The sequence below is a fragment of the Athene noctua genome, chromosome 3 (assembly GCF_965140245.1).
Source record: "Athene noctua chromosome 3, bAthNoc1.hap1.1, whole genome shotgun sequence".
Taxonomy (NCBI): domain Eukaryota; kingdom Metazoa; phylum Chordata; class Aves; order Strigiformes; family Strigidae; genus Athene; species Athene noctua.
The window spans coordinates 10,231,305-10,344,907 of record NC_134039.1 but is presented as its reverse complement, the minus strand read 5'-3'; the positions used below and the strand labels follow the sequence as shown (position 1 = coordinate 10,344,907).

The window sequence follows — 113,603 nt, the reverse complement described above, 5'->3', positions numbered from 1 at the left end:
CTCCTGGTTTTATAGCTATATGTGATTTATTAAGAAACTTGCCTTCAGTTATATGGAAGGACATAACAGTTCAGCTATTTTGTATTAATTTTACAATGTACTTGGCTATTTTATCATAAAAATGTTACTGCTGTGTGTGCAATGTGATTTTATATGCAATATGTATCATTCCTACAGCAGATGCTTTTAAAGCCTCCTTTTTCACTTAGAAAAAATTCAGAAATTAAATCCGCAATTATTTTTTTATTAAAAGAAACCTTGAAGTCGATGGTGCAAGGATTAGGAGCAGGCACAACTGAGTGCAATTCAGGTGAGAAAGTAAGTCTTATAACTAAAGAAAAGCAATGCAAGGTGGGAGGAAATTTAAGATGGAAAGTCTCAGTTTGGGGAGTTTCCTTGTGATATACTGAGAATTAAATTAGAGGAAAGTGTTTGAGAACACGGTGAGGCGAGTAATCTTTCTTTGCTTATTGTAGTGTGTTTAAGGTTACCTGGCAAATCTTTGCCAGGGCTACTGGAAACTGATTAAAAACTATAAATGCCTCACACTTAATGAGTATTTCCATGCTGGGAAATGCAGCAAGAGGGGAGTACATAGGCTCCATCCCTGTTCCAAAGCAAGGAGTTACACGCTTCGTTTGCTGCGTCTGGATTTCAGTCTTATTTTTCATGAGTGTAAAGGTGTCAGGTGGAAAGCATTCAGGTGAACACTTCTGAAATAACTAACTAGTTTCAGGTTTAAGTCATTTTGTACTTGGTTTTGAATGGCAGAGGCTCCATTAAAACCCTTAGTAATGGTGTGTCCTTCATACCTTAAACCAGGATAAGGCTGCAGTCAGCCTTTTCCTCACGGGTGCTGTCATAGTCATTTGATGGGTGTTACTGTTAACTCCTCCTTTTTATCTCAAATGCAAACTGAGCTTGTGAGGTATGAAGAGATTTCCAGCTGGAGACAGATGTTAGCTGTCTAGCTAACAGTCCCTCTAGCAGGACTTTTCAGTAGATGTATTCAACCAGGTGTGCTCTTGCTTTTGAGTGAAATAGCATGCTCACATTTTTCCTTTGATCAAATAAAAAGCCTCGGGATAATTAGCTGAAGGGATGATGGTGATAGCTAATGGATTCCTTCTGCATCAGAGATCTTGCTGATGTGATCTGGATATACGTTATGATAAACATGAACTGAATACAGCCACATCCTGCCCTGCCACATGCTTCCCCCTCTTCTCAGAGGCTGTCAGACAGCAGAGAAGCATCATAAACCTGGGCATCCTACTCCCCTGTCACTCACAGTGGTTCATTTCTATCGAGTGACCATCAGTCTGTCATACAGAGCAAACATAGCTCCTTGTATTTCTTGGCCTGAACTCGAAAATTTTATATGAAAACAACTAAATTTGTTGTGGGTTGTTGACTAAGGATTCCAGGCCGTATCTACCATTTCACAAGAAGAATTAAAGTGGTGTCAATGCTATAAGAAAACTGGCTCTCACACAGACCCTCTCCTAACTCCATGAGCAAGCTGGGTCAGTTACCAACTTCCTACAGCTGCACGTGACACTGAAGCCTCCTAATCCTGATCCTGAGGGCTCCTATTGGAAAAATGGACTCCAGATAACCAAGGAGCTTTCAGAGGCTGCCTGCGAACAGGAGGTGTCTGCACTCAGAGCATAGAGGATGCATGGATCTTACCCAATACACAGACCTGTAAGCCATACCCTCCTAAAAGCAGGAGAAATGGAAAAAATATTCTCCTCTTATGTGTGGCAGGAGATTTCTATATAGGTATCAACAGGACTACAAGACTTAGTCCTTCTATAGCAGGAGACTTGACCATGAACACGTGAGGGATACACACACCCACGACATGGTCGAGGTGGCAGAGTATCTGCAGGGATGCTGTGGCTCTGAAACAAATCAGATAACTAAAAATGAGCCTATGTTTAACATCTCAGTTCCAGAAAATGCCAGAAAACCTTGCAATGTTGTTAGAGTTGACTGAGAATCAACAGTCAGAAAGGTGAACAGTCATTAGTTTTGTCTCATGAATACATGCTGTGAAAGGCTTCCTGTGGTAATAGGACATTTCTCTGCTTATTGTAATGAGTGCTAAAATTGTTCAGGTTTATTTCTCTTGGTGCCAGTCTGAAAAATATACATATTCCAGAGGTATGTATGCATTAATCAGTGCTTTAAGTGCAGCTTCTCTATCTATTAAACATTTATGTAATGCAATAATCTCAACTCAGAAGGACTTTAAAATATTTACAGGTCTTAATAAATGTTTAAAATGCAATTTTTGTAGCAAACAGCAGAACTGGACTTCCTTTGAACCGTTGGACATTTCTGCATGTTCCTGGGTCTCTAGTAAGACATGAAAATATGGAGAACATGGATTGCAGATGTATCTGCAAGTTCCCATCCCATATGAAGTCAACAAGGTGAAGAACGTAAGCAGATGGTTGCAACGCCTTGCATGGGGCAAAGCAAAGGCCCACGGAGCAAAGCAGGGTAGCTCACCTTTGGATGGATTAGAAGAACTCTTGCTTGGACAGTTTTTCTGACCTAGCTTTCAGCAAAGCCTTACTATGTACCACCAACATGGTGGGTGTCTTGGTGACGGCTCTTCCAGCTACAGAGCTGTCTGAGGTAAACCCCGCAGAGCCAGTCCTGCATATTCAGCACAGTGCCAATCCTATATACTGTTTAATGCCAAGACTATATAGTCAGGCTTTGCTCAAAGCAAGGGATTTAGTTCTCTCTAAGGGGGGGACATAGTCATAGCTCATGTCAGTCTCATGCACAGACCACATAACTAGACATGGTATCTAACAGAGCCGGGTTTCATGCTCTTTGGCATGGTAACCTTGCAGTGCTTTTAAAAAGTCTTTAAAGAAATGAATCAGCTTTCTAATGTGGGAATAGAGCAAAGGCCAGCTGGAAATGAAACCTAGGAATGAGCGGGTCTTTTTGTATCTGAATTTGCAGCATTTTAGGATCTTTCATTTTGCACAAATGACATGCAGGTTTTGCAAGGATTTTTTTCAAAGGCTTTAATGTCTTCTGTTACAGTGGGGGACCACAGTTTCCATACATAGGTGATAGACTTACACTACAGTAGCACTTAGTGGTCTTAATGAATTGGCTCTAAAGAAACAGCAATGGCAATCTCAAAGCATTAAGATGAAAAGAATAAAACAGGAGTGACCAGTCAATCTTCATGTATTAGATAAACACAGAGCTCACTTTCATCTCTGAATCATCTACACTTTTGTCCACAAATTCAGATGATTGTGGTACCTGAGCTGATCTCAGTTACTTAATGTGGTCAAGCTTAACGAGCTAACTTCTACTCTGGAAATGCTCCAAACTCCATAGATACTCTTCTATTTTAAGTGAAAGCTACCATCCATCTCCCTAGAACTAGACTTAATCAGACATGTCTAAATTTTCCTATGTAAAAATTGATTCCTTCTTCAAAACAGTTGTGATGAAGCATGTCCTAATGTTACTCCAGAATCTTGGATACTATAAGAGAATAAAATAATCGGCTGTGTCTGCACAGGAAAAAATACCTGCTTAAAAAACAAACAGGAAGAAAAGGGCTTTAGATGATCTAAAGCTAATCATAGTATGAGGATTCATAGGAAAGTAGTGGATGATTGCTTCCCAAGTATAAAACAAATATTATTGCTCATAATTTTTGGAAATCCATTTAGAATGTCTAATGTATTAAAATGTTGTTTTACTGTAGATATGAAATTGCAACAACTTCATTAATCAAAACCAGGACACGACAGAAAAAAGTAGTAAACACACAAAATCCTTTTTAGATCCTGTTTATAGTAAAACTTAGAATGGAAATCTGAGAACTTAGATATTAAAGCTCAAGGAACTATTCAGCAGTCGATTGTTCCCAAAGATGTCTACCATATAATTCATTCAGGACCCTATTTCACTTGCAAAAACAGATTTTAAATTATTCAAGGAAAGCACTTCTCTGACCTCTCAAGACTTTTAGGAACTCTCGAAGAGGAAACAATCTCCCAAAAGAGCAACTTGAAGAATGCTAAGTAAAGCAAGAAGCAAATTTCAAGAATAGTTTGAACTGAGAAATAAAAGCATAAATAGAGCATGTGATAAACTATCCTGCATATTAAATAACAACTGGCAGGACTTGAAATCAAATTAAATTTTTAGCTGCAGAGAAAGAAAAGCCCATCCAGCCCTGCCAATGGTGAATGACTAAGGGGTACACTGCTGCTCTTGGGTACCCACCCAGAATATGGCAATCTTGTATATTTACTAAACATGTTGATTCTTAGCTTTAGTCATTAATTATTCATGTTTTGTTAATACTAGATTCCCTAGAGTACCCATGCACAGCATGCATGATGATCATATTTTCATTGGATTTAACAGAATGCCTTTCCTTATAACAAAATAAGGCTTTAATGACAAAACACACCTCTTTACTAGTTCTTCCTCCCCACTTTATATACAGACAGCTGATTTTTTAAACTTTGAGTACGTATGGGAAAATGATAATCCAGAAGATAACTGAACAACAAACTGACCTGATTAGGAATGGATTAGAGAACACAATTGAACCAATGTATTTTATCACCGAAAACTTAGGCAAAAATAAAAGAAAAATCCTTCTATGAGACTTCACATTGCTTCCAGTATCTTTGGTACTGTTTTCGAACATCGTTTTACTCTTTTTAAAGCAGGTTATAATTCAATTACCATATTCTATTGCCATTTTCTGCCCCTCTAAAGAGACTACCTCCTTTGCAATAGCAATTTTATCATTATAATAATAATAAGGAATTTCAAATGCTTCATTTCACAGAGTGCTTATACTACTGTTTCCCAATGTGTGTTCTGGGTTATTCTTGGACTTAAGAGAGCTTTTCATGATGCTCAGAATTGAAGTGAAATAGCAAATCCATTAAAAAGATGATAGGTCTTATTTTGAGTCCTGATTCTGCAAACTATTCTGCATTTATAAAGCCTTAATCCTCATGCTGTTTTAATCTTTGTATGAGAAAAGTCTAATTTAGTTGGTAAATTGTAAAAAGAAGTGAAATTAATTTGCTGCTTGCCAGTTTCTCATCAGCATTCTAAAAGTCCCAGTGAAATTAATATATTAAACATGGAAGTGGAAGAGGATATTGCAAATTTAAACATCGCAGATTAAGGCAAGATGCACAGTGATGCTATAAAACCCCAAATAATGATCTAAATATGTTAAAAGAAGAATCCTACCCTATATCAAACAGCATAATAAAGCTGTGGAACTATCTTGGCTATATAATCACTCTAAAAATAAGCCAGAATCATTCAGTATCTCACTAGAATGCAAAGATCACTTCAGAGCATTACACAGAAAAAGAAAATAAAACACCTGTGGTATGAAACGCTTCTGACTCCAAATTTTAAAGTTGCATTTAGTTGTAGCTTAATAAATTATATTGTTCACTTTCATGCATGCTCACCGAACAGTTGAGATGGTGACAAAATCCTTCAGAATGGCAAATGATACACATTTCAAATAATCTGCCCCTACTTCTATTTACTCTAGAGATATTTCCGAAGTAGAGAAAAAAAAGAGTAGACAGTAAGAATGACCAAACCAGAACACTCCAACAGTTACTCAGGCTACAGATGGTAACTCATACAGGCAAAGAACTTCTGCCTGCTCTAGCTCATCGGCAGATTGAAAATGGTACAAGCAGTTGCAGGAGGAGCTTTAAAATGACCTGCAGCTTAAATGAGGTGAACGAGCCGATGTGAGCAAGAGTCAGATAAACAAAAATGCTACATGCCAACCCAAAAGCAAATAGATGTGAATCAACCATAGCCCTAATCAGGCTAGAAATTGGAAGGGTCGAAATAATCTTCTAGCAGGTGGAGTGGAGGGAAACACTTAATGAATTTTTATATGAAGAGTGGTCATTTTATCCGCAAGATTATAAAATCTGGCTGCTTTGATAACAAGAGACAGAATAACATCTCAGGATGTCCCTTTCAATTGTATGCTTTGAACAGTACATAAAAGGACACAATTTGTCTCTAATAGAATATTTGGTAACATTTCTCACCCACACATACAGTGAAGTAATTGACTATTACTGGAATGTGTTTAAAAAAATCAAGTCAGTGGAATACTGTGGCGAGGTTGACTTGATTAGATTTAAAATTGGTGTAGGGAGTACAGCTTTGAGTGGATGATGGCTTTCTCTGGTATCCAAGTACTCTTTCATGTCTTCTCCCATATTATCCTCATGGCTGGAATAATATTCTCCCTGAAACTTGGTGGTAAGAGGTTTTTACCTTTGTAACACCAGGTAGCAGAGTTAGCAAACCCTTTTAAAAAATATTTTTTTTAAACGCCCCTTCCACATAGGAATCAAATCCCTTTCCACATCAGATTATTTATTCCTTGCTCTTCCAGATGTCAAGGTTTTCTCTGCTTTATCAATGTCATACTTCTTTCCCCACTCAAACTCCTCTTTAACCATATCTTACTAAAAGCATTCTTTTTCTCACTTCCACCATTCCCCAAAGTATCTTTTTTTTCCACTTCTTCCCCAACTCCTTTCAACACCAGTTATATTTTTCTTCCCTTCCTGAAAAACAATTTTGGCTGTGCCTTTTTATTCTTTTCTCCAAATAACTTCCTTCTGTTTGCTCCTGCCTCTCATAATGAATGCTGTGTGAAAGTTTGCACCTTTTTCTTTCCCACGATATGGATTTTGCTCTCTCAACCATGCAATGAACTTTCCCCCTCTTGAAGTACCAAATTTTCCCATTACACTTCTCCATCACTTCTTGTCTCCATGCCCAGATTATTCCCGTCTGTCAACATGTTTATCTTTTTCAAATTTCACTGAATTTGTCCCATTTAACATTTCTTCCCCAATTCCACAACCTAAACACTTACCCATTTGTCAGCAGACTGTACCAACAGTTGTTGCTTATTTACTGGGAAAATATTTAATACACTAAAGATATTGTCAGGACTAAATATTACAACACTCTCACACATCTGATAAGCACAGATTACAAGTATCTGAAGAAATTTTAATTTTTAAGAATTCTGCAATTCATCTAAAAAAGACCTTAAACTCCAGTAACTCTAATGAGTGCTTGAAATGGCACTTAATTGATTCAGATGGAAGTTCTATCAGAATAAAAAACAATTGACATCTACATCTGTACCAAATATAAACCATTATTGAAAAAAAGAATTAAAAAATGAGTTACATCTAGTCCATTTTAAACAATTTAATTTGAGTATTTCCCACAATGCTACATACAAGAAACTATTTTAAATAACATTAATACAAACTAAGAAAAGTAAGAGAACCTGAAGTGAGAAAGATTTCATCTTTCTCTCACATAATAAGACATAATACATATGATTCATTCAAACAACTATATTATCATAACTGTAAAAAAAAAAGCTTAAACAAAAGTGTTTAAATGAGGGAGCTAAAAGTCAGGCATCTAAATCCATGTGTAGGCACTGAATAGCTGGTTTAATTTTCAGAATTGAAAATGCTTTTAACTTCCACAGAGTTTAAGGTGACTGACACCTATAAGACCTATTAAGTCCCATTAACACTTATCCACATAATTTAATTCATCTGAGTAGGTCCATCAAATTAAAATGGAGGATTTATATGCATAAATCACATGACTAATGTTTACAGCATTACAACATATGTTGATATACAGATTTAGTTGTCTAATTTAACTTTCAAAATTTAAAACTTTCAATCACAACATTTAAAATATGAGTTGTTATTTAGTTATGCATTTGGGATGTATGCTATAATCTTTAAAAACATATGCTGTGAGGAACTCCCACCAGATTTTAAAACAGAGCAATTAGTACATTTTTCCAAAGTGGCAACTAGAGTCCTCATGATCAATGTATTATTCAAAATATTGAGGTATACAAGTAAGAAAAGTCATTCAGAAGCAGTCATTTTCCTTATTGACCAAATTACTTCCATCGTAGAAATGGATGACATAGAAAGCTCTGGAATTTTATCAGCTTATGTAACTTCCTAAGTGCCTAAAAAAGAAACATAATTTTTTGTACCCCAGGTTTTCATCAGGGATTAGTATTTACATTGGAATCAACACCTCTAAATACTTCATTAAAATCAGGATACTGGCCATCACAACACCATTCATATCAGTTAGTTAAACATCTTCTCAGTTGCAAAATGAAAATACACTTTCCAGCACAAGGAGTTTTAATCATTCATCCATTACTATTGATCAGGTCCATCTCATATTATTTCACTGTACTATGCCCTTGTTCTAATAAATCACAACCGCAAAATAATTAGGTTACTCTTTTTAGCACAAAGTGCTTTTCAGGTGTCTAATTTTATAAAAGCTGATGGTCATATTAGTATACATAAAATAAAGTGACAGAATGTTTAGACAATCGGGGTTCAAATCACCCTAACAGTTATTATTGATACCAAGTCTGCAATGGTCAGAGAGCTACAGCACTGAAATTTCAAGAAAAGAACATATCATCAACTAATCAGGTAAAGTCTATGAAACTGTATTCATCTGAGGTCTACTAACCACTTCTGTGGTAAAATGAATATATATACCCACTTTGAAGACAAGGCAAGCCACTGATTGGGTCTTATCCTCTTCTTCATCACCAGTGAATGAGCAATTGGATTGTTCTGGTTTGCGATACAGGTAAGGAATTGTTCTTTTAAAAGATCAGATCTTTTAAAAATTTAAAACTTGATAGCGGATTGATCTGCCCTTCATTGATGTTTTCAACTAGCAGCAATCCACATTGGTTTCAGAGTAAAGGTCTCCACTATCCTCCTAGTTCCACCCTATTTTTTAGAAACCAAACCAAACTAAAATCTTTAAGGCTGTTTTATATCTGTGTCAACTTGATTTACTTATACCAAGTGGAACAATCACTTTGAGGACCTTCAAGTGGAATGATTGGTCTTGTCAATATTCCAGAAAAAGTCATTGCATCCATTGCAATAATTAGTCTCCAACATCGCCATCTCTGTCACCTATGAGCCACAGAAAATGAAAACCTATAGCTAATAAGGCAGTTCCAAGCAGATCTCCCAGTGCAGTAAGATATGGGATAGAAAAACTGTCAGGATCTTTTCCTTTTTTCCAGAAGTGGTGCACCATCCAGTCAGCGATCCATAACAGAGTAAACACCTACAAAACATCAAACAAACTAAATCTGTATTATTATCACTTAAGTTATATTGAAAGAAAGTCAACAGCCAACATTATTGTCTCCTTAGTACTTAGCACGACTGTATACAACTGCTTTTGAAAAATATTTTCCAAAAATAGTTTTTTAAAACACTCCCCACAGCCAGAAACAGGGACACTAAGCCAACTTCTCTCAGTCAATCACATGCACAGATTGAAAGAACATATTGAATCACTGATAGCATTCTTCACTCAGTCTATGCTTGAGGACTTCTGAAAAGGGAAGAAAATGCAAAAATTTCAACAAAACATGTGACTGTACTTCTCACACAAGACATCATTCTGTACAGAGAGAGCTAAGTGGGGCTTTGAGATCATTCAGAACCAGCTGATGTTGTCTTAGATGAAAACAGTCAACACAGGCATAACTCCTGTTTCCACAGATCTAGAACTGAGCTGAAATCAGATGTGATATAAAGAATACCGGGTCAGATTAAGAACAGTTTAATCTAGGCTGTATGAACCGCAGAAAATGGCCTAGAAGCTACTTTTATGCATGAAATACCAGCTTCAGACCTTCTGTAATAAGGCACACCTGCAATATATATTACGAAATTGTCACTTCAGGCTGAATTTGTGCCAAAGTAATAGATTTCATTTCCAACTGTGAATATCTGAACATTCGAGAAGTTTGATCTTAATACCAAAGGTATGCCTCATCATTAATCCAGTTTTAGAAAAGAATTCTTTTAAAGTTGCACAGCTGTATGATAAGAGATTATGGTTCAGTGGAATCATGTGGTGTGGCATGGCACGAGAAAGGACCACTAACTGAGCTTCCATTTTTTCTTGTCTCTTCTAAGGAGCTGCTTAAAATGAAATAAACCCTTTATTTTATGCATTTTTAGTTAATCAGATCTTCAGGAAGGGTAAACTTAAGACAGTTACTACCATAATTTATTTTTTTAAAGTCTATGTACATTTATAAGAATATGCAGTATCAAAAGTAGTAAAAGGTAGAAAATTCATATTTTATTTAGTAATTACCGGTATCAAAAGCATCTTTATAAATGTATGAACTCATTTACTGCAATACTGATAGGATGGTTGCAAGACACTTCTCTACAATACAAAACACAGTAAAATGAATGTCGTCTTAAAAATTGAGTAAGTGTTGAAAAAGTTTCTCAACTAAACTTTGCTTTGCAAAAGTGTAAGTTAAAATACAATCCTGAATTTCTAATTGAAAAAAGGGGAGAAGTATTTGCTTAATGAAAAATGCATGGCTTATTTATATAAACGTATCTTCTGAAAAGGGAACTCTGTAGTCTAAGCTAATTATGCAAGTCCTAGGTGTGCTGACTGGAATCCAAACAAATATATTTAAAACAGATGTTTTCTTTGGAAGACTATCAGATTCTTTGAGTCAGCTCCTTCTAACAGAGACAAAAAGAGGCCTGTTTGTAAGAGATAGTGTACATTAACGTCTCCTACAGGATGTACACAGAAGACTCTGCAGTGTACCACATCAACAACAGGTATGCATGTTCTATTAGAATATGAAGGCATTTGTTCCAAGAATAATTTATAATGCATTTATATGACACGCCAATTAGACATAGTATACACTGTTCAGTTTAAAAGACAGTATGCACTTTTGGCATTTAAAAATCATGACATGAAAACCTTTATTTTTTCTGTATATTTTCCACCCTAAAATAACTTAGACTATTGTGAAAAAGGGGTAGTTTGGAAATTTTGTGAGCCTTCTCAACTTACAGGTACCTAACACATAATATAAATTATAACAAATCTGGCTTCTCTAAGCAATAGGAAAAAAGTTATAGCATATTATATTAACCGAGGCTTATGAAAGAATACAAAATTTAACAACTTTGTTGGTGATGTGGACAGTGGGATCGAGTGCACCCTCAGCAAATTTGCCAACAACACCAAGCTGTGTGATGTGGTCGACACACTGGAGGGAGGGGATGTGCCATCCAGAGGGACCTGGACAGGCTGGAGAGGTGGGACGTGCAAACCTGATGAAGTTCAACAAGGCCAAGTGCAAGGTCCTGCATGTGGGTCTGGGCAATCCCAAGCACAGATGCGGGCTGGGTGGTGAGTGGATTGAGAGCAGCCCTGCGGAGAGAGATTTGGGGGTGTTGGCTGATAAGAAGCTTGACTTGACCCAGCAATGTGCATCTGCAGCCCAGAAATCCAACTGTATCCTGGCTGCATCAAGAGCAGCGTGGCCAGCAAGTTGAGGGAGGTGATTCTCCCCCTCTGCTCCACTCTCATGAGACTCCACCTGCAGTGCTGTGTCCAGCTCTGGGGCCCCCAACATAAGAAGGACATGGACATGCTTGAGTGGGTCCAGAAGATGATCATGAAGATGATCAGGGGCTGGAGCACCCCCCCTGTGAGGACAGGCTGAGAGAGTTGGGGTTGTTTCAGCCTGGAGAAGAGAAGGCTCTGGGGAGACCTTATAGCGGCCTTCCAGTACTTAAAGGGGCTGCAGGAAAGATGGGGAAGGACTCTTTATCAGGGGGTGTAGGGATAGGACGAGCGATAAGGATTTTCAACTGAAAGAGAGTAGATTTAGATTAGATATGAGAAAGAAATTCTTCACAATGAGGGTAGTGAGACACTGGCCCAGGTTGCCCAGAGCAGCTGTGGCTGCCCCCTCCCTGGCAGTGTTCAAGGCCAGGTTGGATGGAGCTCTGGGCAACCTGGGCTAGTGGAAGGTGTCCCTGCCCATGGCAGGAGGGTTGGGACTAGATGATCTTTAAGGTCCCTTCCAACACGAACCATTTAATGATTCTATGATTCTAGGATATGATGGAAGTTGGGACTTACTGTTTGCGGATTGAGACTGAAGTTCACCAGCCTGTATCATCATGCATTTGCATGGCTATAAACTCATTAACATTTAAGAATTATACAGATTAATCTTTGGAAATGGCTACATATTTGGCCACAGTAGTTGGTGTTGCAAGATCAATGGGATTTAAATCTTTAATGAGATTTTACTTCTTATTGATGTTAAAAGGAAGCGATCAAAGTCATCCATCAACTGTTATTATTGAAAAAAAATTGCAAAAGCCCTACTATAAGTTTGCTGATTGTTGAAATGAAGACAGTCCTTGAATCTAAAGTGATAAAAGTCACTCACAGAGATCTGTCAGAGGTAAAAAGAAGAGAAAAATCATACAATTGACATTACAAGGCTTGTTACTTTAAGTGGCACAACACTTCATGTTTTCTGGAATTTATCAGTGACCTATACTTATTTCAGCAAAATCACACAGATGGCACAGCAGTACAAATACTGTGTAGTTCTACTTTGCACTCACGCTATGAAGAAGAAAGACTTCATACTTCAAATTGAAAACCAGCTGGTTTTGAAGGAAAAAATAAAGGGATCAACATTACAGAAAAACCTAATAAGATAGTACAAAAATTATCTGTTTAGCATGAAATGCTGTAGAAAAGTGATAAGAAAAGCTTTTAAATATATGCAGAACTGTTCAAGACATGAGCTAGTATTTTTAAATTATTTAATATACAGAGGAAGAGAGCAATTAAGTAGGGTTTTTTTGCAAAAATAGATGAGTAGTAGTAGAATTATGAAACAGAGCCCTAGGAGTTCTTCCAGACTGAAGAATTAAACAACCCTGAGGTTTAAGAAAGGTAAAAAATAACTACATGTCTGTATATGTAAAAAGATCTAAGAAAAGGGAAACACTCTATTGTCACTGATCAAGAAAAAAAAGCCCAGAGCAAGGATTGGAAAAATACAGGCAACATACCAGATCTTTTGGTATTTTAAAAGGAATATCAGGCTATGTTATTATTCTTCTTGAAAAAATGACAGTCAAAATTGAGGAAAATGAAACTAAAGACATTATCAGTTTTAGACTAAACTGATGCAATAATAAATATGTAATAAGTATCCCAATAATGACTGATATTTTCTATTTATAAATGGGTATTTGTAAAAAGACTTATCAGTCACACTGTCAAAAAAGATCCTCAGAAGATAGAAGCAGCAGCATACGGCTATAAAAATGAGAGGGAGGGAGAGAGGGAGTAAGAGAGGGAAAGAGCAAGAGTGAAGTCTTTACAAACCCTAATGATGAAGAATCTGAAAACAAGGAGTATAAGTGCACATACCATTTTGTACAACAAAGGACAGAAATAAGAGTAATTCTCAACACTGAACTTTCTGATTCAAATTATGAATATCAGACTGAAACTGAAATTGAATATGAATACTTAAATAAGAGTGAGCCTCACTATTTAAAGATCAAATCTTATACACTACAAAGCAGGTTTTTTCCTTTGTTATCGGGTACAAGATTTACTTTAATTCTTTGCAGGTCTTTAGATACAAATAACACGGTTAGCTAAAGAAAAGTTATTTTTGGTCTTTGCATGTAGTAAGGACCCCTAAAAGCTATCTACATTTTTTCATGTAATTAATTCCTCATGATTTCTGAAATTGGAAAAGAATGAAATTCTATTATTTAAAATAAAAACCACCCTCCAAACATTCTTGATACTGTCTAAGTTTCCTATAGCCTAATTGATATATTGCAGGATGCTGTAATACTTTTTTTGTTTCTTTCATCGGGGATGACCATAATTCATCAATGAATGCATATCGAATCCACAGTGATAAAAAGTGTGACATTCAAATGCATAATATTTGTAAAGCAGATTTGAATCTTTCACGTTTAGATTAGTTTGTATGTTAGTTGCTGTGATTAGTGAATTCCAACACCAAACAGGAAAGAGAAAGCTTAGGTTATATATTTGCATATGCTTTTTCACACAGGCATTATCAAAATTCAGCTGTAACTTTAGTATGTAGAACCAAGAGCTTTTAGCTGTTTATTTAGCATGCTTTTGGACAGGATCCTGCACGTTGCTAGTACTGCTGATCCACCTTAAATTGTTTCCATGTGAAGGTGCATTACAAAATAGTAGTTTAATTCTGTTACTTTAGACAGGAAACACAGGTGCAAATAAACCGTGGTAACCTCTTCTGAAACGTATTTTAATTCTCCTTTACTCTCAAGCTTATACTGACTGTAAATTCGCCTATAAAGTAACTGTGACAAGATGTAGTAATTACTGCATAAGAAGGAAATTGAAAGGTGTCTGGTGGTTGTTTTTTTTGACTGGAAACCCCCAATTAAGGATCTCTAAAGACCACTGTGCCCTGACTCTCACATCATTCTCACCAGATTTATAGTTTAGGGTCTTCTAGTGGTTTTGACCTTTCATTAAGTTATATTGAGTTATTTTTAAATTATATATCACATTTCTCAAATTTTAAATGGCTTTTGACATCTTCATGTGAAAGTAAGTAGTAACTGTAAAGTGTTTATAATAGATCTTCATTGAACTTGCTTAATTTCCATTGTCTACAGCCAAAATTCTGGAGTCAGTGAACTCTCAGATTAGGGTCTACATGTATTTTTTCAAAAGAAATTTTTCTTCACTGTCTTCTCAGGTAGCATACCTGGGGTCTATCATGTCCAGGGGAAACAAGTCACTATTTCTTCCAAAAATACAGAGATTTCCTCCAATGTCTGGCTGCAAAGAAAACACTTAACAGCAAGTTCGTTCTTGCGGTTGCTGTTTGTGTTGTAGCTAAGTGGTATTAGCTACACTAAGGTATTCAAGTGCCAAGATAGCATTTACGCAAGACTAAACCTAATCTAAGTAAAAGAGAGGGTATCATTTTATCTGAAAGTGTTTCTAAATCAATTTGATTATATTGATGTAATTTTGTGGGAAGGAACTTCTTTTCTTCCACGGTTTGAATCCAAATTCCTCAGACTGTCTTCTTGATTTCCTTGTAGCTTTGCCAGACACACTGGTGTCACCAAGTCAGTGCTAACTGCAGGCTGTTTGTCAGCTGTCTGAATAAGGAGTGCAACCCAGACCACTAAGTGCTCAGGTACACTCACTGGCTGGAGCACAACTCAGTGTGTCACGTCACATACATAAGCACTTTGAGTTCAGCTTTCTAGAGGCAAAAATCATATATCCCTGTTAATGACGTGGTAGGAACCAGGCTTCTACCACAGACAGCAACATGCCTAGAAGTGAAAGAGTGGATGATACCCACATTCAGATCCCAACAAATCTGACAAGCGTGCTTCTCATGCTGCAATGAGAAAGAAGTGTCCAGGTTTGGACCTAACTTTCTGTATTTCCTTGAACTGTGTAGTCTATTTAGCAGTTATATGCTCTATATTTTAGAAGTAACCTTTCCTATTAGAAAAAGCAGTATTTAAAATGCACCAATATTTTCTCTGTAAACACAACCCTCCTTATGTACAGTATATCCCATGAGTTATTTTTCCACATTGAGGAGGCTCATACCATCATTCGAATCCTCACACTAGTGAGAAATCCAAGACATTTTTGATGTGAGCAGGAAGTCATTGTAAGCACTGGTGAATTCTTGGTTTTCTATTGCCCCAAACAGCCCTGAAGCACTGCAAAATGTACTACACAGCAGTAGACATCTGACTTTCATTGGATAAGGAGGACTGTGTTTTGGAATTATTTATTTGCTTGGTAATAGCTCTGGGAATCTCCTATTGTTTGGTTATCCCCCGAGTCTTTAATTTAACTGTGTGTTCAGATTTGGTTAGGAGGTGTGAAAATTCCTTAGAGGCGTTTTACTGGCTCAGTGCGAACATGCAGAACAGAGGCCACCTTCAGAGCCACGTGCCCAGACTGATGCTTTGGCAATTCCAGTGCTGCTCTCTGAGGATGAAACTTTGCTCAACGCGTAGCCTCATACAGATAAAAAATAACTGTGCCTTTGTGAGGTATAAGAGGAGGGCTGGTTTTCAATTAATATACTCTATCTTGGTCAAACATCAGATTGTAACTGCATGCAGCATACCGGTATGTGCTTGTGTGTGACTTGTTTTCATAAAATTTTCATGATAAGAGCATTCGTCTTAAATAGAGGCCACTCACCAAATCCAAGACATATCTGAAATCAATATGCTGGTTTTCATTAGTGCACACTGGCTTGCCCAGATACTGTATGCTGTATGTAAAGTACCCCACATATTTACAGAGTATACCTTCCTCATAATATTTTTTTTTTGTTTTCCTCTGTTGCTGCCATTCATAAACACAGAACAGGCTCCTCACTACAGAGCCAATTCAGACCTTTTGAACTCAAGCCTAGAAGTTCTAGTTGAATGCAGATTAATACAAATATTGTGCACTTTTCCCTACCTTTATGAAGACATAATTGTGAAATCCTAGTCCCACTGAAGTTATACGGAGTATAGCCTTGGATTTCAATAGAACCAATTTATAAATGTAATTGATGAACATTTTGAGAATATGTATTTAATCAGAGAACAGAAACAATTATTAAAGTTAGGAGAATTAACATAACAGTTTCTGGGGTTTCTTACATCTAGAAACCGAGAACTGTTTTGTTCACAGAGGATCAGAGAGAATGCAGATCACAACACTGTCTACTCATTAAATTTAAGATATTTTAAACCATATGATTTTTAGAAAGAACTACAAATTCTGAAAAATCAGACTTTGTTTTATTACACAGCATATTTTTGGTCAATAATAACTAAATCATACTACTGCTAATGTACATCATGTCATCTTAATTACTTATTTCCCATAAATATTTCAATTAAATGACATGCTGGGGAGAGAATATCTAAGAACTGGTAGGGAGAAGAAAAGAAAGAAGCTGGTAGACACGGATGGTGGAAAAAAAAAAATCAAACAATGGAAGAACTGGATGAAAATGAATTTAACAATCTGATTGGAACTTCCGTAATACTGTATAGAGCTTTCAATGCAAATTTTATCACCTGGAGAAGAATATTGAAGTTTCTGTGCAATCTGCAAAATTGTTGTTAAAATTCCAAACAGAATTCATACATGTTACAAATTTACTGTAGAGATAATGTGGAATAGCATAAACTGACAGAGGAAGAGAAAAATATTAAAGTCATAATTGAAGTTTTTGTATTAACATTTTCTTGATTTTTTTCAGCTTACCATAACATTCCAGTTCTACTTTTGTCATTTCCCTAACCCCTTCCTCTCCATTTTAAACAAACACAGAGCTGGATAATCAGAGATAATAGACAGATCTTGAAGTTAATTGACAATCTATTTCAGTCCACTGTAAAATATGCCATTAAATAATTTAACATCTTACAATAGTCACTTGAATTTTAAAGATAGAAATTTCACTTTGTTGCTGCTGTTGTTTTTTAATTTAGCATTAATTTTTTAACTCAGTGGAAAAAATGTAAATAGGTGATATACTTCCACAACCATTATTCAGCTACCCTTTCTGCCCCCCAGTTCCATATAAGTAAGGAATTGGAAAGGGCAAAGCGGTGACATCTAACCTCCTCAAATATAGGACTAACCATAATTAACTCTTACCTTTGGTAATCACTATGTTTCATTAAATTATCATTTACCCACCCAAAAAGAAAAGATATAGCCTGCAAGCAGGCTTGCAATTTTTGACATCCGTTTTCATGCACCTTCCATGCAAAGTGAAAATAAATGCAAAGTCCAATATTCTACCAAAAAAGGCCCGGAATGCAGATCCCTCACTGCTCAAAAGACTGTCAATGGATTTATTGTGTGGATAATTGAAATGACAGTAATTAGCAGGTTTTTCAGTTTTACAGCAGAACTGGAAAAGCTCTCATTGGGAGGACAAAAATATGACAAAATTCTGGAAAAATGGTATCAGTATATGTTGGCTTATGCTGAAAGAAATGGCAGCTTGAAAACTGTTCTTTACTATATCCAGGTGCATAGATGATGTCACTGAAAAAAAGGAAGAGGAGTGAGTACAAATATTTCAGTGTTTTCCTTGAGAAAGGAGAAATCTAAAAGCACACAACTGCAGTAAGGAAGTGCTTCAAGCCAGCAGGTAAATAAAATATGTTCAAGATTTAAGGGTTAAAGCAAGAATCACCTCTCTGAAAATTTTAAATCTTCTCTAATTAGAAGTATGTAAAAATACAATAATCACTACTAGAAAAATACACCAATAATTAAAATAGGGAAAAGAATCTACTAAGGATTTTCAGAAGGTGTTAAAAACCATGGGGTTCCAAATCTGTCAAGACCCATGAGAAGTTACAGTGTGCAATACCGTTACTCAGTTTCAAAGTAAAACGTATCAAGCTGCCTGTTATGGCTAAAGGAAGAAGATAAAGAAGAAAAAATAATCTGTAAAAGGGAGTGGGGAAAAAAGATTAAAAAATGCTGTGTCTGCTTTATAGGTGAAAAATCAAGAAAAAACAGGCGTGGACTTATGGATTGCAACGGAGATGCATGACTGCAAAACTAATCAGGCCTTGTATTTATAAAAAACAACTTTACCACTTCACACACATATATGTGCTAATGCTGAGTCTCAATTACTGTGTGATCTGAACGTCCTGCCCTAATGCCTTAACTTGGTTTTCAGCTAAACTGCATTTCTCACGTTACCCTATACTTTGTTGCTGAAGAAAAGGTTTGTATCCTAAACATATTACAGTTGCAGTTCCATGAGCAATGTATGGATTTCCTATGGATTTATGAATTCAGGTTGAGTCCCATGTGCGATCACTGAAGTCTAATAATGGCTGAAATCACACTGCGGTCTTACCTTCAGCAGAGGCATAAACATGGACCCTTTCCCCAACCTGTTCTTGTGAAGCTTATAGGAACTTAGTATCACTGAAAGAGCTGAGACTTAGAAAAACTTGACTGAAATGGGCCAAAGGATTCAAACATTATTAGCAAGGACAGTCAGACAGACTGAACAAAGTGAAGGAACAGCATCTTTTCCTCAAGAAAACACATTCTAAAGAAAGTGATAAGGCTGGAAACTAGGAATATTATGTAAGAGGAAAATGAGGAGTAATTTATAACTTTTAGTATGACATTCTCACTTGCAAAGGTTGGAACATTACCAGTTATATTCTACCAAAAAAGTACAGAATTCTCATATGAAATTAAAATAGTAACAGCTTTCAAACCCTATCTTTATTGAAATTAATGTGATAAACACAGAAAGACAATCCAGAACATTAAAAATCATTATTTTTATTAAGGATTGACTGATAATGTTGTTTGTATTTTAAAAATGAATTGGTCACATTTTTAGAAGCAGTATGTATATTTAACTTATGGATATTTCAGCTGTATTTTTATTGTGTGACATGACATCAATTTTTGGTTTTAAAGTTCAATGAAACATTAAAGTTAATTCAGACAGGTTTTAGTTAAAAATTGGCTGTGGATTTAATAAAAAAAATTCATTTTCTATTACTGATTTCTCTAAGGGGAATTATTTCACCTTAAGACACTGATGTTTCAAAAGGCATCTTTCAAGAACTGCCCTTGCTGGGTGTAAACAGGCCACTAGGTAAGGCCAGCCAAAACAATGTAACAATGTTTGACAATTAATGCAATTACAATTTCTTGTACAGTGATCGATTTCAGACTAATTTCAAGTTTAATAAATATTAAGAACGCACCAAACAAGCCATAACATTCTCATCTACTGCATATTTGACTATGTTAACTAAAGCAGTAATGTGAACCACTTTAGGAAATTTGAGTTTTCCTTGATGTATTCTTTATTTATAAATGCCACTTTCCCCTCTCTCCATCTCCCTCTAGTTGATGAAAATGCAAGGGGTGTTTAGATGTAATTTTTTCAAGAAACACGTGGAAGAGAAGGTGCAAAATGCATGAGATTGGGAAATAATGCAGTCAACTGTCTTCTGAAAAGCACTCACAATACAGATACACCTGTGTAAGCTGTATACATGTGGAGATAATTAGTTACTCTAAAACTGTGCCCCAAACCTATAATAACACATAACTTCTTGTACTATCAGATAAAACCTGATTTTCTTTAAGAACTTGATCTTATACAAGCATTTTCAAGTCGTACTTGTTCTTACCTGTAGTAGAGCTGCAAACAAATATACTGCTATAAAGATGGGAGTTAAGGAAGTGTGGCCACTCTTCATTAAGTGGATAGTGTACAAGAAAATCAAGTGTCCGGGAATCACCAAAAGAAGCAGAACTTGGGCTGATTTGTTATTTACTCCTACAATGACAAAAATCCAAAATTCAGTTAAGCTCTTCAATTACTATACTACATTTTTATTAATTTTAATATAAAAAGCAGTTTTGGAATTACACAGCATTGACTGTTGTGGAACAGCAGGCATTATTTTCTGCTAAAAGACTTCTTGAGGATTTTCACAGGTGGGGGAAAAAGGCCCCTCTAGCGTGTGCCAGAAAAGTTAAGTAGGGCCCTTCCAGAAGAGGATGAAAACCGTCTAATTTCATTCTGTACTCATGTAATACCATCTGCTTTTTTGGAGCTGCAGTGATCTCCTAAAGCCTTCCTAGGAAAGAGGATGTTTTGGACACCATATTCAAGACATCCTTAAAAATAGTTTAGATTTCTAAAAAGTAATCCCACATTTACCATTTTCTCATCTGTTCCAATTAATTTCATAAACATGAAAGCATAATACATGCTATTCACTCATCACCTTTCACCACAGTTACTACATTATTAGGAATGGGAGCAATACAAGGGAGGAATAAGCTGTGAAGCAAGAATCTAGAAAGAAAATGGCAAATAGGAAATGGAAAGTAAGGACTTGGCTTAGTAATAATATTAGGTATAAAGTTTGGTCCTAACAGCAAATTAGTTTGAACTTCTGGAGTTAAATGACAAAGGTTAGCAGCAGGTAAACACATGACAGACAGTTTGGAACCCTGAGTGGGTATCACAGCATCGTGCCTCATCAATTCCTGTCTTCAACCCTTGCCAAGGTTACACCTTTCTCTGTGCTCCTCTCCAAGCATCACCTCCTGCAGGGAGTGCCTTGTGATTCTCATGGGCAAAGGAAACCACCAAGCCTCTGCTGCCTTTGAGCTGCATACAACAAGTTCAGTTTGTTGCCATTTCTCATTGGTGCTACAGTCTGGCATACAGGGGGAAAGCGAGGAGACATGAGACAGTAGTTTTAACAATTAACTGAGTGATACGTACCTGTACCATAATAGGTTCTGCATGGATAATAGCAACCCTTGGCTTCTTCTGGCAGCTCTCCAGGAGTGCTATGTAAATGGAGGTAGGTAGAAATTCTGCTAGCTTGAATAGCTACTAGATTACCACCAATACCTGAAATACAAAAGGGAACAAGTGGTAAATTTTCAACTATTTTTTTCTTCTAGTAGGCAATATTTTTGCAAATTTAACAACTTCCTTTATTTTACCAGTACGCATATACAAAAGTCAAAAAGAGAAACAAACTTAAAATGTATATTAGTTATAGACAGGCTAACACCAGCCATTAAAATAAGTCAAAAACTTGGGTTACAATTTGGTGTATCACTGGATATTTGGAATGTATTTGGAATACATGGAGATCAGTTTTAATTCATGATGAGTGAAAAAGATTCCTCCAGAAGGTTAAATGTGATACTTTCTCATAGGTGAAGGTCCCTTTTATTGCTCCCCCTTTCTTTAGAAATCCCTCTTGGAACAACAGAAGTACTACACAGCTGTGTCACTGCTGGATTACCTTCCTAGGTCAGTAGTGCTGGCAAGTATAAATAACACAAAGCAGACGCACTCACTACCACAGGCATAAGTGCAGATTTCACACACAGAATCATAGCACTGGAAAAGACCTCAAGAGCTAATCTATCCATTCTCCTTTGCCGCAGAGTAGGATTAATCTTCTGCCATTCATAATTCAGGCTGAAAGAACAAGACAAGTGTCTGAATAAATGGTTTTTATAAGAATGGTAGTGATGGAAATTCTACTTTCTCTGTGCCAACTGTTGATATACTTCCCATTAGAAAAAAGATCTCTTTGAAACAATATCTATGAAACAAACCACTCTAAGATGCGAAGTGTTACAAGGCCACTGTCTACATTCTTTGAAAAGTTGTGGAGACCAGGGGACATCCCTGACGACTGGAAGAGGGTAAATGTCACACCCATTCTTCAGCAAAGCATTTGGCAGTTTCCCACAGCTTCCTCCCAGACAAACTGGCAAATTACAGACTGAATGGGTAGTCTGCAAGATGGGCAGGAAATTGGCTAGCATGTTGCACTCAGAGGGTGGTGATCAATGGCTTTTAGAGGAGGCTGATAGCCTGTCACAAGTAGGGTCTCCAGGGATTGATACTGGGCCCCACACTGTTCAACATCTTCATAAATGTCGATGGTGGATTGAAAGCACCCTCACCAAGTTTGCTGATGACACTAAACTGAGTAGTGAGATGGACACGTCAGAAGGGAGAGCCATCTTACAGACAGACCTGGACAGGCTGGAAGAGTATGAAGTTTAACAAAGACAAGTGCAAAGTCCTGCACCTGGGACAACATAACCAAAGAGCCCAGTACAGGCTCGGATCTGTGTGGCAGGGGAGCACCTTGCTAAAAGGGACCTGGGGATCCTGGTGGATGAGTTGAACGTGAATTAGCAGTGCACCACTTCAGCAATGAAGGCAAATCAGGGGCATTACTAGCAGACATAGAGATGTAATCATCCCACTCAGAAATTGTCAGGCTGCATCGGGAGTACAGTGTCCAGTTCTGGTCCCCACAATACAAAAAAGATGTGGACAGAGTGGAGAAGGTCAAAAGGAGGCCCACGAAGATGATCAAAGGGCTGGAGAATCTGCTCTATAAGGAAAGACTGAATGAGTTAGGTCTTTTCTCCCTGGAGAAGAGAAGGCTCAGGCGAGACCTCATTACAGTTTTCTAGTACTTAACGGGTGGCCACAAAGAGGACGATGGCTCTCTTTTCACAAGGAGCCACATGGAGACAACAAGGGACAATGGGTACAAGTTGCACCGGAAAAGCTTTTATCTCAATATAAGAAAGAAATTGCAGCGAGAACAATCATTCACTGGAACAACCACCTTAGGGACATGGTGGAATCTCCTTCACTGGAGGTTTTCAAGATGTGACTGGACAGGGTGATAGACAATTTCATCTAGGCTCCTTTTCTCACAAAAGGTTGGACCAGATGATCTTCTGAGGCTCCTTCCAACCTGGGCTGTTGTATGTTCTATGAATTTTTACTTAAATGAATAGAAAACTAAATGAACTTATTATATCTACATTACAGAATGCAGTGGCACTAGCATAAATTTCTTCCATGATTATACTCTAGAGTTGTCTACTTGCATATCAAGCACATGCTCCCCACCCACCTCCCCCAGATGCTTTACATGGCAATTGGTTGCTCTGAGAAGATATGATTAGGCAGAAGTAATGCAGAACTTGTCCCCACTTCAGAAGGAGAAAGCCCTTGTTTATTGCTGTTGAACCGATTTGTTTACCTGATGCTTAGGGCTTTGTTTAGTTGCAGAACAAATATCTGTGGTGCCCAGAAGACACTATTTGCCATATCCTTTTGGTGACTATGGAGTGGTTAGGACAAAGATCTAACACTGAGAACTCAAAGATTTCCAGCCTCACCACTGCTTAAAGACAGCTAATGGCTGAACCTAACAAGGAAGTAGGACTCGTAAGCAAAAAGCTTCAAATACAAATCAGGAAATGAGGTATTATAAAAAAATCATGGAGTCGGCAGAAAAGACTGTTAACAAAACTTACCTGCATCTTCCCAGTCAGGAGATACAGGGATAAAATATGAACTACCAAAAGACTGAGTCAGTGTTTGCAAAGAAAATTAAAATAACTGCAGCTTTTTTCTGATGAACTATAGAAGGAGATGTAAAATAAGGGATTTATCTAAACTACAAACAGATTTAAACAGATTAAAACCAATCTAAGTAGGGTCCAAAGTCTGTCCTTTGATTGAGAACAATAAGTTTGAGGCTTCTGACTAATGAGAATAAGGTATAGAAAGGGAGGCAGAAATAAAATTAAGGAACAATGCACTACATTTGGATGGGGATCAGATAATTTCTGTGACTGATTTACAAAAAAGCTGTTATGTAAAACTGCTTCTTAATAGAGCTACAAAGCTGGGTATGGTGCCATATGACTAGAAAATATGAAACAGTTTCTGCTTAAAAAAGAGGGGATAAAAGTAATCTGGGTAATTACAAGCAGGCTAACAACTGCAATAACTGACAGATTCAAAACAATATTAAAAGAAAAAAATCTGTAAACACTTCTCTCACTATCCATATATCTTATAGCACGATGAGAAGAAATAAAAGATCAAAGTAAATAGGGATGTTTTTCAAGGTATGTTTTGAGGTTTGTAGCAAACGACATTGGCATAAATCCCCTAGATTTCAAGTATTTCCTAGGATGTATGCAATTTCCTCTTGTGACTGATAATTATCTACTTCAACAAACTCAGACAATCAGAAATATGATAGATGGTCTGGACCTCTTTCCCTAATTAATAACAAGGGAAACGGAATGAGAGAAAAGAATTAAGGAAAATGGAAATTTGCCCGTTTGAAATGTTGATTAAAATAACTGCGTGGACAACAGAGACATGGACAAGTCTACGAAAGAAGGTTTAAGATTGGTTTGTCAATGCTTTGATGGATAGCTATTAATCAAAACTCTTCTTACTTTTATAACCATTGTTTAGAGAAAGTATGCCCCAAGCCCTATTGTACATGTAGATAACAAGAAAAATTACTGAAATGTATTAAAAGTGATTCTAAAACGAACTGGCCAGCCATTGTACACAGGTTAAAGGAGGTAATATCTGCTCGGCAAAGGAAGCTGACATGCTAGCCAAAACAGCCAGTGTGGAGTATGATTTCAAGAAGTGTAACATTCTCTTTTTTATTTTAATTACAGCTAAGTTTAAAATATACAATCTATTTTAGCTAACTGGAAATGCAATATTCATATGTTAAGCAAAATTATTTTCAATTTAATTTGGTCTGAGTCTCAGCATTCTAATATCAGTGGTATATTTTTAACTCATAGAAGACAGGCAGGTGTACTGAAGTGCAAAAAGCTTCTAAAACCCGTATATCCTGCTCAGTCTCAACCAGTTGACAATGTATGGTGATGGACAGCAGCAGTCACACTGTCTTTTAGTTCTGTCCATTCATCTACCAATTCTTCCTTCTAATTATTTTTGAACCTTTGGGCCAATTTCAACCACATCTGACACAAGGATAGACATACTAACTACCTCCAAGTATGGTTAAACAAGCTAACAAAAAGGAAACAGTGGCTAGGTAAATAAAGAGCACGCCAGCTGGCCAGTCAGGACTTAGCTTGGAGCTAGGCATGATGCCTCTTGCTCAGCCAGTAGTTCAGCGACCCAGAAGAGGAATGATGATGTTGTAGAAAGCAGAGGGAGAATGGAGAGAATGATGTGAGCAGTGGGTATTACAGGGACATGAGGCCACAGGGAACACTGGGGGTTGAAAGGGCTATCCGCTGCTTGAAAAACTCAGGATACAAATCAGCATGAATCAGGTTTCATTATTCAGCTGGTCATAGAATGACTTGTACAAAGCTGTGCTTACATTGAATGAATCACTTCTGTATGTACAGAGATACTCGAGTTTGCTTTGTAACAGCAGTTACTGTGCCTATGAAGTTATCTTGGCAGTATCTGATTAATCAGATCCCTGCAACAAGCAGAAAACAGATAAAACTGCACAGGCTGACAAGATGTCAATACACAAAATTGATAGCTTCTCAGCATCTTCTGAATGCATAAAATGGTCACGGGCTCAGTAGCTGCTCACATGAAAAACTCTACAGACACATATGAGTGCTGTTTCCAGGAACAGTTAAATCAGAAATTTTTTTCCTGGAAAACAGTATTGCAGTCATCATAGCAAATACTTTATAATACAGACTAACTTTGTTAGCTTCTTTTCATTCTCATCAGAATACCACCACAGAGGAAAATAATTTCTTTCAAAAGTAAAGTCCTGCAACTGTTACAGCATTCCTCTCAGAACAGCAGATGTGTTTACTGCAATACAAGAGTGCTACTTTGCCAATAAGCAGAAGACATTGTCTGCTGAAGTGTGAAGGATGTCATGCTGACTTACGATGTTAAAAGAAAACTGGAAACCTCATCATTTTATTGAGTCAGTTAAGGGCTAAGAAAGAATACTTCTGACAATTGTTATCACAGTTCACTTTTGCCTAACAAGGAGAGCAAACCATACTCAAAGTAGAGCCAAAACCGTATCATGTATTTGCGAACAGGCCTATGAGAGTGATTCTATTAATAGAACTATGCTATTCTGAAAACCACATTAAAAGTACTTTACATCAATGCAGCTTAAAGAATATGTCAAAGCAAATCTGTGTCTCATAACCCTTGCCACAGGTGAAAAACACAGAAGTTAAGGGAAGCTGGATGGATGGACATGGACTAATCTGAGACCATCCAACGTGCTGGGTAACACAATGGTCTTCTTTTCCTCAGATCTGTTTTGATAAACAGGGTAACATTTTCCAGGGAAAACGGGGATGATTGGCTGATAAACCAGAGGGTTGTACTGTCACTCAGAGGGAGTTGAACAGGCTGGAGAATTGGGTTGAGAGGAATCTCATGAAGTTCAACAAGAGGAAACACAAAAGTCCTGCATCTGGGTAGGAATAACCCCATGCACCAGTACAGGCTGGGAGTCAGCCATCTGGAAAGCAGCTCTGCAGAGGACCCAGGGTTCCTGGAGGACAAGAAGTTGACCATAACCCTGCAAACCACCTCATGGCAAAGAATGCCAACAGCATCCTGGGCTACATTAGGAAAAGCGTCACCAGCAGGCCAAGAGGGGTGATGCTTCCTCTGTACTCTGCACTGGTGAGGCCACATCTGGAGTATCATGTCCATTTCTGAGCTCCCCAGAATAATAAATGGACTTACTGGAGCGAGTCCAACACAGGGACGCAGGGAACGTAGCATTTTTGATATGAGAAGAGACCAAGTGCTGTGACTGTTAAGCCTGGAGAAGAGAAGGCTCAGGGAGATCTTATCAACAACATAAATACCTGAGGGGAGGGATGAAGACAAGGGAGCCAGGCTCTTCTCAGCAGTACCCAGTGACAGGACAAGAGACAATGAGAAAAAATTGAAACACAAGATATTCCATCTGAATACAAAAAATCCCACTTTTTTTACAGTGAAGGTGGTCAAACACCGGAACAGGTTGCCCAGAGAGACTGTGGAGTCTCCATCTGTGGAGATACTCAAAACCCCACTGGACACACTACTGGACAACCTGTTCTGGTGGAGCCTGCTCTAGCAGGGGATTGGACTAGATCTCAAAAGATCTCTTCCAACCTAAATGATTCTGTGATTTTATAAAAAATAAAGCCAATTCTTCCTCCCAATTCTATTTCAGCTATGTTTCAAATGAGCAGAGCAAGCACTACTTACTGCTTTTGAAGAACAGATGTATCCACCTAACCTTAGAAAAGGACTCTAAATTCTTAATGTTGAGCAGACAGGGTACTTGTCTTCCTGTGATTATCCAAGGTAACTCATGGTCTTTCAGACACTGTTGGAAGACCCTTGTTCAGGGTTTTAGTTTATTTGCAAAAGGCCAGACACCCGGAATCAAGGTGTTTCAAAGCCAAAGTTCACATTAGATGCAGCCTCTAAACTACCCATAAATGTTCCGTCGGTAAAATTGGTATAAATTATGATGCAGTCAAATAATATGGCTACTATTCTTCCTCTCAGACCTCTAATTCAATGTCAAAAACTATTGCCTAACTAAACATCACTTTGATAATTTGCTTTATCCTTAGCATATAACAAATACCTCTTAGTCTTATTTAATATGCACTATACAAAGCTCAGACTGAATAGAGACTTACTAGTTTCCTTTCTGCTTTTCAGTGGTGCTTGCTGCTATAAATCTGAGTACTTTACAAACATTAACGCCTTTTTTTAAAACATACCTGTGAAGTGATATTTTTGTACTCTCTGCAAAGAGCATTTTTCAGTTTTGAATATCCAATGTAAAGTATTTAAGTATTTTTTTTTTACCAAATGTTTTAGTATTTAAAGCAGGCTTCTCAATTATTTCATTTGTATCAATAAATGTTTAGTATTTCTGTGGGTCAGATGCAGAATCTCTAAACAAGGAATACAGAAAAAGAGAATTAAGCTATTACTAATTAATAAAAAAAATCTGGTTTAAGGTACTTGTTTAACACCAGGGGAGAACTGTATAATAGATGGGAGCACTTTTCTAAAGCAGTATTCAACTACCTTATTTATAGTCCCTTCCTCTCCTGTAGGTCCCCATCTCATTCTTCCTTTTTTCTTTTTCTTAAATATATATATATATATATATATAAAAATATATATAAAGAAAGGTTCCTGCAGAAAACGCCTCCTATGAAAGCACCGAGACCACAAGATAAAGCCCACATACGCAGCTTTAATGACCAGTGCCGTAACTGTTCACAAGACTATAAAGAACAGTGGCATGACAAGGTGCACAAATAATTGTGTAGGAATGGCAAACCATATGTGTATCAGTTCATTGAGGTTAGAGATTTTTAGTAATCCAGTTCCATGGGGAGAGATTAACCAGTGACAGAATACCATATTGTTCCCAAGCATCTACACTATAGCTTGTGCAATGGGACAAAAATCAATTAATAACCACATAAGGAAAGAATTAGGCCAACACAATTCCCAAACTGATTTTCCCTGTAAATCTATCAAGAGAAGGCAGGCAAGAACATTTTCACTTTTGTGCACTCCTGAGTACAAAATAGTTCAAAATAGTCAGTTGAGCCAATTAGCCTTTCTGGAGTTCAACAGCAACTTGATCTTTGATATAATTTGTATTACAAAAATGAAATGAAAAAAAAGGAAAATAATCTCAGTTACAATAGTGACCAAAATCTCCAAATTTCTCAATAATCGGATTATCTTACAGAAAATTCAAGATCAATTTTTGCCCTGACCTCTCTATCACTAACTTTAAAAAAAATCATGTTTTATGCAAGTGAAGTACTTGGAATAGAAGCCTACCTTAACTAGGTATTTTTGTATGTTGTTTTTTTATCCATATTTTTTCTATCTTCCTCTGTACTTTGTCGCATTTCTTTTAATACTTAAAAATGTTTGGGTTGACATAGTTGGAAATCATTAGCTTTTCCTTTAGGGATGGTTTCTAAGAGATGTCTTTGAGACAACATTATAGATGCAAACTATTAAATTTTAGAATGGAGTAGTTTACGTATCATCTGGTTTATAAATAATTTCTTATGCCTAATTAAAAATTGTTCCATGATTGTCAAAAAATGAAAATATCCTGGCTATAATTTTGACATGAAAACTAATAATTACAGGAATCTTTTAAACAATTTACAAGTAAGACGTAAAAGAAAGAACACGCATCTCTAACAGCATAGAATATGCAGATTTACATGTACAGGCTAGCAACTAAGAAGTAGTAAAACTATCACTCAATAATGCATCAGAATTAAATGCCCAGAACTGAAACCCTCTGCCTTTTTCATGTGGAAATAAAGACTGAATTATAAAGTTCTCATACAGTACAGATACCCTCTGAGACTATCACATTCATTCTAATTCAGTATGTAGAAAAATTAATTTGCTACCCAGTCAGATTGCTCTACTACCACACAGGTACACTAATGCTTTCCCTTGTTATTTACAGAAGCACATTTCAGATGCTCAGGTATCTGAGACAATGGTTATCTTCTAATGAAAGCACTTCTCTGTTGTGTTAAAGCTGAGAGTACAACTACGCTATAAGATATTGAAATAAAGTTATTAAAAAATGCATTTTCTTTTTTGAGGAGGAATGGTTTCTGGATATTTTCTTTCCGTGTTCTCCAAAGCACACAATTTACAGTGAAAGCTCTCTGAAAAACCTTAAAGTTTGTCATTCACTTTTTCCTACTAATGGATAAAAAAAAAGGTATGGTTTGGGGAATATACTAAGTAAGCTTAACTTTCATCTCCCAGACAACTTACATTCAGTAAGTTTTGTATTATATTTTCTCAAAGGGGTTTCTCATATTCCTTGATCTAAATTTATTCCCTCCTGATATCAAATAACCTTACAATATGTACAGCCAAAGAGTAGGAAATACTACAACAGCTTTATGTTACCCTTAAAGAGTATTGCTTCAAACCCATCTGCAAAGGCAAGTTTTTCTACATAAAGCCTGCAAAGCATTTCTTATTTTCAGGTGTTTGCAGAATTAATTTGCAGAACCTCCATTATACAAGACGCCTAAAAATGGGGTAAAGTCTACCAACATGTTGGTAGTATTATACAGTAACTTCTGAAATGCAAATACTTAGAAGATATCTCACAATGGTTTTTCTAAGCATCTAATGAAAATGGAGGGAAAAGTGGCTGTATCTGGTAACTGCACCTTAGTTCATTTCTGTTGCATAATCAGAAGCATATAGTTGCTAAAGGCATTATCTGTTGTCTGCACAAAAGGAACTCTGTTACTTGCAAATCTTGCAAATCACAATTCCTGAGCCAAATTCAACACACCGTGATGCTGTAAGAGGATTTTCAAGTTTTGACCATCTCATCCATTAGAAAACATAAAGATCAGCTTGAGTATCTAGGCTGAAGCACAGCCACGCTTGGGCTTAGTTATTTTATTCAGAACTTCAGTACATCAAATGCAGACATCTAAATCTCAAGTAGTCTGTAAGTACCACAATGGTTGAAACCACAAAATGATTTATTTTTAAAACGCAGAGTTACAGTTTAACCCAACCAATCATAGAATTAAAAATAATTATTCATCTCCAGAAATGTGTTTAACGGGAAAAATGAAGAAGTGGTTGTGAAATACTTCTGGCCACCAGCAGTAAAGCTGACTACAAATGCCTGGCTGCTTAAGAACTATTTTAATATTCTTGGCAAATATTTGCAGTTCTTGTTAATAGGAGTAGGAACCTTTGAGGTTGCTCAAATTCCAGACCAATATTTCTTAAACCAAAAGATTTATAGCTCTACATGGTAACATATGTGATGAAAATAACTTGTCTCACATCTAAGAATATGCAAACCATCTAGACAGGACCAGGTTGAAAGCTACTTAATGGAGCACACAGGAAGCCTAACACCTGGCAACTCTGCAGTGCATACTGTTCAGGATTTTGAGATATGGTGACTGGCACTGAAAAAAAGTGACAGCTTGAAATCCTGGACAAATTTACAATGTCCTCAAATTTTGGCTGGACATAATCCCAATAGGTTACAATATTTCTTTCAGGTTTCCCTGGTTTCTTTCAGGTGTTCTGTGTCATAGGAGCAATAAACATTAAGGTAAGAGAAAGGAAAAGGCATCTGAAAAGCATTCTGAGAGGAAAACCCTCAGCTCCTTTCACTGCTTAGGCTTACAATGAGAATTCCTAGGCCAGGAAAGCACTGGTAGAGAAAGTTTTCTGCAATAGCAATATTTAAAAAGCCATCTGTTAAGTGGTCTAGCACAGCTTTTATGTCAGTAAATGAGTGTCAACAGATGTGCTTTTTAACTGAGAGATTTCCTAAACCCCAGTTTACTATGCTATACCGACCAGCAATATGAAAAGGTGCCAGCAGAATTATGAAACCCAGGAGAGGCTAATCTAACAGCAACCAAAAAAAAAATCACCTACCTACAATTTCCTTTTCCAGGAGGTGTAGCATAAAACAGGCCCACTCTGCATTCTCTACACAGAACATATTTTCTCTATACTTTCCAGTAGAAATGCCTCTATCCTTAGAATTCTGAGGGTTGAGGGGGTTAGCGTGCACACACAACCCCCCACACCCCCCCCACTTACGCATTACTCCCCTCTACTCTTGTGGATGAGGGAAAACCAGAAACCCTTAGTGTTTCTCTGTTGCCCAGTGGCACTGCAAAAACATTATTGCTATTGGTAGTAACAGCCCATGGGCCTTAGGCTAACTTTACCATACATTACTGTTGCAAGACTCTAGTCTCAGCCTATAAGGCTTGTGAGTTTAGTATGAGCTGTTTCTTCTTACAATGTAGAGTTTAAGTTTGAGATAATAGCAAAGATCCTGAAAGTACAGACACAGGACTATAAACAACTCGCCAATGGTCCGTTACTAGTCACTGAAGAAGTTTAAACTTTGAGAGCTGGGAGGACTGCTTTATGCATAACCAGAAAAGGAGCTAAGCATGAAAAGTCCAGATGAACAACAGGCTAAGGCACCTGCTATGGCTTGGAAAACAACATTCTCGGGCATTGCATAGTCATCCAGGGTGTAGATGACAAGGACTAAGAACAGTCTAGAAATACAAAACTTCTTACGAAAAAACAACATTTTGAATGTAGGTGGTAAAATCATCACAGGAATCATCACCACAAGACCACTGTGGGACTGCTGCAGCTACAAGCATGCATCTTGCTGTCCTTGCCTTCTTGAAGGCCTCTTTCCCTCTCTGTTTCAATAGACCCAGCTTTCCCTCTCTTCCACCTGCCTAATCCTTCGAGGATCTTTTGGCCTGTCAGCTAATCATCCAGGGCTGTGTATAGCTTTTATAGCTTTTGGCTAGTTCTTTTTCTCTAAAGATAGTTCAAAAGAACATATGCACATTGCCTTAATTCTTCTGATAAACTTATGAAAGAAAATAAGAAGCAAAGTGGTACATTTACCCTTTTCTCTAGAGGCATGTTTATAGTAAGCTGTCATTCTTAGCAATTAAAATTATTTACTTAAATCCAATTGTTAGCTAAAAATGTTAAAAAGGTAAAGTGTAAACATGCAAGCAATCTAGGATTCGGAGACATTTTTTTTGTGAAATAAATTGACCTTGAATAGGATGCATAATTCCACTTATAAGAGCAGTCCATAACTGCTACAGGGTAAAAGACCATCATTGTTTCAACATCTGGTAGGAGCATGAGGCCTTGAGAAAGGCATATATCCATGTGACCTGTATCCATTGTAGGTAGCAAGTCTAGAATTAGTGAGTCTATAGAGAAAATCCAGAAGTACTCTGGTACTGTGCTGGAGCAGAAATAGAAGTCTGCGGGGAAACCATAAGAAACAGTCACCAGAAAGTTGTTGGCTTTTGTAATCAAGGGATGACATTTAGAAAAGCAGGAACACTGGCAAGAGTACTGGTTTGGGTACACCTGCCTAAAAAGAAAAAACAGTCCTCTTAGGAAGCAAATCCAGGGGGATAGCAAAAAGGACTATTATAAGAAAAGCTACAGATGTAAAGCAGAAAAAAGTTAAAGATCAACTTGTCTGCCCTGTTCTTTACGTATCTGGAAAACAAAAAGGTAACACACAAAATGTAGTCAACGTACTTGCATTTTCGAAGTGATATAAAGGCAAGGCACAGGCAAGGAAGCATAAACGGCTGAAGTGTAAAAATTAATTTACAGTTAGCAAGGAACACAAGTAGCAACACGGAAATACTTCATATTAAAAGTAAGAAGAAAGAAAATATAGGACCTTAATGGGAAAGAAGAAAAAACTCTAGAGCATATTGAAACACTCAGTCCCTTTTGTCTACTGCTTTCATAAAAATGGTGACATCTGATCACAAACTGATATGAATTAAGGCCTGAGGCTAAGTTAAATTTAGTGCATCCTTAGAGAGTTAGATGAACAATGCACAAATTATCAGTCATCATTTTTGCAAACTGATTATCTTGGAGGTTAGAGAATACCAGAGGGCTGAAATGGAGAAAATGAAAATATATCTTTTAAAAGGGCCAAAAAGGATGATCCAGGAAATCTGTATGTCAGTGAAATTTATATTCCTACATAAATATGAGAACAAATTATTAAAAAGACAATTTATAAGCATCTAGAAGATATGAAAGCTGTAAAACAAGAGCTAACATGAATTTGCCAATAATGTGCTTCTGTCAAAACAATACAATTTCTTCCTTTAACTGAACAGCTTGCCTAATGGTCACAACAATAGAAATATTAACTCTCCACTTCAGTAAAGCTTATCAAAATGTTTTTGTGCTATCCCCACTGGAAATTTAATTATATCAGGGCAACGTTGTTCAAAACTAAACTCAGTGTCCATTTAAACATTTTATTATCAAGGTGGAAAACAAGCGATCACAATTCATTTAACCGATAGCTTAGAAAACAAAATGGAATATACCCATATGGAATTTGAAAATGCCAAGTTACAAAAGCCATTTGTAAGACAAAAATTAGAAGTCAGAATCATCTTGGTAACTGGAGAAATGGTTTAAAAATCAACAAATACACAGAAGTGCAAAATAATGTAAGAAATGAAATGGAGAAACACAAAAGGGGAAAAGAAGAGCTAGGCAGCAATACAGTGGGAACAGATGTGGTGACTATAATTATTGCAAACTAAATATATATCAACCCTGTGATACTGTAGGAAAAAAAAAGCATTTTCAAATTGCATCAGTCTAATAAGATATTAACTGTTCTTATAAAATTTGCCTTGTTGTTATTGTTAAAAGATAGAACACTTAAATTAAGGACCAAATTTTCACAAATACATTCTTACACAACTGGAAAGTGCATATCAAGCATGGGGAACAACAAACATTTTTCTTGAGAAATCTATTTACTTGCCTGTAGCATCCCTGTTAGCTCTAATACCTATGTACGTTACATATAAACAGTAAATCACTGTTGTGAAAATTTGTCCTTGGATGGTCATAAGAAAATCCTTTGAAATAAAATTTTCTCTACATTTTCCTCAGCCATAACCATTTCAGTATAACATTCAATAATTTAATATTTGAATATACTACTTCAATATTTACAGTTTAAGTTTCTTAATGCCTAATTTAGGTTCCTGCTTCTCACATTCTCTATCATGTTTTAATGGTTGTAGCAAGCAAGATCATGAACACTCCTTAGGTGTTCAACTAAATAAGTGTTGACATCAAAATCAAAACTCGAAATTAATATACCAGATACTAACTGACATAAGAGAAATGTACTGTAATAGACTTTTCTCAAGCCAAGATATATCGATTGATATATAGTAGCACATAATCCTGTTAGAGTCTTACCATTAATTACTGGGGTATAAACAACAATTCCAACTAAGTTAGGATCAGATACAGTTGTGTCCAGAATAAGGCCACCAATACTGAAAAACAAAGTACAAATATTTAGAATAAGGCAAGCAGGTTTAGCAATCTGGTTTAGACATCTTCAAGCCACAAGTTTCTTATCAGCTCATCCTTCTCCCTGACTCATTACCTTAAGGGTTCTCAGCTACAGACTAACATCGCTATAGTTATTTATATATTAAAATAGGCTTCTTGGATAACAAAGACCATAGAATTTCTGCCAATCACTCCACTTTTAAGATTCATAACTTTCACTGGATTAAATAATCTCTTTGATCAGTGCATAATCTTAATTGGAAACTGCAAGAGATGAATAGCTCACCACTTCCTTTATTTGGCAGGGCACACTTCTGCTCAGTCATCGCCACAGGCTACTGCTGGCTCCCCCACTTTTTCCCACCTGTGACTTAACTTTGTAACTTCCTCATTTGGGAATATTAAAGTTTATTCACACTCTACATTCTAGAAGCTCCTTAAATGTTTCTTTTAAGTACAATCAGGTGTTAGAGAGATATACAGAGACACACTATGTCTGTCAAGATGAAGCAAGATAAATAGACTTACCTGCTTATAACCATGGCAGTTATAACAGGCTCCCATCCTGAATGGAGAACAGTTCTGGTAGCTGGGTGTTTGGCAGCTATGACAATCCCCATCGGAGTCAGAGCCAAAAAAAAGGCACCAACCAAAGGAGATACATAGTAATATGTCTCTAAAATAATAGTAAAAAAAAAAAAAACCAAACACAACAAAAAACACAACCTGTTTTACTTTCAAGACTTTCCTATAGGTTTTTCCTTATTTAGAACTCTAAAATATAATCTACATCATGCAATTGAGGAATTTTAATAGTCTTTCTCACTACTATACCTAAAGTCTCAACTACAGCACTAAACAATATGGTTAACATCTGCCATCCGCGATCACCGTCTCCCATCTTTTCAAAGACAGAACTATCTGTACAAAGAAGGAATTTTGAAGAGGATTTTTGTATGATGCTTTATGATGAAATAAGGATGCTGAATATTTATGATGAATAAGGATGTGGAATATAAAACGTTATTTTGCAAAATATCTCCAAAAACCAGAAACTTAATGTATTGAAAATGCATTTTGTCTATACACAAATTCATAGCATATGTACAGCCCCTTCTTTCCAAAGCACAGATAATATGGTAATCTTCCCAGAAACAGCATATCTAAAATGATGCAAACACAATGTGTAATACTGCAGCATTTATATCAGTAGTTGTTTTATAACCAGTCTGAGTCTGAAAATTCACAGCCACAATTCTGCTGCTTGCACCTATCCATCAGAATTGCATTAGATTTCATAGGAACACAACTGCAAACACCCACGAGCACCATCATAAAGCTGAGCTTGTAAGGCAAACAGCTGCCTGCACAGAAAGAATACTTTTTTTTTTTGATTACTTGGTTTTATAATCCCATCCACACAGAAGCTATTACAGTGATCCAATACTTCCTAATTCAACAGTGAAGTAAATGATGGAAAATGTATTTTAATAGTAAATATATGTATATAAGCTATGCAAACATTCCGCTTTTACATATATTTAGTTCTATGAGAAATGTGGTTATGTATTTAATGTTAAATACAGTTTGTCTAAAGTTTCAGAATTTGGACAAGCCTTAATACAACATGTATTTTAAATTAACAAGTTGAAGTAGTTAGTGTAGAACACAAACACTTTACGAAAGAAGAATTTATTTAGTATATAAAAACGTATTCTCATCCACATATTATGGCTTATTACAAAGGCTGTAAATTCAGGCAATTACTACTTGGATGTTATCTTGGTGGAGCTAAAATTACACCTGGAAGAACTGCTGTAGAGTTTTTAGAAGTCACTATCCTTCTGCATTGACCAGTAACAACCTCTGCAGCAGAGCCAGCAGAAAAGATAGTAAGGTACATTTCACTGGATAAGCTAAAAGTAGAAAGCTGTTAGAATGAGAAAGAAAAAAAGCCCAAAAGAGAAGTAATTTTTTCCCTTTCCTTATCTAACTACAGTGTATTATCTCTTTCTTCCTTTGTGGTGCCTTTTTTTTTTTCCTTCTTTCTCCTCTTTCTGTGAGCTAAGAGGTAAGCCTAATGTAAAGAGTTCTTACTCAAAACAGTACACAGAGTACAAGATATCTTTATTTGATGATTATAGTTTTGTATTATCAAACAATAAAAAAGACAAAAATGTATGGATATAAAGTTTTTGAACTATTTCCTGCCCAGGTGAATACATCCTTCCCTCCACTTACAATGAAGAAAAAAAATCCCTGTGTGCACTAAAATTCATCACATGGAAAGTCAGCATTCATTCTATGTCTATTTGTTAAAAATTCTGAAAAAATTCTCTCCATTCCCCCTCTTTCTTTTCCTCCCCTCCACCCTCCCCCCAAGATATAAATCATAGTGTATCCCTGCTAAATTTTTCTCCATCTGTTCCTTTCATGTGGAACCAAGGTGAAGCATTAGCATGTACCAGGTACCCAGTAACTGATTTAAAGGTCAGAATGAAAGAATAGCTCTAATGTAGTATATTTAGTAAAACAAAAAAGTGCACAAAATAAGTTCCAAGCCTGTGCCACATTTTTGGACAGGCTGCTGATTTTATTAAAAGGTAAAATCTGCTGGTCAGCAAAGATCCTCTGTTGCAGACAAACACCGAACTGCAAAATACAGATGCAATGGTAAGCATTACCCTAATTAATCACTAATTTTTGAAATTCTTTCACTTGTACATCAACAATTAGCCCACTGTACAAGAAAGGAAATTAAAGTTCAAAAAAATATGACTTTTACAATAATTTATTTTTTAATCCCACTAACAGTGAAATAACTCATTAGAATGTGTTCATGAAAAAAGGGAGAGTAGTTGACTATCTGCATCAGTCTCTAAGCTTGGAGAGCTAGTCCAAGGATTACAAAGAACATTAATAAGGAAAGTATATCATATCATTCTTTTCTTCTGGGGAAAAAAAAAAAAGGTTCATAAAACTGAAATCAGTTCAGTAAATGAACAATGAATACTAACAAAGAATTATTTAATAGGTAACTTCTAAATAAATAACTGTATAAAATATAAAATATACATACACATGTCATCCTGCCACAGAAATGTTTTGTAAGAAGTTTTTTAAAAAAAGAAAAAAGAAAATATGAGAAGACAGTCTCACTAGTGTATAATGATTCATGAATTATAACCAAAAGAAATACAATTTATATCTGCAGTGCAACAGGACCATTTCAGAAGTCAGCAAGAAGCCAGAAGCAAGGGCAGCTTTACAAATCTTAGAAAACATGACTAACCCATGGCTGATTATCAAACCTTTCATGAGTTGAATTCAGCATATTTTAAGTTAGTTAACAGCAGCAAGAGGAAAAAAGGAAATACGCATCCATAAAATGACACAAGCTGTCATTTTTACAGTAAACACAGCAAAAGTTAGATGAACTTCCAAGAGGCTGAATATGTGTTTTATAGCAATAAAACCAGAACGCATAGTAATCATGACAATGACATGAAACAAAATACAACCAGTGGGTCGTTTTTTGCTTGGTTGGCTTTTTTGTCTGTTTTATTGTGGGTTTTTTTTACACATTAAGGTAGGACTTTCAACACTACTCAGCAATGGCTTAGCTTTGTTCCTCTTAGCCAACAGCAAGTGAGAGGAATTAATTTTTTTTTTTTGGCCTTATTGTTCAACATTTTAGTAATTATACATGTCTTAATTTCACCATGGAGAAAAGTACAGAGAAAACTTACAATACAGGTTTTATACCTGAGCCTTTTAGACTTTTTAGTCCTTTTTATGGGGTTGGACATAAAATGGATTAGAAAATCTACCCCATTGTTGCAATACTGTCAAAAGTTTCTTCTTGAAAAGAAAGCAAGTCAGGAGTGGTTCTCAGGAGTGGGGGATCTCCAAGGACAGGACACAGTCAGAGCTTAGATCCTTTTTAAAAAAAACCTTCTGCTAAGACAATATACTAGCACCTTACTGAGATTCTCTATTCTGAAGTGCTAGAGGGAATGATAAATAAACAAATAAATAGGCCAACAACCATCCCCATGCTGCTAAACAAAGAGAAAATCAGGTATATATATTAATCTGTTTACAAGTTTTAGACCAGACAACAGAAATTCACCCTGCCCAGGTTTTTTAAGGCAAAGATGATGCAAAAATTCAGCACGGCAGTTGCTTCCTACCAGAACTTCAAAATTCTACTGTCTATCAAGTTGAGTTTAAAACAGAAATATACAAGCAATTAATAGTTTAGAATCCTATTACAGAATCTGTCACAAGTGAGCAATGGTAGACTCCAGTTACCTACATGACCAGCAAAACTACTCAGCTACAGCCTAACTCTTGGGAATGGAGTGCAGGACCTTTTATTTTTTATCTATGAGAGACTCTACTTGTAGAACACCTTACTATAAGAATCTAAAAAGATGTCAACTTTGAGATGCATCTTTTAAGGAAGCATGGGCCGTCTTCGTATTTAATTCACAGAGGAAGAAAATGTATTCTGTAATATCTGGAGAATGGGAAGAGGGAATAAATGACTCCTCTTTTAGGGCTGACTTCAAGCCATTTTTGAGATTTATAGCATGTAGCTTTATATGGCAAAAGGAACCTCGCTCAACCTGACTCTGCTATAGAATTTGTACCATGCCACAGTGGAAGATAACTCCTAAAAGCACTCAACCCTTCAATGAACTTCTGACTATGACCCTAAATTAAAAAGGGAAAGAGGTTAAAGGAAAGACACAAGGTTCTCAACCGAGTCCTTACTGATCTTCATTTACTTTAAGCCCTCATCCCTTTAGTAAACAGTGATATAAATTAGTCTTCTGGTTTAGAGAACTCATATGCTTAACGGTTTACTCCTTGTACAAGGTATCTACTGTGACATACAGTTCAGTGCAGTGCCACTGAAAACAATGCAACCTGTAGTAGGAATTAGAGATAAATTGGAAAACTACTACTTCAAAGTACCTGGTAAGAACCTTAAAATAGTAATGTGAATCACACAATTTGTCTTCTTAACCCGGATCCAACACGCACAAGAGTTAAACATGTATATATAAGCTATGTTCTGTGAGAAAAAAAAGGAAAGCTTTAAACAAAATCTTCATATCATTACTGACAAATGACAAGCAACACGGACCTCTGCATTTAATATACTGGATCTTCCTATTCCAGAGCATTCCCCTTGTTCTGGTCCAGGAACCGGAGCTAAGTCCCAGCGACGGTCCCGGGGAGCCCTCTAGTGCTCTCCCCAGCTATCTACCAACGATTCACAGAAAGCTCTTTTCAGGGAGTTGTTACGACAGAACTGTTAATCTTTTACTATTTAAATCCCCATGTTTGATAGTTTTGCCATAATTTTTAAAGCACTCAGACGAACTTTTAAGAAATTCTACATATGATGGTGGCCAAACAAGATGTTTGATTTGGCCCTAGCCTAGGTTAGAATGCTACAGTCCTTTCCCCTGCCTTTCCTAGGTATGTCATGAAGTATCCTCTCAAACCAAAAGCTGAGCACAGGTGTTACAGCTCCATCACAGGAAAGCAGAAAGCTTGTACATAAATAATTTCCTCCCTCCAGTCTTGTTATCTGAAAACAACTATTACCCTGCAGAAAGGAGCCAGAAACTTAGACTTTGTTTCAGTACATTTGAGTAGTTAAGCTAATAAAACATAGGGGAAAATAGTTAATTCAGAATACAGTTCAGAAGTGAATCCCACCTGCTTCATTACTAGCCCATAAACTGTGGGTTTCTTTATAACATTCCCACTGAGCTTGTTTCTCAAGCATTGAGAAAGCAGGGAAACAACAGAAGGAACATAAGAACATCTGTGCTGGGTGAGGCCAAAAGTCTCACCTAGTCCAGTATCCTGTGCCTGACTAAGGTCAACAGTTCAGTCTTGCGCAAAGAGGAGAAGAAAATGACAAGTTGACAGTGATGCTTCTTTCAGTGTGCTCTGCCAACCTCTGCAGCTGTTTGCCTCAGGGATTTCATCACCCAAGTTTCTGTCCGCCTCTCTCTGTTCAGTACTCCTCAATGGCTTCTTCTCTGATTAATTTATCCAAATAGTTTTCTAAAAGCATCATGGCAGTAAGTTCCATATTACAATCATGTACTGTGTCAAAAGTTGCTTTAACTTTTTTTTAACCTGCCGTCTAATCATTTTCTGAATGCCTTTTACCTGCCATTCACACTTTATACACACTCTCTCCTGAGCTGAAGCTACTCCATACTTTTATTCCTTGTTACTATTTCATAGTTCAAACACATGCATCTTGGAAACCACACATTTCCAAGGGCTTTGTGGTATGTTCTTATTTTAGAAAGACTCTCTGTTTCCTAAGAGAAAGAAATACAAAGACACTGAAAAAAATATAAAGAGCAGAAGCAGCCGTTTTAGCAATAACTAGATAATTACATATATCACCAAAAGAGAAGTATTTCCAGAAGACCATATAGAAAGAAAATTGGGAGTAACTCTTGGAAGCATATTTGAGTGCACTAATCCTTCCCCTTACATCTGCAGATCGTGTGGGATCTGCTTTTCAACTGCAGTGGCTGACTAAAATGTGAATGGCCATGACAGCTGTAGAAGTAGCAAAGGATCAGTTCAAACTGGCTCCACTTATTTTTTATTCCTCTGAAATATATTAGGCCATCTGTAACTAAACATGTAAATTTCTGGAAATATGTGAAAGGAAGAAAGAAGTCCAAGTTTATTTCCCCATCTTGTTTCTAGGGTTGAGTGTTTTTTGTTTGTGGTTTTTTTTAAGATTAAAAAAGAAAAAAAAGCATGTTTTAGGAGAAACTGAAATATCAGTAGTAATTAGTTACTCCTTTAAAAAAAAGAAACATATCTGTAATGTAGATAAAGCATAGGAAGTAATACTATGTATAGTCAAAAAATAATATATGTTGTTTATTTACAAATGACAAATACAACTACTGTTAAAATACCAGCATATGTAACTAAGTTTTGCCTGTGGCCACAATTGAAAAAAAAAAAAAAATGGAAAAGGAAGTTGTTTAAAAACAGTAAAACTCAGTATTAATGATGTTCTGTCTGACTCATATGGGTTCAACTTTGGCAATTATATAGAGAACATTACAATGCAAATAAATAAGAAATTAATATTTGTAAAGATTTAGGAAACAAATGAAAAAATCAATGGCATATTCATTACAATGTAGTTTACAAAGCAAAATTTAAAAAAAAAAACAAAATGAAGTTCGACCTATAGAGCATAAGTTTCTAAGAAACTTCATTTGAAATACTTATCACTTAATATTTAAAGCCTGAAGTCTAGGTTTAATTATTTTAAATCAGACACAGTCCTAACTAGAATAAATTTTAATCATAACTGTAGTCCCGAATCTAATCTGTGTTAACCTAAATCTGCCAACTTCTTCCAGCTCCACAGCTACCCAGATAGGTAGTATATGCCAGTAGTCCTAGCTAACTCCTTTCCATCTAGCTGGTGTATCAGCTTCTCTGGCACATCATTGACAAGCATAAACCGTGACTGTGAAGTGAATTCCAATCAAGCATATCAATTGTTGGAACATGAAACCTATTTTAAGCAGAATAATCCAATGTTCCAGTCTAGTAAGATTCTTGGGCATAGCAATAAATCAAGATAACCAGTCTCCAATGAGCTAAATTCTAATTATTATCCCAGCCCTAGCATTAGCTAGACACTAAATTTCGTGAGAATAGTGGCTTCCTCTCTGTTTTTCTCATCAGGAGAAAAAAAAAGAAGAGGTTCAAAAAAATCTTTACCAATTTTCTTTTCACTATAAGTCTATAAACGTCCTTAAAAGAAGTATTTAAATTAAGTAGTTGAGAAATGAGTTAGAATATAAAATATTTAAATATAGTTATGAAATATATAATACCTTTTAACAAAAATATAGAAAAAAATTACTGTACTGCACCCTTATATATTTAAGCTGACATCACATCAAGACTTTCTAAATATGAAAAATCCAATACTGAAAATATAAAATCATCAGTTGAAAACTAAGAAACAAAATGGCAAGTCACACCAAGGTAGTTTGAGTCTGAGGTACCTTTTCTGACTGATGTTGTAATACTTACAGAGAACAGCTCAAATTTTTACATAGAAAGTCTTGAACAATGAGCACTGATGTAAAGAATATATGTGGTGTTGTCTTTTATATATTGTCTTTTAGAACACAATATACTTCAAGCAGTTTCTATGGAAGGAGTTGGCTGCAGCAATAATTTAATTTTAAATACTATTTTGAACATTCTTCTCCTGTGAGAAAATGTTTTTGCACTTTTTGTTTCTTCATGGGAGAGATGAAGAAGCAGTAAGAAAAAGACTGATTTTTGAGTTCCTCATTCTCATTTGTTAAGCTCACATTTCCTTTGTGAAAATCAAGCATTTCATTACATCAGCTATTATATAAGCATGCTTCTAATAATAATAACTGCTGGCATATTCATTTTTAGCATATATTGTGATGATGAACCTTCTTTAATGGTCTGCTCCTTTAAGAGTAGGATTTAGACAGTACAGGTCCTAGAAATCATAAAAACAGTTTCAAAGAGACTATAGAAACATGAAAATAACTAACAGAAGAGAAAAATTGCAGACTGAAAAAAAAAAAAAAAAAGTCATTCATAAGGAAACTAGTTTGTAACTGTTAATGTGTAATTCACCTGTTCATAGCTATTAGTGGGAAAGTAAGTAAATAGTAAAAAAACTATCATCAAGAAGCCAGGGAGAATTCATGCATGAAGTAGGACTAGATCATTGCCCTCTGTAGTCGGCAGTCAAGGAAGGCCTCTCCTTTGCTGTTTAGCTATTCAGAGTGGCTATACATTTTTTCATCTTTCATGGCGGAACTGCTGTTCCAAAGAAAGCTACAGCTAAATTAGCAGATTTATGTTTGAAATATAGTCCCCAAATTTATAAGACAAAACAAAACAAGAGAGCGGGGCCATTATTTGGAGAAGCTGGAAGTGGTTACTTCTTTTACTGAAAAGCAGAAGGAAATGCTGGTAAAAATCAAGCACAGACAGAGGGAACAGGAGGGAGACAAAGTGTCACACTGTGAGGGAAACAAGAGATAAGAAATTGCTGAGGAAACTGGTATTGGAAGCTGAAGTAGTGGAGATGAGGAAACAAGAGGGTATTGCAATGGGAGCTGGAAAGCACTTGGAAGGAATCAGAAGGAAACTCACAATAGTCTTTGCATAACTCATTTTAAAGTCATAGCAATCACAAAGCACAAATCTAAAACTGGGCTTCACTTCTTCGAATACATACTTGTTGTCAGTTTGCTATTGTTACTCAAATTACTTAAATTATTTTTATTTTGATTTCTGAGCATAGCTGCAGCTCAAGATATACTAAAACCACACCCTAACAAAAAAAAAAATAAAAATTCTCAGAGCAGAACTCTCCCAGCAGCTTATCAAGACAGCCAGTTCAAGTCCTTCCCCTCAGTGCAAGGGGAGAACAATTCAAAGGGGCTCTGGGAAGCAAATATTTGATTTAGGGGCGGGCATTCAAGAGAACTTGGATGAAGACGGCTTCGCTCTCTTCCAAGAAAGCAGAGTAAATTCACCAACTAGTTTCTAGTTCACATGTAGACTGACTGTGATAGTGTGAGAGTCTTTCAGATATCAGTAGACTGTGCCAAGATTGTGATTAGTAACTTCTATCATCTTAAAAAGAGGAAAAAAAGAAAAATAAAGATCACGGCATAATGTTGCAACCCAAGCTTTATCATTCAACAGTATAAATGTTGACAAAAAGTCAGTCAAACTAAAAGGTTTTCTGAACCTCTCCCTCCCTGCCTTCTCCATGCCTTCCTAACCCAGAAGAGGTTCCTAGGAGACATGCACACTTAGAAACATACTTACCAAGGCAAGTATAAAGACCCTGACTTATCCATGCTAGTATAGCAAGAGTGATAAGATCTCCAAAACTTGCTGCTATAGGAGTGGCAACATTGTCAGGATTAATACCAGTCTTCTTTGATCCAACAATAACTCCAACCATTATTATTCCTAGGTGCAACAAAGAAGACAGTACAGTAACCATAACTGCTGTTGTAAGTCCACAGAATATTCCAAGATAATGGCCATTTCAAACTTCATAAATAAGAAGTCAGTGCTTTTGTCCCAGAATGATTATTCTTCCCACCTGACTAATGTCTGTATTTTGAAGCTTAGCTATTTTTTAAAATGAGGTTATATATTAAAAAAAATACAGTGAATACACACAAAAAAATCAAGATCCATCTATACAATGATCTATTTTGCTTATGATTAGAATTAGCACTACTGAAATTGTAAATCAGCCATTTCCTGAAGAAAAAAATATGCAGTGGATTAGTTCTACACCTTAGCAACTTTCACTGACTGAAATTTAAATTACACTAGGCGGGAAACAACATAAGATTAAATACTTTGACATCTGATATTGTGCAAGATTTCCAGCCATGAACTTAGTACCAAATGTCAAGAAGAATGTCATAAATTAAAAACATCACAGCATATAAAAATGTTACTTGCTACACAGTTAAAAAAATTTAAATTAGGGATGTTTGGTTTTTTTTTTTTTTCTATAAAAAGCAACACTAATTGTTTAAGAAGCATTTCCCTGCAGAATGCAGGTGGCTACTAAAAATAAGATTCACATTGTTATTAAGAGTCTTCTTGGGCATAACATGAGTGACTTCCCTCTCATCATATAATACATATATGAGCTTCAACTGTGTATGCTATCCTTTATGTTACTTTAAAGGATTTTTGAAATATTGGTATTATAATTTTCATGTGTTTTAGCAATATTATGTATTATAGGCTACATTAGGAGTAAAGCTTTCAGAGAAGCTGCTGAAAGAGTTACACTCCATGAAACTCTCAAAAGAAAGAATCAAAATGATCCTGTAGGAGGACAATATTTCAAAAGCATCCATCTCATGTGTATGAGGATGAAGCTTAGAAAATAGTTTCCTGTGCTGGCCCATCACCAGGTAACAACAGAAGTTTCTCTTCATGTCTAAATTATATGTGAGAAGTGAAAAAAAATGCACTCATGCTCCCGAGTTCTCTCACTGCTCTCAATTCTGCACATGATCAAACTCAATGGCTTTGTAGTCACTAAAAAAGTGTGTGCTTTTAATTTCATGGAAAAGTTTTAACAATTTTGTAATTTTCACATAAGTAAGCATATCAAATTAATAAAAACAAGAAGTTCAACATTTTACTTGACTAACTATTGTTAAGACTACTGACCATGTATTTTCATTAACAATGTGTCACAAGTAGAGGTACTTTTCCCCCCACCTCACGTCCATTAAATACCACCTTTTACGGTTAAATGTTTCCTGACAATTGTGAAGAGAAGATTAAATTCATCATGCCATATGGCTTCAGACAAACATTAGCACTGTTTGTAGAGAGGGACTTGAACTTGGCTCAAACCCTTCACATAACAAGCCAATTTGTTCACGTCAGATACAAAGCAGCGCACAAACTAACATATAAACAGCATGGGCAACAAGGAACTTTGAATTCAGCTGAGCTAATGTCCAGGCTCATTTGAGTTTAATTACAAATAAGTTTTACCTGTTTAGCACTAAGAATATATTTTGTACATTAATGAATGTAGAAAGCAGGGGAAAAAAAGTTCTTCATTGTATTAGGTAAAATCTAAACCCACACTTTTTGGTTTAGATGTGCTCAATAAGTCATACAAATCAAAACCTTTTCAAAGAATATGACAGGAGAGGAATGCAATATACAGGCTTATATGGAAATTGCAAAAGGGTATCCTATCCTCAGCTGTGTTTCAGATGTATTATACCTCACTGCATTTAAACTTTTAAAGAATAGCAACATAATATGCATTCAGCATCCACAGAAAACTAAATAACCATAAAAAGCAACATATATATTCCTTTTACCTTGTAAAAGAGAAGCTATGAAGGCAGTTGCTACGCTGCTAGAACACAGAAGGACTGAATGATCAAAGCGGTATTTGCCCTCTGGAATCCAGCCCAATATAACTGCTGCCACTGCTGCCAGAAAACCAACTACTGTTGCCTGAACCTGGAAAAGAAAAAGAAGGCGAACAATTCTTAAAATAATTGATAGGCTTAAGAGGACTGTAAAATAATTTTCTGTTATTTTTTCTTCCTATCTACATTTATTTGCAAGGTATAAAGAAAGCATGCTCATCCATTTTGTAGAGATAATGATAACCTTGAATGATCAAGAAGAAAAAACTTATGCCAGCAGAAAATGCTTTACCAGCATTTCAGAGACTCAAGAATAACAGAAGTAAAATCAGGGAAAAGAGCTGAGGATTTATCAGAAGCTAAAGAGGCTCCTAAGCCACTTAAATCAGTGAAGTCACGGCATAAACATTTCACCTATTTTTTGAGCATGTTGTATTATAACATATGAGCATGAAATAGTTCTTAATCTTAAGAAATAGTTGCTTTTGAGAACAAGCACTCCTTTCCTCAAATGACCCAGCTATTTAAAATACTGTTTATTATCCAAAAGCTGTATCACATACTTTCTTTAAACATTGAATCCAATGCAAATACAGTACTGAAAACATTTGAGGGTTCAAATTTAAGAGGTCTTGCCAAATCTGAAAGTTTTCTCTAATCATCCTCAGATCCTGTCTCAGAAAAATTAAAAAGGAAATATCCTTGGTATAGTCACAAAGAATATTTTACACCTTCTTCTGATAAATATAAGCTCATGCCGTTTTAGAGAACTACCCTGTTCAAAAAAAAATTGCCATGCAAGCGTTCTGTGTTGGGTACAAGCCAGTGTAATAGAGCTAGTTTCCCATTAACACTGTCCACCTCCACACTTACCAATCTAAGTGATGGACTTTTCCAATAACTTCACTCACCTATAAGAGTTAATCAAATAAATCCACTATACTTACCTGTTTTAAGGCCAAATTGCCAATTATTAGGTTCCATTTCTCAATGGGAGAATCCATTTTACCAATATTTACCTGTCAAAATTATAAAAGCATTTCAGACATTTGGGTTTAAAAATGTATTACTTGAAAATGCACTATCAAGGCAGAAACCCACAAATAATTCAACTCATACAAAAAAGAGACATCGTGAAAGCAAGTTAAAACAAAGCTATACTTTTTCCAACTCAAGCATCACTGATCACTGCTGATTTTAAATGGCACTTAGAGTATCTATCCAAAAGTAGCTAAACTTGATGCAGTTTTACATAGTAACTCATCTAACATTCACTTACTGTGCAAGGTGTACTAGTCACCTTACATTCAGGAACATTCAAGCAGTGATTAGACCAGTGCCTGGAAGGGAAACTTGTCAGCGTTCAGTCATTTTACACTGAGCTTGTTTCTGTGGTTCTTAAATTCTATGAGCCAACAGAAAAGTGTGTGAATACGTGTGCGTGTGGACACACACACTCTCATGCAAGGGTGTTAATTGATTGCAGTGAAACTACCTGCACAGAGAAACTGTAAGTCTTATGGAAGATCAGAAACCACATCTAATACTGCTCAGTATTCTAACTTTTCATTTATACAATACAGCTAGAGATTTACGATGCTGTAAATGATCTAAGTCCAGTCCTAAGACAGTAGCTGGAAAGACAGCAAATAAATTATTCTAAGAAATGAAAAAGTACATACTCTTTTATAATGTATTTCCTAATTTTACTTATTTTTTTTTGAGTTAGATGACAAGATAGGAAGAACAGTACATACCACTGCAGTATAACTGTTTAAAATAAGTTCCTTTTTGAGAAAAATGAACAATTTTTTACTTGTTGAGCATAACTTTTAGTGTTTTTCCCCATAGAATACTAATTTATAAGATAACACTTCTCAAAACACAGAAGGTCTGAATGTATATATTTTTCATCTTTTGATAATGTTTTTCCAGTTGGTTTTACTTCCATTTCTTTTCTATTTTGTGATGGTAGTGATTTGCAAGGAACAAAGTATTAAAAGAAATGTTAACTTGATATCAATCTATGCTATAAATATTTTACAGTGTTCAAAGTACAATCAGACTTCCACAAATACATGCATTAAGTTTAAATATGACAGTAATATTTAAGGAAGAACAGACAAGAATCCCCTTTGCATCCTTCTTAGATATATATGCTAAATGAACGAAATGGCAGGCTATGGAGAGTTTCACTCTTACTCCTTTGAAGAAGTTTTGGAAAAGTATCAAAAAATCTCTGTTAAAACAGTAATCTTGCAAAATGCTTAATCCAGCCTAAAAGTGAGCTGCTGCCAAATGGCATAGTTCTCTCTCTCTCCCTTACTATCAGCTACACATTCACGTTTTCTTTCCTGAACCAGATCTACCAACTCTGTCAGTGAGTTCATGACAACATAAATTTGCTTGCTGGTTTGATGGAAAACACTTTTTTTCAGGGAGAAAAATGGTCATCTTCTACAATATTATCTGATCCACCACAAGCAACCATGTAACCATGCACAAATGCTCTTGGGGTTTGGAACGGAGAAAAAGAGCAGGACCACTCTTTTCAGCTGCAGGTTTCCATAAGGTATGATCAAGTTTTCTGTGAATTACCTAAACAAAAGGTCTGTACAGTCATATTGCTAATGTCTAACCCTGGTAACAGAGTCAAAACAAGAGTCTGCATAAGTTGATAGGGATGACTGGATCAATGGTGTTCTGGTGGTGGTTTTTTGTTTTTTATTTTACTTCCTCTTAAAAACAAAAAAGGAATAGGGAGAATAGGCAACAGTGTGAACCAAGACAATGAGAGTGTCCCAAACTACAGAATATAAATATTGTGCTTGAATGGGCAGTTGACCTAAGTACACCTCAGACAGTTATGCCAGTTAAGCCAGCACAGCAAGTGGGTGGAGGGAGAAGGTCTTACATTAACACTAACACCAAAAAAAGTGTGAGTTATGCCTTGAAGTAGATTAAAAACACAGTCTTGAGACAGATTTAATGAAATGACTGATTCCAAAATGGATGGGAAATTGTGAATGACCAGTAAGAAGCTGCTAAAGTAGAAATTTAGGTAACAAGATGAACGAAGGCGATCAGACAACACTCGAAAAAAGATGTATTATGGATAACAGAAACTTGCTAACAAGACATTATTTTTTGGCTGACTACATAATTAAAATGAAGTAAAGATAATTAGTTTACAGCCCCAAAGGCATAGACATATCTACAAATTCAGATGCAATTATAAGCTGACTGAGCAAGAAGGGTATGAATTAGCTCCAGTGCTGAACTCATGATAGAAATTTCCTCCTCAAAAGGTAAAACTATTCACAGGGGCATAGTCTTGCATCTACTGTAAAGACAGTATGTGGGGGGAGCCAGCTAGTGCAAATTTAGAGAAGGGAAGATTAATCATATAACTGCCTCCAAGTAACCGTTTAGTTATTCTCTGAATTAATATACTCCTGTTTTCACCAAGGACAAGATTGACAAGACCTAAGGTTGGATGGTTAAAGAGAGTAGGGGTCAATGAAATCAACGTGAGGAATGCAAAGGTCATCTTTTATAGAGGTCTGAGAGAACTGGCATGTAAATTGCAGGTCTAGTAGTAAGCTTTTTGATTAAACTCTCCAGAAAGCAGTGATACAATATGACAGCCCAGGCTGCCACCTGTAAGAAGTTATATGTAACATGTAACAGGTTTCCATAGGTTTTTGCTTCTTTTTTGGGGGTGTTTTAACTTACAATTAGAAACATTACAGAGTTCTTGTGTATTTGTTTGACTTTGCAGTAGCACTATGGGGGATGGGGCTGCTATCTACCAGCTTGCAGACCTGTGCACATTGCAACTGATTGTTAAGTGCAAAAAGACACATAAGAAAAAGTTGGAAAGTTCCCTGCAAGACAAAGGCCTCTTTTTTTTTTTTTTTTTTCCTGTTTTTTGACATATAAAACCAAATCTTGTTAGCATTATCTTGATAATGAATTATCTATACTGTTCTTATTTTGTTCTATTAAACCTCCACTGCGTTGTGCACATACACATACACACACACACACACTCTACAACATCTACTGATTAGCTCTTCACCAGCTAGAACAAATTAGAGCCACCAGTGGCAAAAGAGAGAACCTTCACCGAACGATGACAAGCCTCTACCTGCTCCCTGTGAAGGATGTCCAATGAACTTACAGTATGACTAAAGAAGTCCCAGAAAGTATTTCAATCCCCTGTATAACTCAGTCCAAGGTCTGTCATGATTCTTGAAGAAAACAGGTCATACGAGGAAATTAGAGGCATTAGAAAACAAACGAATATCAAAAAAGCCCCCACAAGTCTATTGATGCAAAGCTGGGAAGTAGCTCGGTGCTAGTGGTGCTATGACTGTGACTTTGGGCAATGCCAAAGAAATTGGAACTCCCACACACCACATAGCGCTGTCTGAAGAATGTACACTTCACTGACCTCTTCTTGGGCAGTTAATTAGCCTTCATGGTAGAAGCGTGTGAACATTGCTGGAGAACCTGATTTGGCCAAGACAGACATATGACAGTTTCTGGTACTGGTGTGAAAGAAAGCCTTCATGGCATGGTTGAATAAATACCTCTGAAGGATCAGCTGATTTATGTCTTCATGAGACTTAATGACATCGGTAAGTGGGACTGGTAACACTCCTCAAATGAAGCTCTCTCAGAATGGACTGTTTGAGCTTGGGACTTGATAGGAGCTTGGGCTTCAAACAGTCAAAGTAGCTCTGAAAATTCACATTCAAGACATCTACAGATCGCGTTATCACACATTTAGTGGGATTCTCTTACGAATGCCTTTTTGGACTGAGAGGAAGTGGCTTGAGCCTCATGATGCCAACTTTAGTTTACCACTGAACATGCAGCCAGTGTTGTGGAAACTCCAGTATCCTTTTTCTGTGTGTGAGAGGGGGATCAGTTCCTTGACTTCTGGTAACAGTTATAATAACAGATAATATGAACTAAAGGTCAGGATTTCCAGTGCAGAAAAGGGTCTGCATGACCCTTTTTCCAAATGTCCCCTAAGAGCTATGAGGTTTGCCAATAAGATGACATTACTGAGGATGAGGAAATCAGCCATTGATTAGCCCAGAGAAGTTCTAGAGTTGTGATCTCGCAAAGGTCATAAGCTCAACTGAGACAAAGAATTTAAGATCCCATTAACTGGAGCAGAATTGATGGAGTTGGTTCTGACCAGGTTTTTTTAAGCCTTTAGTAAGGCACTGGTAGATCGTGGACTTGGTGTATTTTTCACTATGCAATACAAGCATTCAGTTCTCAGGCTGTGAACTGTACCAGTCAGGAACAAATGAAGTAACAGGACAACACAAAAAAAAAAGGTAAAAGATAAAAGTATTCATGCCTGGAAGAAAGACAGTAAGGTTTAAACACAAAATAGTGCTAAGAAATAGTAAGAATACTCAGATAAGTAAGGCACTAAAATCAAACAGAAATCAAGACTTGACTAGCTAAGGTTGCCATTGATAAAGATACAACAGAACACATCAATTCTTATGTATGAAGGAATGGATACAAGGCAAAAGTAATCAATTTCTGTAATCGACATGACACAAATAAACCTTCATAGGACTGCTAAGGCTACGTCCATCACGGTGTGCATTTGGGCAACTACTCAATATAATGTGGCAATGAAATTCATTAATGACAGAAAACTGGAAGACCTTGTCAATGCAAAGCATTGTAACAGTGTACAAAACCCGAACAACCTTGAGGATTACAGCAATGAAAACAGATTAAAATACTCAGTAGAAATGCGAGGTCATGTGCTTACGGACTAATAATATTTCTGCCAGAAGATGGGAGTGACAGCTGAAAATAACACAAAAGGAGAAATACTAGGACACAGTCACTGATCACAAAGTGACTGTGGGGTCTAAATCTGACACTGCTGAGAAAATAAGTACATATAAACCTCGAAAGTTTCAAAAGCAATTTTCAAGAGAAATAAGGAAGTGCTATTCTGCCAAGCCATAGTAAGGTCTCATCTGGAGTTACATACACCAAATTTTTCTAGAAAGAAAAAACAAACTTTGACCAAACATTTTCTAGAAAGATTCATTCAAGCAGGAACAGGCAGAGAATGGAGGCCTTGCTGGAGATAGTAAAAATTATCTTACAAAGGAGACACTGCATTAGGCAGTGTCTTACAGAGACACACAGTTTAGGTACCAGAAATAGTTTTGCCATGCTATTAGAACATTCTGTTCATAGTTACTTATGCACACACAAAAAATATATGGTAAAGTAATCTGGCTTGCTCAGGTTAGAAAAATGAAGGGATGGAACATCCCTTGAGATGTAGAAAAGCACTATGACAAACATGTAAGAATGAAGACATAGAAAAAACTTAGTTATGCCATGTTACACTGTTGACACACATGAAAAATAAGCAGACCCCCCCAAAAAAAACACAACAAAAGAGGAGTAAAATTCTTCAGCCAGAAAGCTACAAAAGAGTTTCTTGCAGTTTGATCAACAAAGGTCTGGAATAGCAATGTTATCAATGCTTTATTTTGGTGGTCTTTAGAAAACTGTGTTCAAAACATACACATTTTGTTAGCCTATTCAAACCCTCTCAGGGTCAAAGAGTTCTGTCAACATTACAGAATATACATGTAAATCTCAAAAATCTACTTTATCTGTTCTGAATGATGACTCAGAAGAGAACAAAGAAGTAAAATTTTGATGCGTGGTGATTAGAAGAGGGTTGCTTTTTTAATTTTTCCAATTTAATAGCAGATTCAAAGAGCCCCTCTAACCACCAGATTAAGCCATAAACATAAACCACCGGTGTTCCAAAGATTTGTTTCCCTTTTGAAATACTTACAACACATACTGAAGAGCAAAAAAGAAAGTGACTTACAGCAGTTGATAGTCGGGATGCCAACGTCATTTCTAAATTTCCTTTGAGACCAAGAAGTGCAGGAACCAAGATAAAAACTTCAGTAACATTCTTGAACACATCCCAGTGCTATATAAAGGATACAGTAGGAAACACTCAATTGAAAAATTCTCTTTAAACCATCCACAAATTAATCAAAAAATTCAGTAACTCATAACTTAATCCTCTAAAAAACAGAACAAAAAAATAAATCTTTCTATATCAGACCTCAAAGTCTAAAGTCAGAACTGTTACCTATCTAGATGAAATAGATTTATGACTGCATATTACTTCAAAGATGAGAATACCAGAAGTAAGAGATACAAAACTTGGCCTTAAAACAAACCTAGTGTAAAAAAAAGATGTCATTAATCTGAAGTCTATTTTCATGACTTTAATATAGTACCAGGTACTACGACTGCTTTTGAATTCTGCTCTTAATTTACAATAATATTTTTATCTTTCTCTTCCAGCTGTGTATAAACCTCACATAAAACCAGCAAGGAATTAGTTGCCAATTGAAGAGAGCCTGTAAGTGAAAAAAGCTTATCTTTATTCTATTACTCCTACGTGTTAAACTTCGAAAAGTACACTTTTCCAAAACACAGATTTTAAAAAGCAAACTAACTCTCCTGTAATTTTTTGTGCTCTGATTTCTCAGCCCTGAAATGCGGTGCTACTTTGTATGTCTGTCAATCCATGCATTTAATTTGTAGTCATTTACCAAATTTAACTAAACTAACAGAACTGTAATTAACTATATGTGACGTTACATATGTATGTACTATTGAGAAAGAATAGCCATGAAATGGTTTGTAAAAAACAAGCTTAGAATGATTTGTTGTCTTCAAATTTTCATTTACAAAAAAATGTTCTGTCACATTTCAAAATTCTGGTTTACTGACATCACAGCCTAATTTCTCAGATTAATTTCTCTCCTAACACAGATTAATTTCTTCACCGTCTTTCAGTTTGAATATTGTGGTTATTTAATATTTTAAAATATTTTTTTGTGAATTTACTCATACAGGAAGAGAGAATCTATGAAGTTCGTATTTATAAGAAATTTCTGGTTTTTGAAAAACAAATTAAGTAGGAAATAAACGTAAATACAGCCTTCAAAATGCAAAGAGAAGGCAAGAAAACAAGCTAGTTCAATAAACCTTTCTTAACTGTTATCGTCTCCAAAATTTTTTTCAAATATCACTGCACAAAGAATTATTTCATAGGCAACTGTTACTTTTAGCTCCACTGAAATGTTGCTGACATCCACAACTGTGTTAAACTAGAAAACAGATCTAAAAATGTTTTGTATAAGTAGGGTCTTAGTGATATAACACTCCAAAACAGGTTTTAAAATTTTTATTAAACTTCAATCTTAAAATTGAGAGAAAATCCTATTATCTTAGCCCTGAATAACTATCAATTAAATCTGCTACCACAAAGCAAGATAATATGGTTTCTCTGGAGCTACTACAATTATATTTCAAGGCAGACATGACTTTGCAGCCCTGTTCACACCACTGATGTCTTGAATTCCACATGTTCAGTATACTTAATGTTATATAAAAAGACACTTATGAATGTAATACACATTTTCATATACTGTATGATTTATCATGGACCATGTCTACACAGTATTTCAGAAATTGCATAGACTTAAATCACACAAGGAGATGAGATAATGAAATACATTCTTCTAATCTTTTTAAACTCCTATGCATTGTGGCATCACAGTTAATGACAACTCCCACTTGACTATGTATACATTTACTACTGTCAACAGAATTTTGAACCATGACTATATTTCTATGCTTAGTTAAATCAGAAGGTAACAGTTTTATTCACCAGCTCACTGTGGCTAAGCGACACTTAACCAAGACTTGAATGACTCCAAATTAAATATTGGAACAGTTTAAGATGAGGTTTGAGGAAAAGCAGTTGATAGAAACAGAACCATACACAGACCTAATTACTCAGTATCATAATCATCTACTGTATCACTCATTAGAATTATAAATCTCACAGACTGTTAAATAAAAAAACCTTCCAAAGCAAATACCAACCTGTACAATATCCAAAACCATGCCAGCAGAAACAGTTCCAAATCCTGCTAGCAGAAAAGGTACAAGTATTTGTAATGCCATAATACTACTAGATTCTTTGGGTTGTTTTCTACTTCCTTCCACAATGATATCTTCATTACTGTCACTAGATAGGTTGTCTTCCTGCAACATGGCATCTGTTTCTGAAGTGTCCATTCCATCGCAGTAATTATAACTGGTAAAATCATCATATTTAGGGCTACAGCTAGATGGGCTGTGTCCACTACTACCATGAAAACTTGGTTCTGAGAAGTGATGGTACTCTGTGTGTTGTTCAGACCTAACATTAAAACTGTGTCCTGCTGGTTGTAATCCATCTTGCCAGACACCATTCACTTTTTTGTGTCTTTCATCCTGATTTATTTGGTAAACGACAGGAACCATACTCAAAAGCAGTCTCAAAAATTTATCAGACTGAATTGTATTAAGATTTATGGTCCAGTTTACAAAACCTTCTCTGTCATGAACTTTGCTATTTGTTTTGGAGATGGTAGATCTGCCTTTACAGTTAGTCATAGTGCTACAGAAGTACAGGTTGAAAAGCACTTTGTTCTTCAGATGTCAGTGAATCTTGTAGATCAGTCATTAAGTGCCACACTTGATTTTAAAACAGATAAACCAAAACGATCCTTTTTTGCATGCAAAAATGTTTTTTCATTAATCTCAGATCTTCAACAATTCCATAAGGAAGACTGGATCTGCAAAAAAGTAGAAAGTATATATTCAAGCTTTAAAATATTTTAACTCTACAGAAGACATGAGACACTGCTTTAAATTTTCAGATCACCCTGTATCTTTCCAAAGCAAGTATTTGCAGAAATGTCAATCTCCTCTAACATTTAACTGCCAAAGTTGAAAGAAATTTGAAAATAAAAAGGGAAAGCTGGTGGGTGAGGAAATTTCACGAACTGGTAAACTTTCCAATGAAAGAAAGAGGCAGCAGTGTGGACTGTAAGTGAATTGATGAGGGCCTAGCTTGTGCCTTCTTGAAGCCCAGGCAGATACTGTGTGTAGCCCTAGACTTCCAGTGGCTGTGAAAGCAGTAGGTCCCCAGAGAAAAGTATTTCTGTGAGGTGCAAGGGTATGGACAAATGGAACCCATAGGATGCACTGCGGGGCCACTTTTGTTCCTCCCACCCTATGCTAATGGCAAGGGCCTACAAAAAATAAGGAACACCCCCCAACTTTCAAAAAAATTGATCAGAGGTGGTAAGCCCAAAACAATATTCTAGGTGGCAAAGGCCTTATGTGTTGACAGACCCTGCCCTCCCTACCCATAAGAAGATGACAAACCAATATTGATATGTATAATTGAAAAGCATGCTAATTTAAAATCACAGTAACTGATTTTTCTCTGAAGAAAACATACAAATTATGTTAAATATAAAGAGCTACTCTATACTTAATAAAACCGGACATTTTTTCATAAAATATTACAGTATCAAGGAAAGAAGATAGTAATTAAATTCAGACCAATTATTCTAAAATAGTCTAAGTTACTCTAGTATAAAAATAAACCTACAGTACCGTATTCATAAATATGGCATATTAAAATTTAATTAAAACTAGAAAAAAGGTTATGTTAGGATAATTAAAATAAGGTATTAAAAGCCTTATTTTATTTTTGCATGAGGTGCAAGGTTGCAGATATTTCCTGAAAGACAGGTTATTCTGATGTCTAATAACCCTTAAAATATAATTATTTGATCGATATTTACACTAGATGTGGTCAGCATGTTTTGCTTTCTGCAAATCATGCAAATACAATTTTTTATGTTTAATGTGATTTAATGTGCATTTGTTTCTACTTTTAAAATTTCCATCATAGTAGAAACTTAAAGAATGATATATTGGCAGTCTGAATTTGACGCTTCCTCCATCAGAAGCCACTTTACCTTCCTCTTCTTCAATTTTCATGTTGTGATAATAGTTAAAGTACTTTATTAAAAGAACAGTTTTAATTTGACTTGAAGCTTTGTTGACTTTGGTATTTATTACTAGACTCCATGAATACAAGTAAATGATTGGGATAAACAAAGAAACAAAGTTCAGGCAGACTACACCAGCATGATGTGGGATAACAATTCCACAAGCTCAAGGCACTATATTGGTGCAAACCTGTGAAAACATATTTTTACAGACTGCAAGAAATAAAAATAGTTGAGGGTTGGAGGATTTTACATCTATGTTTCCTAAGAAAATCGGGCTCTTAAGATCGTATCATTTATGTTACCTATACTTCCCTCCATCCATTTTAATGTTTTTAAGTCATCCAATATTTCTGGAGCAATTTCAGATTTGACAGAGATTAGAGATGTCAAAGCTTTTAGTAACTAACAGCCCTGTAAGAGATCCAAATTTGTGCCCTTGCTCTAAGGCATCTTTAAACATTAGCTAGGATAATTCATATGGCCACAGCAAGTCAACTTCAAAAGTCCTGCTGCTCACAGAACTACTTGTTTGGTGAGATGACTCACATGCAACTTGAAAGTTTTTCCCTCTATCCATCGCTTTACCCAAGGGAGCTCTGACCAGGAAATGAATATTTTAAAAATTACAATGGAGTTCATCACTTGATTTAGAAAGAAGTCACGTTTTGCAAGAAAAAAGGAATCTTTTTTCCACAAGACAAACAGAAGAATTTAAGTAACCAAGATTCCAGTAATATCTTGTCCCACTCTGTAGCAGATTGCGCCATGCTGAACCTTTTAGCATAAGTGCATAAAAACTCCTAGGCCTCAGTTCTGGTTTCCACACACTTTAATTAGAAATAACAAAACAACTTTTGCTGCTATCTCGGAGGAGCCCTAACCACACGCCAAAACGGTGCTCTGTTAAGTGCTGCAGAAAGACAAAACGAGAGGAGGCAATTTTGTTTCTTCCTGGCCCAAAGGTGGCTTTACCCATGTAAACAAAAAGAAAAGAAATGGTGCATAAAAAAAAATCAGAAGCAGATGGATCATTAAACTATCAACCTAACTATTATCAACTTATCTGACAACAGCCAAGAGCTTTATAGAAGGATTTAAAGGAATATAAAAGAAGAGAAGTTTATGGAAGTTAAGGAAAATAAAATTTCAAGAAGGGTAGAGCCTAGGGTGCTGAAGGTTGCCAACCGATTTATGGTGATGGGAAGTGGCACACTACTTAGGAAGCTTGCAGAGGAAAAAGCTCTGGATCACTTTAGCCATCTGAGTTTCAGCTGACCACAAGAAATATCTAGACTAGAGAAACTATGACAGAATTCAAGAATGGGATGTAGAATTAAGATGTAAAAGTGTCCATGATGAAAGACATGTACTGAGACCCACAACCACCCCACTGGGCTTTTTTGGAGGTCGTAGTATTTTTTTTGAGGAGAGGGGAGGAGTAACAAATGAAGGATTTTATTTCACTCATGGGGAAATAAATTGAGAAAATTTTCCAATAGCTTTAACAAGGCAGAGTCTAGCTCTCATTGTGGGTTCTCCAATATGTCCTCCAGTCACTTCACCAGAGTGCTAGATCAGTGACTCACTGAAATTACTCACTGGTCTGGAACTCTGGCAAAAAATATTTGGGTTAATTATCCATATCTTTCTAACATATGGATTTTTCTCCTTTTAAGTTTTTATTATCTTCCTCTTTTTTTAAGAAACAAATATTTTGAAAAGATTGTGGTTTCATTTAATATGAGAAAGAGTTAAAAAATAGAAATGGCACTTAAAAGAAAAAAAGAGAGGAACAGAAAAATTATTTGGTCAACTAGCAAGTTACAAAGGGAAGTAGAGGCTGACATGGACAGCTAACAGTTGAAATAGTACAAAGCAGTCTGGACGACAGTCATTTATGTTTTTCCTACCAAAAAGACTTGGAATGACAAAAAGCAAGCTAATGATAAATGCTGAAAAATGAGAATTTAAGAAAGAAAACTGAAAAATATACTATACAGTGAAAAGTAATCACTTCCTCAGAGCATACAAAGAGGAGATAACTATGAAGCCTTCTGAATGTAACTATTCATTTCTAGAAAACCTGTTCCAACAAAGATAATTTTCCAAATGTCAACTGATGCAGTAATTTTATCCTGAGTTACTGGATGCTAATAATGCTGTACTTGTGGGAGGGTTATACCTACAAAATGCAGCAAACCGTCTAAGGAATACTATGATCTCGGGGACAAGAACTTCTTAAGAAGCTTTATTATTGACAAGAACAATGCCAATTTTATTGTGCTGTCTAGAAAAGGTATGACCAGCTAACGAAGCAAGCTCTACTCAAGTAACTCCTATGAAGAAAAGGAGGTAAAAATTTCAAAAATCCCACCCACAGTTTCTGTAGGAAAAGGAGATCAGTGAATCTGGTTTCTTGCCGTATAATCAGGTTACAGAGAAAGGTGAAGTACTGAAAAAAAAAGGAAAAGAGAGGGACAAAGATGCTTTGAGAAGCCAGGAAGCAGCCTCAAATTTATCATACCTGACATGTTATATATGAAATGAAAGGACACCTTGTCTTTGTCCCTACAAGCAGAATAATGAGGTATGCCCAGACTATGAATAAAATAATTTCCATTTCTGTACTGTTTCCTAAGTACGTACTTTTCATAGTTTCTTCTTTCCTTTATACATTTTGTACCACATAACAATTACTGTGTATTATTCAACTCTGTCAGTCCCGCAAACATACACAGACATACAAAAACAGGAAATACAGCCATACCCTGCTGTTTGCTGAGGACGTGTTCCTGAAAAGAGAGACACTTAGCAATCCAACCGATAAAAAAACAATTTTACCCATAAGAATTAATGCAATTGATGCATACAGAAATTTAAAAAATACACACAGAGATGGCATATACAATGCGGAAAATGGACTGGCAGAAGCAGGTGCTGTGGAAAATAGACAGGACCATGAGCTGAAAGAGATGCTGACTTTTGGAAATGGATAGCTGCTTTAGAAAAATCTCAGATACCTCAGCTATGAAACTGAACACCTGATCATTATCACATTTTTCCATCCTTCACCTTTGATTGGCTCCATTGGTCTTGATTCATTGGAGAAAGATGAATTGACAAAGAAAATGAGACTGTTCAGGAAGAAGCAGCAAGAATGCTCTTCATTATTACCCCCCCCAAATTACCAACATTGTTTCACAAACACCCATGATTCAGTTCTGAAAAGCATAGGAAAGGGATGTTGCTTCTATACTTTCCCAGGGTTTAAAGAACTTATAGAACTAGCAGGATTAAGGGACCAGATTCTACAGCTAAATTTGATCATATAGTGATTAGAGTTCTGGTAATTTATTTAAAGCATGAAAACAATTAGTAATTAAATCACCATGCTCTTTTAAGAACCTTCAAAACAAGGGGGAGGATGGTGAATCAAGGAGTATGAAACTTTTGTAGAGTCAACATTATGACAGGCTAAACTAAATATTTATCAAAATGTAGGCCTAGGAAAATTAATTTTCTGCTTTCTTCCAGAATTTGGCTAACAAAACCAAAAGACAACACCTATCTAAATAATACTGAGGGCTCTCACAAGATCCAAAGCTAATCACACCACAGTCAAACCCCATTTTTCCTAAAAGCTGCAAACATTTTTTTTTTACACGTAATCTTTTAAAGCAATAATAATTCTCTACATTGCACTTCTAGGTAGTCCACAATAAAATACAATAGCTTAAACATGCCTGACTGAGAAACACCTCTCAGTACAAGAACAAGACTTGGAAAGGGATTCAGGAAAGTAATATGAAACATTAATGAAATACTGAGCTTTAGTATTTTGCCATAATAAGCAAAGATGAAGCTGGATTCTTTTCTGGCTTCAAAGATGCTTTTTCTGTCTTCAAAGATGAAGCCAGACTCTTTTCAACAAAAGAATGAGAGGTAGTAGGCACAAACTGAAACACAGGAAATTAAGTTAAATGTAAGAAAAAGTTTGGGGGTTTTTTGTTTGTTTGGTTTTTTTTTTTTAACAGGAGGGTGGATGAACACCCATACAAACAGGTTATGGAGACTCCACCCTTGGCAATATTTGAAATCCAACTGGACAAGGCCCTAACAAGCTGCTCTGCTTGACCCTACATTGAGCAGAGGTGGCTGAATAGAAAATTTACTTAGATCCCTTCCGACTTCAGCAATTCTGAGATTCTGTAAAGTTTGAAATGTGAGGTTTTGGAGGCCTTCTTTAAGTTCAGAATAAGATTTACACAGGTGATACAGGGATCTGCATGGCCTCTTCTCCACTGTTGTGTCCTGTACATGTACAAGTTCCCAGCAGTGCCACACTGACATCTTTATCACAGCTGTGGCTAATCATTTACATTGCTGTAGTGGACATATCGGTAGAAAGTGAAAGTTACATCATATCACCTCAGCATTATAGAGAGTAAACAAACAGATTGTATTATCACTAACTATTTTGTAGAATCCGGAACACAAGGTGGTGTGCTGGACTAAGATTATTTATACTAGATATTTAATGTTGAGTGGAAAACATGCTGAAAATTAACAAATGTCGCATGCAAGGCAGATACATGGACATTACGTTACTTAGCATTTCTTAAATATTAGGCAGTAAAGTGGTTAACATGGTGTTTATTGTATGGTTGTAGGTTAACTCAACAGCAAAAGAAGCAAAAGAAAAAATGAGGGGAAAAAAAAGATTAAAGAACCTCTAGATGCTTTCTTGAATATAAGACATTGAAAGAGCTGCCAGCCTCAGGCTCAGTTTTCAGACAAGTTTGAGACTGCTGCATTCCACTTCCTGAAAATGGTGGCTTTTGATTTCGCCCCCAAGGAAGAGAAAAGCAGTTGTGGGGAAAATATTTGGTTTGCCTCTGCATTTTCAAGGCAACTCAAGATACCAAAACAGAGCCAGAAATGAGTTAGCAAGGCTGTGAACTGTGGTCAGGTTGTAAAATCACCCAAAAGGAATACCAACAGGAAAAATACCAGGAAAATCACATCTAGCCCATCAAAAGCAAGTGGGAAAGTTTGAAATATAAGAGGTAATTCAGTCCTCTAGATTAAGTAACCAATAGGTTACCAGGATGAGTCCTCACTGTACTGTTTGGGATCCTGATTACAGGTTTCTACCGTCATCACCAAGGAGGGATGAAATGCTTATTAACTCAAGCACTAGGATACAGACTTCACGTTGTTTTCTGCAGATAATATCCTAAGGTATTTGAAAAGAAGATGATGCACTTATTTTTCCTTCTGAAGTGTCTACCAGTCATACTGTAGTATTTGTGGATCCAGTTTCTCAATCTCTTTAAGGCAGTATATGGAGGGAATGCTGCCAAAACAGGTCTTCCTACCTGCTCTTATCTTTTTACCAGAATTACTGAACTGGTCAGCCAAGGATGTCTACTAAAGCCTGCTAGAACGACCTAGAAAAGATACATGAGAAGACTTTTTTCAGGTGTTTATTTTTTTGTTCCTGACACTAAGACTAAACAATTATTTCATTTTATATGTTCCGTTTACCAGAGCCTGGCTAATGTACTGTGGTCTGTTAATTTAGGATTAAAGGTGAGTGAAAACATACAACTGCATCCTGGACAGCAGAGGGGAGGGGAAAGGATATTATTCACTGAAATTAAAGACACACAACTACAACTTGCACTTAATTAAGAATTAATGACAAAATAGAAAGTAGAGTAACTCACAAAAAGCTCCTATGTTGTGGCAGAAAACTATGGAAAGCGCATTAAGTGTACCATCACATGTTAATTACAAGGCTTGTAAACAAACAACAAAAAAAATCATTGAAGCCTGTCTGTCGTCTGTTCGGGTTCAGGTTCCATGCTTGTCTGGCAACTGCATCTGTGGTGGTAGATTCTGGCATGTTTTTATAGCTGCAAAGGTGGGAACAGAAACGCAAGTGCACCCGGCTGTAGGGTGCCAGGGCAGAAAGGGCCACTGGAAACGCTGGGCAGACCTTGTGCAGGCACAGAGACGCCGAAGCAAAGGCTCGCTGTCCGGACTACTGGAGCAGGGCACAACTACGCGCCCATGCCGAGAGGAGCCGCGGGGGGCTGAGGAGCGCAGGGGGCCGGCGGCCTCACGCCCTTCAGCATCCGCAGGACGCCCCGGCGGCCGCCGAGGAGCGGCGCCTGCCCCGGCGCCGGGGGGCGGCTGCGAGGGCGGGCGGGCGGCGGCCTCGGCGCCCCGAGGACGGGAGGGGGCTGAGCCTTTGCCCCACGCGGGAGAAGCCACGCGTGGGAGGGGGAGGAGGACGGGCGGTCCCGCCGGCCCCGCAGCCCGCGGGCAGCCCCCGGCGCTCGGGGGGGGGCAGGCGCCTTGGTGCCGGGGGGCGCAGGGCGGCGCCGGGCAGCTCCGCCACGCATGAGGAAACTTTCCCGCCCGCCGCCTCCCTCCTCACCCCGGGGCGGCAGGTCGCCGGCCCGACCCGGACCCTCGACCCTCGCTGGCGCCACCCCCCGCCCCGCTCCCGCCGCCCCCTCGGGCCGCGCCTTTCGCTCACCTGGGCCGGGGCGACGCCGGCAGCGGCCCGGGGTCCCGCTCCATCGCTGCGGCGGGGAGGGACCAGCCCGGCGGCGGTGACAGCTCCGAGCTAGGTGAGCGCCGCCGCCACTGAGCAGGCGCGGAAGCGGCGGGAGGGCGGGCGGCCCCCGCGATGATGTGGCCCGTGATGCGCAGCAGCCGCCGCCGGCACCGGCCGCCCTGACCCGGCGGCGGGCGGGGGAGGGGCCGAGCCGTCGCCAACCTTCGCCCCGCGCCGCGGACGGGACGGGACGGGGCGCGGCGCGGCGGGAAGGGCCGGGCCGGGCCCGCGGCCGCTCCCTCACAGCCCGGCCCGCCGCCCGCCGCCTTGCGCCGAGGGGACCCGAGGGCTTCCCCCGCCCGCCCGCCGCGCCCCCTCGGGCAGCCCCGGGCTCGGCGGCGGCCCGGGGCGAAGCTGCGCCCCCGCCTCGCTGCCTCCGCGCGGGCCCGGCGGGCGCTCCGCAGCCGCGGCCAAACAAAAGGCTCCGGGGAGCGGGGTCGCCGCGGGGGCTCTGCCCTGGCCGGCGGTGGCGCTGCGGCTGGCAGCCGCTTTCTTGGCGACGTAGCGCACGAGTGACCGTTTTGTGCTGACTCCAGAATGCCAGCTACTAGGGCAGGTTTGTTCTTTCCTGCCACTGGGCTAAAAATAGCTTCCGCAGGAATCCCATTTTTTAAGTATTTGGGTCAGCTGGAATATTCATGTTCTTGCCCAGCTGGTCTGTGCACCCTGCACGTAACACCCAGTGCTTGCATGTGAGTCTGCCAGTAACTCCCGTGACATCAGCTGCCCGTGTCAGACTAAATTGGAGTCGAGGCCTTGCTGGGCCCTGTTAGTCCTCAAAACTCTTGTTTTGAGCCGCACTTTATATTAATGAGTTAAAATAGTCAAGCTAGCTACATTTGTATAGTTATTGTCGTTACTAGTATTATTCCTGAATGGTTGCTCAACACTTCAAAGAACTGAGGATGCCTGAAGTGGAAAGGGAAAGGGAAGAAAGAGGAAGAAAAGAGAACTGTGATTTAATGACGGTGACAGCAGCCAAGTCTACAGCATCTCCTTTCCTTTCTACAGACAGAACAAAAGACAGCATGGGCAAGTCACCAAGTGTCTGCTGTAAACTAAAGCTAGCTGCTGTGGGTACGTGTGGAAAAGCAGAAACTTAAGCATGGTATTTGCAGGACCGGGGCCAAAACAATCTGCACTACAATAGTGCAATATACAGCATCAGCTTGAACTCTGAGTTGATACTGCATTAAGTGAATGAAGCAGCTCAAACCTCAGACCTATTAATTCAGTGGTGAATGCTGTCTCAAGCCTGAATTTATTTGGAATTTGGGCTACGGATGCTGTTCTTCCCTTCCCTAGTAGCAGCCATATATACATATATGTGCCTCATGTTACACAGTGTAGATACATGGTTGGGCCACCTTGCAGTCAGATAAAGATCACATCTGCCTCTTGCCAACAGGTAAGACTATAAACCTGAGGTTTGGGAATAGCACCTGAGGGTGCTATTTCTGGCTTTTTCTAATTGCTTGTCTGGTGATCTTGGGCAATCATTTTGTCATTCCCTATTACAGGTTTCTTGACAGTATTCTGCCCCTCCCTCCACTGAAATCATGTAACACCCATGGATGAAATATATTGTTTGAGGTTCACGCTCTGTTATTTCGGGCTGTGCACAATTGCAGACTCACTTTTTGTGGCCCAAGGCAAAAAACCCTCAGTCCTTGAGATTTTTCAGTCATCAAAGCTAGCCATAGGATTTTTCTCAGAAATGGAGATTCTGAAGCACAGTTGGGTAAGAAAGGTGCAAACCGGGTAGCAAGTTCAGTGGAATGCTGCTGGTGCTGCAGGTGGCCTGGGAAAGTGGCAGAGCTGGGCTTGAGCTTGGGCCAGCTTGGGCTGGTCCCTCTCAGGAAAACAGCACTGCAGTCCCTTGTTTGAGTCCTCACAGAAAGGTTTGCTTCTTACTCCTTCGTATTTGTTAAGTCTAAGATACTAGGTTATGTTTTTTTGCTTTTTTTCTTGTGTTCTTTGCAATGAGGGCATATAAACTCCACTTACCTGGTTACTACTTTTTCTCATTTTTGGCATGAACTTCCTGTCTCATCTCTTATGAACCATTCAGTTCTCTTTTTTACAGTTTTCACATTGTCTAGATTATAAACGGGGACAGAAACTACAGAAGAAATCTTGAATAGCAGGTTAGCCTGCTATTGGACTTGACGGTTGTATAAGTTTATTTTCCAAAAGAGAATTAAAATTCCCTCAGGGTCTGCAATGTAATTTTAGGTGCATTTGTCAAATTCCGACAGTGAAAATGGGAAAGTTTTCATAGAAGAGCAGCTGCTGGCGGACGCTCAAGGAATGTTACCTGCTTGCAGCTTAGTTCCGTACTCTCATTTCCCCTCCAAGTGATGGGATGGACTTTTAATGCCAAAGTGTTTAATAAAGATTCAAACCCCCTTTTTTTTTTTTTTTTCCTTTGTGACGTGAATTATTTTCCGTTCTAACCGGTTTACACGAGCGCAGCGTTTGTGCCGGTGGCCTGCCGCAAGGAGCCCCGGGGCGGCTCTGCTCCTCCCGCACTCCAGGGGGCGCCGCGGCGGGGTGAGGCCGCCCCAGGAGCCACTCCCGGCTCGGTCGGCGCATGGCGGGGGACGGCGGAGCGGCGGGCCCGGCCGCCTCTCGGGAGCTGCTGGCCGTGGGGCGCCGAGGCGGTGAGCGGCACTTCCGCGGGGGGAGCAGGGCAGGTGGGGGGGCGGCGGCGGGAGCCCCGCGGCCCAGAGGTGCGGCGCCGCTCTCCGAGCTGAGCTGGGCCTCTCGACCGGCCGCCGGGACCGGCGCCGCGGGGCTTAGCCCGTCCTCCTCCCCGTCCCCGTCCGGGAGGTTGAGGTGGGGCGAGCCGGGGAGCGGGGGAATTGGCCTGGCTAGTGCTGAGTCCCCGGCCTCGCCCGCCGGCGGGCTGCCCGAGGGAGGGGGCTCTGCAGCCCACCCGGCTGCCGGTACTCCGCTTGGTACTCATTGCGCCTCACGTGTTCTGAAGAGCTGCCGTTTCCTGGGCAGTGCCAAGTAAGTACAGGAAGGAAAAACCGAAGGCAAACGCTACATTAGTATCGAGAGTTGTAACAACATTCCTGTGAGGATAAAAATATGTTAAAAAGAAATAAAGCTCCTGTTTTAGTTGATGGGCTGGCGGCTGTGTTGGTGGTCATGATAACGCAGTTGTCTAATTAATGAAGTTTCCCTACATCGTCTGGATTTTACGGTGCTACTCTTGAAAGTACTTACGTAGGTTATTAGTAGCACCGGGTGCGGCTTTCATTGAGGGAAGGGATGTAAATCAGTGTAACTAGCACGCGTGAGCTGTTCCCACAGCAAAACATCGCGAGGTTTATTGCAGGAAGTTTCTCTCTGCGTTGATATCTGTCACTGAATAAATCTTTGACAAAAGACTTTAAAAACAGCGGGAGCCTGTAAGAAGCGACCTACTGGGTCAGACCAGTGGTCCGTATAGCCCAGCATTCCTTCTTCCAACAGCTGCCACAGCAGACGATGATCACAGAGAACTTGTCAGTTTAAGCACTGTGTGCTCCACAGTCTTGTAATTGCCCGGTATCTGCGACTGTAGGGGCAGGGATGTTAGGGAGTAAGTGCCGGCTCAGTCCTTTTAGTATCTGATCCTGATTGCTGCCCTGAATTTGTCTAATTCCATGTTGAACCTGCTGATCGACATGTCTGCTTTCACAGCCACTTGTGCTAGCAAGTTTAGACATTCGTTGCCTGCTATGTATAGAAACATGGAGATAATCACCCCAAACAGACATTAAGTAACTATTTTCTAGCAGTGTGGAATTTCTGGAGGCAGAGACAGTTGAATCCTCGTGTTTAGCCTTGTGGAAAGGTGGAAAAGTAGTAGCCAGAAGAGAGCATCACGGTTAAATTTGGCATTTTCGGTTGCAACAGGTAAACATTCAAATACTTGTTTGTTTCCAGGGCTGGAAGAAACTTTGTTGATTAGTTCAAAATGTAACAGCAAGGCGGCCACAACTTTACAGACGGTTAGGATGCCCAGGAGTAATGGTAAGTAGAGCTTTGTTATTGGAACAGTGTCGTGTAGTAGGTAACACCTTTCACATAACTTTTGCTTTCTTTGCATTAGTAAAGGAGGAAACTCTTGTGTTCTGTTTATACTTGTCCTAGGTCCTTCGCTGCAGTTGCACATCCTGCAGGTTAATCATGTGACTGCTGCTTCTGCAGAGCTAAATTACAATAATAAATTAGGCATTACAGCTGTAAGTTTTAGGAACTTGGTTCTCCTTGCAGAAATACCCGTGCTCTCTGCACATAGTGAATTCACCAGGTTGTACCTTTGGTCTTCGTTTAGTCAGATACTTTCAAATTGATGCAAATTATGTAGATTGCTTTCAGAACTTTAATAAACGTGCTGGCAAAATTATTAAGCCAGATCATCTAACCATTCATTCGTAACAAATTAATTTGAATGCATTAAGAAAACTTTTTTTTTCTTTAATTGAGCTATGTTCCTTCTTTCTTAGTCAGATATACATAGATGGCAAACTTTCTCTTCAGCGTAACTCCGTGCATGAGAAGACATAGTGTAAAAATTGTTATTCTTTCAAAGTAGTGTATCTTCAGGAGTTTTTCTTCTCATGAAAACATACCAGAGTTCTTTAGTCTCAGACTGTTCTTTTCCAGTATAGAGTTGTTGCTTTTTTGCTGATCTGGGATTCTTATCTCTTCTCAGAAGTAATTTCTGAATATAAAATATTTGGTGTGTAAAAGCATTTAATTTAAAATGAACTCTTGTCAAATTATTGTGCTTTTATTTTGTGATTGAGCTGAGATTTTAAAAGTAACAGAAAAACCGATTTGTTATGTCGAGTTCTTTCTTGGATAAAAGTCTCTACAAGAATGACAGTGTTTCAAAGGTAGGTTATACCTGTTAGACTTGTGTAAAGCTCACTTGGAATAGTACCTCTTACTTCATGGAGAATGAACACTAGTGACTGGCTCATCTGCATGTGTGGGGCAAAGATTATATGAAGAAACTCTGGAGGCACATGAGGATGTTCCCTTCCTCCATGGAAGGGAAATGGGTGTGATTTTCCTAGTGACACTGATTGTCTTAAAATTGTTGGGAAGTCCTACTGAGCTTAGAGGGATATTTCTGTAGAGGATAAGTGCTTTATACTTCAGCCTAGAGCATCGGTCTCTCTCCCACCATCTTAAATGCAGAGCCCCTTTTGATAATTATGGTGAACTTTCTCTAGTGTAGCATGACACCTGTGGCATCTCTGCTACACCTGGTTTTTCCATCTTCTTTGAGATTTTCAGTCTATAATGGGGAAGAAAGGAGGACAACATGTTTCCATTGAAGATAATACCGTTGTGAAAGTTTCTCAAGATGGCACTCGATGTATATTTAAAACCATGGAATTTACAAGCAAGTTTTGTGTAAAATAATTGCATTTTGTTTTAAGAATCCAAATAGAATTGTTTGAAGTGACTTCTTCTTGCACCACATGCTAATAGATTCAAGATATTTTTGCTGTTTATGTCTTGGGAAATTGAATTCTGTAATAAATCCTCCTACCAGCACACTTAAAATATGGTAGCTGGAAATTACAGTTGAAATGGAATCTGTTTAAATGCTCAGATTTCTGAGGTATAAATGCATAAACTAATGTGCATCTGTTTGTGTATATACATGTGATAATTATTTCTTTTTCAGTTTTGGACCGAGTACAGAGCTTTTTACCACAGATGGCCCATGCAAATGATGAGCTAAGAAGAAAAATGGTAACAGCACCAGCTCATCAGTTTGATATTGAAAATCTCGACAGTACAACAGAAAAAGTTATAGAAATGGTAAATGCTTACTATATTTTTTTTATTTAGTTAAGTAAATTTAGGTGTGATTAAAATAATTCTCTGATCTTAGAATGAGCTAATTTGATAGATAAGGCTGTGTCTTTACCATCTTAGTGATCTACAAACTGAAAACAGAGTTGTAATAAAAATGCTTATTTGGTTATAATTTACGACTTGGTTTTCATACTTGCAGAATTTAATCACTGAGGATGAAGTAGTTTAAGGCCAGAATAAGACATACTTTTGAATCAGCAACTCTGAATCAAAAGTAAGTGACAAATTCTAAATGTCTTGTGGGTAATTTGCTTTAGAAACTGGACAATGTAAGGCATACATTACAATATGCCATATAATAGTAAGGCATAACAGAAAGCTTTACTGTAAGAGTAGTAACTGGCTTTCAGCTGTGTGTGTAGGTATTTTTAGGACTGGCTATAGGTCTGGGGTTTAGAAAAGTTGTTAATGTTGTTGTGATCCTTTATGGCTGCTATTTGTCTATTGATTTACATTCACATCAATGTTTTCTTTCCGTTTTTAACTGAAGTGCTGCAGCCACATGCTTGTGTAAGAAAATTGTAATATGAAGGTAATGTGATATGTGCACATCCCAGACAAGTGCCTTCTGGCCTGCAGACCCACAGATGAAAAGCAGAAATAAGGCAGCCCGGGGTTTGGTGTGAGAGCTCTCAGAACATTTATTGGCCACTGGATGGGTTCAGAGTTCCTGTAGGTTGTATCCAGCCTACACGAGCTAGGTTGTCCAGTGCTGGTATATGCTGAAGAATTCCGAATGACTAGTGAGAAAACGAACTGGATCATTAAAATAGTTTGTTTTAATGTGCTGAAGTGGAGTGAATAATTTGGATGGGATTTTTAAAAGATTTTTCAGGTGACAGTGTCTGACAAGTGTCTTAGCCTGATAATAAACAAGCCAGGAAACCTAGTGATTAATAGCTTAATGCTATTTGCAAATCACTGAAGAAATTAATTTGCATTAAAATTCCTGTATTTTGCTTTACTGCATGCAAAAAGTTTTTGAGGTGAGAATTATCAGTTAAAGACAGATATTTTCATAGAGATAAACCTCAAAAATCATGGCTCTTGCATATGGAAATATACGATCGCTTTTACTTCAAAGAATATCGTGGCAGTTTAAAAACTTGCTATTTTGCAGTAGTTGTAATGCCATGAACACTGCTAGGTTATAAGATGTAAACTTTATCAATAAAGATATACAAATGTGTGTATGTATATGTCATGATCCCTTATACACTAAATGGGTTGGTTTGAATTCTTTACTGAAAATTAGGTTTGAGGCCTTCTGCTTATCAGTTTAAGTATCTTATTTAGACTATCTGAGTTCAGCTATCAACTCATTTCTCTCTTTGATAATGATATAAAAATGGCCTTATATTTGCTGTAGGCAATATAAATTGCAATTTAAATATTTAGGAATTTGTTAATGATATTTGTCATAATCCTAGAATGCAGAAGTCTTTCTAACAGTGGTTTTCTCATGGTAGTAGGCTGTTTCATGTGTTTGCTTTGTTTTACTCAAATTACAGAAATGCTATAGTGATGTATAATGTGTTAACTAAGGACTTTTTTTCCAGAATGTGGCTATAGTTGAACTGAGTGATTCTGATACAGATGAAGAGATACTAACTTCAGAAGATGACTCAGAATCTGAGGATGACCATATAACTGGTGAAGTGACTATAGACAACATTAAATTTCCTAAACAAAAGGGAGAAAAGGGCAAGATAGAAATTTTGGACAGCAAAGTAAATGAGTAAATGCATTTTATTTTACTTAAAAAACCCAAAACATACCTAAAACAAGCCAACAACAAACCCACATTGTGTTTTCTTAATTTGAAGACTGGGCCCTTAAAACTACCTTGTTTCCCAGTGTAGCATCTCTCAGGATCATGTGAAATGCTATAGTTTACATGGTGGAGAATTCAGGATCCACTCATGGCTGAGGCAGGCTAGATTTCTGAAGAATTAAGTACGGTTTTATTCATCAAACAATGTGGAAATAAGCTTTGTAGTAGGTTAGACTAAGAAAGCAGCTAGAATTTGGGGCACTTGGAGTAGTTAAAATTCTTGTTCCGTTGCTTTGTTGAAAACAGATGTTTATAGTGTGCTGGAAAAAGTTTTTGCTTCAAGGGCAGGAAAGAATTAAGTAGGAAAAAAGCTTTGTTTTTTAATATTCCATGTCCTGTGAAGTGTTATGTACAATGTCTTCAATATTAAAGATTATCTCAAAGCACATTAGAGATCCGTCTACATTGCATTTGTGGCAATAACTGTTGACCACTAAAGCAGTGGCCGAGGTCATTTCAAGGTGAGTTAGCGTGGGTAAGGACAGGCATGATTTGAGAGTTCAGCAAAGGATTCCCTCCCTTTATGCCTGCACTGAGCTCATATCTGGAACATGTGTGGCTGTAGTACAGATACCCTCAGTACTTAAATGGTCAAGTCTGCCTCCGTGATGTTACAGTTGCTTTAAAGTGGCACTTCTTATCTCCCACTTTCCCTGCCACGTTTCTGTCCTCCCCATTTAGTTAACAATTGTCACTGCCAAAAGAATAAAAAGGTGGATTTTCAGCTGGCCTGTATTTGCTTGAAACAGTTGTGAAACCAAAACCAGTGAAACTATGTCTCATTCATACTTACCTCAGATAGGTTGAATACAATGATTTGGGCTGTTGTATTTACCTCACAGATTGGTTTGCATTTCAGAAGTATCTGTCATGCTCCTGGATGTTATAATTTGTTTCTTAAAGGAACTTTGTATTTTCTATACCATTAAAGCAAAATTTTCTATATTGTGTTTGCTCAAATACTAAACTTAACATCATGACTTGAAACCTGCGATTATTTACAGAATTTATTTTAAATCCCATACTTAAAGCCATAGTTTTAATACCTGTTTCTGTAATATCAGTAACAAGGATTCTGGTCTTTTTTTTTTTACAATGCTGCTTCTTAAAAATAGAATAGGGGCATGATTTACTGGGATTAACTGATTAAACCACAAAATATTTTAGCAAAGGGGAAGGATAGGAGTCTAAGGAAAGGGACTGCTACTTTTAATGGGATTAACTGATTAAACCACAAAATATTTTAGCAAAGGGGAAGGATAGGAGTCTAAGGAAAGGGACTGCTACTTTTAATGGCAGCTGACAGATCAGATTAAGCTTTGGGTGGAGTGCACTCTCTTAAGAAGAGCAAGCAGTCTTAGTAGGCTTAGTTTCTTAGATAAGGTCTCAATATACGGAAAATTTCCTTCAAACTGAAGAAAGTTTGAAAGCCAACATCTTAGCTCAGTCATTTTACAGGATATTTTCCCATAGACTTTTTAAAAAAGTATGAAATACAAAGTAATAATCATGCTGTATAAAACAGTAATAACAGTCCATGTGCACAGACACAAAAAGTGATTTTAATCCGTTAACATAACCACCTTTCAAACTGCAGGCAGGTCACACATTCCATATCAACAAAAGATAGAAAATATTTTCAGTAACTTTAGCTTGATATGCATAGTTTAACACCAATGTTGAACTCTGTATGTACTATACAAAGATCATAGTAAGTGCACTTTCTTGCGTTGATTTACTTCTTATGGCACAAAGGTTTTCTGTACTGCTGAAGAATCACCAGAGCCGAATGTTTAATTGCTACCGTAAAACTTGAACTCTGGTTTACAGCAGAAATGGCATAATCAGTATATTTTAGTTCAACTTTAAGAGAAGCCTAATGACTAAGGATTTTAAATGATCATGGAAATAGTATGTTCACACAAATAAGACGTAGGCATGTGAGAACTCTTTTCTTCAGTTGTAATTAAAAAAATAAACTATATTCTTGTTTTTGGGGGGGGGATTGTGCTAACAACTGCTGCTGCTGCATAATTTAAATAATTTGGGTTAATTTTCCAAATGCTTTTATCTGTCAGACTAAGATTTGGACCTGATTTATAGAAACTTATCTACGGAATGGGTGGGGATTGTTTTGTGGGGGTTTTTTTTGCATTGCAGACAGCATATCCTGGGTGTGACATGAAGTGCTTCATGGAGTCACTAAGATTCAAACACTGCCAAAAGTTTACTTTCGAAGTGAAGCTGTTACTTTAATATTCCACAGTGATAGCCTTGGTTCTGAGATATTCATGAAGAGCTTCTTCACCTGTACAAGCACAATATTCACCAGTTAGCGTAGCAGCTAAATGAGAGAATGTTGTCAGAGACTGTAACTATTATTAAGAAAAAATTTAAAATGATTTAGCCAATATTTGAGTCCTTAAGGAACAATGGAAACGAATTTACCCTCCCACTGAGCTTTACAGGACAGGTTTGACAAGAGGCCAAACCCAACAGATGTGGAAAGAAAAAGGAACTGGAATTTAACAAACAGCCACCTGGGTGGGACTGAAGCAGCAGCAGCCTCTAGATGGCCAGAAGGGGCTCATAGTTGAATTCATGAACTTTGGTTTGTCTATGTTAAAGTTCCTAGGTAGAGGAGCTGTGTAAAAATTGGTAATCTTTTTTTCCTGATACTGTTACTCATTTTGGTTTCAGGAAGTGGCTGATGCTTGCTAGAGATTCTAAAGGCAAAAATTCTATTTTGTCACTGAAAAGTTTTTTTCTTTCATTTTTCTTTGCCACAAGGCTTGATCTATCCAGGCTTGTAAAGTTTCTTTCACAGAATCACAGAATCATCTAGGTTGGAAAGGACCCTTGAGATCATCTAGTCCAACCGTTCGCCTAGCACAGTTCCCACCTACAGCATATCCTTAAGCTCTAAATCGACCCTACTCTTGAACACCTCCAGGGATGGGGACTCCACCACCTCCCTGGGCAGCCCATTCCAATGCCTAACAACCCATTCTGTTCTTTGACAGACTATACTGCACTTTTAAAACTGGTTTTGAAAAGAAAATATTTTTTTAATACCTGTTTCTCTGTGGCTGTCAGCAAATTTTTATGACGTTTTAAGGCAAAAAAAAGCTTCCCATGCCTTTACAAGTTTACATTCTTTCTGAGGGGAAGGAAAGAAGATTTTGACCGATAGCTTTGCTGCTTGACAGCATTTTGCAGCGTGTATGCAGCTCTGGACAAGCTGTAATTCACTCTGAGAAGAGTTGGCAAGGAATATTCTGCATGCTGTAGCACTGTTTAGTAAATATGCAGGAAGGGGTGAACTGGAGGTATTGAGGCAGTAATATTGTAGGGATGGGAGAGGAACTAGATGGCTGTAATTGGAGGAATGTAGGAGATGCTGTGTGGTGCAGTCCACACGCTGGAAGGAAGGGATGTGCCATCCAGAGGGACCTGGACAGTCTGGAGGGGTGGAACCATGCCAACCTGATGAAGCTCAACAGGGCCAAGTGCAAGGTCCTGCACATGGGTCTGGGCAATCCCAAGCACAGATGCGGGCTGGGTGGTGAGTGGGTTGAGAGCAGCCTTGCGGAGAAGAGCTTGGGAGTATTAGTACATGGAAAACTTAACTATGACCCAGCAATGTGCACTCGCAAACCAGAAAGCCAGCTGTGGCCTGGGCTGCATCAAGAGCAGTGTGACCAGCAGGGCAAGGGAGGGGATTCTTGCTCTCTTGAGACCCCACCTGCAGTGCTGTGTCCAGCTCTGGGGCCCCCAACATCAGAAGGACATGGACCTGCTTGAGTGGGTCCAGAAGGACATGAAGATGATCAGGGGCTGGAGCACCTCCCCTGTGAGGACAGGCTGAGAGAGTTGGGGGTGTTCAGCCTGGAGAAGAGAAGGTTCTGGGGAGACCTTATAGCGGCCTTCCAGTACTTAAAGGGGCTGCAGGAAAGCTGGGGAGGGGCTCTGTCAGGGAGTGTAGGGATAGGATGAGGGGTGATAGTTTTAAGCTGAAAGAGGGTAGATTGAGATTAAATGTAAGGAAGAAATTCTTCCCTGTGAGGGTGGTGAGGCCCTGGCACAGGTTGCCCAGAGCAGCTGTGGCTGCCCCCTCCCTGGAAGGGTTCAAGGTCAGGTTGGACGGGGCTTTGGGCAACCTGGGCTAGTGGGAGGTGTCCCTTCCCATGGCAGGGGGTGGGACTAGATGGTCTCTAAAGTCTCTTCCAGCACAAACCATTCTATGATTCTATGCAGGAAATGCATCCATAGCTCCTGTCTTACTAGACACACTGTACCACAGCTAAGGTTGTTTTTTCATTGATTTGGACTGTCAGGTGAGAAATGAGGGAGGGAGAGAATAACTTACCTAAATCTTTTCCAAAGCCAGACTGCTTAAATCCACCAAATGGTGCTGCCACATCAGTTTTGTTATATGTGTTAATAAAAACTGTTCCAGCTTCTAGCTTTTCACTGATGTAGAGAGCTTTGCTTATGTCTTTTGTGAAAACTCCTGAAGCCAAGCCGTATTCTGTGGTATTTGCCCGTCGCAGCACTCCATCAACATCTCTACGGGGGAAAGAAATTATTCAATTGCAACTAGGTAAAATAAACAAGTGTTAGCAGCCTTCCACCTGCAATGTCATTGAAGCACCTTTTTCCATGCTTTCTTCTCCAGTTAGCTTTTTCACAGATAACTTGTTAAAGACTAATCTATGTGTCAACCTGAAAGATCTATGGAAATTCAAACCCTTGATTCTAACTTGTAAAACTTGTAACCTTACATTTCAGTGGTTAAGGTCTACACCAAAAAATGTGAAAAGTTACAGTACACATACCAACTTTTCAGTTACAGTACAACTTGGGGATTAGAGAAGTACAGAAACACTTGTAAAGCAGAGCCTGGCAGCAGATTATGAATCAGTTTGCTACAAAGTTTTGGCCTGCTTTACAAGTTAGTGAAAATTAAAGGTTGAAATTCAGGCCTCTATCAAGTCACAACTTTTCAGGCCATGTCCAGAGTGCTATTTTCTATTTACATCTTATCTCCATAGAGCTTAAAAAATCCATAAAAATTTAAAACTCAATAAAGTCCCTTATCACCATACATAAAGGTTATCTATGTGGCTGGTTCAAACTGCAGAAAATGAAACCTGGTGGAAATAGTTATATGAAGTTTCTACACAGGGTTTTAATCTTATCTGTGTGTAAAATAATTCTTATGATTTGGAATAAAAGCTATTAAAACTGGCAGTCTACAAAATATACAGAGGCATTTTCATTTGAAACAGTAATGTGCCAGTGTTACACAACGCACAACAACGCTTTGTGGTCTTTTGTGACAAAGAAAAATAAGTGATTCCACTGGAAAAAAATACACATTTTGTAATTTGACCAAGCTGTTGCAATTACCACATCAACTTCAGCAAAAACATTTCACTGAATACTATGTCTTATTTAAGACCTGGCACTTATAGTTGCATTCTATCCTGTCATACACTACTAATACCATTAGTTCTATGTCAACACAAGAGGGGTATTTTCTCAGAATTTAGCTGGAAGAGGATCTAGGGATTCAGACTGGTCTTAAAAGATTTAACAAAATCATACTACGTACTCTTGTCATTTCTACACTTAGACTGAAAATGAGAAAGTTCCTAACAGTAACTGGAAAACATACCCATTTTTAAACTTAGATATCACCATTACAGGACCAAAGGACTCCTCCTGGGCAATATACATATGGTCTTCAACATCTGTGAAAACAGTGGGTTCCATGAAGAAACCTAAACAGAGGACAGAGCATCATTTAAGCATGGTGAAAATGCTTCATGGTTTGTATTGTCCAGGCCCTCTCTTTTCCATACTTTGATACGTTGAGACTTGAAACAGAAAATATCGAGATTGATATGAATGAAGTATGAATGGAGATGCATGTATGTAAGCACCATAGAAACAGTAGAAGAAAGGTTAAAAGAATGGCCTGTGTTGATCAGAGTAACAACATGTGCTGTTCCCTGCCAGACCAGAAGATCTGCGTGCCACAGCCCACGTGACTCCTCAGGGGAAGACCCTGCACTCTGAGAGCAGGAAGGTAAGGTTACAGCATGTTGCAGAGACCACTGTTTTTCTTGTTATCCAACAAGAAGACAGACCGTGGCCATAAAGATCTGTATATTCCAAACAAGGAATCACATGCTATGGGCAGAAACTTTGCCTAGGATTTATGGATGCTGAAGTAAGGAAAATGCTGAGGCGAAGGACCACCTCATGACTGTTCATTTCTGAAGGGTGGAAAGACCTGTCCAAAAGCTAGCTCATTGTTGCCAGTCAAGAACTGTCCTGGTGTTACACACAAGCAATCCTAGACACCTACACCTTAGTGAGTAAGTGTATTCCAGTCTGAGTGGGTAAAATCAACCTCAGAGATTTTACATAAACGCCACCCCCTTCCATAAGGTTTCCCATTTAGTTTTGTTACGCTGATTTTGTATGGTTATGAATCTCCACTTTCATTATATTTAGGGATGTAATCATTATGTTTTGAAACTGATGCAAATGTTTCTTCTTCATTATTGATAAAGAACAGATGTCCATGAGAAAATGTTGCTTTCATGCCTGCCCACTAAACTTAGCATACATATTGTCTATATAGCAAACCAGGCTTTTGACAATAACACCTTATGCAAACTCTGCTAGTAGTTTCCTCAGTTGGCTTTAGTGTTACTGTGATCTAAATAGATATAATTATGGTTCTTGACAGTTCAAGAAGAAAGCCTTAATGCCTCACAAACAACAGAAATAAATGAGCAAAAGATTCCATACAGACTAGATTCTGATTTCGTATGTTATGGTTTAGTTGCACAGCTTCTCTTAACAGGAGACGTGAAAGCCTCAGGTGGTATCTTGGGCTTACCTGGTACTGTTCTCATGATACTGCTACTTCACATAATGCAGCAGAGACAACATTGATGGCTTTTGTTTAAAGTGTAAAAGTTCCAAACACCTCTGAACAGTATTTTACCTGGTCTACATACTTGTCTTCCTCCATACACTAGAGTGGCTCCTTCTTTTACTCCAGTTTCACAATATTGCAGCAACTTTTCCAAATGTGCCTTGTGATTTTGTGGACCGTGATCTGTAGATCTATCAAGTGGGTCACCGATTTTCATCTTTTTTATTTCTTCCACCTATGGGTTACCCAGTTAAAATGAAGTTACATAATGTAGCAAATAGTTGTTAAAGTAACCAGTGATTCAGAATGCTTCATTTTTAGTTAGGCTCTAAGAAAGTGCTGGATTCTTAGAAGATAGGATGCTCCTCCCTTTCTAAAATAAGGCTTTGTCTTATGCTTCATAATGTTTGGTTACTTCTGAAAGTTTTTGATTCTGTTCATGTTTCATTCTGAAAGTTTTTGATTCTGTTCATGTTTCATTCTCTTCTGCTATTAAGACAGGCATGTAAAATGTTAGCTTTTACCAGTGGTAAATGAGTTATGACAGTGATTTCCTATTCTTGATCTAAATAAATGAATTCTCCAGTAGTACAATGTGGTAACTACTGGATTTTAACACGTTTGTGTTATTTTAGCTATGCTTCTAATATGCCATTTTTTAAACTTCACAGCAGCCTTCAATCATATTGACCTATATTCAGTAATTTTTAAAATCTTATTTCCTAATCAAATATGAAATATCACTGAAGGTACAACACCTGTTTCAGTGTCACCTCTGTGTGCATTACTGATGAAAATATCTCCCTTCAGTGCCTTCCTTTTAACCCTATAAGATGTTCCTGGGGAGCAGCATTGCCTATCATTAGCAATAATGAGAAAATAAACAACAGAAAATAAGAAGAAATGCAAATGTCTATAAAACTATTGGATCTTTGTGCCATCACAAAGTATCTGCTTACACTTTAAGCCTTGAATATCTTACCACTTTTCTAACAAATTCATCATGGATGGATTCTTCCACAAAGAGTCTGCCAGCTGCAATGCAGTTTTCTCCTTTGTTGAAATATACTGCTCCCATACCCTGAACAGGAAAAAAGACATTAATATTTATATGCATCCTTTTGTTCAGACTCCCTTTCATTCTGTTCCCTTGGGTTGCATTCTGTGTTTGTGACCCTCAAAGCGTGATGCTTTATGTAAAGGGACATCATCAATGCAACAAGCAGACTAATAACTGGCAAACATATGTCCGTGGAGACAAAGGGGTCAGGATGAACTGATCTTTCCATTTCTGTCAGCGTTCCACAGAAACACCTGCTGCAGCATCACAGAGAAGAGGGCTTGCACCACGGCCAGTGATTATAAAACTCTGCTAATCCACTGAGCGATACTGCTTATGTTGAAAGTTGCATGTAACTGGGTGAAAATTACTTATCACTAATCTGCATTTCAGGAGTGTGGATTCAGACCCCATGCAGTTTGTTCCTTTTTATTTATCAAGAACTAATACCTAGTATTACTCTTCCAGGGGGTGGGGAGGTGGGAGAAGGAAGAGCAGGACAAATACAATTTCTAAAATGTAGTTTTCTGGCAGCTGACAAGGCCTAGGGTCCTGGCGTTAGTAGGTATGACCAGGATCACGTGCTAGTGTTAAGTGTGTGGCAAAAAAAGCATTGTCTGCAATCATTTAAAGCCATCAATGCCAGGTACAGGTCAGGCCAACCTCTGTGTCACCCTCTCACTTCTACAGCTGACAACAGTGGTGGGGTCAAGCAGTGTGCTGACTGCAAAGTTTCAGCTTTTACTATTTTCCACAGATACTTCACTGTGCAGTCACTCAGACTTTTGTCCTGCCAAAAGACACACCAAAAATGGGGAAAGCATGTTATGGTTTCTTCCTAGTAGCAGTACCTGCTTATGCTGTCTTAAGAGAATTCACAGAATTAGTTGGATAAGTACAGTGTGGAAGACCTTTGTTTGCTTCTTAGTGAGCAAACTGCATCTGCTGTCATTTTGATGAATCAGATTACCTGAGCAGGAAATAAGCTCCCTAAATCCACTGAATTTCTCATTTGCACATTTATGAACTTTAAACACATTATGGCTGGTTGGGAAAGTGGATTGTGATGATTGATGGTGAATTAAGAACTATATGGCAACAGGGAACTCAATGTATATTTTAACTCACGTTCGGGCTTCAATTTTTTAAGCACTTTTTTCTGAGTATCAGATTTTAACAGATCAATTTTAATATGTTAACTTGGCTAATGAAAATACTTTCCAGCTATATTTCTTTGTTTTGTTGTATTTTCTAATGTATATTTCTCATAGTACTGATCCCTGCCTTTTTGGTGCAGCATGAACAGTTTAATTGTGCTGGCATAAAGAAACACCCGTTTCATGCAAGGGCTCCCCACTGCAGTTTTTGGCAAGTCAAGAGGAATATTGCAGTACTGTGAGGATGTATCACAAAGGGTTTAAATATATTTTTCTTAGAAGTAATATTACCATTTTTACAGCTCTGTCAAGTTCACAGTCACTGAATATGATCAATGGTGATTTACCACCAAGTTCAAGAGAAACTTTCTTCAGATTAGTGGCTGCACTGTAAAAAAACAGAAATAATCATATAAATCCAACTTTTAAATAGCTTATTTCATTATCTCCTTTGAATTATACCTAGTGAAAACGTATAAACCTCTATTTTCCAATAGTGATTTAGTATAATTCTACATAAATGTGAACAATGATATATAGCTATGCTTTTCTATTACTGCTACATGCACAATATGGCAAATAAGATACTTCAGAACTGGATTAAGCAGTGTTTATTTATGAATCTTTTGCTGAGAGTACCTCTTCATGATCTGTTTGCCAGTTGGTGTTGAACCAGTGAATCCAACTTTGCGAACATCTGGATGTTCAGATAGGTGCTGTCCCACTAAGCCACCTACAAGGATGAGGAAAACAGCTTAAGTGGACAGTACAAAGGCAATTTTTACTACTCCAGCAGCAGCACTGTAACACAGAGAGAACTAATGATATGCCAGTTGAGTACAATATCACATCCCTATTCATATTTACAGCTTTATTCATATGACTATGAAAAATCTCACATTAATTAACTTGGATCACATTAGTGTCTCCAAATTCTCCCATCTGTCTGGACTAGAAACATCCTTCCTAATACTCCAAGCGGAATAATCTAGTTTGTAACAGAGACTACCCCATATAGTTACTGTCATTTTTATTCCTTTAGAGGAAAGAGGAAAATGGTGACACCAGGTAACATGGTGTAGGCCATGACCTACAGTGACCAATACACATCTTACCAGCTTGGTCTAGGCCTCACAGTCACATTTATCACATTCCAAGTGATGATAAGATTAGGAGAAAAAATCAAGTTTTACAGTCAAGTGAAATAGGTTTCTCTGTAATATGTTCTTTTTCAGACTGTTGATGCTATTTGTGTGATCTTGTAAAGGGTGACAGCTCTTACCACTAGCCAGAGCCAGGTGACATACAGATTTTTCCAATTCTGTTCTGGAAACATGTGAAATCGCTTTATGACATAGATGCAACCCTACTACCTATGAAGATACATGCATTTACATAATAGGTCTTTAAAAAGGTAAAATGCAGGTAAAATGCACCAGTTTTAACATAACCTACTCTTCCCAGAAAAATTATAAGTTGAAATTTTACCTGAACCAGGCAGAATATTTATAACGCCCTTAGGAAATCCAGCTTTAGCTGAGAGTTCTGCAAACTTCAAGGAAGTCAGAGGTGTGACCTAGGTAGAAACATTTAGATTAGGTCTCATAGTTAATTAAATATGTGATGATGTCTTTTACATTCAATACATCTTGATTTTGATACAATATTAATCTTCTCACAGTATTGACAAATTAAAAGTGATGGCTTCTTGTGGAAAAGAATTCATTCTTGAAAATTAGAGTAGCATCAGAGCAGAACTGAAGACAATCTGAACCTTCTATCATCATAGCAATTTGTATTATTATACATGCACTTTAAAACATATGACTGGTCTACCTGTGGGTGAAACCAGCTAGATTGCCTGAATTATTTTGCCTGAAGAAATAGTGGAGGATTTAGCCATCTCTACATTCCTTTTTGGTTTTACCTGAGCTGGCTTGAGTACGAGTGTGTTTCCTGCAGCCAAGCATGCTGCACTCTTCCATGCAAGCATCATCAGTGGGTAATTCCAGGGGATAACAATTGCACAGACACTTAAAGTAGGGAAAAACAGGGAAAGATTATTTTTTATCGCAGCTTTTGAATAGCTTTTCTCTATGTGAAGGCTGTCACTGAGAAGAAAATAGTGATACTTACCCTATTGGCTCTTTCTTCGTGAATGTTAGATTATGGTTTGGCCGGGCCTGGTTAATTGGAATTGTAGCACCCTAAAAGACAGAGGAGGAACAAATCTTCATCTAATGTTCTTCATTTTTATTACAAATATATTTGCCATATAAGTATGTTTTGGAAAGCCACAGAGTGGGTTTCAAAACCAGAAGCATTTTTGCATCAGAGAAAGGGGCAAGTATAACTCTACTGTATGATTTGCTACTATGGATACTGTAGTCGAGTCCTGATTTTCAGTTGGATAAAATAAAAGCAGAGATAACAGAAGTATGGAAGAACATAAAGTGAGGGTCTGATGGATGAAAAAAAAAAAAGCTGAGTGATATTCTTGATTGTGGATCTTAAAGATATTTGAGGAAATGCTGTTGAACCGAACCTGTGCCATGTGCTGTGTCATCAAGCAAACTCACCAGCCTTGGTCAGAATGCAACATAGCACATGAGTATCTGTACTTACCCACATCATGACCACAACGACATTCTGCTCCATGAATAATCAAGAGCTGACTAAGCATGCATATACACTATGACACCTCAACTGATTTCTTAGATATTTAGAGTCACATTCCAAATCCATATTCTCCAATTGGAAGCAGACTGTCCTTTTGTATTGCCAGGGAGACACATTGTAGGTAAAAATCTAATTTTGTTTTATTTTTTTGATTCCTTGATTACTTTTGCCCACACAGCTTTTTGGCACTGTCAGAAAAAAAAAAAAAAAAAAAAGAGGTCTGGAGAAGCACTGCCATTGATTATTTCCTTTACGTATTCACTTGCCTGAATTTTGTCACACCATCCAGCGAAGTATCTGAATGTTTGCACAGACATTCCAACGTGAGTCTTCAAAGCTAAAGTGTAGACAGCTCCTGAGTCAATAGACTCTATTGTAGCTAACTCTTCTTGATGTTCTTCCATCAGGTCTGCAAGTCTTTAATAGAAACATTACAAATCCACATCAAATAGAAGTGACATCTAACCACTGACAGCCTAAAATACTTGGTATGGCAAAGAACAGTAATTAAAATCGCATTCCCACTGAATTGGGAGGTGGAGCACTGGAGCCACTGCTCATTAAGATCAGTAAGACCTTGAACAATTGCCTGTTAGTCTGCAAATGTCTTCACACTGATTGTACTAGACACTGGATGAAGACACGAGCAGTGAAAACTTAACTGATTGTTCAGCTATGGTTTTGTAAATAAAAAAATAATTGAAAAATTTGTACTCTTTTTCTGTCATACTACAAGGAGCCACTTATAGAAAATCAGACCAGTAAGTCGAAAGGAAGTACACAATAACATAAGAATTGTAAAGTAATCAAAAGTATCAAGAAGTACTCAGAGTCCTAGCTTAAGATTTTGGAAACCTAGCTTCATAATGCAGTTTTGTATTGTCTGAACTTGGACTAAAATACTTAAGTGTTAGATGCTTCAAAGGCACCCAGATGTCCAAAGACAGAGCTCCTAACCCATAATGCAAATTGAGTTTTATGTGCCTTGCTACATTTGACAATCTGGCCCATGGTGTCCTTGGGCCTCAAGTTCTCCATCTGTTAGATTTATGAAGCAACACAATGAGATGTAAGACTGTGGTAAATACTGCTGAGTTAAGAGTATCTATCAGAGTGTTTCAAAAATGCATCTGCCCAGACACATACCTATATGTGTAGGTAATTTCAGTGGTCCCCTGCTCAGGCAGAAAGGTCTGTTTGCATGAATGAATTTTTACATTCAGGTCTTAGATCTCTCACATGACAGTGAAACAGATGCATCAACATTTTTCTTAAGCTTCTGTCTGTGTTTTGGTACTCAGACTTGTAATCAATGCTCCCATGTGATTTTAAGAGCTTAACCAAGTGCATTTTACATTCTGTAAAGAGTATTCAGAACGGATTGTGGAACCTACTTTTCTACTGTGTAAATTCTCCCCATTTAAAGCATTTGCTTTAGATGTATCTTGGAAACCCAGCTACAGGTCAGGGCACAAGCAGTAGTATGTAAAAGAACAGATGTGGCATGGCAGGGACAAAGGAGAAAGTTCCATTTAATGCATGCCTAATATCTTCTATTAAAGATTCCTAAGACAAAGCAGCAGAGCTAGGGGTTTTAATGGTACAAACCTCCCTACAAACCTTCCCTCTGGTTCAGCACTCAAAAACTCTAGTTTGAACAGGCTAGAGAAAAAGGAGCCTTGTTCGAATTCAGGTGGACTGGAGAGATACTTCATTCATACTGGGAATGCTCTGCAATATGAACAGTCTATCCTAGAGAGCCAGTAGCCTAAGTAGAGAAGAATTTAATCCAGAAATAATCCATGCACTGTAGGGGAGTTACATTTTCCATATGCTTAACATAATTAAGCTTGCAAGTATTTCAAGTGTAAAACACAAAGCAGTAGTTCTAAGACCTTAAAAGTTTATCCTTAGGGCAGAGTTAACTTGAGCTCTCAAGCAGTCTATGTTCCTAACACAAATTAAACCTGTTTGTCCATGCTTTGAATCTGTGCACACTCCTGAAAAATTTGTGATCGATTTTATTTAATTTTAGTATGAGTTTTGACTTGCCCTTTTTCTGTTGTGATGATTACTCAACTTTTTTACACCCTGCAGGCCTTACTTAAAGACCTGATCACATACCTTATGAGACAAGCAGAATTTTCAGCTTTGCTTTCATGCTCTTTTGCTAAGGTGCCTGCCATGTCTTGTAAAATGTGGCTTTTATGAATACTTTTTTATTTCTAATTACATCTACTTGGTCCATGTGGATATGGTAAAAGAGGGGAGGGGAATTTACATCCAAGGCATTCAACAAAGTAAAAATTACAGCTATATTAATGTGATAACAAATGATTTGCTGGATACACTACAGAAGACAGAAAACCATGTTTCCCAGGTGCAGCATTACATTCCCCCATGCTCCTCTTCCTTAACTGTCAGAGTACAGACATGCAATGGATTCCCTAGTCCTTACTGTCTAAGCCCAGTCTTATGAGGACAGAATCGTCTTCTAGTTGCATATGCCAAACCTCTGAATCAGCTAGATCTGAAGTTTCTAAACCCTCACGGAAGTTATGCAGAGAGCAGTGTGCAACAATAAAAGGGCAGTGACCCACCCTTGCACCCAACCAAACTGCCAGACTGTCTTGTCATCCAAATACATCGTTGTGCTACCACCCTGAAGCTGGTCACTGTGTACCTGATCCTTCTTCTGCCATCTATCCTGGTGTCCAGGAATGACCTTCTCGAACAGCACAATACAGGCTTAACATAGCAGCAGTTATGAGCACACTATTGAAGATTTTTTTTTTTTTGAAGGTAAAAAAAACTTCCTTCTCTTCCCTATAGATACATATGCAGTCTCCTAGGAACAACTGACATGGCCAGGACATCCAATAGTAATGTTGATGAGCCTACAGACTACACTATGCAGAAAGCAGGTGTCTGATACACAGGACCTACTCCTTCAAGAGTTCTTTAGTGCATCAATTCTATTCAAGATCCTAACTTCTTTAAAGTCAGCTGCTATGTCAAACACAGTCTAAGCTCTCCACCTACTGAATAAGAACAGAATTTGCCTAGTACATCTCCTTTGTGCTGATGATTTTCCATCATCACATTAGGTAAATGTGGACGTGTGGCAATCAGGAGTAGCAATCTGCTTCTTTACTCATCTCTACTCACTCATTTTTCATGACCTCGAAAAGAAAAAGCAGCAAAAACTCTTAATCTACCTCCACAAAAGAGGGTCTCTTTCTGGGGAAGCTCTGCAGCTTCTAGTCGTCCCAAGTCTGCAAGAGTGTTCTCACTGTGCTTGCTGTAAGGCACCAGAAGCATCACGCTGCATTTTATTAGGTGCCTCCAGTACCGCCCTCACAACACGTAGCTAGCAGCATCATCCTTCCAAGACCACCTCTTGCACTTCAGGGGATCAGAAACCACCACTAAAATACCATTCACTCAGCATAACCTCTGTTTATCTTCTGAAACAGTAACAACACAGCCAAAAAAAGAACCAGGCATTATCTAGAGTTGACACAGTGAAACAAATACAAATAAGAAATACTGAGCTGGAAGAGGCTCAGATAAATGTGGGATTCAGCTGAGGGTGTTTCTACACAGGACAATTCTGCAGCAGACCATATTGCATCTACTATAACGGAGCCAGGTGAGAAGTATGCTGGGATACAATCCTGGAAAACCCAGCATCAGTTACAGTGTATTTCAAAATTAGTGGCAATGTGGCTGTATGTTTACTATATGGAGGGCAGATGCAGGCAGGCTTAGCAAGGTCAAAAGTATCTGCCTACCTAACCTAGGTAGACTCTGCCTGTAAAACTTCGCCTCATTTATACCCTTTACAAGGAAATTTTCAATCCTTGAAACAATAAGCATATAGATTAAATTAAGCCATCAAGTATTTAAAAGACATTTTCCTCAAATTCTTTGTTTCCATTCATAATTTTAAAAAATGGTAACAGAGAGAAAACACAAGATTTTTGTCTGTCACAAGAAAGGTTAGCCAGCTAAGACCCAAAGACGGTACACTGAAGTAAATTAGAGGATGAAAAATGGCTAGTCTGGTTCCTCTAACAGTGGGATTATGAACATTCATTATATTCAGAAAATGTATGCAATAATTCTTCAGAGGAAGATTTAAGAAAACAGAGGTAGAGTTAAGAAAACAAAACAAACACAAGCTGCCTTTCACATACCTGTACATGAGTCGCCCTCTTTCTCTTGCATTCATTCTTCCCCATTCACCATTTTCAAATGCCTCCTTTGCTGCTGCCACTGCCTTGTCAACATCAGCCAGTGAAGCAGAAGATACACTGGCGATTATCTGTCCAAATGTAGCATTCTGTTAGCTCAAACCAAAATGCCAGTATGCACAGTGTTATTCCTTCCTCCTAAACTTCTTGACTGGGTGTAAACAAATACTTAATATCCTCAACCCCAGCAGTTGGCATGGGTGAGTCTTGCTGCAAAATGTTCAGAAACAACTGAGCTGGTAGCATTTGGGGGACACTGCAAGGACTCTGATTCCTAGATCTATCTTCTTCACATCAAGGTGCATTGTCCTACTTGATTTCACTCGCTCTTTCCAGATGTAAAATCAATGCGACATTACAAACGTTGGAAGTCTTTGAATGTGACATTATGATCTAAATACAAACATGTTAAAATGTCTCCTGCATGTTCCATTTCTTAGAAATGGAGCTTCTGTTACCGTAAGGCACCATATACAAGTAGTATTTTATGATGATTGTGTTCTAGAAATACACAAAAAATTGTTATGACTTTTATGCAATTCCATAACGAGTTTCAAGAAAAGTACCAGAGTCTCACTTCTGATAACAGTGAAATTTGTGGTATTGATTTCAGCAGAATTTATTTACTCAAAAATTAATGGCAATTAGATGGACATCAGAATCACTACACTTATTTATAATTCATCGTTATGAGTTGCTCAACCAAGATTCAGTAGTTCAGAACCAAAGGGCAACTGCATATATTTTGCTGTTGAAGGGCCATTTTTCTCACTGGGGGTTTAAAGGGACATTTTAGAGTTACCTGTACTAAGACATCAAATTTGTAAAAAAAAGTAAAGTAAAAACTGATGTTGATGACTGCCACAAAATATATACAATATCCTAAAATAAATACTTCTTTAGCTATTAAACTATAGCAATTCTTGTTTGCAAAGCTAAACAAGAATGAAATCAAGGTAAAGCATATGGCTGGGTATGGAAATTGGTGTACTAGTGGAAGTTGAATTAGGATATTTATACTGTGCAGCTTGACTGAAATGCAAAAACTGTAAAATATACAGACTAATTAAACATAGACAATTAATACAGACAAATTAAAATTTCAAATTATTTCTAGGGGTTGTTTAATGTGTACTGCATGGTTTTGAAATTGGCAATATTCAGTTAGTGGTTTAGATTTTTTAATAGGCAAAGAAATAGAAATAAACTGGTATCGATCACATTTAGAAATTACTCACTGATCCATCCGCTGGATTTATAGTGTCATATGTTTTTCCATCATCAGCGTTTATAAAGTGTCCATTTATGAAACACTGGTATGGCATATTCACAGTCATGTTGTTCACATTTTTTGAAACCTAAGAGCGAAATAAACAAATTAATTTACATTTTAATAACTAAGATTTTAATGTAACTTTTAACAAGCTTTTGACAACCACAGCCAACATCCAGCCAAATTTTACAATGTTTATATGGCTGTTAGAAGTGGACAAAAGAGTAAAATTAAATGGAAATCATATTCTCCCTGAACACCAGTGACCATACTCTGAGATAGTTAAGCAGATTGCTGTATTTTTTATTATTGGATCTCTATGTTAAACCCATACTAAACCCTGGTTAAGGCTGGTCCTAGTGGACTTCAATCAAATGCATAATTCCCAAATTCAGGAAATCCTGACTTGCTTAATGACTTGAAAAACATGCAGTCATTTTTTCACACAAAGTTTTCAAACAGACTCTTAGGAGAGAAATCTAGCACTGTTTGCCTCAGGAAAGCAGAATCTCTAGAACCATTCTGACTGAAGTATACTGGCAGGAGAGTGCAAGAAGGGTAGGAATCCATGAGTGATCGACTTGACCACATTTTCTTGATGTCCTGGTTTATAGTAAAGTGGAAGTGACATTACATATAAACTTCCATTCTAAAAAGCAAATATATAAAAGGTGCAAAAATAAGTCACAAAGAAGAGTTTGTATGACCAAATAGTTGTTTGCTTTTGCTAGTGTACCAAGCAGTCTAATAAGATGCATTGTCTACCCTCCCCCAAAATAATAAGAAAGAATAGCAATAAAGGCAAAATACCAAAATACAAGGTCTTACGTAATCAATGACTAACTCTTCTTCTTTGTCCTCTCCTCTGAATTTTCTGACAGCCATTTGAATAAAGTCTGCAAACTTAGTGGCCATATACACATCTTCATTCTGTAGTTGAAGTCCACTATATTTCTGTTTGATCTCTTCTAGCATTCTAAAGATTTTGAAGTAAGAATAAGTTTAATTACAAATGGAAGAATTATTCAGATAACTGAATCATTAGAAGGTCGAAAGGAGTCAAAACTGGGCACCAGTTTGGATGCATGTGAATATGCATGTGTGTTTTTATGACAACAATGGCACAAAAGTTTTGCATTTTTCTGAAATCTGTTGGTTTAACTGGGAGTGTTATTGAAAAGAAGATGTCAGCTCTGGAATACTTTCAGGTAAACGTTTGGAAATACATGACAAATAGCATATTTTGATTGACAAAACAGTATATGGGACTACTCTAACCAATACATGGAGGATGTTCAGAGCTCTATAGACTGTTAAGTAATAAGGACAATAATCAGTTTGTTGAAAAAAACACCTGAAGTGCTGGTCTTATATTATGGCCCGGGATATCTGAGTTGCAAAAAGAAGGTAACTGAGGTGACCCAACACAGCAAGAACTCAGCACACCTGTAAGCATAAGCACAATTCTTTCTGTGAAAGGCTTCTCCTTCTCTCTGGGAGTTCTTTGCTCAGCTTCCCAGTCAGCCCCTTGGTCTTGAGATACCCGTCACTGCACACAGACAGGTGTGAGCATCACGATGCTTCCCCATGTGGCTGATGTTGCTGAAGTTAAGGGGAATTTTACTTCAATAGAAAGAGCAGGATTACATCAATATCTCCTAATTTTGGGAGCAGAACCACACCACATTTTCAAATATTGGAAAGGGAATATTTAGAGTATTGAAAATTATAAGGTGGTTTTTTTTTAACATTACTTGATCAACCCTGATTTAAAAGCACCATGACGACTTTGTTTCCATTAACTTTGGCTTCAAAATTTTGTTATTTTGAATATTTTTTTACCTGACAACATGCATAGATGATGCTCCAGATTTGAAGAAGTCTGTGGAATCCTCAATTACAGCAACATTGCTCAAAATTCCCTTCCAAATTGCCTAGTAATACATAAAAATAATGGAAGTAGTAATGAATAACCCTCTAATTAAAAGAAGTATTTATCAGACCATATTTTCTATGGTGTCTGTGCCTACAACACGCATTATTTCAAAGGATTCTAGAACAGAAAATTGTTTTAAGAGGGTCTCAAACTGTCTAGAGACATGTTAGCCAACAAATTCTTCAGCATAATTACCTTATCCAAAGCTATTATTTTGTCCACAATAATTTCACCTATTCAGTCAAGAAACCCGAATGGTACAATGCTAATAATTTTCAGGCCCATTTTTTTTAAGAGCTTTATCCTCCAAATAATAACTTTGCATTGCATTATGGAACACATCATCATCAGAGGCAAGGACAGCCTGGAGCTCTTTGTGACTGGATTGATGGCATTTCTGGCATCTGGGCAGAGCTGAGAAGTAATTTAAGCTACATGCATGAGATGGAGGTTTCTGCTAACATGAATAGTGAAATAACTGGTAAAGTAATATTTCAATTATTTATAATTAGGTTTCACAGTTAGCAGGTAGTGTCATGAACTAAAGAGTTTATATTTCTTTTTGCTATTGTCTCAGTCAGTCAGTAGCTCCAGGCGGCTTTTAGGCTGCTGGCAAGAAGGTTCAAGGTAATCTGGAAGCAGCAGTTTAAAATATTAGTGCATCAAGCTGCCTGACCTGTGCCAAAAATTACTGACCCTGTAGCAGAATTAGCAGAAGGAAGACATCTGAGATACACTTGCTCTGGCACAAAACTTTAATGACAAATGTGGCTCTCAGCTAAGCCCCTGACATGCTCTACAGAGGGCTGGATTACATGAGAGGGCAGCAAAGTGCCTCTCTGGCTATGAGAGCTTTCTGCTCCAGCTGCTCCATTGCCTCCCTCTGCCTGCCAGCCCCTTGTGTGTGGTTGTGGCAGAAGAGAGACAGCACACATAGGTACAACGAGAAAACTGCTGCTTTTCTTTTTCAGACTGTTGTTCTAAGACTCCCCAGAGCTTGTCCAACAGAACCACTCTGAGCACATCCTAGTGAGTAACACCAGAGCAAAGAAAGGATTTCGGAACTGTTCAAGTCTGCCAGTGTTGAAAACCTCACTGTTGTGAGGCGACAGTCCACTTGTTTTTTCTCACTCCCACCTTCATTATTCATAGATATTTACCATAACTGACCCTGCAATCACTGTCTTTTCACCACTTCTATCTGGAAGAAAACTTTCTAAAGTGGCGTGTAAGTACTCTAATGAATTCCCACTTACACTTGAATTAATGTCAATAACTAAAGGTTCAACCCCATACCCTCTGAGTACATTTTATCAAAAACCAATTTGCATTTAATTTGCAAATAAAATATATGCCTATAATGAGAAGTACGTAACGCTTTTGTCTGGAGTAATATCCTGCTAAAGCAGTTTACTGAATTACCCTAATATCTTCTGCCATCTTTTTCTCCTCTTCTGTAAGTTCCAGGGCAGTTGTTTCATCAGCAGAGAAGTATTTAGATGCAGGGATCATTTTTCCATCCTCAAATTGCAGATTTCTCACTAGTACCTGAACAATGAGAGGACATGATTTTAAATTATCTGGAAGGTAACATCCTGTTTGGAGAGGTTTTAGGCATTAATATGGTTATTGAAATAGTAAAATAAATGGCTTGCAGGAAAGCTGCTGTGATGCAAGTAATTTAACACAAGCCACTGCTACATATCTTTCAGAGTCTTTCCCAGTTTTAGTACATTTTAATCCATATTAGAAATCAATATGGCTTGAGTGAGAAGCAAAACATGAACATCTTCTCTATAGGACAGTAGAGGACTGATACACTCCAAGCATATTAGCTGTCTGTCATTAGCAGCTAGATTTGTTATAGCCTGGCAATTCCACACTTGCAGTTCTTGCTAAAGTTATTTCATCCATAATCATGTTTGCCGGGGTGAGCACTTACCATCTTCCCATCATTACCAAAAATGACTAGACCATTCTTGGTTACAAGTCCAGGTCTTGAAGCACCTTTTATTGACAGCTCTTGTCCAGCAGGCACTGAAGCATCAAGTAATGATGACCCATAAAAAGTAACCACCTAAAAATAAATGGAATTAAAAGTGCACAGATTCTAAACATGCTCTAAAATTCTTATAATGAAATTATACCATTTTGAAGATTTGATATAATAGAAATAAAATACAAGTACCTACACATAGAAAACATGTTACGGCATTATTTATGTATCTTTACAACCCAGGATATGTAAAACTTTGCAAGCTGCCTAAACCTGCAAAGCTGCTTAGCTGTAACAATGTGCGTGCTGGAACCAGTGCAGAAAGGGAAGCAGCTTTTGTCAGTGCACACCCAAAGTGAGAGACTGGCAGAAGCCTGACTCTGACTGGTGGAGTCCAGCTCTGCTCCCAGAGAGGTAATGCTGAACACTGCCTCTCTCCTGGGCTCTTCTGTTCTTTCTGGGCTCTCAAACCATCAACAGTTCCTGGACATTAGGGCAGAACCAGGCTTTTGGAGCAGCCTACCAACAGATGGCTAATGGTTAAGTAAGAAAATCTGGACATCACAGCCGGTAAAGATAATGTGATTTAAAAAATATTTTACGTAAGTACAATGTGGATCAAATGTATAATACTTTTAATAAAGTAGTTGGTTTTGGATAAAATGAGATAGATTTATTTCTGCAAATGATCTAGGCCCAAATCTCTTTAAAATAAAACTGTCTTTGTTATTTCAGTAGTTCACAGTGTTTCATTTTGCTGTTAATACTGTGATGTTGTCCACTGTACAGCATGGGTTGCATTATACTGTAATGCATGCCCGCTTCCCAAAATGACTGTCACAAGTCTGGTTCTACCTTTCTTTGAATATTGCTTTGTATCATGCCCAATTTTTCTTTTTCAGATATTGCTCTTATCTTTCTTTGAATCAAATGGATGTATCACTAAAAAAAAAAAAAATCTTAACTACTGTGTTCCGTACATTTGTTTAGGTGCCTGTTCCAGATATACACAAAACATACAGTCATCCAGTGAGAGCTATTCCAAAGTAACTCCCATTTGTATTCAGCTGTATGCAGACACCTTTAGTTTTATAATTAAAAAAAGGTAAAAAAGGGGTTATAGAAAAGAAGAATATTCTTCTGACTTTCAGACCATACCTGGCCATCTATTGTTGCCCATGCTCCAGGCACTTTATCATGCCCTCGAATCCAATTGTGCAAAGCTGCTGCAGGTTGGTCCCAGGAGATCTAGGAAATCAAGACATGCCCGTTAATTCTTCTCTGTTTAGGTATAAACCAAGTTAGTAATGTCTTCCTATATAAGAATTTAAAATCCTCCCTCCTTCTCTTTCAACCATTAAGACACAGACAGGGTCGGATCTAACAAAAGGAGATCAGTGATCTCCAGATGGCTAATCATCAAAGACCTATCAAATGGGATGCTCTTAGCACTTCTGTGTTCTGTATGGTCTATATTCTTCATAGATTCTCCTTCTCACGCTAATGTAATGAAAATAGATCTCTTGCTACTAGGTATTCATTCATAAATAATTAATATTATGATTAAGAAATCTAATAAATGTCATATAAATATAAATTAGTGCATGTCTGAGGTATCATTTTCTGATGAAAATTATGTATTTATTGCTTGGATCCTAAGTTCTTTAATAAATCTACAAACTTTTATTAAAATACTTTCTAATAATTTACTAACCCATTATAAATGGTTTCATAAATGGAATCCCTACTCAACTGCAATTCCTGGAAAACTCTGAGGAAAATGGAAATAATGTTTTAAGAATGTTATGTATATTTAATATGTAACACTAGTGAAAATGTATTCCTTTATCTTTGCTGTATGGTGAGTATATGTACAAAATTAAAGAAAGTATCAGAACAGCTATTAAATAACAAAACTTGGGTACCCAGCATACTAGTTAGTTTAAGCACAAAGGATATTTAGAAGCAAGTTATAAACCAATGAGAGTATTTTCACAGCAGAGAGATTAAGCTAGTTCACTACAAGGAAGCTCCTCATATATTACATTAAATGGATGAATAAAAATGTCCTCATGCAAAGCTATTTCTTTCTAAGGTAAATCAGAAATTGAAATATAATAAAAAGTATCATCTACAATATTTCAGGTGGGAAGGACTACATTCACCATGGACAAAAGACTGAAACTGTGGGAATAATTTTTTAACTTTTGCACTGGTCTAGAAAAGGAAAAGAAGGTATTACAGGCAACATTCACTATAATTTTATGGTGACCTTCCCAAACACAAAGAAGATTCAGCTAATGCAGTGTTAATGCTTATAAAAAATAATTCTTATATGGGAGTTTAAATAATTTTTTTTTCTGTTGTTTGTTTACATGACCTTTTTGGGTTTTTTTGTTTTTTTTTTTTATTCCTGGTGCCAACACTTGCTTTTCCTAACATCAAATCTATTTCTGACAGAGAATTTAGTATGGACTGTTGGTAAACAAAGAGCAATCTTCATTCAATGCTGTATTTAAAAAGTATGGTAACATACTAAGAAACTACTGAAGGTGCAGCTGCCATCTAGCTGTGTGTAGATGATCTCAAGTAGGACACCAAGTTTCTAAATATATGTAACTACTGAAAGGGAATAGGAACTTAACCTGGGGCTCCATTACATACATCCTTGGAGTTATCCCAGGAATAAAAGGTGGGAAAATAACTGAGTTAAAAGTCATGTTAACTTTACATCACTACTATTGTAATCTGAGTTAATACCAACTTTTCTAGTGACATACACAAAACAGTGTTATTTAACACTACCTCTGCATTTTCCTTTTTCTGGATCCCTTCATATGTTGCCCCTTCCTTAGGCTGAGGTATACGAGGGGCCTTACCATCAGCAATTAGATGTACAGCTTCCACCTAAGTGAAAAATTAAAGATTTAATGTTAGCTTGGTTTGCCTTTTTTCCTCAGTCACACTTGTGAATGACAGCAAAAGACTTTCTGCCACAAGGGGAACTGGTTTATTCTTAAAACCTAGGATTTAGCAAACTAAATCTAGCAAACTAATGCTGCACTGATTAACATAGATATATGCTTAAACTTCTTTGACAAAAGATATAGCCTCAGAAATTTGATGGGAGTACTTAGTCACCTGACATAAAGCAGCTGCCTAAATTCTGCAGGACCAGAATGTGGCTCTGTATGATTGAATTCAACTTTTTTTTTTTTTTTTTCTGCTAACAGTTATTTCTCTGCATTTAAATGGAGAAAAAAAATTATCTAAAAATCCATGCTATTTTTAATGCATTTTCTTTTCTTTATTTTAAAACAATACAGAAAAGGACAAGCATACAAAGCCAATCCACCAAGGCTCTGAACTTAAACCACCACCACCCCCCTTCTTTTTTCCCCATGTTACCCCTAAATTTCTGTTCTCTCTGAGCCTTTAAAAATTTCACCTTGTAAAAATATACAAGAAATCTGTGGAAAGAGCCACATTCCATAAAAATTCAACTTCTTGTCTTCTGTGGAAACAGGATATGCTCTGCCCACTGCAAGCAACAAATATTCTGAGGCCACCTCCTCAGCTGTCGTGAAGCAGCACAGCTCCACTGAAGTCTAAGGATTTGGCTGAGCACCACAGCCTTTGTCTTTCCAAACACATGCATCTTGTCTATATCTCTTTTACTTTCAAACTCCAGCAGATGCTTTTCTTTTCCTCTTAAAATGTTGATATTTAGTACAGCTAAACATACCATAGCCTTTATTCCTTCTGGGAAGAGAAACCGGTTATACAGATCATCCACAGTATCATTTTGGCCAACATCACATTCTCGCTGCAGAAGGATTGGTCCGGTGTCCAAACCATCATCAGCCCAAAAAATAGTAAATCCTGCTTTCTTATCTCCTTGAATTAAAGTCCTGGACATAAAAAAAGCCTTACAATAAATACAGACAGTATGAAAGTAGTCAGGGATATCAACCCACCTGTTACACACTCATTTACTTCAGGTAGATAGAAAAGAAAATCCTAACCATCTTTAATACTAGTTTCATGGTTCATTTCAAAGTCAGGAACCCACAGTTTCGATACTGTTGATGTATGGTTTCCAAAAAGTGGCATAAGGAATGCTGCAACTGAATCCAAGGTGTCTATCACACAGTTCATTGTGATAATTATTTTAGAAGTACTATTAGTGATAAGACACACAGAGCAAAAGATGTGCAAAAGTTATGAAATAATTTGAAAAAGGGAGCACTAGACAGCAGCTGGTCTTAACAATTCATGGTTGTTTACTGTAATTAGCCAAGCCTCACAACTTGTTTGTAGGTTGGCAAGGGAAGTACAGTTGTTGCACAGCTGAAAACGAGCTAAAATCAGAGTGGAAAATGATAGATATGCAACTGTTTAAGGAAAAGTTTTTATGGTAATTTGTATCCAGCCAGATTCTCAGCTGCTGTGCATGAACATAAAACTGCTTACTAGATGTTGGTTTATATCAGCTCAGGATCTGCCTCTGAATCCGAAGGGAACTTGAGTCACTTAGATTTTTCAGTTCTCCTTGGGAGCTGCATGTGCCTCAGAATGATGGAAAATCAAACAGAAGTGTGTTTAAGCGAGTGGCCAGAAATGGAGAGATACACCTTTCCTGCATGCCTTTAGCCATTTGTCTGCATGCGAACACCAACACAATTTTCAGTAAGACGTATCTCATGTAATCATTCCCTTGACAGTCCATGTTGTAACAGTCATCTGAGATCTGGCTTACACACATGAAAATTCATTATTAATTGTAAGCCCTGAAAACTACATTATTAAAAGGAGTAAAGCACACATTTGTGCAGAACAAGGGACAAACTCCAAAGATAGCTGGGGAAGTTGTCAGGTATAACAAAATTGAAAGCTTACAGTGGTTTGGCTAGCCTCTATCACGACTTTTCACACATTTAAGCAGCATTTCTTCTGTTTTATATTATGTAAAAATTCCAAAAAAGCACCCTGGTGAGAAGTGGATGTCCTCAGTGTGGCACTGGAGGAGAAGAAAATATCATGGGCAAATGTCCCTGATGCTGAATGGGTGACAGGATGATAACTACAGTGTGCTCCCTCCACTGCCCACCAGCTCTCCCCACAGACAGCGCAGCAGCTGGGAGAGGCTGTAAAGGCTGGAGTGAGGAACCCTCAGAGGCCCAGGGCCCTTGTTTGTGCCTGGTGCCCCTTCAGCCATGCCTAATTCCCACAGACTTTCTCGGTCACACTGTGGGGTGAAAGACTCCGATCGGCACCAGGGCTGCAGCCACAGCACATGAAAGAAGTTGTGATGAGAGCAAGGGGTGTGAGGGTGAAAGATGAGAATGTTCAGCCAAGGCCAAATTTTAGCTTAGTTTAAAGGTCTTAGGCCAAGGGCTTTTACCTGAGAAGGGAAAGACCAGATGCTTACAGAAGGAATATGCAAAATAGAGCGAGACTCGGTGATACACCATTAGGATACATTCCTCTTTCTGGAAACCTTCACCTCAGGAACTTCCTGAAAGAGCATTTGTATTTACATCTTCCTGTGGATTAGGTCTTCATGAACTTTTCCTCCATAAAAGCATCCTTCTAGAGCTCTCTAGATGTGCAGTTCAACATTTTAGTAACAGACTGTATGCAGTGAAAGTAACTCCTTTATTTAGCCAAATCCTACAACCCGATCTCTTTGCTGGCTGTGCCCTAACTCTTGAAGAATGAGCAATTGTTCCTTATTTACCTTCCTGTGTCTTTCATGGCTTAATACACTGCTAGCATATTTCCTTCCCAATGACCCCTCCTCCAGTCTGAAGACTACTAGATTTGTCTCCCATCATGTGGAAGCTGTTCTATACCTTTGACTATCTTTCTTAGCCTTTTCTGAAGAATTTCTAGTTCCTTCATGTTCTGAGATGCAGACATTATTTAAGATCCTTCCATGGTCTCTTTTCTGAGTAATAAAATTAACTTAATTTTTGTTATTGCTTACATATAGCCAGGGTTATTTTTCCCCATTATGTGCATTACCTTGTGGTTTTTAACTTCGAATTTGATGTCCCATTCTCTTAATCTCACTTTCACATTATCACATTTACCCATTTGTGTAGAAACTGTAGTCTTTATTACAGATTGAAATCGGAGTGACTGATCTTACATTTCCTGGCTTTTCCTTTCAGTCCTTTTTAAATGGGTATTGCTCTTGCTTTTTCCAGTCTCCCGCACCAGTGCAATCCAAAGGAACAAAAACACTGCAGGCTGTCTTTCCCAAACCTGCAGAACCATTGCTTGAAAGTCCCCTGGTCCTGAGAAGAGATTCTTATTCATTCATCAGTTTATCTAAAATCTCTTCTACTCACAGATCAGCTCAAGAGAATTGTTCTGACTTACTTGACACAAAGGAGGGGTGTATGGCAGTAACATCTTAAGCTCTTCCATCCTGAATACCAATACAGATTTTCTACTATGGTGTTCTCTTTGATAAGCCCCTCTTTTAAATCAAACACCTGTATCACCCCACATACCTCCCACCTTTAATGCATTTGAGAAAACTGTTATTATTCAATTTTATGCCTTTAAAGTCGGTTCTTTATTTCTTTTCTGGACTGCCTTACTCCCATTTTTCACCTGGTTTGCCAAAGTTTATGCTCTTTTTTATTTTACTCACTTGGACACAAATGCCACTTTTTGAAGGATTTCCTTATGTCTCTAATAGCCTCTTTAACTACTCTAAGTACTTCAGCTTACCATTTTTTCCAGTAAGGATTAAAAATAACAAAACAAAACAAAATATACTTTTGCTTTGAATCTATAACACTGTGTCTTTAGATAATCACCATGCTGCTTATAAAATTATTTTAAAATTGTTTCTTCATATTTAGACAATTTCTTATTGAATTTAAACATTGTGATAATAGCATTTCTGTTGTCATAAGAATGCTAGATCTGAGTCTACTGTGGTCATTATTGCAGTGTAGTTCTTTCACAGTAACATTTTGAATCTAGCCTTGTGCATTGCTCAGGAGGACTGCAAGATAAGGTTTTATTCTCATGGAATCTCTTCTCCCTTCTCCCTTTCCTTCTGTGAAATCTTGGGCTCTGCATCAGCCCTCTTGTGATAGTTATCTAGTGTTTGTGGGGAGTGAGCTAAGAGAACAGTGTCCTGCCTATGAAACCTGCAAACTGTTGACTTGCCTATGTACATGAATGTACAGATCACATCGCTGATCATCCCAGAATAACAGCTGCACTTGCACTGGAAATCATAATGAATCTTAGGTATGAAGTGCAATTCATGAACCAAATACTCAGCTGCTTCAGAGAAGTTCCTTCAGAGCAGTTGCAAGTCAACAGAACTGTGCCAGCACTTACATGAGTAATGGATACAGACCAACATCCTAATGTGACGTACACATAGTTTTGATGCACAAAACTCACCAGTTGATTGCAGAAGCTCCTCGGTGGCGTGGTAGGATGGATGGATGATAAATAATTGAGCCATGTTTTGGGCAGTCAATAACATCCATGGGGATGAACTGTGTACAGAATGGAAGGACATTTAGCTCTGCTCCGACCGATTTGTAGGCTGCAACTACTTCCTGGATAGGCTTGCCTTTAGCTCTCCATCTGGGGAACTTAAAAACAGGAGTGCCATCCTTCTCCGCTGCCAGTGCTGAGGGGCAAGAACAGCATTCCTTTTTAATTCACTTTTTGTGTTAAAAATTCAAACTGAAATCAGAGAGATATTGCATGACAAGTCAAGCAGACCATCAAGCATATGATTACAGAGTGGCCTTTGTACTGTTCCATATGCTGTTTAAAAACCTTTGTGCTTGACTATATCTTATTAATTTTGTCTTTGATTCTCATATCTACAGCTCATGTCATTCTCAACTTTAAGTTTACTCTTATGACTTGGCTAATAAGTACCACTAAAAGCAAAAGTGAATGATGAATGCTATTGACTATTTAACACAGACACTTCATTTCTTGTCTGGTCATTACACTTACTGGTTTGGTGTAACAGAACTTAATTTTCCACTTTAGCAATTTGTGTATGAATGTGACTATATACAACTACTCATGTCAGCATCATTTTGCCATGTGGTGCAAATAGTTACAGATGCTAATGACCTTTAGTAACGTCTTCAAAATTCTGTATACTGACGCTTACTGGATGTGTTTTCATTTATCTGTGAGACACACAGCTACACCCAAAATTAGGCTCAAAGGTGAGAAAAAACAACTGCAGAGAGAATTTTTAGGTGTTAAATAAATTCTACTGTGCAACCACATAATAACTCATCACAGAGAGCAGGACAGTACAAACTCCACATCTGTTGAGTTGTATGTGTAATAGGAAGAAACAAGAAAGCAGGGAGAAGTATGGAAAATTCACCTAATTTATTTTATATTTCTAAACACATTTTTATACTTTTCTTTCTCTTTTTCAGTTCTGAAATTGGATCTTTGACCTAAAGCCTCTTTAGGCTATTAACTTAGGTCTTAAGTAAATACTTACTTAACTACCATTTCATGGCAGTTGGTGTGTACTGCAATTGCTTTTAGAAACACAAATTGTAGCTGTCTGAGGATACAGAAACATTAGCAAATTTCACTTTAGACTTCAGCTCTTTGCATTGGAAGTAAAAAGCAACAAATTATCTAGTAATTTATCTTATTTTCATTAGGAGAGCAAGAAACTAATTCCATGGTTTAGTGAAAAATATGATTGAAATCAGTGGAATATTTACTTAGTTACATCTGCTAGTATAATAACTGTACAATCATAATATATATAATGTCACCAAGCATTATGGTATGCTTCCAGAGCTGAATAGTTGAATTGTCTTTTTCCAAACTAATAGTTGCCGCCTCTAATTCTTCCAAAGTGTGATTAAATCTTTTAATGAGGTAAAGTTACAGAATGTAATAAACTTAAGAACTACGTGCTAGTTTGGAAGTGACATAACCCAGGTAAGCAAAATTTGTTTGATTCATCCCTTGTAAGAGTTCTGTAAAAACATGTCAGGCCCTGACAAGAAAAAAAATACTTGAGACATGGAATGTAGTTTTAAGTTCAGATTATCCATTCCATGCTGGCACTTCTATTTGCTAATCATATTAATTTACTATTTTTGTGCCACTGAAAAAAGAAAAAAAAGTTACAATTCCGATGATTCCAAAGTAGCTGCTTTGTCACACTGGATTTTGTTCTATGAGTACAGTTCTGAATACCTGTCAGGCAACAACTCTTTCTTTAGATAGTCTAGAAAATCCTTATGCATTATAGAAATGGGAATAGAAAAAGGGAAAGTAAAGCCTCCTCTAACTTTTTCAGTGGGTTTTCCATAGTCCAGGTGGAAGAGAACTAGGCTCTGCAGGCACACTGCTGCATGCAAGCTTGTCAGAAAGGGCAGAAAGCCAGGGATAAACAGTCTTGGCTCCAAGCCTTGTGTGTCCCAGACAGCACAGTGAAACAGGTGACAGACATTTGTGCTTGAGTACAGGCTCAGCAGCTATTTGCTTTAAGATACAGATCTAGTTTAGGATGATTACTTCTAGGATGTACATTCAAATAAGGTACCCAGATTAATTTCTTTTTCAAATATCTTCATGTATGGCCCTGTATGGTTAGAAACAACTTTTAAATACTAATTGACAAGGTTAAACCGGTTCTGGGACTTGTGTTTGTTAAAACATAGTTCTTGTGCTGAATCCAGTATAATGAAGGCAATATATGCAAGTCATTCCCATATAGGTACTACCTTCTCAAGAAAAGGCAAGATTGTTATGTATGCCTGTAATTTTAACATTTGGATTAAGGTTACACTTACCCAAAGGATCAGCTTGTCCATTCTTGTCAGGCACTGTGAATACTCCCACAACTTTATGTCCCTCTTTTCTCAGCTTGTTATAAACTTCTTGTCCAAAAACACTTTGACCTATAAGGGCTAGCTTTAGCTTATGTTGATAAGCCTGGTAAAAAAAATTAAAACAAACCATGTTCTAGGATGCAAGGAATATACGTTGTTGCTTACATTTCTCTTGCTCTTTCTTGATCATATTCATTTTGATTTAAAATGCAATAGTCTTTCTACCCCAATTAGCTTTGAAGGAATAATAACCAATTTTTTGAGATTAATGACAGGCAATGTACAATTCAGAGAGACCACTCAACATAAAAGTATCATCTGATACTGATGTTTATATGGCTTTACCAGAATCTTCACTAGACAGACCCACTGCTTGTTACAAGAGGCATAACAGGCTCCGTGATCTTATTCATAGTCAAAACTAATATGATAAGAAATGAAAATACATTTTTTGAAACAGGTATATAAACCATTTTTTCTAGGCGTAATTTAGGTGCCTGGAACATGGCCTCTAAATCCCTATAATAAAGATGGGAGCATATTATTTGTGGTTAATATGTATATGCTAAAGAAGACAAGCTTGTATTGTTCCTGCCAAGTTAAAAGTAATGATAACCCATTTCATCCTCCTGCAAGGAAATACTGCTAAATGTGAGGTTCCCTTGCTGGACTTCCACTGCCTTCTGCATTTACATCTCAGTACACTGGACATGAATTTTTAAGCTTCTTAAGACTGAGTAGGTGTGAATAACTGCCCCAACTTTTTATTTTTAGGATAGTTAGAATCACAACACTACTATGATATCAGGGTATCATGTACCGCTACATTATTCAAGTGCTTGCACCCTGAGAAAACTACCAGTTCCTTCAGAGTCTCTTTAGGTTTAGGGGACAGCTGTGCTTCTCTTCCACCTTACCTCCAGTCCCTCACCTTTAACACCTCCTTTATCCCTGAACTGGTGTTCCTGTAGCTGCATGAACTGGATTAGGGTACTGAGGTAGGGAAGCACTGACCTGACAAAATGCAGCTTATTCTTAACTGGATCTACTCACTGATCTAGTTCATCACACTGCCATGAGTCCTAATGCAGGTCCAGCGCCAGAGCAATGAGCGTGCAAGTGCTGGCAGAAGGATGGAACTGTCCCTATAAGCAATGCCTTTGCATTTTTCATCAGCTGCTGGAAACCTCTGAAAAACAAATGGACTAGCAGACCTGGCTATGAAGGAAAGGTCCACACACAGTAGACAGAAAACATACCTTTCTCAAATCTGAATCTGGTAGAAACTATTCCTAGACTCAAAACATAAAAATCTCTCCTCTTAGGAGGCCTGAATGAAAGGTAGAAAACAAACCCGCATACTCCCTGCTTTTATTCTTAACTTCGTCTTTCCCAGCTGGACTTCCATTTTTTATGACTGATCCATTAGATAACATGAGCTCAGAATAATAAAGAGGAATCAAAGCACTGATTTAATATCTTAACCACCGGCATTTGTTCTGTATCTTGACACCTGTATGTTTTTCTCCTCCCTCCTCTTTTCCCTTTCTTACAGTGCTGCGGCATGAAGATATCTTGACTAAGTGGGTTATTGATTGGATGCCAAATGGTCTGGACTGCCCATCAAATCATATGACAAACTTTATGACAAAGAGAAATGTCCTGAAAAACAGGGTACTCAAAACCACAATCCATTTCGTTGCAAATCATTTCACATCTGTAATATTATGGATGTATTTTGCTGTTTTCAAGTTACATTTTAGTTGTGCAGCTGACCTTAGAAAAGGGAGCTATGAATTGGTAGGTTCCATTACAAGAATATTGAAGTGTGCTTTTTATTTTTTTATATAAAACAATAGGCAATAACTATTTGTTCAGAGACAATATTTTCCCTCAAAATGAAACTGCATAATAAAACTGTCCCTGTGTTACAGCATTAGTCAGCACTAGTGCAAAACTGCAGTAGTAACAAGTAGTAAGATGCAAAGATGGACATGACTCAGGCTCCTGCAAAATCAGATTGCTATAGTTGGCTCGTAAAAAATGTCTGTGAGACTGGTGATGATAAGATTACTAACCAATGCTGCACTGCTGGCAGTAATGCCTAAAATATGTTCACTATTTTGTCCTTAATAAAGACAAGACCCTGTTCTGAATTACAATGAGCACAACTTATCCTTGCAGTCCTTATCTAGCAAGGCCCAACGGATGCAGGTAGATCTCATTGCCAATACTTTATGACTGATATCTTTGCTTTTATAGCAGAAATGTTACTGCATTATAAAAAGCAGTCATCAGATTAATCAGATTTTCCTAATTATTTTAACTGTAACAGGCAAATTGGAGAAAGATTAACCTGCTGGATCACTGAACATGTTTGGCACGGTATAAAAGACTCTGATTTCTGTACTGTGCTAATTTACAGTGGTAGCCCAAATAGTACATTGAAGAAACATTAAAGATGGTCCAGATGAGAGTTACTTATTCTACTTCTGTGCTTTTGTTAAGATCTCTCAGCAAGAACACAAGACTGGAAGGGATCTTCTTAGCTAACAAATCTAGTTCTCTGTCATCACAAGCAATCATGTCAAATGATTGCTTTTAGAGATCTACCCGATCTCTTTTTTTTAAAGTACCCACTGCTGTACTCTGTTGGTTTTCTGAAACTTGGCCAATCTTCCTGTAATTTTAAGTCTATATTTATCACCACTTTAAGAGCTACTTTTTCTCCACTTATGCACGAAGTGTTAATAACATATGCATTCTCTACTCCTAAACTTAACTTTCAGTTCATGTTTTCCTGTGAATAAATCTGATTCTCATATTACATGGAACTGCATACCAGTTCCAGTTTCAAATCATGAGTCGCTGTAAATCAGTTTCAATAAAGCTACATGTGCTTAATTTGTGCTAGCTGTGGAACTGAGTCAACAAATGGTGAGAAGCGAACAGAGCACACAGTCCCCAAAAGAACAAAAAAATAAAACTGGCAAAAATGAGAAGACTGCAGTCTGGTCAAGTCACATTTCCTCATTGTAGTGCACAAAAATATTAGCCTGGCAGCAAATCAGCTCTGCTGTCTCACACTTACAGAAAGTTACTCCAATTGGGATTGATTTCAATTGCAAGATGGATCTGGTAACTGTGCTATGACTAGTAATTCTTGAGTTACTTCTCCAGTGAATGGTACATGTGTGTTGCATGATTTCTATTAATATCTGGCTTAGACGTGGCAATTTGTTTGTAGTGCATTAACACATGCACTGCCATCAGTAGAAAGCAGGAACCAAACCCACAAGTCAGCCATGCACCGGATTTCTACTGAGTAAAAAAAAGAAATCCCATATGTGGAGGGGCTTGCATGATCAGATCACAAATTCGGTCCTTTAGTTTTTGTTTTATTTGAAAAATTACAGCTGAGCAACTGCAAGAGATCCTACAACCACCCTGTATCTTCTTTTGGAAATGCCCCTCAAACATCTTTACCTCAGATAAATTAGAGGTGTGAAAATGGGAAATCCTTTTAGAATAATTTAATGTGGACATAACACCCAATTAAAATGGAAAGTTCTGTAAGATTACACAGAAATGAAGAGCAGTTAGGTGTGTTCTTTCTTACAGAAATGGCACATTTTGGCAGCATAACATCACTAGCATTTAAGAAGCTGTAGAAAGGAAGCTCATTAAAGAACAGCAAGACAATCTTGCTGTTGAATAATGTGCTAGATGGACACTGGATCATTATCACTAACATATACAAAGATTTACAAAGAATAAACTTCTTATTGTTTCTGTCAGTGATGTTACGAGGTTATATCAGATTTCCTGTGCGTCTGCCTGGCTGACTATGGACTTATATTAATTAGCAGATGCATGTGAAAGTTAATGGTCATGTAGTATCAGAGTGGGTTTTTTGCTGTACTTTTTTAAGATTTCCCAATTCCTAGTTGTGGCAAACAATGCAGTTCAGGTGGCTTAGATAAATTTGGCCTTTCTTTTATGACTAATCATAGGATAATATCGTCATGACAGTGCTACCAAATGATAAGAATTTAGAAAGCTGGTGCTCAGTGTATTGTAATTCTGTTGTTTTAATTGTCTGAACTTTTAATTCTTCTTTAACTTATTATATATACTTATATAACATACTGGAATTTATCTTACAATGGCTCATTAGAAGATACACAGTATTTTAATGTTTGCTTCCACTCTGGTTCTTTTTTTCCCCCAAACCACCTAACCAAATACAAAACTAATAAATAGGACTAAGCACTGCACAGAGAAGCAGCCTGACAAATGTTGGTAACTATCCTGTCAAGTTCTAGTTCCTAAAAATGGAAGACAAGTCCAAGAACTACATTTTCTTCTCTCAGAAGAGTCTAATGTTACAAAACCTATCCATAGGAGAATATTTATTTCATAGATAAAAATAATTTTCTGTTACTGCCTCTTTTGTGAGTGTGTCTAACATTCAATTGGTTATCATTTTCCTGAAGGCTAACATTTAGTAACCGCTACTCTGGTTATGAAGCTTACTGTCAAAAAGATTACGATATTTTACTTCTTTTGTATAAGAATTTAGCGAAGCTAGTAAATATTTTCTGTTACATCTTTTTAAAAATGAATGTAGAACTACGCCTCCTTTGAGAAGCAGTGCTGCAACTTTATTTCTATCGAGGATCCCCCTACATGTGCTAAATTCCAGTGCCTCCAAATAGAAACCTATCGTAGAGCCTCCTCTGCCATCTACACATCTACAGGCATGCGTTCTCACCAGTCATTCATTCTCATTTTTTGGCACTGCTGATTGCATTTCCAGAAAGCTTGTGTTAAATCTCTTTATTCTAATGCCTTCCATGTAGACACCTTAGGAGGACTGTTGTCCTCATGCTAAACTGAGCATTCAAGCATGAAACAAAGAACAGGCTTTAGGAAAGAAAAAAATCCTCTCCCAGCCTCATTCAGCTTGCCAGACTACACATCTGGACAATATGGACTGGGCAAGGCTTTCAGGGAGCAGTTACTTGCAGGAGTTCCGCAGTCTATATATATTTAACAGGACATAAAAAAATGGCTTGGAGCAAATGTGAAGAGCTGTAAAAAACTTAAACCAGAGGGGTGCAGAGGAATTTAGGCCATCAGTTTTAACCCTGAGCAACCCACCATCCCAGAGCTGGGAACTGGCGATCAGGTCACAAACTAAACAGTCTTCCTAGGGCAATGCGTGGGGCTTCTCTCCGGCACTGGGAACGGGCACGGTACCTCCTAAGTGAGAAGGCAACCTTCAGCTTCTCACAGGACAAATCCAGCGCGAGGGAGGCAGAGAACAGCCACACTCACATTGTTCTCGACCCACGATTACTGGGTATTACCACAGCATCGCTAGTGCCTGTTCCCTGCAGCTTCCAGGCACGTCCCTGCAAGATGCAGCGCCCAGATGATGGCTGCGATCCCGCCCGCAGCCCAGCCGGGAGAGATGCTGCTTCTGCACCCAAGCCAAGCCCTCTCCGGAGCCCGCCTGACCTTCCCGTGCCCCTACGCGCTTTCCTAAAACGCCGGCAGAGACAATACGCATCGCATCCCGAAAACCGCCTCCTCCCGCCACTTTCCCCTCCCTGCTCGGCCCCCGCTCGCCCTCCGACGGGGGCGGCACGCCGAGGAGCAGCCCCCGCCGCTCGCTCCTGGGCGCGGCGCGGCCCCCGCTGCCCGCCCCACGCTACTCACCGCGGCCGTCGTGCTGATCGCCCGCAGCAGCCGGGGGCCTGTCCGCAGCATCTTGCGGAGCGCCGCCGGCTCCCTCGGCCGCCCGGCGAAGACCGAGCGGGCTCCGCGGCCGCGGCGGCCCGCCTCGTCTGATGCAACCCGCGCCGATGCCGCTGGCGCCCCGCCAGCTCATGCATCCGCGGCCGCGGCGGCGCGCCCCCGCCCGGGCCCGCGGGGACCGGCGCGGCGGGCGGAGGGGGGAAGCCCCGCACCTGCCGCTCCCGCTCCCGCCGCCGCCGCCGCAGCCCCCGCCCCCTTGGCGGCCGCCCGGCGCGACCGGCCCCGGCGGCGGGGGAGCGGCGGGGGTGGCAGGGGCCGCGCAGCCCCGGGAGGGGGCGGGCAGCCAGGCAAGCTCCCCCCCGCCGGGCGCAGCCCCGGGAGGCGGGCTGTGCCCTCCCCGCTGCTGCCCGCCGCGCCCGGCACTGGCGGGGACGGGCGTGCGGGGCTCCCGGCCCACGAGGAGGCGAGCCACGGCCACCTGGGCGGCATTTTGCGGGCCAAGGGGCGTGCAGTGGCCCCGCACTCCCCTGCCGCGGGGGCACTGCAGCCCCTGCCCGCTCACAGCCTCGGGGGCGGCGGAGCCGGTGTCTCCAGCTTTGTTCCCTCTGCCGAGGCTGTCGGCGAGGCGTTGGTGTTAATCTGCTGCGACAGTCAAAAGATCGCGGAGATTACCGGCATTCATTTTTAGGTCACTGCACGCCAAAAATGCCGGTAACGAGGTTAAAAAACATTCATGACTTTATGGAAATCTGTATCGCCAGCATCGCCAGGTATTTCTGAAGCAGCTCATCCTACTTAATAATTAAATCTGCGAGCATTTGAGGTCGTCTATTAACATAAACGTTTCAATTTAAATACTTTTATAAAAACACAACAAATCTTGTGAGAGGTGGCAGAGAGGATTTTGAAAATACAAATTCAAAGAGCTAGAAAGAACAGAAGGCAAGTGAAAATGACCCCGAAAAGGGGTAAGAATAACAAACGCAAAAGTAGATAGGGTGGCAGAATACAAGTATCATTGAAAACTGGGTCAGGTTTAAGCCCCAGCAACACTTAATCTTAAAGAACAAGGGTGGGTAAAAGGCTGAAATGCACCCTGCTCCTGTCAAGAAAACAAGGAAGGAAAACCGGAGAAGCTGGTCATTGTATGGCCGAGCTGTGAACCACATCAGAGAGATCAGAAGCAGAACAAACCAAAACTATACCCTGTCCTTTATTCAAGGCTCCTGGCAGTCCCATAAGTGTAGGTGACATCAAGTGGAATCAACAGAATTTATAATAAAAACTTTTTAATTAAAATAAACCACTGGACTTTACTTTTGCAATGAAAATTCAACAAAGAAAACCACTCGTCAGTTCCTATAATCTCCCCTGTATGGGATGAAAAACCTAGGGGAGTGTGCTGGGCTTGTGTGTGTGGAGCGGTCTTTGGTAGCAGGGGAGGGGGCTACAGCAGCAGTGGCCCCTGTGAGAAGCTTCTCAAAAGCTCCCCTGGCTCCAAGTCAGGCCCACCTCTGGCCAAGGCCGAGCCAGTTAGCGATGGTGGCTGCGTCTCTGCAATGACCTATTTCAAAGGGGAACCTAAGATGGAGTGGAGACTTTGAGGATGAGTTATAAGGACACCTCTGCGAACACCGAGGTCAGTGGAAGGAAGGGGGAGGAAGGGGGGGAGGTGTGACGGAGCAGAGAGCCCCCCTGTATCCCATGGTGAGAGAGCCGGGCTGCCCCCCTGCCGCCCATGGGGTCACCGGAGGAGCAGAGGTTTGCCTGTGGCCTGTGGAGGACCTCCAGGACTCCGTGGAAAGCAGGAGCCCCCGCTGTTGTAGTTCGGTGCTGGGAGGACTCGCAGCACGTGGAGGTGACTTACACCAGAGCATCTCCGGAAGAATGCATCCCGTGGGGAGGACTCACGCAGAGAAAGTTTGTGGAGTGGAGGGCTGTGTCCTGTGAGAGGGACGCCAGGTGGAGCAGGGGAAGAATGCAGAAGAGTGCTTCCCCCACCTTTGCAGGAAGAAGCCTGGACCCACTGCGCTGCCATGCCCTGCCCCTGCATCCCTGGGGGAGGAGGTAGAAGTATCGGGAACAGAGCTGAGCCGGGAAGAAGGGAGGGGTGGGGAGAGATGTTTTTAAGATACAGTAACACTTCTTACTGTCCCCTTCTGTCTGTTAAGTGTTGGTTTTGTTAGTGTTTGAAATAAAGTGATGTTCTTGTTTTCTTCCTCTAACGAGTCTGTCTTTTGCCTGTGACCGTAATGGGTAAGCAACTCCTCTCTGTTCTTATCTCAATTCCTGAACATTTTGATTCATTTTTGTCCTTCCCATTCCTTAGGGGAAGGGGTGAGTGAACAGCTGCGTGGTGCTCAGTTGCCCTCTGGGCTCAAACTATGACAGGGAGTACTTGGACCACTCTGGCAAGTATTCTACTCATGATGCTATCTTTTGGAATATGTGGTGATTGAGTAGATTATGGAATACTCAGCTGAGGGAATTAGTGAGTTTCTTTGCTCCAAGACATTAAAAACTAAACTCATGGAATCCATCAAAGGGTCCCATTAACAAGGGGAAACAATATGTTATACAACTGGTTCCTTCTCTAGTACCTGTAGTACTGTGACTTTAAAAATAATGGTGTATAGTAATTCCAGATTTTCCTTAAGAAAACTGAAAGGTTTTGCTTTGCGGCTTATTTTAAAAATAGTATATATTCTGTTGTTACTGGCTACTTCTATGGGTATGTGGCATCATATCTTCTAATTATCTCGCATAAAATCTACCAAATTTCATCTTCATCATTAAAAGTGTTTCTTTTAAATACTCCCTCTTTAAATTGTATAATAAAAATATTAAAACTCACAATTTTGTCGGACTAAAATGCATCATTTAACTACTACAAGAACTGTTGGTCTGAAATATCTGATGTTCATCTTTTAGAATAATTATCAGTTTCTTTAAGATTAATAATTGCACAGTTTTGTTGTAGCATTCAGGGACTATATACACACATACAACTGAGCAAAACCACTATGTGCTCAAATAAAAATTAGAGACATCTAGTCCTTACTACAGGAACTATTTCACTACCTCAGGCAGTAGGAGAACTCAGTATATGTATAGTCTTCCTATGACTTGTTGGAAGTTGTGCAAGTCCCGTACAAAAGAGTGCGAACCACTTCTACTCTAAAAGTGTGTCATCAAAATGGTCCTATACTACGAACTTTGCATCTGAATTCAAGCACTGCTGAAGTTCATGAAACTCCAAATCCTGGCTCATGATCGCAAATCCTCTCCAACTAGAACACCACATACTTGGCATTTAACCACTGATGCACATGCTTACAGCAAAACATCTGTTTTTTCTAGGCAAGCAATTTGTAATGACTTCTGGCTCTGTTCATTATTCACACACAACACAGACAATACAACAATGCACGTGCGAAGCACCAAGGGTTTAATTAGTTGGCATACCTTAATCTCCAAAACACAACTCCAAACCTATTGAGAAAATAATGTATTTCCATTTACTCCACAGGCTACTAAAATGTTAGGTCATAAAATGGAAAAATCACAAAAGAAGGTGCCTGTTATCAGCAGAATCACAGTGTAAAGACAAACTGGGGAATAAGATGTGGGATTTACTTTAGATTTCATAGTAACGAGAAGGGCAGGGAGATGAACAAAGATAAGGGTGTGATAAATCACACACAAGGATAGCATCTGCATACCATCACCTTCTTCCTTGATCAGTGATGAACTCATATGCATGGGCTTTGACACCACTTAACAAATTGGCTATTTAGAATTTCAAGGATCAGTGTAAACATAAACAGACAATTCAGATCATAGTTTTCTTGTCATCCAGAAAATGATGAGGTTGACCTGTCTGTCTGAGAATGAGCAATAGGTCTTGTGTGACATAGTAAACTCCAACATCACTCTTAGATATTATA

General features: G+C 38.2%; 3 protein-coding genes across 5 annotated transcripts; 1 reads left to right on the top strand and 2 right to left on the bottom strand.

The window, feature by feature from the left end:
• Nucleotides 1-7,278: 7,278 nt before the first annotated feature.
• SLC41A2 (solute carrier family 41 member 2) lies at nucleotides 7,279-65,101 on the bottom strand. Of its 2 annotated transcripts, none has more exons than XM_074901942.1 (11): nucleotides 64,903-65,101; nucleotides 56,386-57,122; nucleotides 54,302-54,409; nucleotides 48,348-48,419; nucleotides 47,347-47,491; nucleotides 45,296-45,442; nucleotides 35,912-36,059; nucleotides 35,285-35,364; nucleotides 21,347-21,478; nucleotides 20,238-20,386; nucleotides 7,279-9,234 (listed from the first exon to the last, which is right to left on the bottom strand). In XM_074901942.1, exons 2-11 carry the CDS (start codon nucleotides 56,938-56,940, stop codon nucleotides 9,049-9,051), a joined length of 1,722 nt encoding a protein of 573 aa, XP_074758043.1. In that variant the 5' UTR covers nucleotides 56,941-57,122; nucleotides 64,903-65,101; the 3' UTR covers nucleotides 7,279-9,048. The 2 variants fall into 2 exon arrangements, with proteins under 2 accessions (XP_074758043.1, XP_074758045.1); XM_074901944.1 differs by having other exon boundaries at nucleotides 35,912-35,987.
• A 2,251-nt stretch (nucleotides 65,102-67,352) lies between these two features.
• Nucleotides 67,353-73,100, top strand: NOPCHAP1 (NOP protein chaperone 1). Its single transcript, XM_074901941.1, has 4 exons — nucleotides 67,353-67,646; nucleotides 68,923-69,009; nucleotides 70,682-70,818; nucleotides 72,435-73,100. Exons 1-4 carry the CDS (start codon nucleotides 67,577-67,579, stop codon nucleotides 72,615-72,617), a joined length of 477 nt encoding a protein of 158 aa, XP_074758042.1. The 5' UTR covers nucleotides 67,353-67,576; the 3' UTR covers nucleotides 72,618-73,100.
• A 122-nt stretch (nucleotides 73,101-73,222) lies between these two features.
• Nucleotides 73,223-109,808, bottom strand: ALDH1L2 (aldehyde dehydrogenase 1 family member L2). 2 transcript variants are annotated; one of them, XM_074901939.1, is made up of 24 exons: nucleotides 109,725-109,808; nucleotides 109,618-109,686; nucleotides 103,855-103,996; nucleotides 101,456-101,690; nucleotides 97,767-97,932; nucleotides 96,827-96,928; nucleotides 95,180-95,269; nucleotides 93,968-94,102; nucleotides 93,448-93,573; nucleotides 91,932-92,023; nucleotides 90,918-91,065; nucleotides 90,055-90,174; nucleotides 88,760-88,887; nucleotides 84,827-84,977; nucleotides 84,018-84,088; nucleotides 83,809-83,914; nucleotides 83,370-83,457; nucleotides 82,521-82,614; nucleotides 82,173-82,269; nucleotides 80,647-80,745; nucleotides 79,734-79,899; nucleotides 78,390-78,495; nucleotides 77,079-77,278; nucleotides 73,223-75,017 (listed from the first exon to the last, which is right to left on the bottom strand). In XM_074901939.1, the coding sequence occupies exons 1-24, from the start codon at nucleotides 109,791-109,793 to the stop codon at nucleotides 74,962-74,964; spliced, it is 2,856 nt and encodes a 951-aa protein (XP_074758040.1). In that variant the 5' UTR covers nucleotides 109,794-109,808; the 3' UTR covers nucleotides 73,223-74,961. The 2 variants fall into 2 exon arrangements, with proteins under 2 accessions (XP_074758040.1, XP_074758041.1); XM_074901940.1 differs by having other exon boundaries at nucleotides 109,618-109,808.
• Between the last annotated feature and the right edge of the window lie 3,795 nt (nucleotides 109,809-113,603).

Coding starts and splice junctions, on each gene's coding strand:
- SLC41A2 (XM_074901942.1), bottom strand. CDS start 56,940: ATGACTAACTGTAAAGGCAGATCTACCATCTCCAAAACAAATAGCAAA. Junction 45,443..47,346: donor CATAGCTTCTCTTTTACAAG/GTAAAAGGAATA, acceptor TGTTGCACCTAG/GAATAATAATGGTTGGAGTT. Junction 35,365..35,911: donor ACTGCCATGGTTATAAGCAG/GTAAGTCTATTT, acceptor TTTGTTTTTCAG/TATTGGTGGCCTTATTCTGG.
- NOPCHAP1 (XM_074901941.1), top strand. CDS start 67,577: ATGGCGGGGGACGGCGGAGCGGCGGGCCCGGCCGCCTCTCGGGAGCTG. Junction 67,647..68,922: donor GGCCGTGGGGCGCCGAGGCG/GTGAGCGGCACT, acceptor GTTTGTTTCCAG/GGCTGGAAGAAACTTTGTTG. Junction 70,819..72,434: donor CAGAAAAAGTTATAGAAATG/GTAAATGCTTAC, acceptor CTTTTTTTCCAG/AATGTGGCTATAGTTGAACT.
- ALDH1L2 (XM_074901939.1), bottom strand. CDS start 109,793: ATGCATGAGCTGGCGGGGCGCCAGCGGCATCGGCGCGGGTTGCATCAG. Junction 109,687..109,724: donor CGAGGCGGGCCGCCGCGGCC/GCGGAGCCCGCT, acceptor CGGCCGAGGGAG/CCGGCGGCGCTCCGCAAGAT. Junction 88,888..90,054: donor TAAATCCAGCGGATGGATCA/GTGAGTAATTTC, acceptor ACATTTGGACAG/ATAATCGCCAGTGTATCTTC.